Here is a 128,950-nt window from a genome sequence, read left to right on the forward strand (position 1 = left end):
AATTTTGGAGTTCAAAATCCTTTTGTTTGACAGGGACAGTTTAGGAAAAACAAATTCTATCAGTCTAAACTAATCTGGCTATTTGCTTTATTAATACAGTTTTGTAAGAATCTGTTTAATGAAAGCGTACACCAAATTTGGTAAGCCTTGAATAGATTTAAGCCAAGTTCCAAACAGAATCATTCCAGTAATAAAAGAGTGGATGAGCCAAGTCTTAAATTCTTAAAAGAAACATGTTCTTAATTTTGATTTAGAGGAGCAACTTTGGTGGAAGTTAATCTAAGAAGGTGGTCTTTTGGAATGGAAAATTATATTTTGGGTCATTTTAGAACATACTGCCTTTCTAGTTTCTGTCAGTGAATCAATGCTACTTTAACATACAACAAAAGAGACAGGACACAAGTGATACATGGTTCTTTCTTTTTGCAAGGTGTTCTTTTGTCCATCTTCTTCCCTTCTTGTTTTCCTGTGTCAGACCTCTCTTCTTGCAGTCGTCCGTTATTGCACCTGTGTAGTCAGGAACCTGGCAGCAGCTGTTCTCATACGTGACTAGTTCTTCTCTTTGATTGTACCAAAACAAAACAGAGGCAAAGAAAAAATACTTGTGATACTTGTCGTTTTCTTCAACACTGCCAAAACAAAGCAGAGGCAAAACAATTCTCATGATACAAAGTTCTTTTCTTTGACCAAAACAAAAGAAGCAAAGAAGACACTGTGATACTAGTTCTTTTCTTTAACATACCGGTAGCCAAAACAAGACAAGAAAGGCAAAACAAAACAGAGGAAAAGAAAAATACTTGTGATACTAGTTCTTTTTTCAACACTGCCAAAACAAAGCAGAGGCAAAACAATACTCATGATACAAAGTTCTCTTCTTTGACCAAAACAAAAGAAGCAAAGAAGACACTGTGATACTAGTTCTTTTCTTTAACATACCGGTAGCCAAAACAAGACAAGAAAGGCAAAACAAAACAGAGGAAAAGAAAAAATACTTGTGATACTAGTTCTTTTTTTCAACACTGCCAAAACAAAGCAGAGGCAAAACAATACTCATGATACAAAGTTCTTTTCTTTGACCAAAACAAAAGAAGCAAAGAAGACACTGTGATACTAGTTCTTTTCTTTAACATACCGGTAGCCAAAACAAGACAACAAAGGCAAAGAAAAAAAGCTAGTTCTTTTATTTGAGCAAAACCAAAACTTTTTAAGTGATTCTGGTTCTTTTCATTCTTCTGATCTCTCTTTCCCATTCTCCTTCTCCTCTTCTCCTGTCTTCCTCCCCTCCCGTTTTCTTTCCTCTACTTTCATGCGTCCATTGTCACACGCTTGTAGTCAGGTGCAGCTGCAGCTGTCCTCAACGAGGCTTCCAAGCTCAAACATTCTCCTCCTCTCGTCCTCCTCTCCTTCTTCTTTTCTTCCTGCAGGCCTCTGTTGCTGCACTGCTGTGGTCACGCAGGAACCTGGCTGCAGCTGTTCTCAGCAAGGTCGAGTCCAAACATACCAGAATATGTGTGATACTAGTTCTTTTCTTTGACATGGCCAAAAGAAAAACAACATAAGCAAGAAACATACCTCACAGGCCTCTTTTCTTTGACATAGCAAAAACAAAATATAGGCAAAGAAAATACCAGTGACACCAGTTCTTTTCTTAGACCAAAACAAACAAAACCAGAGGCAAAGAAAAAAGATAGTTGTGATACAAGTTTTTTTATTTACCAAAGCCTAGGCTAAAGTGATACTAGTTCTTTTCTTTTTCAGTTCTGTTGTAGTCAGGATACCAGTGATACTAGTTCTTTTCTTTCATTTGGTCAAAACAAAAGACAATGTAAAACAGAGACAACAAAAATAGTATGTGTGATACTAGTTCTTTTCTTGTGACCAAAACAAAAAGAAGAAGAAGAAAACAAACAAGAGAAAGAAATATCTGTGATACTAGTTCTTTTCTTTGACATAGACAAAACAAAAACAAAGCAGAAGCAAAGAAAAAAAACTAGACTGTCTTAGAGATACTAAGTTCTTTTTCTTTTCAGTCTTGTCTCAGACGCCTTTCTCCTTCATTCCCCCTCCTTCCTCTCTTCTTCTCCTGCTGGAGGCTGAGTTGTGGCCACCAGTACAGTCAGGAACCACTGCTGCTGCTCTCTTTTTTTCAATATTCTGCCTCAAGGATGAGCTGCTACCCCCATCTCCTGTAGTCTGGAACCGCATGTAGCTTTTCCTGAGTGTAATAAAAGAAAAGTTGTCAAACAACAGCCAGCCTTTAAACAGATTTACAGTGTAGTCATATTGGAGACCTCTACATGAGTATGCTTCTCACTTTCTCTCTCTCTTCTCTCCCTCACACACACAAACAAACATGCATGCACATGCAACACACATAGAAAGAACATACAAAGCATGAGCAACATGGTGCTGAAATGCCATCCATTGACAAAAATATCCTAAGAAAAGCAATGACGATACTGATAATACCGCAGGGCAATGGTCTATTCAAAACCCTATGAATTGACAACTTGTGTGCAAAGGGTTTTAGGCACCTGACCCATATCATAGGGCATCATTGCCATACTTACTGCCATCAGTCATAGCCAGCACATATTAAGATGTCACCAGTCTGCACCCTCTTCTAAGACAGCCTTCCTTCCTTCAAGTAGCCTAGACACAGGCCCATCTGTCCAGCAAGACTTTGATACTGTTGATAAACATAGTACATGTACATTTTTACACAGTTTTATATACAGTTTTAGATGAAAAAGCTCTTGTTCCTGGAAGAGGCTAAATTGATAGAGGAAAACAATAAAGGATATGAAATCTTGAGTACAGAAGTTCTGTTCAAACCGGTTCAGCAATCTTTGTTGGGTAGCCAGGGATCAGTCCAAAGTGTGAATCATTGTTCCACTGACTACTTGGCTGGGCAGCCTGAAGACAGTCAGCTTCAAAAAAAGACCTGCAGCTAACAAAACGACTGAATAGTTAGAAAGTTCCTGTGAAGTTTAAATTCTTTACCTGGCTCTTTGTGATTGACATATACAAATCTCAAAGCTCCACAGAAGTTGTGTCCATCATCAAAGTTGGCGCGAAAAGTTGTCCAAAGGTCGCGAAGAAGTCAAATTGCAGTCAATTCACACCACACAGGTTTCAGAGAGTGTAGATTCTTTATTTCATAATCAATACAGGTTACAGAGTTGAACTGAAACAAAAAAAATTCCCACCTGGAAAAAGAGTTCTGTCCATCTCTCCAAAAGTTGCATAGAAGTCGTTGCTCTATCTTGTTACTTATCACGAGTAACTCACACCACAGACACTGTCTCTTTATTTCAAATTCTTTATTTCAATCACAAGCGCAGCTTACAGAGTGTAAAAAGAATATCAAAACAAATAGAATTCCCATAGTTGCGTGGACCCAAGTTCCCTTCCCATCATGGGGATAAAAAAAACATAAAAACCATGATTTGGCCCTAACCCCAGATGCTGACATTAGGCATTAAAAAGGACACCCCACCCTCTCCTTATACAAAAGCTGTTGGCATGAGGAGAGAAAACACATGTTATTTTAGCATGCAGTCCTTAATTACATGGCTCACCTCTGGCCTCTCGGTAGTGGCATGACATAAAAACAGGTGTCCTCTTGAGATCGTTGACTAGGCTAAAAATTTGGGGTGTGCCTTGTGTTTATATTAAATATTTTTGAAAAAAAAAGTTTTGTGCTTGACTTCCATTTACTCATAAATTTGCAAACTAAGACCTGCCCTCTGAATCATCACACACCTCGACAACTACCTACGTCCCTGCTCTAATTTGGTTTTTAACTCACCTTAGGTTTCCGGATCCTGATCTAAAGTCCAAGTGCATGTGAACTCAGAGAGCAGGTTAAAGGCATGTGAAAGTAATGCCTTTTAACTTTAATTAACAAATTCAAGCACTTGAGTTTGTTCAATTGTAATTTCCATAAATTGCTTGTACAAGGTGAAGAATCATCTTATTCAGTACCTTTGATCACAATGAATATTCAGTCTTTATTAAAAATCTTTATTCAGAATCTTTTTTTAAATGAGTGCACTGGTGTCCTTGGTGATTGTAGTCTCTTGTGGTGAGCATCCTCAGGAATGGCTGCAGGATCATTACTAAGTCCGCCTTTTCTCTTACAAGACAGTGAAAATAAAATCCATCTTTGTACTAAGATGGATGAAATACTAGTAGTTACTTGTCCACCTTTTACATACAAGATGGATAAAAGAAATTCTCATTTCATTCATCATTTCTCTTACATGATGGTGATTAAAAGTTCTAAAACTGTTCCATCTTTTTGATTTCTTAATAGATGGTCAAAATCATTTCTCATTCAGTGTTCCATCTTCTCTTTACAAGATGGTTGGGTAACAGGCATAACACTGTTCCATTCAATGTCTCACCTTCTCGGTTACGAGATTATAGTGAGGAGAAAATTGTTGTGGCTTGCAAGTTAAATCTAATACAGTTGTGTGCCTGAGGCCCTAAACTATTTCATATCTCTCTGTCTCTGGTGGTCCATTGATGCTGATGATGTCATCCTCCGTCAGCTCAGCAGCAGTGGCTTACTTCTAAATCTTAGCAACTCTACCCCAAGAGCAAGTAAAGTTCTCTCAGCACAACCAAAGTCAACTTCTTCACTGACCCTGATGAAGGCAGCTGAAACGCTGCCAAGACATCAATGAAGAAAATTTACTCTGGCTGGACTAAAAGAGCTTCACTTGTGATCCCAAAAGCTTTTGTTCTATGTTATTTGAGATACATTTGTCACAAGGCACTTTATTTTCCAAAATGTTCCCTACAATTAACTCATTTAGTGAGCGAAGCCAAAGTAGAGCTTGGCTCAGATCCCCCCCCACCCTTACTTAATATATACCATCAACAACAAAAGGATATCATACAAATCCCATTTGACTAGTTGTCTCCATTTTCTCCATGCTTGCTTCCTTCAGAGTAGCCCGGAACAGTGACATCATTGGCATCAGTCTCAGTGGTCACCAAAACCTCATCTGAAAGCACAAAACATAGTTCAATCATCATCTTCTTTTAAAAACATATTTGATCTAAACATACTTAAAATGACCTATCGTCTTACATGTATAAGGACATATAATAAAAGGAGATTATACTGGACTTACTGTTGTATGTGTTGAATGTGAAAAAGTTCGCTAGGAAGAGATTGGAGGAGGGAGAAAATAGAGAATGTGAGAAGGGTGAAAGAATAGATACAACAAAAGAGAGATAGAACTGAGTGAATCTTTACCATGAAGTCTCAGGGGCCCAGCTTCTGCTCTGCTTCAAGTAGTCAGGAACCACTGCCCTTCTTATCCCTCATCCTTAGTAATACTTTTCCTGCAGTAAGTTTACTCAGGCACAAAGAGAAAGGCAGCCAACAACCCAAATTTGAGTGTGGCCATGAAACAAAGGAAAGGAGAAAGAGGTCACAGAAACAACATAAAAAGGCCGACAACTCAGCTTGAAGTGTGGCCTCAAAACTGAAAAAAGGAGAGAGAACTGAAATGGAAAAGTTGCAAAGTTAGCGAGCTGATGCTCCTTTGGAGCACTGCTGGAAGGAACAGGGCAGCTCTGTTCAACCTAGGAAAAATAGAAAGCCAAAATCAATATTCCCATGTAGTCTGCAGGACTGAACAAAAAACAAGTTTAGAAAGCAAAACCTCCTCTGTTGGCTTCACATCTTCAGTCCCTGTAGACATGTTTTAGATCCTTATGTAAACAGCAAAATGCATAAATCTCTAGTACATGTACTACAAAAAATCATTCCTGTCCTTAGTGCTGAATTCCTGGTGGCCCTTGCATCCTAAGTAAGTTTGAATTAAAGAATATGATATCACCTACAAGAGGTCAAATCCCAAGCAGCAGTACAAATTGCACTTGCTAAGTATATACTGAAAGGCAAAGAATTTCTGTTAGGACATTTTCTTGTGTAGAGTCAGAAGTCAATCTGAAATAAAAATATGAAATTTAATAGAAACCTGTTATTTTACCAGAGGTTCTTGGTTCGAATCCCTAACAAGCAAAACATACACTTATCTTACTTGGGGAATAAACTGAAAGGCAAAGAATTGTTTGTTAGGATATCTAATTCTGCAGAACCTAGAGTCACACTGGAATAAATGTGAAGTTAGACATTTTTTCTACCAGAGGTTGTTGGTTTAAATTCAAAAGAGCAGCACAAAGTGCGCATCTTAAAAATGTACTGAAAGGCAAAGGGTTGTTAGATAGGATATTCTGTCCTTCAGAATCTGCAGTCAAGCTGAAATACAAAGTCTAACATGAAGTAAGAAACCTGTCAGTCTACCAGAGGTTGTTGCCTTGAATCCCAAGGGGCTGCACATTTAGAGAATGAAGTGAAAGGCATTTACATTAGGACATTCAGTTCTGCAGAATCTGCAATCGCACTGAAATAAACAGAGCTTTGATCCAGTAGGTGCAGTGCTGCATGTTCACAAGGCCAATTGGACTCAAATGATGTAGATGAATGTTGCTGTTGAAGAATCAAAGTTTTTATCAAGAAGACAGATATAAAGAAGAAGGGAAGAAAGAAAAGATGAATTTTGTCTGTAGGTGCAAATCCTGTACGTTCCTGAGGGCACTGGTTCGACTCCCAGCATACCATAGATAAAGGTCCTATCAGGAATCAAAGTTATCAACAAGTAAGAAATAAAGGAGGAAGGAAAGGAAAGACATGTTTTGTCTGTAAGTGTAAGATCCTGCATGTCTCGGGGGGCATAGGTTCAAATCCCAGCATACCGTAGATGTAGGTCCCTGTAAGGAAACAAAGTAAGAAATAAAGGGGAAAGGAAGGAAAGACGTGTTTTGTCTGCAAATCCTGCATTTCCTGAGGATAAGGGTTCAGGTCCCAGAACCACTGACGTGTTTGAAGAAGTTTAGAAGAAGAAGGGAATAAGATTCTGTCTTCTGATGTCTCAAATCTCCATCCTCATCTAAGACATCCCTCCTTCACGTAGCGTTGAGGTAGATCATCAGTCCAATGTTTGTGCCTGCAGAAAAACAACAAAGTGTGAATATTTGCAACAGTCTCTCAAAAAACTTAAGGCATACATACCCCCCCCCCCATGAATTTAAAGTTGTTAAAGTCAGTAGAAATAATGAGGCTTGGCTTACATGTATGTAGCTTTGTAAGTGAATACCTATTATCATATACTCAGCTGTTAAAAGCTGCTTCAAAATGTCTTTATCTTGGCCCACCCAATTTATACAATGTTTATTTCACTCTGTCTTTCATCTACTTCAGATGATTGTATCTTTACATTTGCCTTCTTTTTCTAGCAAATTTTCAACACAATTTGTAAGCAAAAAAGATTGTTATCTGCTTTGGTTCCTGTTGTCCAAAGGTTAGTGGGACCTTCAGGTGGCCTCGATGCAGAGACATCCATCCTGGGAACAATTCTGTTGGTTGGTAGCCAGGAAACAGACATCTTTGAATTAACAACCTGCAAAAAAAATAAACTACAAAATATATGTTAGGAAAGTTTCAGAGAAGTAAAGAAAGTAAGAGAAGTTGCCAAGTTATACATTTACCTGGATGATACAAACCTATCCCTGTCATTGTCACTCCACAAAACTTGCGTCTGTTTCTCCAAAAGTCGCGTAAAAGTCGTTGTTCTATCTTATCGCGAGTAATTCACACCACAGAATTCAAAGACTGTTTCTTTATTTGAAATTCTTTATTTCAAGCTCAACCACAGCATACAGAGTGTGTAAAAAGTATCAAATGTCAAAATTGACCCAAAATTGTCTCCAAAAGTCGCGAAGAAGTCCTCTAACTAATCGCGAAGAAACTCACACCACAGAATTCAGACACCAGTTCTTTATTTCAATCGCAAGTGCAACTTACAGAGTGTGTAAAATGTATCAAACAAAAAAGAATTCCCATTTATTGTTGCAAGGACCCCACTTCCCTTCCCATCATGGGGTAAAAAAAACACAAAAGATTGAATGGCCCTAACCCTAGATGATACTGGAAGGTTTGCAAAGGACCCCCCTTTATTAAGCAGTATGAGGAAAGAAAGCACATGTTAGTAACGCATGCAGTCCTTAATTACATGGCTCACCTCTGGTATCTTGGTAGTGGCTTAACATAAAAACAGGTGTCCTCTTGAGATCGTTGACTATTCTAAAATTTGGGGTGTGCCTTGTATTTATATTAAATGTTTTTTGAAAAAAAGACGTTTTGTGCTTGACTTCCATCTACCACCCCCATAAATTTGTGAACTAAGACCTGCTCTCTGAATCATCACACACTTTTACTAACTATGTCCCTGCTCTAATTTGGTTTTAAACTCACCTTATTTCTGGATCCTGATCTAAAGTCAAAGTGCATGTGAACTCAGAGAGCAGGTCAAAGGCATGTGGAAGTACTGCCTTTTTAATTTACCAACTTCAAGCACTTGAAAGCTCTATCCAATTTTGATTCCAATATGAAGGATTATCTTTATTCAAAGTCTTCATTCAAAATCTTTATTCATAAATCTTTATTTAAAATCTTTATTCAATGTTGGCATTGGTCTCCTGCATGGTCGTAGTCCCTTGTAGTGAGCATCTTTAGGAATGGCTGCAGTCCACAGGATCATTACTAAGTCCGCCTCTTCTCTTACAAGACGGTGAAAATAAAATCCATCTTTGTACTAAGGTGGATGAAATAGTTGCTTGTCCATCTTTTCACATACAAGACGGAAAAAAGAAATTAATCTAAACATTAATTCCACCATTTCTCCTACATGATGGTGATAAAGTTCTAAAACTGTTCCATCTATTCAATTACTAATAGATGGATGAAAACATTTCTCATTCAGTGTTCCATCTTCTCTTTACAAGATGGTCAGGTAACAGGCATAACACTGTTCCATACAATGTCTCCTCTCACTTACAAGATGAGAGTGAGAACAAATCATTGTGGCTTGTAAGTTAAATCTAATACAATCGTGTGCCTGAGGCCCTGAGCTATTTCATATCTCTCTGTCTGGTGGTCCATCGATGCTGATGATGTCATTTTCCATGAGCTCAGGAACAGTGGCTACTTCTAATTCTTAGCCATTTCTATCCAAGTACAAGTGAAGTTCTTTCAGCACAACCAAAATGAATTTCTTTACCAGCCCTGATGAAGGCAGCTGAAAGCCAGCCAGATATCAGTGAAGAAAGTTGACTACCGGTATGGTTGGGCTGAAAGAAGTTTACTTGTTATCCCAAAACCCAACTACTTTTGTGCTATGTTATTAGGGATACCTGTCACAAGGCACTTTATGTTCCAAAACGTTCCCTACAATTAACACATTTAGTGAGCAAAGCCAAAGTAGAGCTTGGCTCAGATCCCCCCACCCTAACTTAATATATACCACCAGCATAGAAGGATATCATACAAATCCCATTTGACTAGTTGTCTCCCTTTTCTTTGATATGCTTGCTTCCTTCAAAGTAGCCTGGAACAGTGACATCAATGACATCAGTCTCAGTGGCCACCAAAACCTCATCTGAAAGCATAGAACAAATCTGTTAGCTGTCTATTTAAAAGCAAGTTGAATCTAATCATTAAAATGTTTTATTCAGCATCTTTTAAGCATATGTTAAAAATTAAACTTCTAACTTCATTGACATTTGTAAATAAGTGAATATGAGAAAGGATGGAAAGGAATGGATGGGAGGAGAAAAATGAGAGAATGAGAGAGTGATAAAAAGAAGGGATACAGGGAGGGAGGGAGAGACAGAAATGAGTGGACTGTGAAGCAGAATCTTTACCTTGTAGTCTCGAGGGCCCAGCCTCTGCTCTGCTTCTAGTAGTCAGCAACCACTGCTGCTTGTCATCCTTCAGTATAGCAAGACTTTTCCTGCAGTGAATTTACTCAGGTACAAAGACAAAGATAGCCGACCACTCAAATTTGAGTGTGGCCATGAAACAAAGAAAAGGAGGGAAAAGTCACACAAACAACATAAAAAAGGTCGACAACTCAGCTTGGAGTGTGGCCTTTAAAACAAAGAGAGAGAACTGGAATAAAGAGGTTGAAAATTTAGCCAGCTGATGCTCCTTTGAAGCACTGCTGGAAGAAATAGGGAAGCTCTGCTAAACCTAGGAAAACTAGAAGGCCAAAATTAGTTTTTTTTCCATGGTGTCGGCAGGACTGAAACAGAAAAAGTTTAAAAAGCTAAGTCTCCTCTGTTGGCCCCACATCTTCAGTTCCTATAGAGCTGGATTAGATCCTCATACAAAAAGCAAAATGCATTCACCTACAGCAATATTCATTCCAGAAAATATTCCTCCCTGTCCTTGGTGCTGAATTCCTGGTGATTCCCTGCATTCTAAGTCATGTGGAATGAAATGATAAAAGATTATCTACTAGGAGTTTAAATCCCAAGCAGCAGTACAAACTACACTTACTAAGGATATACTGAAAGGCAAAGAATGTATGTTAAGACATATTCTATTCTGTACAGTCTGAATCAATCTGAAATGAAAACATAAAGCTTAATAGAAACTTGTCACTTTACCAGTACATGTAGTTCCTGGTTTGATTTCCCAGTGGCAGCATACAGTTATCTTCCTTGGAGAATAAACTGAAAGGCAAAGTATTTGTTAGTTGATACATCTAGTTCCGCAAAACCTGGAGTCACACTGCAGTAAACGGGAAGTTCGAATCCAAAGGAGCAGCACAAAGTGCGCTTTCTGAGAATGGCCTAAAAAGCAAATGGTTGTTAGGATAGGATAGGATATTCTGCCCTGCAGATCCTAGAGTCAAAGCTAAAATGCAGTTTATTAAGTAAGAAACCTATAAGTCTGCCAGATGTTGTTGGCTCAAATCCCAAGCATCTGCACACTTTAGTTAGAGAATGAACTGAAAGGCAAAGCATTGTTCAATAGGACACTCAATTCTGCAGAATCTCATATCACGCTGAAAAGAAACAGAGTTTTAATTGCAGTGCTGCATGTTCACAAGGTATGGACTCAAATGCTGTGGATGAAAGTTGCTGTTGAAGAATCAAGGATATCAAGAAGAAAGACATAAAGATTAGGAAAGGAAGGAAAGGAAATAAGTATTTTGTCTATAGGTGCAAATCCTGCATGTCCCTGAGGGCACTGGTTTGAATCCCAGAATCCTGTAGATGAGTCACTGTTGAAGAATCAAAGTTAACAAAACATGAAGGAAGGAAAGATGTGTTTTGTCTGTCGGGTCAAATCCTGCATGTTCCTAAGAGCACTGGTTTAAATCCCAGCATACCATAGATGAAGGTCCCTGTGAGGAAGCAAAGTTTTCAAGGAGGAAGAAATAAAGAATGAAGAAAGGAAAGATGCGTTTTGTCTGTACATGCAAATCCTGAATGTTTTTTAGGGTTAATTGGCTCAAATCCCAGCATACTGTCCATGAAGGTGCCTGGAAAGCACATTTATGAAGAAGAAAGAAAGACAAAGAAAGAAAGAAAGGAGTGCTTTGTCTGTAAGTGCAAATCCTGCCTGTTCCTAAGGACACCTGTTTGAATCCAAGAAGGCTGTAGATGAGGTTCACTTTTTAAGAACCATTGTATATGCGTCAGGAAGTTCAGAAGCAGAAGACAGAAAGAAAGAATAAGATGCTGTTTTCTTGTGTCTCAAATCTGCATCCACGTCTAAGACATCCCTCCTTCCAGTAGCCTCGAGGTAGTGTGCCTGCAGAAAAACAACAAAGAGTAAATATTTGTAACAGACTCTCAGAAAACTTAAATCAACCCCCATAATTTACAGTCATTCAAAAAGTGATGATGTCCCTTTTCTTACGTAGCTTTCAAGGAATTGACTTCAAATCTTCTGTCTAGCCCACCAAATTAATACAATATCATTTCACATCTACTTTACATTTGGCTTATATTTGTAGCAAAGTTTTAACAAAATTTGTGAACAAAAAGATTGTTATCTGCTTCAGTTCCCAGTGTCCAAAGCTTCAGGTAGCCTCGATGCAGAGACATCCATCCAGGAAACGATTCTGTTGGTTGGTCGCCAGGAGACAGACATCTTTGAAGTAACAACCTGCAAAAAAAGAAACTACAAAAATATTATTGAAGGTTCAGAGAAATAAAGAATGTAAGAAATGTTGTAAAGTTATACTTACATGTTTACCTGGAAGATACAAACCTATCCCTGTCCTTGTCACTCCACAAAGATTTTCTCCGTCTCTCGAAAAGTCGCGTAAAAGTCGTTGCTCTATCTTGTTACTTATCGCGAGTAACTCACACCACAGAATTCAGACACCGTCTCTTTATTTGAAATTCTTTATTTCAATCGCAAGTGCAGCATACAGAGTGTGTAAAAAGTATCAAATGTCAAAATTGACACAAAAATGTCTCCAAAAGTCGCAAAGAAGTCTTCTAACTAATCGCGAAGAAACTCACACCACAGAATTCAGACACCATTTCTTTATTTCAATCACAAGTACAACTTACAGAGTGTGTGAACAGTATTAAACCAAAACGAATTCCCATTGCTGCAAGGACCCCAGTTCCCTTCCCATCATGGGGTAAAAAAACACAAAAGATTGAATGGCCCGAACCCTAGATGATACTAGAAGGTTTGCAAAAGGACCCCCCTTCATTAAGCAGTATGAGGAGAAAAAGCACATGTTAGTAACGCATGCAGTCCTTAATTACATGGCTCACCTTGCTGGCATCTTGGTTGTGGATTAACATAAAAAACAGGTGTCCTCTTGAGATCGTTGACTAGGCTAAAATTTGGGGTGTGCCTTGTGTTTACATTATAAATTTTTTGAAAACAAGAAGTTTTGTGCTTGACTTCCATCTACCCACCCCCATAAATTTGTGAACGAAGACCTGCTCTCTGAATCATCACACACTTTTACTAACTACGTCCCTGCTCTAATTTGGTTTTAAACTCACCTTATTTCTGGATCCTGATCTAAAGTCAAAGTGCATGTGAAGTCAGAGAGCAGGTCAAAGGCATGTGGAAGTACTGCCTTTTTAATTTACCAACTTCAAGCACTTGAAAGCTCTATCCAATTTTGATTCCAATGTGAAGGATTATCTTTATTCAAAGTCTTCATTCAAAATCTTTATTCAGAATCTTTATTTAAAATCTTAAAGTTTATTCAATGTTGGCATTGGTCTCCTGCATGGTCGTAGTCCCTTGTAGTGAGCATCTTTAGGAATGGCTGCAGTCCACAGGATCATTACTAAGTCCGCCTTTTCTCTTACAAGACGGTGGAAAAAAAGCCACCTTTGTACTAAGATGGATAAAATAGTTACTTGTCCACCTTTTCACATACAAGACGGACAAAAGAAATTGATTTAAACATTAATTCCACCATTTCTCTTACATGATGGTGATAAAGTTCTAAAACTTCCATCTATTCAATTACTAACAGATGGATGAAATCATTTCTCATTCAGTGTTCCATCTTCTCCTTACAAGATGGTCGGGTAACAGGCATAACACTGTTCCATTCAATGTCTCATCTTCTTTACAAGATGAGAGTGAAAAAAAATCGTTGTGGCTTGCAAGTTAAATCTAATACAGTCGTGTGCCTGAGGCCCAGAGCTACTTCATATCTCTCTGTCTCTGGTGGTCCATTGATGCTGATGATGTCATCTTCCATGAGCTCAGGAACAGTTGCTTACTTCTAAGTCTTAGCCATTTCTATCCAAGTACAAGTGAAGTTCTTTCAGCACAACCAAAATGAATTTCTTTACCAACCCTGATGAAGGAAGCTGAAAGCAGCCAAGATATCAGTGAAGAAAGTTGACTATAGTTTGGCTGAAAGAGCTTTACTTGTTATCCCAAAACCCAACTACTTTTGTGCTATGTTACCGGAGATACATTTGTCACAAGGCACTTTATTTTCCAAAACGTTCCCTACAATTAACACATTTAGTGAGCCAAGCCAAAGTAGAGCTTGACTCAGATCCCCCCACCCTAACTTAATCCATACCACCAGCATAGAAGGATATCATACAAATCCCATTCAACTAGTTGTCTCCCTTTTCCTTTGTATGCTTGCTTCCTTCAAAGTAGCCTGGAACAGTGACATCAATGGCATCAGTCTCAGTGGCCACCAAAACCTCATCTGAAAGCACATAACAAGTCTCTGTTATCTCTCCTTTTAAAAGCAGGTTGAATCTAAACATTAAGATGTGTTATTAAGCATCTTTAAGCATATGTTAAAAATGAAACTTGTAACTTCATTGACATTTGTAAATAAGTGAATGTGAGAAAGGATAGGAAGGAATGGATGGGACGAGGAAGAAAAGAGAGAGTGATAAAAAGAAGGGATACAGGGAGGGAGGGAGAGAGAGACAGAAATGAGTGCACTTTGAAGCAGAATCTTTACCTTGTAGTCTCGAGGGCCCAGCCTCTGCTCTGCTTCTAGTAGTCAGGAACCACTGCTGCTTGTCATCCTTCAGACTTTTCCTGCAGTGAATTTACTCAGGTACAAAGACAAAGATATGTAGCCGACCACTCAATTTTGAGTGTGGCCATGAAACAAAGAAAAGGAGGAAAAAGTCACACAAACAACATAAACAAGGCCGACAACTCAGCTTGGAGTATGGCCTTTTACAAAACAAAGAGAGAGAACTGGAATAAAAAAAATTGAAAAGTTAGTCAGCTGATGCTCCTTTGGAGCACTAGCTGCTGGAAGAAATAGGGAAGGTCTGCTAAACCTAGGAAAACTAGAAAGCCAAAATTAGTTTTTTCCTTGGAGTTTGCAGGACTGAAACAAAAACAAGTTTATAATGCAGTCAAAGGCTTCTCTGTTGGCCTCACACCTTCAATTCACATGAAGTTGGATTAGGTCCTAAGAAACAGCGAAATGCATTAATCTGTAGAGCTGCATGGAACGTTTCATTCCTGTCCCTGGTGCTGAATTCCTGGTGGCCCCTGCATCCTAAGTTGGAATCAAAGAATAAAATATCATCTACCAGGAGTTCAAGTCCCAAGCAGCAGCACAAACTGCGCTTACTGAGAATACACTGAAAAGCAAAGAATGTTAATCTGGAGTCAAACTGAAATACAAAGTTTGATATGAAGTAAGAAACCTGTCAGTTTACCAGAGGTTGTGGGCTCAAATCTCAAGCAGCTGCACACTTAGAGAATGAACTGAAATACAAAGCCTTTGTCAGAATATTCAGTTCTGCAGAATCTGCAATGATGATAAAATAAACAGAGTTTTAATCCAGTAGGTGTAGTGCTCAATGTTCTCAAATGCTGTAGATGAATGTCGCTGTTGAAGAATCAAAATTATCAAGAAGAATGCAACTTCATATTCCTGAGGGAACTGGTTCGAATCCCAGCCTAACATAGATGAAGGTCCCTGTAAGGTATAACTTATATGGAGTAAGAAATAAAGGAGGAAGGAAAGGAAAGGTGTGCTTTGTCTGTAGGTGCAACTCTTGCATGTTCATGAGGACATGGGTTTGAATCCCAGCATACCATAGATGAATGTCCCTGTGAAGCATAGTTATCAAGAAGTGTGGAATAAAGGAGGAAGGAAAGGCAAGAATCTGATGTGTTTCGTCTGTTAGTGCAAGATCCTGCATGTTCCTGAGGACATGGGTTCAAATCCCAGCTGCACACTTATTGTAGATGAAGGTTCCTGGAAAAAAGCAAAATTGAAAGAAGAAAAAAGAATGAATGAAAGAAAGGAAGGAAAAAAGAGAAAGAACGAAAGAAAGGTGTGTTTTGTCTGTAAGTGTAAGATCCTAATCTTCCTGTGGGCATGGGTTTGAATCCCAGCATACCGTAGATGAAGGTCCCTGTAAGGAAGTTAAGTTATATGGAGTAAGAAATAAAGGAGGAAGGAAGGAAAGGAAAGAATGTGCTTTGTCTGTAGGTGCGAATCCTGTGTGTTCCTTAAGACATGGGTTTGAATCCCAGCATACCGTAGATGAAGGTCCCGGTGAGGATACAAAGTTATCAAGAAGTAAGGAATTAAAAGAAGGAAGGAAAGGAAAGATGTGTTTTGTCTGTTAGTGCAAGATCCTGCATGTTCCTGAGGGCATGGGTTCAAATCCCAGAAGGCTGTAGATGAGGTTCACTGTTGAAGAACCATAATTGTATATGTGTCATGGAGTAAAGAAGAAGACAGAAAGAAAGAATAAGATGCTGTCTTCTGGTGTCTCAATTCTGCATCCACGTCTAAAACATCCCTCCTTCAAGTAGCCTCGAGGTAGTGTCATGCACCTGCAGAAAAACAACAAAGAGTGTCTGAATATATGCCACAGACTCTTGCATAACTTAAATCAACCCCCATAATTTACTGTTAAAGTCAGTCAAAATTATGAAGATATCACTTAGCTTACACTATGCTTTGTAGCTTTTAAGGAAATGTCTTTCATATACTCAGCTTTTGAAAGCTGCTTCAAGTCTTCTGTATCTTGCCCAATGATATAATTTCACATCTACTTGAGAAAATCATATCTTTACGTTTGGCTTATATTTTGTAGCAAAGTCTCAACACAATTTGTGAACGAAAATAAGATTGTTATCTGCTTCAGTTCCCGGTGTCCAAAGCTTCAAGTTCAGGTAGCCTCGATGCAGAGACATCCATCCAGGAAACAATTCTGATGGTTGGTAGCCAGGTGGCAGACATCTTTGAAGTAACAACCTGCAAAAAAAGAAACTACAAACATATTAGAAAAGCTTCAAAGAAATAAAAAATGTAACAAAATTTGCAAAATTATACTTACATGTTTACCTGAAATATACAAACCTATCCCTGTCATTGTCACTCCACAAAAGTTTTCTCCGTCTCTCGAAAAGTCGCGTAAAAGTTGTTGCTCTATCTTGTTACTTATCGCGAGTAACTCACACCACAGAATTCACAAAAGACACTGTTTCTTTATTTGAAATTCTTTATTTCAATCGCAAGCGCAGCTTACAGAGTGGTAAAAATCATTTAAAAAACAGAATTCCCATCGTTGCAAGGACCCCACTTCCCTTCCCATCATGGGGGTGAGAAACACAAAATTGAGATGGTTTGGCCCTAACCCCAGATGCTCCTAGAAGGTTTGCAAAGGACCCCCCTTTGGCATGAGGAGAGAAAGTACATGTTAGTATGCATGCAGTCCTTAATTACATGGCTCACCTCTGGCTTCTGGCTTAACATAAAAACAGGTGTCCTCTTGATATCGTTGACTAGCTTAAATTTGGGGTGTGCCTTGTGTTTATATTATACATTTTTTGAAAAAAGACATTTTTGTGCTTGACTTCCATCTACCCACCCCCCATAAATTTGTGAACTAAGACCTGCTCTCTGAATCATCACACACTTTTACTAACTACATCCCTGCTCTAATTTCGTTTTAAACTCACCTTATTTCTGGATCCTGATCTTAAGTCAAAGTGCATGTGAACTCAGAGAGCAGGTCAAAGGCAGGTGAAAGTACTGCCTTTTAACTTTAATTAACAAATTCAAGCACTTAAGTTTGTTCAATCGTAATTTCCGTAAATTCCTTGTACAGAACCTTTGATCACAATAAATATTCAGTCTTTATTAAAAATCTTTATTCAGAATCTTTTTTTCAATGAGTGCACTGGTGTCCTTGGTGGTCATAGTCTCTTGTAGTGAGCATCCTCAGGAATGGCTGCAGGATCATTACTAAGTCCGCCTTTTCTCTTACAAGACGGTGAAAATAAAATCCATCTTTGTACTAAGATGGATGAAATAATTACTTGTCCACCTTTTCACATACAAGATGGATAAAAGAAATTCTCATTTCATTCATCATTTCTCTTACATGATGGTGATTAAAAGTCCTAATACTGGACCATCTTTTTGATTTCTTAATAGATGGTCGAAATCATTTCTCATTCAGTGTTCCATCTTCTCCTTACAAGATGGTTGGGTAACAGGCATAACACTGTTCCATTCAATGTCTCATCTGCTTGATTACGAGAGTGAGAAGAAAATCATTGTGGCTTGCAAGTTAAATCTAATACAGTTGTGTGCCTGAGGCCCTAAACTATTTCATATCTCTCTGTCTCTGGTGATCCATCAATGGTGATGATGTCATCCTCTGTTAGCTCGGGAGCAGTGTTGGTTGGGCTGAAAGAACTTATTTGTGATCCCAAAACCCAACTACTTTTATTCTATGTTATTTGAGATATTTGTCACAAGGCACTTTATTTCCAAAATGTTCCCTACATTATCTCAAGTTTAGTGAGCCAAGCCAAAGTAGAGCTTGGCTCAGATCCCCCCACCCTTTCTCATATCATCAGCAGGTAAGGATATCATACAAATCCTATTGTGTTCTAGCTGTCCACTCGATGCTTGCTTCCCTTCCAGTAGCCTGGAAACTGTAACATCAGTAGACAGGATGATCTGTAGTAGAGAGAGAGAGAGAGAGAGAGAGAGAGAGAGAGGAGGGACAAAACCAGTTGTCAAAAGTTGATTATCCTGGCAAAAACACCAAAAAAGTTTCACTTATCACAGTTTGACACTACAAAGACAAATCCTTGCGACAAAACTTTTATTCATTGAGCAAAACTGTCAAGCATATTAAGAAAGATTTCGACATTTAATGGTTTGCATTTTTCTTTCCGTTTCAGAAAGTTGGTGCATGGGATCAAATAGGTGAATCAGCATTTGTCCTGGACACCATGTGAAGAAAGAAGAAAGTACTTTATGAAAGCTGGAAAAACATGTACATGTATCACAATACTGTACCTAGTAGCAGGTGTCAGGAAAGCTATTCTACATCAACAGCTAGGCAGACAGGAATCAACAGCATCCCTCCTTTGGTATATGTATTCTGTCCAAAAAAGTAAAGCGTATCGATCAGCATCAAAAACATAACATGTTGTCACAGTAACAAGAACATTACTTTAAACAGTAAGAGGTTATCAGTATGTCTTAAAGTGAAGTGTTAAGGCTAAGGCTACAAATGTTTTATCATAGGAAATTTCATAATAAAATGAATAGTTTGAAAAATTGCTGCAAAGTGTGGGAAAAAGACAACAGCTTATAATGTTTTATCATAGGAAATTTCATAACATCTATAGTTTACAAAATTGCGGCAAAATGTGGGAAAAAGACAATAGCTTACTTAGTTCATAAAACTCTGCTGGTCATCTGAGAGGGATCTGCAGTTCCTTGCTGCTGAGCCAGGTGGCGCTGCTGAGCTGGAAGAGAGTAACAGGTACTAGTATTAGAATCTATCGATGTACCGAAAAATCTACGAAGACATGCAAAAATTAAGAAGAATGTGAAATAAAATTCACACAACATTGCTTTGTGTTTGCTTTTGTGAACTTAAGCTGGCCACGGGATCTGCGCTGAGCACTGGGTAGCGTACAGGCGGGACCAGGCACCTGCTTTCCCGCCAACCCAACTTTGCCGGCACGATGCACAAATTTTATCAATTTTTCACGGATGAAAAACGCTAAAAGTAACTCTACTATATGTCCGAGCATATTATCTGAAAAATCTGAGGAAAACGTGAAGACAAATAAACGATTTTCTCGATTTTTTGACGATCGAGATCTGCACCGGGTATTGCGTAACGTTACGCACGGGGCCATGCTATCCCGCCGACCCAACTACACCTGTCCGCTGGACGAATTTTATCAATTTTTCACGGATGAAAAAAGCTAAAAGTGGCACAAATAAAACGTGGGAACATTTTATATGAACGTTCTGAGGAAAACTTGAGGAAAAATAAACGATTTTCTCGATGTTTTGACGATCGAGATCTGCACCGGGTATTGCGTAACGTTACGCACGGGGCCATGCACCTGCTATCCCGCCGACCCAAATACGCGCCTGTCCGCTGGACAAATTTTATCAATTTTTCACGGATAAAAAAAGCTAAAAGTGGCACAAATAAACGTCGGAACATTTTATATGAAAGTTCTGAGGAAAACTTGTGGAAAAATAAACGATTTTCTCGATTTTTTGACGATCGAGATCTGCACGTGCACCGCCACCGGGTATTGCGTGGTGTTACGCACGGCGCCATGCACCTGCTATCCCGCCCGCCCAACTTTGCCGGGCCGCTGGACAAATTTTCTCATTTTTTCACGGGTGAAAAAAAGCTAAAAGTGACACTACTACACGTGGAAACATTTTATCTGAAAGTTTTGAGGTAAACTTGAGGAAAACTTCATATTTTTCTTAAAGTTTTGACCAACCATCTAAGTCATTGGGTGACGCCTGCCATACGGCACATACAATTGCATTGCTACGGACAAACCTTCACGAAAAAAACACGTTTTTTCTCATATTTTCACGGGTGAAAAAAGCTAAAAGTGATTCTACTACATGTAGAAACATTTTATCTGATAGTTTTGAGGTAAACTTGAAGAAAACTTGACATTTTTCTTAAAGATTTGACCAACCATCAAACTCATAGGGTGAGACCGGCCGCCATATATATACAATTGTATTGGGGCGGTCGGACCTCGACGAAGAGACACAATTTTCTCAAACGTTTACGGATAAAAAAAAGCTAGAAGTGACACTACTACATATCAGAACATATTGTTACAAAATTCTGAGGTAAACTTGAGGAAAATTACACAGCTTACGGAAGAAACCCTGACAGAAAAATGTCAACAATCTTGACATACGTAATGTCAGCCTATACCCTGTCGTGCATCACAAATCGTGAAAGTTTCAGAAGAAATTTCGTAAGAAATATCTTTAAATTAAAGGTGGACATACTGCAACCTGTTGTACAGAGTCTATACGAGGTATAAACTTGGATAACTTGGATAAAATGCTGTATATTTACCCGTAAAAATGAGTAAATGCTTACCTCAGTTCTGGCGGGACGTCCCATGCACAGACTTCTCCTCGGGTGTATTGCCGCCAAAAGCTTGTATGAAGAATTCTTACAGGAGAACTTGAACGTGATTGGCGCTCAAAGTTAGGGACGATCCATCTTTTTGTCCGGGGGCATGCAACTGGGAAATATTAGAATTCTCTTGTAATTGGGTATCAATTTTTAGATGTTGACATGTATTACTTATAGAGTTTATTAAAGAATGTATATTTCTGAAGGAACTTGTCTTAGGAAGTTTGTAAATCCAAACAGAAAAATTCAAGATTTCTAGATTCCCCTTGGTCGATGGTTCGTGCTCGATTCATCTACAAATTTATTAAAAATATCAATGCATTTGTTCATCTGTTTATGCTGAATATCATTATTTCATCAAAGTAAATTCATAATAACAAATAAGCGTGTATGTAGATATCTTTATAAGAATTCAAAAGTGTATTGACAGCATGGGGAGGTGCACTATTTTGTGGGGAGGGGGCAAAAATAAATACATTTCATTGTCGGTCAGTGAACGTTTTAGAAACAACGTTTAACAGAAATTGGAAATATTGTATTTATGTAAAGATAAGAGTTAAAACTTATGGAACACATCGCAGTCGATTTTGTTTCGAAAATGCTGTCAATGTTTTGCCCCTCTCCCCCACCCCTAATTTGCAATGGTTCGTCTCCCGCCACTCAACGGGACGCTCCATTTCTAGTCAGCAGGTGCATGGGTGGGGTGATCAGATTCATTCTGTAGGGGATATTTCATTAAGTCATGTGGGGAAAGGATGATCAGAAGTTTTGTAGATGTTAATAGTATTTTTCTGAAGTTTTACACCACGAAATAATCTTGCACGATGTAGCTAGGGACGGAAGGTTATAGTTCAAGTAAAGAAAGGACTAAGAATAAATCTGTATCACAGTTTTTCTTGTTCATTTTAGCGTGACTATCGCTCATATGGCAGCCTATCTGACTGATTGGCTCGCCTAGATCAAGGAGCTTCTACACATCAGAAGCTCCTTGCCTAGATTTAAAAAAAGCTAATCAAACCGCCAGCAATATGAGATTGTGTAACACAAGCATTCTCTAAGCAATGTTGACGATCTTTCAATATATTTTGTTTGAATGTCTTGATGGTCTTTGATTTTGTAACGATTTTTACTTTTGTTGATGGTATCAATATCAAACGTAAAATGGCCAGGAAAGTCAGATTGGGGAGCAGTTACGGGCTAATTCCGCTAGGTGTCGCTGCTCCGTGTTCATCTCCGCGGAGATTTGCGTCTAGCCTCTGTCGTCAGCAGCTTCGTCTGCACAGTGTCAGCACAGCATGGCGGAGCGAAACCAAAGTACGGGAGACCAAAATGCGGACGTTTTACCACAAGAAGAGACAGAAGAAGAGCAAAACAAGGTAGTTCTGACCCTGGAGATCCTACAGACGATAAAAGATGCCCAGCAGACGCACGGACTAAGGCATGGAGACTACCAACGTTACAGGTAAAAGTCTGCGAGGTGGGGAGGGGGGCGTTTTCCATATGGTCTCGGTAGAATTACTTTTCTAGCGTTTACAGACGGTTAGAATTTTATCTACCCTTCAGTCAATAAGATAAATAGTTTATGGGATTTCTGTAACATACGCACACTGCTTGAAATTATATTATAAGCTAATAATTTTAGATTTTCTAGTTCCAGCATTTATGCATACGTGGATAGCAGACTAGACACTATGATTTCTATGAGTCTAGAGGACGAAAAATGTGTCCAACTTTACTGCAAAAGGTTTCCGTATTACATCCCAGACTACCCTGATCAACTTGAATGCGAAACATTTTCAGATATGATCTTACCAATTCTGTATCAAGCATAATGAAGGTGACAGCTGTTTAAGTTAAGTTAAGTGTTAAAAATGTGTGGATTTGAGAAGATTTGCTCAGGGCCAAAGGTTATAGTGTATGGATCCTAAAATGATATGTAGCAGAATTGCACAGAAATATTTTACATGTGTCAGTTGCTTTAATTCCAGGTCTACTTTATTTCTATCTGGTTGTTGCATCTTCCACTAGATGTAGAAAACCTCATGATTAATATTATATGACATAATCATAACTGGAGTCGAGTACAGCATTTTAAGGGCAGCTGTATACATGGACTACTAGTGGTACGCCACTTGCCTATCATACATATGGACCTATATACGAGCAATTATTGTTTACATCAATTATTGGTTTAAACATATGCCAATCAGGGGTTTTTCTAGAAAAATTTAGCATGAGGGAGCAGATTGCAAGCATGGCGAAGTGACTGAGGGGGGATTTTTTTAATGAGAGTAACACAGTTTGTAATGGTAGAATGCATGTTGTATTGTTTTTACAACTTTACTGGAAAAAGATCATTTAAGAAAGACTAAATGGCATGTAAGTACCCACTAAGGTTCAATCTGAAAATTGATATAAGGGAGCTGGCTGGTTACATGAGGGAGCAGCTCCCTTATTTCCTTGTTTAGAAAAAACCCTGCCAATTACTTAGTATTGGTAGGCTTATGCAAATTATTAGTAGGTAAATCACCCAACTACTACTGCTTGCTGGCCATGATATCATGGCATTTGCTCTCATTTCCCAGTGATCTTACCTCACATATCTAATTACAGGGGTTACTGTGCACGGCGCCTACGGAGGCTTAGGAAGGGTCTTCACTTCACCTGCGGAAATCGACACAAGTTCCAGAGGAAGCCAATCACAGAAGAGCTTCTATCGGAGCAACGGTTCCTTCTCATACCACTGATGGAGGCAGAGAGGGCCTGGAGTTATGCTATGCAGGTTATATACTTAACGTTACTTATATACTAGTACTTACACAGATATACTTATCGGGCCTTCAAGTTATCCTCTTCATCCCTTAGGACACATAAGGCCATGACTTTTTAGCCTGGTTACCAAACTTATTTTAGCTACAAAGTCCTACATCCTCTCTATTTGCGGAGAGGATGTAGAGCTCGGGAGCTATATTATATTATAGATTTGATGATAAGGCCATGACTTTTTTCTTTCATGATCTGGGTCTTGGCCACCTTCTTTGCTGATTGTTAGGATAGTTTCGTGGATGCCAGGTCATCTGACAGAGTTGTTTTCCAAGTGGCATTGGATCTAAACCTTTTCTTTTCCCATCAGGTGTCTAAGGCTGTTTTAGGTTTTCTTGTGTCATCCATTCTTAATACATGACCAAGGTATTTCTAGCCAGAGAGGGAGAGAATAAATGAATGAATGTACATGTATTAATGAACTTTATTGCTGGAAAATTGTACAAATTCTACAATGAATGGCAACAACTGTTATTAATCAACAATGCTACAAAGTACGAGACTAATTTATCCTACAACTTATGACTATATTAAATGTTACTGACATCAGTTTAGGAATAACATTATCTTCATGTACAATGTTTGGTTGATTCACTGACTGTGCTTTTTTTCCAGTTGAAACAAGAAGCTAACACAGAGCACAGGAAACAGTTCCACATGGTCAGCCGTATGAAGAAAGCTGCAGGACATGCAGCCACTCTGGCCAAGCTCTGTGACTCTGACAAGGTGGGAATACTGCCATAGTGTTGTTTTGTCCTTTTCAATTTATGATCACACATCTTTTTGGAACTTGAAAACATGGTGGAAGATGTGGTTTTCTTTCTGTTTTTCTTATAATAAAAGTAAACAGTTTTGACAAAGTTCAGCTAAACTATATTTTTCATCATCACAGGATTTCATAAAATATCCGAACAAATTCTGAACATTTTGCTGTTCAGTCCAGTCCAGTTTCAGTTTATTACAATACCTCAAAAGAGGATGCCCTGAACTGAACGATACCCTTTAGCCCGTTAGGGCTAATCTTCCAGGGCTCATTACACATTACACACACAGTACAAATATACACATGACTACAAATTTGCATACACGTTGAGGTCACATGTCAGACAAGGTACTAATTATAGCTAAAATCATTGAACGAGCAAATTATCGGCTAAGTGTAAAAATAATATTACCATTACTAAAAGATTTCAATATAATAAGTCAAGATATCTAGCAAATGTATACCCTTATTTGTGTAATCTTTCTTGGTGATAGAGCTTAAGTTATTGACACTAGTTGATGACAGTACTCAGTAGTTATTGGCATTAGTTACTGGTAGTTTGGTTACTGGTGCTAGTTGTTGACACTGGTGAAGACATTGCATACATAAACTTCTGTATGTACCTATATTTCCACCAGGTTGATGCGAGAACCAAGTTAGAGGCGCAGGCGTACAGTGCCTGGATGCAGGGTTCACTGGAGTTCGAGGTCCAGCTATGGGAGATGGCGCTCAACCACTTCAACGAAGCCAAGACGATCTACGAGAAGCTGAGCAGCGCTCTCCCCGAGGACGCGCGGATGGTGTACGACCTGCGGGTGGAGGATATCAAGCCGAGTATACGGTACTGCGCGTACAACATCGGTGACCAATCCGCCATGGAGGACCTGCTACAGATGAGGGTCAAGTCTGGAGCACAGGTCAGTAAAGTTTCAACTTTTAGTCGTGATGCACAGAAGAAAAATTGCTTCCTTGTCAGAACTTTTAGTCAAGATTTACGGAAGAAATATTGTCAAAACTTGGTGTAAGACAAGCTAATCTCAAAGTTTACACATTCATGCTACCTACTACAGAATCTTAGCTATGTTGATGATATCTCTACATGTGATGAGTGTTCAGTAGTTTTGTCAGATCATTTTAAAATAGTGACCCTGAAGAAGAGTGATGAATGTCACGAATCTGGAAATAATCTACCTAATTTGTCCAGTAGTAGAACTTGAATTGTCTTTGAGTATGTTTATAGTCATGTCTGCATGGCATTGGAAGCTTACAAAATAGTATTGAATTACAAAAAGGCATGACGTCACCTATCCCATGATCCCCTGTTGCTGCAGGGCATGCTGGGAGATAAGCTGGACGAGCTGGTTGCCCAGACGAGGGAGAAGCAGGCGGCGACCATCAGCGAAGTCACCTGGCAGGGACGGACTGTCTCTGTCAAACAGGAACAGGTAAAACTGTACACTTAAAAGATATCAGTACGACATTATCAAGCTTATTAAGATGTGTGCAACAGTGCATTTTTTGGTGTCATGTATCTTCTAGACATATACTTAATTAATAAACACTTGAAATACTTGATAGACACCCAACAAATGATAGTTCTAATTGAAAATAAAAGATACAGTCTTGAGAAATGGCTACTGCCCACCCACCCACACAAATAATTGCCATAGAGCTCCAGCTAACACCAACAGTCTAGTTTGTACATGGTCTCACTCAAGTGTTAGTGTATGGCCTCTCACCAGCGTTTCTGTCTTGAGTTCCACAGACCTCTAGGCTGCAATTGATACCATAAGTCAGGTCTCACACTTGTGTTTATGTATGGTACTATCACACAGATGTTTATGTGTGGTATCACATCTGTGTTTATGGTGTGGTATCTATGTTTATGTCTATAGGTCCGACTGTGTTACCAGAAGAGTTCCACCGACCTCCAGGTCGCTCCTGGTCTCACACAGGTGTTTGTGTATGGTCTCTAACAGGTGTCTGTATGTCCTTAGGTGCGACTGTTCCTGCTGAGTTACCAGGAGAGTTCCACAGACCTCCAGGCTGCACCTGATACCAACAGTAAACTAGAGGTGTACGAGAAACTACTTATGGACTGCAAGGATGCCATGCAGGTTGGGCAAGAATTACTGTGTATCATAAGTCAGCCACTATTGGCACATTTACATGTAGTACAGTACAAATAGTTTGAATTGTGACCATGAATTGATATCAACAATTGTTCAATATATGATTGGAGTAAGATATAGAATATGGAGTCTATAAAATATGACTGATGCTGATGTCACAACTTCATATTTTGTTCCTGCACCTCCTTGTTGTATGTTCAGTATTTTCAGAACAAAGGTGGGAATTCTACCAACACAGACACTTGCGTGTTGGTTCTGGTAAGACCTGTAAGTCTTTTCAAGTAGGCACCAAGTGTACAAACAATCAGCAAGAGTCTTGACCACTACTTTTCCATGCCTGAGTGCATGTTGCTCGGTTGATGTGAACATATTTGTCCTCCATGTCTGTGCAGGTTCTGCGAGCAGAGCTGCGTGAGGACCCGTCAGCCCGTGCTGCGCAGGCGGAGGGAAAGACGACCCAGGTGGGCCACCTGCTGACCTACCTGACCTACATCCGTAACACCATCACCATCCAGCGTAACCTGCTCATGGCAGACACGGTCAAGGCTTCTCTCAGTCCTGGTAAGGAGCAGGATGATAGATTAGGAAATGAGTTGTATGTCAGCCACTGTCCATCTAGCAGAACTAGAAATTTAGAAAGTTTTTTGACCGGCCTTCTTCTCTGACAGAAGAGAAGCTAGCCAGTTATGATAACGATTTTCTACCCCAACATCAGCTTGGAGATTACATCAAAGTAAGTTCAAAAGCCTTGTTTAATTTCAATAAGTTTTCTGTTCAGTGAGTTTGGTATGTACATGTAGTGGGCATAACCTCTCATGGTAGACACCAATTGTTGCTCTCTACAAATTCAGAGAAATTTTGATGGTCGATAAGCGGAAGAAAATGAGATATTGAAAAAGAATATTGTAGTAAGTTGACTTTAGGATATATCTGAGCAGTTTATACCTTGTTATTTCAGGTGGAACTGTGGACGGCCGACGGGCGGCGAAACCTCAGGACCTGGTCCGCCTGTACGACATCATCCTGCAGAACGTGGAGGAGCTGCGACAACTCCCCGGCGTACAAGACGACACCACAACATCCCAGAACCTGGAGGCGCAGAGCGACGCGTGCAAAGCCTACCGCAGCTTCTACATCGCGAAGTCGTACGCCGTGAGCCAGAAGTGGAAGGAAGCCGTGGCGCTGTACGACCAGGCTCTGGTGCAGGGGAAAACCGCGCTGGGGTTGTACGCAAGCCTTCCCGACTCCGCTGACAGAATAGCGGAGCTGGAGGGACTGGTGGCAGAAGTCCACGCCAACAAGTCTTCTTCTCACGCCTCCTGTATCCTCGACTCGCCCACCTCGCCAGACGAACAGGACTTGACCCTCAACGACACCGGCGCCAACATGGTGACCTTCCCGCCAAACTTCCAACCAATCCCGTGCAAGCCGCTGTTCTTTGACCTGGCGCTGAATCACGTGGAGTTCCCGTCATTACAGGATCGCCTGGCCGAGCAGAAAAAGGGCGGGGGGATAGCGAACATGGTTAAAGGCTGGTTCTGGGGAGGGGGGAATAAATAGAGGTGGTATAGAAATAATGGGGGGGGGGTAAAAATAAGGGGGTTCATTTGTCAACGAAGGGTAGACACACAGGTAGTGAAACACTCAAGAAAACAGTTACTCAAGCAACTGGATAGGTTTTGAAAACTAACGGATAGTACATGTAGAGGACACTACTACTAACATCTGATAGTTTTCAAAATCTAGCCAGCTGCTTGAGTAGCTGTTTTCTTGAGTAAGAGGTGTCATTGTTATAGGCTACAGGATGATTTTGGGAGAAACAAATTCATTGCAACAATTTTGGAGAATCTAAAAGGACTGAGGACAGTGAATGATCTAAATCCTGACAACCAGATTAGAATACAGACCATGAAGGATGTTCAAGCGGTTTTGCCAGGGATAAACATACTCAGTAAGCAAAGACATACCAGGTCCTTTTTCATACAGGGTGGCTAGAACCTTACATGTTGTCCTAAAACAGATATAGGCAGTATTCATAGACATTGACTGTTGTATAGCAACAGAAGCATCCGTGAATAATTTCATCAATTTAGTGAATGATTGAATACCAGTAGCAATGTTCTTTATTCACAGCGACTTTTAATAAGAGTCGATGTTTTACTGACTGTCATCTTCATCAGGGCAATTGTGACAGATTCACTGTGCACTGAAGATAGCAGTAACACCCAGCTTCATTGCACAGTGAACCAGTTATAATTGCCCTGAGGAAGATGACAGATGGTCATCGAAACATTGGCTCTTACAATAAGTGGTTGTGAAGTAAGAATGTAACTACATGTATTTAGCAACAGATGCAGCCTTAGCACCCAACTCTCAGGGACCAGCACGGCCCAACAGACTTGTGCTAACATGCACAAAGTCTGATCTAAAAGGTTAGATAATTATAAAGTGATGAAAGTGTATGAGAAACATGAAGTGAAGTCAGTATTTCTGAAACTTCAGTTGATTATTTTGAAGAACTGTTTAATTCTCCTTATTTAACTTGCACTAGGTTAAAAAGATAATTTTGTAACAGTGTATTAAATGGCCTTCAAAACACTTGGAAGGGTAAGAAGTAACAGAAGTTTTGGGCTGACTGAGGCCCATATTTAGTTTACTACCGTCCAGGGGTAAAAAAAAAATGTTTATAGGAGACAATTCATCCCCTGCTTTCCCCCTCAAAAAAAACATGCAGAGATTCTTGCTTCTTGATATGAAAATGTACACAAATTGGGGGTTCAATTGCTTTTGTTTCTACTATGTATGTATGTAATAAGACAAATGATGTAATGCCAGCAAGAAATGAAGCATATTTAGTCTAATAAATGCCTTTGTAGAGTTATGAATTTAATTTGAAATGTTATAAAACATTTTCCATGCCAATAAAAAACATGTATTGCACTGGTGGTATTGTAATATCTCTTCTGCCTGCATATACATGTACATGTATACAATTTTAGTACATTGTAGTAGTAAGCATCCAAGCGAAGTTCAGACATCTGTATCTGTATAGGTATAGCCGCCTTTCGCTTTCGGTGTAACACACCAGCTTCGCAGGCACGCGGCGCAGCGGCAGCTGGCTATATAACACCGACTTGTCACACCTAACCCTTGAACTTCTAACTCTAGACATTGTTTAAAGCTATCTATTGACAATGCCCCTACTGTACTTGGTGACAGCGAGTTCCACTCTGTGATAGTTCTAGGAAAGAATGAATTCTTGAACACCTCAATCCTTGGTTGATAACTCTGGTACTTGAAAGCATGGCAATTTCTTGTTCTCTTCTGGACATGGGTGTATGAAAGAATGTTAGCAGTATGTGTAGTTTTGTTACTCCAGTATTTATCCCAAATGTCACCCCTATCTCTAAAGCTGACCTGAAGTGGGACAAACATTGGAATTATCTGGTAGTCATCAGATGACCAAAAGGTTTTCTCCTCTGGTATGTACTGGTATACATTTCTTATCTCCAGCAGACATTTGGGGAGGGGAGTGGAAGATCATATAAAAAACATTTTCTGGCTTCCTGTGGCTGTCAGAAAACGTTTATCTTACACCCAACATCTGCTTGGAGATTAAAGTGTCTATGTCATCACAAGAACAAGAAAACAACATCTCTGCTTACTCTAGGTTGTAGATTGTATTTGACATTTTGAAAATCTTAAATCTTGAGTTTAGATGGGCAAACTGCTTCGATCACAGTAGGTGCTCAGATGAGAAGGTAAAATAATCTAAGGTACCATCAGAAATTTCCAGGTGGTATCTAATGCAGAGGTGGTCACTACTACAGGTTTGACTGTATAAATGAACTGTGGTAGGTAGCACAGACTTGCCCTGTAGGTCACGTATGCACATGCAACCTAGTGGTCAAGCCGTCTCTTCAATTGGAGCAGAGATCTGGTATTAAAGCCCGTGTCGGTGGTCAGTGGCACAGTCAGTGTGGTGTCCATCTGTATAGCAGCAAGTTGTTCTACTGGTCACACACAGGTAAGGGAACTTTTTCTATTGAATAACAGAACACAGCAAGCTCATGTTTTAGACCTGTCTAGAGTGCTGACTCAATGGACTATGGAGAGAATAGACACTGGTTGTATTATTGTAGATGGGTATTTTGCCATTCATGTTCATTGACAAAGTATTTGTGTGCTTCTTTGATACATGTTTTAGAGGTTGGACAGCAACTTGGCTTCTTACTGAAAAAAATAGTTAATTGCAGCCAAATCAGAGGATTATTTTGTTCGAGGAACAAGTAATGGTAGCAGAGCCCACTGGACCAAGAGGTTGGGAGTTCAAATCCCATTGTCGATCACTCAACATGCACTCTACTGGAAAGGGTCATTAAGCAATGCTCCACTGTTTATTGTACTTGTTGAAAATAGCTACCGGTAGTACATGTAACTATAAAATGTACAGCATTTGCCTTCTCTGACCAGTGAAAGTGTAGCTTTTCAGTGAACAGATCTTTTCTTGATTCCTCTGGTATTCAACCCATTTTCTGCTATTTTTTCAACAAGCAAAGTAGTCCGGTAAAATGACCTAGTTCCATTGAACAGTGACGACCTTGGATTGAAGTGGTGTTTCTCACACATTCTACTGTTTGTGAGAACTATAAACACATTTCTGTATTGACCTACATTTTAGCAGGTTTTACCAGCTAGGCAGATACAATAACCTAATTTGGTAAGGCTATTTGCAGAATGATGTACATGCGGAGAGAACACACACTTGTTCACTGATGAAAAGCGTAAAATTGAACTTTGAGGCATCTTTTTTTTTCCTCAGGTCAGTTTTCTGTTACCATGGCAGCCAACATCTTAGTCTTGGTGATGTGCCTGTTTGGGGTGGCTATTGCTGGTAAGATACAATTAATACAATCTTCTTAGCATTGATAACTCTGGTACTATAGGCATGCCAATTTCTTAGCCTTTTCTGAGCTGCTGTAATAGATAACTAGTTGTTTGTTAGTCATTTTTTGCAACTGTCATCTCTGTCCTTAACCTTTCTTGTCTAGGCCCAATCCGAAGGAGGCAGAGTGAGTCTGTGGATGAGTTGTTCATCCCGGGTGAGCTGCCAGACACCACCAGCTTCTGGATCATCAATGAGAAGGGAAAGTTTGTGAAGAACCCTTTCTTCATCCCACCTCCGCCTCTACATGTCACACGTGGGGAAGAACATCTGCTGATCCCTGGAGCTGGAGCCGAGACGTTACCCGACACGCTGCCAGGACTATTTGACCCCTATCCGTATGATCCGTATGCAGGTTTAGACCCTGCAGCAGGCCTGGGACTAGAACCCATACCCTTTGCCTTAGACGTACCGGCTCCGGTAAAGCCTCGAGCGAGGGCGTGGATACAGTATTCACCGGCGGCGACACCTCCTCCAAAGAAGCCTCAACAGTCTGTTCTTGAATTACCTGCTCCGGAGCAACCAGAATCAACTGTGCTGGAACAGACTGCTCCAGAGGAATCCAAACTACCTGCTCCAGAAGAACTAGGACCACCTGCAGTGGAACTACCAGTTCTGGAGGAACCAGAAACAATAGAACCAGAACTGCCTGCCCCAAAGGAACCTGATGTAGATGCACAGGAAGAGCCCAAACAACCTGAATCAGAAGTACCTGCTCTGGAGGAGCCAGAAAAACCTGAACAAGAATCACCTGTTCCGGAGGAAACAGAAGTGCCTGCTCTGGAGGAAACAGAAGTGCCTGCTCTGGAGGAACCAGAAGTGCCTGCTCCGGAGGAATCAGAAGCACCTGCTCAGGAGGAGCTGGAGGCATCTGCTCCACAAGAACTAGAAGTGCCTGCTGTGGAGGAACCAGCCGTGTCTGCTCCAGAGGAAACAGAAGGGCCTGCTCCAGAGGAAACGGGAGCACTGGAGGAACCGGAAGTGTTTGCTCCAGAGGACACTGAAGAACTTGCTCCGGAGGAACCAGAAGCAACTCTTCCAGAGGAACCAGAAGAGCCTGCTCCGGAAGAACCAGAAGAATCTGCATTGGAAGAACCAGAAGAGCCTACTCCGGAGGAATTGGAAGAATCTGCTCCGGAGGAACCAGAAGAATCTGCTCCGGAGAAAACAGAAGAGCCTGCTGCAGAGGAACCAGAAGTGTCTCTTCCGGAGGAAACAGAAGCACCTGCTCCGGAGGAAACAGAAGCACCTGCTCCTGAGGAACCAGTAGTGTCTGCTCCAGAGGAACAGGAAGTGTCTTCTCCGGAGGAACCTGAAGCACCTGCCCCAGAGGAAACAGAAGCACTTTCTCCGGAGGAACCAGAAGCCCCTGTGCTGGAGGAACCAGAAGAGCCTGCTCCAGAGGAAATAGAAGTGACTGCTCCAGAGGAACCAGAAGAATCTGCTCCGGAGGAACCTGCTGAAGAAGAAGCACCAGAAGAGTCGTCTGTAGAGGAAACAGTGACGGTGGAAGAACCTGAAGAAGAGACAGTTCCACAAGAGTCTCCAGGTACACTTATTCCTTGTCTGCCATATCTACCATCTACCATAGTCATTGTGATTTTCTGAGGTGTAAGTAATTGAATTTTGAGTATGAATGAATGAATGAAGGTATCCAGTGGAGGCATTTGATTTGATAGATTTCTAATCCTCATGACAACTTACTCTTCCCACTCCAGAAAAGAAAGAACAGAAGAAGGAAGAAAGTACCAATGAAACTATTGAGAAAGGTGGGTGTATTTTCTACATTTTCTACCTGCTTCGGGATGCATTAGTGCATAAGATTAAGAAATTTTCCATCTTGGATAGAACAAACTATGTATCTTTATCCCGTCATTACATTACTATTCTTGTATGTGCCAATGCTACTGTAAAGCTCAGTGTATCTTCCACTTGTTTTCCCCCACTCTAGAAACAGCAGTGAAGAAGAATGAAGAGCCTAAAGGTGTGTACAAAAAGCTTTGCTTCACTTTTCCTTCATTTATACGTTTATTTATGTCTTTCAAAATCCTTTCATAGTGATTGATATGTGTTGTACAAGTTATATTATTTATTTAAGAAGGAAAACATGTTGTTACCTCCATGAAAAATGGAGGTATTGTTTTTGGTATGTCTGTGTTGAAATTTATGAAGACTCATATTTCATATGAGGTCTGAGGTATGAAGTCTCCGAATGTTGTTCTTGTTCTGTTTCTTCTTCTTCTCCATCACATAAGGTTAATGACCTGGACCAGACGGCTGTTACCATGGTAACTGGTGATGTAGGAGGCAAAAGATAGTGACAAATTATCTTACATCTCTCTTCCAGCACCTGTGACAGCGGCGCCCCCTCGCGGGAACAACAATGTGGTGCAGATCGTGCCTTACGTGTGGCGCAACGCCCCGCACTACAACCCCTGGCACCCAGACAACTACTGGATCTTCACCAAGGACGGGTCATGGGCCAGAAACCCCTTCTATCGGCCATAGGCGGTACTGCAGCACAGTAAATCTGCTCATTCTAATGCAGTCAAACCTACCTATAGCGACCTCCGAATGGACTTGGTCGTAGTAAACAGGTGGCCACTATATATTTACTATTTACAGGGTTCTTATTGTTTGTGTCAAGTTTGACTATAATTTTTTTAATGATTATTAGACAGTGACCAAGATATATATACAGGCACATATATTCAGCCACAATACTATAGCCATATAAATGCACGTGGTCTTTAAACAGAGGTGGTTACTAGTTAAGATGTAAGTGTACATCAGTTCAAATTTATCATCATATTTTACATACAATTTGTGACTTGTGGCGTTGTGCAGCTTTCTGTTTTATGCACATTGGATCAGGTCAGGTTTAATATTATTCCTGATATTATTTGTTTCTTCAATAGAATCTAACTTTACGGTGTTTTGCAGTGAAATCTCAGTTCTATTTAACGTTAGTTTTACATGCCTGGTACAGGGTAGTGATCTACTTTATCTTGAAATACTACAGTAACTTGTGTATAGTATAGTAGAGAGGGGGTAGCAAACTTCGAGTAACGCCTGGTTCAGCAAAGGTCTCACTTCTGTGAGTCGGTGTCTGCAGAAATGTCAATAGATCGAGTATTTCACGAATGACCGTGGACACACTACACTTGGTTGCTGATCCGACTGTGCTTCTTTTTTTCACCCAAGTGTCAAGAATGAAGTTTATATACGTGAACGGATCAGAAAAACTTGCGGTTTGGCGCGAAATTCAATAGAAATATTTAGGAATCCCCGAATTGTTTTAGAAATAATTTGTGCAACAGATTTAATAGAAAAGACACGCCAAATAGCCAATGCACACCGGGCAACGCGATTTTAAAACCACCCCATCTATACCTTTAATAGTAACAAACTCCTTTTGCCCGCACTTTATCTACAACTGAGGCGAAGTCGCTCGGTAAACTCTAGACTTAACGCGGATCTTGAGGAATGTAAAGTTTGTCTTAGCCTCTGCCACGATAACTGTATACAATACAGGCTTATCCAGTCCGCGCCCCTCAGAACTTTAAGATCAACTCCAGACCTACGTGTAGTTTTGCGCGCGCCAGCACTTAAGGGAAGGATTTAAGAGTTTCGAGTGACAGTAAAAATACTGTAGACCGAGTGTGTTAGCTCATGGTTGTAAGAGTAGCAGTGATGAACTGCTGATCTATTTCGTGTCTTTCTGAACTTGAATGGCCTTCAACCCTTCAACTTGTCTAGCGACGATATTTATGTGTAGGCTTTGCTTCGAGTTGATTGAGTGTAAAATCTGTACCAGCTTCTGTACGTTAGATAAGCCTGTGCTTACAGCTCATTTTGTGGTTCTGCGAGTGACTTAAAAGGTCAACACCAAAACCAGATTGGGCCTGCGATGAATTTGGGACTTCAATTCATGGCCTGGTCAGTACGTCGCACGAACTAGTGAGGATTCTTGGTACGGTCGTGAATGTGACTTGCTAAGTCGCAGAAAAGGTAGCAAAAAGGTGACAGTGTATTGGTTATTTCCTGGAACCAAGAGGTCCCGGGTTCGAGTCCTGACATGCCACCTATCTTGTGCCCTTGGGAAAGGCACTTAACACGACTTTCCCCACTAGACTCAAGTGAAAATGAGTATTGTATGTCCAGTATTCGTTTCTACGTGTGGAACACAACACCAGCAACAGCTGCCTCTGTTCCGCGTGTATTGCACTGTTGCAATTTCAGTCAATCAAGTAAAATATGTCAATTTCAACATTAACGTTGGTATCTCACAAAGCCTGTGTTTATTTATCCCGTGTGCCTCTGGAGTTGAAGATCAAATCCAGAACTAGCGGGAGCCGGTTTAATACCGCGGCCCGTGCGTTGACAGAAGTGTGTCACCCGTACAGACTCTGCGCTGGCCCCGCTGAGTTTGTCTGTCCAACTCACACTGCCATAAATTCCCTACCGTACTCCTGCAAATAACTTCACCCCGTACCCACACTTAAAACCCTTCGTTTGACACTTTAAATACCAAAACGCGCACATAAATTTGTGTTCCTCTAAGATATAACATCACAGTTTGTTTTTGGTCATTTTAAAGAAAAGCTTAACTAGTAAGCACAGTATAACTACGCCAAAATGATACACTTCTTGTAGAACAACGGTATATTTTTCCGCCAAGGATTCTGAGAAAACGGGTAAGCAAACGCACATGCCGGACATACAAAAGACGAGTACGTCACCTACAGGAAGCGTTACGTAAGATATTGGCTCCAACCCCCTGTCGGTTTAAAAGACGCGCGCTAATTTTGTGCCAAGTTACGGTATATGGACCCCTCGAAGGGCCGCCAGCCCAGCCGAATAGCACGTCACAAGACTCCAACACCTTAACACGGAGACAGAAGAAGGTAGGTCCCAATTTTGTCTGTCTACTTTTGTTTTAGCTTCATGAAACGTGTGAGATTTACAACTTTTGTCTTTCCGCCAGAGATACACTGTTTTGTGCTTTACAAATGTGATAATTCTGCAGTTACTGTACTGAGTTTCTTGCCGCAAGCTATGATGATGTGGACTTGTCAGTACCCATAATACTCACGTCCAACTTTTCAAAATGGTCGTCTGGTTTTTCTACTTGTCAGAACGTTGTTGCCACGGTTCAGGGATTCTGTAAATTGAGTCGTTAATTTTAACGATTGTCGATTGTATATAATAGAATGACTGATTGTATATAAATAGAACAGCTTCTAGTATTACTGAGCAGCTTTGAGGAGATCGCTAAGTCATATACTTATCGAAAACTGCCGTTTATCTAACCACATAACTTAGCAAGAATTTATGCCTAAGCTATCTTATAATCAAAGAATAGGCAAGCTTTCAAATGTGATACTTAGATATACAGATAAAGGGCGGGGACGTCCAAACCAGTGCACCTTGATCTTAAATCTAAGCTAAAGAAAGATTCTTAGAGAGAGTACAGAGAGGTCTTTTTAGTTGGTCAAGAAACCACACCAATGCATTGCGGTCATCATTTGGCCAACAATTTCCGTGATGCCACTCAAATAATTTTAGTCCTGCTTTAACCGAAAACTGTGAGCAGCCACAATTGTTTTACGGTTACAAATTAGTTTACGGTGCATAACTCTAGCACATACTGCTGCATCCTCTTTAAATTGATACATTTACGAGAAAGCAGCAACGTGGCTTCCAACCTTGAACTTGGCTCGTGCTCAACACTCGCCATCCAACACCCGGACAGGTTTAACGGAAATCGGCTGTCTGGATGGCAGATTGGACTTGGCCGCTGTTAATCATAACCAGTACCTCAGAGAAGTTCATGTACCCAGATCTGTTAGGCTAAGGTCACGGTTTCAAACCGGGGCCCGGCCGGGCTGTTTGCGCGATACAATTTATATCACGACTATACACAAACAGTGCTCAAGATTAATTTTTGAACATTTTCTGTTTTGTGGTCTTTTATATCATATTTTTGTTCCGAAGTAGGCCCCGGTTTTGGAATTCTAACCTTAACATTAGGAAGATTAAGAAACGATTGTCAAACTTTATTGCTCAAAACGTACTGATTCTTCATAATTTTAGAAAGATACGTGCATGCGCTACATTTATAGTGTCACAATGATTGGGATAGTTCAGAAACTACAAAGCTACAAAGAACAAGAATATAGAAACAAAAGATGCTCCGAGCCAGCTATCCCAAATCTAATTGACGATTTTAAATTCAATTCACAGCATTCCTGATATAGATAATTCCTATCTTTAGTTTTCCTTACTTTGCAAATTTATTCCCTACGATTGCTACACCCTGACCCTTGGAACTTAAGTAGTTGTTTATTATGATAAGGGATTGTAATCGTATCCGGACCTTGTAAATTTCTTTCGTGTTGTTTTAACTCTTGGCTTTAGTTGGGCGCACTTCTTTCCTTGGTCTTCAGCCATGACTTTTGTCACAACACTTACGAGCCAAAATTCATGAACGCACCAGTATTTTAAATCTTCAGGAAATAGAAAGATATCTTAACGTATGAGTTAAATAGCTGAACAATTTACATTTGACGAGCCACGTGGCACATAAAATTCGACTAACGTTTAAAGGCTATTTTTCTCATGTATAAATGTTATGACAAAAAGATGGCACAAGAGGTATGAATAAAAGTAGTAATAGGTACAATCGTTAGATTATCATGATATGTATATAATCTTTTATCAATTTAAGTTAAATCTGCACTGTTTTTAATAGATTGAAATACAAGGCTTGGTGTAGGTAGTTTAAATGATCTTAAATGTGTACATTTCTAGTTCTATCATCTTTCTAAACTTAAAATTCCTGCGTGTTCATCTACTTGGTGTTAAAACTAGATTATCTGTTGGCCAGCTCTATGCGACATCCTGTGGGTTTAGCCGGTTCAAGTTGGCATCACGGTAAACTCCCCCGTATGTGCGTTTGGCACGTTGCCTTGTCTTGAACTTCTGAGTAGCCGACTATATCCTGCCACCGGTACCCTTCTGCATACCACAGTTGGAAGTTTCCTGTATCTGTATAGCTGATATAATATCTCTTTGGCTGAACACACAGGCTTAGTGGTTGGGTGTTGGTTGGTTGGCTAGGTTGTGTCGTCTGCGTCTGAGGCATTGTTTTAGGAAAAAATAACACTTATCAAGACCTACTCACCTACCAAATCAAACATCAAGACAATCTAAACCTTCTCGAGTTATTATGTTTAATTGACGGACGGACGGACACACACACGCACACACACACAAGAACACACAAGAACACATACACACAAAGACGCTCACACACACGCACATACACACGCGCGCGCGCGCACACACACACACACACACACACATGCACAAACACACACAAATACACTCATAAGTGTTATTTTTTCTAAATCAAACACACACACACAAACACACTCACACATACACTCACTCACACACACACACATACACTCACACACATACACTCACTCACTTGCTCACTCACACAAACAAACACTCTCACACAAACACACACACACAAACACACACTTCTAATTGGCGAACGTAATAAAATTTAAACCTAAGTCTAAACCTCTGCTTGGAGAGCATGACAGGGACCTTCCTTACTAACTGGCAGGGTGACACCACCCCATCAGTGCTTGGCGCGTTGCCCCTACACATGGTCGACACATGTTCTCTGTCAGACGGGACGCTTCCGAAGTCATCCTGACCCGTCTGGTGTCGTTTGCGCCAAAAATAAATACCTGTCGTCTCACAGGAGAAGATTTACGACCCGCCATCTTAGCTGGTACACGTTGGAGGAGCCGCGAAGGTGGTCTGTCACGGGGTCTGTCATTTCTGTAGAAGACAGTCCGCACTTTGAGGGTTGTATTAGGCACCGCTCATTGTAAAGACTTCAAGGGGTCAGGGGTCGCCGTGTTGTAACCACCGTGGCCTACGAACCATATATAAAGCAATGACCCACATAAACCCGATTTTTATTTATCTGTCATTTCTGTAGAAGACGGTTCACACTCTGGGTGTTGTGGTAGGCACCGGTCACTGTAAAGACTTCAAGGGGTCAGGGGTAGACATGTTGAATCGGCCGTGACCTACGAACCAGATATAAAGTTTACAATGACCCACATAAACCCGATTTTTATTTATCTGTCATTTCTGTAGACTGAGACGGTCCACACTCTGGGGTTGTGGTAGGCACCGGTCACTGTAAAAACTACATGGGGATGGGGTGGACATGTTGTAACGACCGTGGCCTACGAACCATATATAAAGTTTACAATGACCCACATAAACCCCATTTTTATTTATCTGCCGGGTTATATAGATTACATATTCTAGTCTCCACCAGACGCCTTTGCAGGCTAAATTTACCTGAACAGGCTCCGTGCACGCAAATTGGGCCCTATATGGCCGGCTAACTTCCCTGGCCAGTGATATTCCTTTTAGCCCGATTTCTCCTTTTTATTCAGCCTGCAAAGGAGTCTGGTGGAGACTAACGTGTATCCACCACTTGTAAAAGCAGTGTGTATGGGGCAGCTCTAGTGCAGCACGGTTTATATATGCAGTAGTGTATCATACTAAAGTGGACGTTACGTTGGAAATCTCTCTCGATGCAATATTTCACGGATTGTATATTATATTATGTGACTTGGTGAAATTGTGTTAGTAGACGTTAGATGGACATTTAATATTGTTTTTATAAAATTCAGTTCGCCACATTGCGGATGACGCTTAACAATTTTCTTGAAAGCCTTTCGTTGCATTGTGTTTGAAAGTTGGCACAACTTCATTCCTACCGGATGATTTTGTACCTTCTAAAAGATCGTTCTAAACCTGCCTCTATCTCTGTTTAATCTCCTGTATGTTGTATAAAAGTTGCCCGTAGTTTGGGTAAGAAGAGCAAAACTTTCCCTCCCTTACTGTGACATGCACGTCCCTACCCTGGGTGCCAAACTAGTATTGGGCCGCTAGCAATTTCCTTCGGCAGCCAAGAGCCCCTTCGCCCGCGGGTCTAAATTACCGCTACGGGGAGACTAGCCCGGGCTCAACTCCCCCGTAGCGGTCATTTAGATAGGCGGGTGAAGGGCTCTTGGCTGCCGAAGGAAAACGGCTAACGGCCCGATACTAGTTTGGCACCCAGGGTAGCGCGTCCCGTCTGTCCGCCAGGTTTGGAGCTACTCAGTTTCCCGATCACGTCTAAACTTGACACGTGTGTCTTCACCCCAGACACAGCCATCCGTCAAGTTTTCTTACCTTCTGTCTCAAGAATTCCCAGGGGGGAAAGGGGCGACCAGGGAAGACGCGGGAGCTTATATCACGCTACTGTGACCAGAACTAGCACAATACGGACTTATAAACAACACATGTTCACCGCCTAATATTCGATGACAGCTTCAACCGCGAGAATAAAAAGACTATACGAAAGGAGATATTCTTAATTTAGAAACTCTTTCTAGGAACAGCTGCAGGTTAGGTGTAAAAAAAAAAAGCAACAACGTGTTTGCTTTGCTGTTAGAAGTTCAGTTTATCTGTGTTTATCTTAATAAATAGGTATATAAAGAGGGGGCCTGTATTGTACAATGGAAGAATGGTGGCCTTTGGTTTTTATTGATCAATTGGTGGTTTCTTCCTCGCGTTTGGCTCTATAAATCATTATCGTAATTAGCTGCAGTACTCCATTTTCCTGGCAGATGGCACTAATACTCAGTGGTTGAACTTTAAGAGAAGGCAGGAGCATGTACGCGTGTTATGCTAAGTAAGGTTATAAATTGGTGAGAACATGTTTTGAATAGCTAATGTTTGGAATGTCTATTCTTATATTTGCATCGTGACTTTTTTGCAGGAGGAAGAACTTGCTGTCGTCATGACAACCTGGCTCGTCGTGTCCCTCTGTCTCTTCGGGCTGGTCTGTGGAGGTACAAACTTCTTAAGATGTCTTAGATTTCTCACAGATTTCGTGTCCTTCTCTTCCTTGTACGCATGTGTATCCACTTGTTTGCTTGCATGTATAGTTGTAGTATAGTTTACTGTATTAGTATGTTATATTGTGTATGTTTAATCTTTGTATTGTTTGGCACCCGAAATCAGCTATGCTGCCTGGGTGGCCAGTGTATTGTATTGTTACAATTGAATTAAAATAGTTGTAGTACACCTTACGAAAGTCACTGTACTTTTTGTGTCAACAAAGACGGTTTATACTGTAGTTTCAAACAAAAGAAATTAGACTTACCCACATTATCTATGAAGAGAATTAAACTGTTCTCCAACTCAAGAAAATTGACTCACCGGAATTTTCGGCAGTTTTCTGACCCAAGTGCTGTAGACATGTGACTTTTAACCCACGTGTGACGTCAGCACTGGGTCAAAGTTCGTCGGAAGTCGGTAACGACCCCCGTCCCGGTTGGTTCGAAGGTTGATATGGGGAGGGGGCGGTACCGACTTAACAACTCCACTTTGTGTTTCTACCAACACAGATGAACGTTTCAAGATTCAGCACTATAAGGCTGCGATTGCACGGGTGATATTTGGCCAATAAACCATTATTATTCATTATTATTATTTAAGATAATAAATTGTTGTTGTTTCTCTTCTCAGGGCCAATCCAGAAGAGACAGGCGATTGATACCAGCAGTTACTGGATCCTAGATGAGAATGACGAGTATATCGTGAACCCCAACTACATCGCACCTCCTGAACCAGACCTGGATGAAGATGAAGATTACTACTATCCTGATGAGGACGAGGACGAAGACTACAAGTACGAAGAAGAGGAAGAACCGTACTACCCTGATGAAAACGAACCGTACTATCCAGAAGAGGAGGACAAACAACCGGAGTCGGAAATTGACACCACGAGCTACTGGATTCTAGACAAAAACAACGAGTATGTTATAAACCCGAACTACATCCCGCCTCCTGAGCTGGAGTATGAAGACGGGGAAGGGGAGGATTATGATGACGATGATGATGAAGAGGAGGATCCGTACGAACCATATGAACCGTACGAACCGGAACCAGATCCATACGAACCGGAACCGTATCAGCCGGAACCAGACCCGTATCCGTATCAGCCGGAACCGGATCCGTATGAGCCGGAACCAGACCCGTATCCGTATCAGCCGGAACCAGATCCGTATGAACCGGAACCAGACCCGTACCCGTATCAGCCGGAACCAGACCCGTATCCGTATCAACCAGAACCCGATCCCTATGTACCAGAACCAGATCCGTATGAACCGGAACCCGACCCGTACCCGTATCAGCCGGAACCAGACCCGTATCCGTATCAACCGGAACCCGATCCCTATGTACCAGAACCAGATCCGTATCAGCCGGAACCCGACCCGTATCCGTATCAACCGGAACCCGACCCGTATCCGTATCAACCGGAACCAGATCCGTATGTACCGGAACCAGATCCGTATGTACCGGAACCAGATCCGTATGTACCGGAACCAGATCCGTATGTACCGGAACCAGATCCGTATCAACCGGAACCGGATCCGTATGACCCATACGTACCGGGTGGGGATCGGTTTTCGAACGAGGTGGAGCCAAAACAACCGGATCCGGACCCCGTGCCGCCGGAACCGGAGGAACCTGTTGTAGTCGCGCCAAAAGAAACACCAAAGGCGGAGGGAGAAAATGAAGCAGCACCGGAATCACCAGGTACGTCGTCATGGTGATAAGGAAATAGCCGAGATGATTGCTTTTATGTCATAGCCTCTGATCTGGTACGGGTGTTCAGGCCCGTGTGATAACTAGTGGTATCACACGGGCTTCCAGATGTTCGATAGAGTAATTCGAACGCGTTTCGCGTGCGCCGCTTTCGAAAATTCGAATACCGGATTCGAAGGTTGGAATTCGAATTGATACTCTCTTGCAGCCAGCTTAGAGATCGTGTCGTACTTTACCTTCACCCCAATTGATTATGACAACTTTACCAAAAGTTTCTTTTCCTCTCTTCCCCCAGGCCAGCCCGAGACCCCTAACGGTAACGGTCCGATGGCGAAGGTGGACCCGTACGTGTGGGAGGACAGGCCGTACTACAACCCCTTCCACCCGCTCAACTACTGGATCATGAACAAAGACAAATCATGGGTCCAAAACCCCTTCTACGATCCTAATTATCAATTTAAAAAGTAAAACTGCAATCAGATTTGTTTAAAGTTAAAACTTTTGTTCCAACACAACAAATTCCTCTCACCTAGAGCTTTCGACCAGTCACTCTGGTCTTCCTCAGTAGACTGACCCAGTGAGGCTTGTCACGTGGCTTCTTTGAAGAGTGACTGGTCGAAAGCTCTAGGTGAGAGAATTTTTTGTGTTGGATCAAAAATTATAACTTTACACATGATGAATTTTCATGATTGCAGTCAAATTATTTGTACATTTCACAAACCAAGCTGGCATACATGCACATAGGTAATTTCAATAATAGGCAGGGCTTAATATAATATATACTTCAATCAATATGTACTTAATTCCAAAGCATCTTTTTCTCTTTCTATAACACAAAAGTACGTTGCGTTGTAACTTGAAGTTAACAATGTTAACATATTTTGCAAGGATCGAATAGGCAGGAGCCTTAGCTATGATATCTTTTTAAAAGCTCATTTCAGGTAGTGCGCATCTAAGAAGATTAGAACCACAAGAAGAGTAGACTTTGCTTCATTTGTTAAGATAACGATACATTCCAATGTCAATGCTGTCATTCCTAGACATAGATTTATGTATTCCTAGACATAGATTTATGTTAAATTGTTGTTAAATTCTGTAGGACAGACATCTGCTTGGAGATTCGAGCTCACTGTTGTTGATAAGAAGGCCTGTCTGTATACAGAAAACCTGTTAGCTTCTTCACCCCTGTACAGCTGTACTGAATTAAACTGTTACCTACACATACAGCGGTTTGTCTGTTATATATAGATCCTAGACTCTGTCTGTGGTTCACAGGATGACCTTAGCCCCGAATTCTATTAAACAAGGACTTACTGAGAGCGTACTCCGCTTGCGCGACACCCCGGGCGCTCAGACTGGCAGATTTGGATTTATCAGTCTATTATCGGTGGCGAAGTCAACTGTCGGCAACAACTACACACTGTTTAACCCTTAAACGGCGTTTGTCACAACAGGCTTTCTGTCTGTAACTAAGTTCCTGTCTTAGGTCCGTTGAAAGTACGTTAGACAATCTCCTTGGTTGTGTCAATATATTCACAAATAGAAAGGTAACATTTTCAAAGCAAATGCATAATGTTTATAAAATATAAATTACCTTTGCATAAGGTCTGCTCTGTTAATTCTTACTCAAATACATTCATACATATGGTCAGAAAGGAGTCTAAATCCCTCCTGCTATAAAATTGCAACATGATGTAACCCAACACTAGTTACCATGGTAACAGCCACGACATTGGTTCAGGTCATTGATGTCACTGTTTGGAGAAGAAGAAGAAGAAGAGGAAACGTAGCAAAAACAGTATGTTTTCCTTCGGTGAATATACATATTTCACGAAGGTCACTCAATGCTTATTACGTTTTTTTTTATTGATCAAAACATGAAACATAATATTAAAGGCCAGTGTGACGCTGCACTCAAGTTTATAACTTATATCAACAGCGCAACACAACAATGCTTTATTTCGTTCCAGTGACATACTTGACAACCGCGATTTTTTCATCATAATGCTGTCAGGTGATGGATATTGTCAGACGACAAATATCCTAAAATATGTAGTAAAATATACTCTTTTATTGTAGATAATATTCAGCGCTTAGATATGTGTACTCTATGTGCCCTCCTCTTCTTGGTTGGTCCCATGTATGATAGCGTGAGTTGTACAGGGAGTTGGGTAATCCTGTTAACAGCAAATAGGATTTGCGTGGCCCTCAGTGCGGACCCTATCCCCTACAATCACCAACTCACGCGGCTACTGTTTAACGTTACCTGTTCGTACGTGTGGACCAAAGTCTCACATCAAGGACACTGGACTGGACACTGATTCCGAAGGTCAAAACAACAGTCTAACACCGGACAATACCTGTTCCTGCTCACGTGAGTTCCCGTGTCATGGTCACACCAGCGGACCGCTAACTTACGATCCAAAGGGCGGTAGTGGCAAAAGTCTTTAGGAGGCGGTGTCACCTCAACTGAGCAGGTATGTTAGACTTTTTAGACCTTTTTAACGCTTTAACAAACTTTTACGAACAAGTTGTATGTAAGGAGTTACGTTTGTGAGTGAAAGACAAGATTCTCATCTTTGGTTTTGTACCTTTTCTGGTTCAAATTCGCGCTGATGTCTGTTTTTTGAAAAGCCGACCATATATATAGCTGTGGGTTCAAAGGTACTAAACTTGACTTAACTGTGCATGGCTGTCATAACAAGAGGGAAAACATTGAAGCTTCTGTTCGTATTACTCTTTATTTAGCTTTTAAACAGAGCCAAGATGACCGTGTGTTGTCTTCTCTGTGTCATCTTTTACTGAAGACTTCATGCGAAGATGGCTTGCCAAAAGGTTTTCGAATATGTGTTAAAATGAATTGGTTTACCGCTTAAAATGTGGCTCGTTGATAATGTTTTGATACTTTCTAGCATTTCGTGTGGTGTGTTTTTGGGTAGGTTTGGGTTCTAGACATACATCGTACCTAGTAGTAAATTTGAAAGGACCCCGTCATACGTCCGTCTGTGCCCTTGCGTGTTGAAGAGGGAATAATCAACTACAGACCTTGAATGTTATGAGAGACTTAGTCTCGCACTGCAGACATTTAGGAAAGTTAACTTGACTTCATGAACCAGCGATCTCCCAGGTAACATGCTATTACAAAGTGTGCTAGAAATTAAAGAAAAAAGTTTTAGGTAGTGTCTAAATCATATCATCCAAGCATTGCATCTATAGGTCAGACTCAGACGTGTCAGTTTGTGGGGCATTTTGCGACCCTTAAGTTTAGTCTCCACATCACAACCAATTAACCCCCTCCCACCCCTTGCCTCGGGTATATTGGAAACCTCTAAGTAGTGTTGGGGACAGGGGCAGAACCACGATGGTCAAATTTGAGCCCAAATATTCCAACCTTTTAATCGAACCGAATCATGTTCGATATGACGTCATTCGAATCGAATCATGTTCGATATGACGTAAATAGAACCGAACGTTCGTTCGATACGGGGTCACCTGCGGTCACGTACCGTAAACCCGCGACTTCAAGCCCGTTTTTACACGACTACCTCCTAACAGTAAAAAATCAAGTTTTTCACAAATATAAACCAATTTCGGGACAGTACATCTATGCCCAGTTTTAAAGTTGATATGTAACATGTAACGAAGCTACTGCCGTTATCTTGTGTGACCTTGACGATCGTAATTGTTGTTTACTGGTATATAAGTTACCCCCTCTACTTACTCACCCTGCCTGACATGCTTGCAAACCTGGTATTTAAACCGCAACAAAAACAAATTCAATTTACCTCAGAAACGGTTTAAATTGTATGCAAGACACAAATCTCGATCTGTGTCGGACGGATTTTTTAAAGATGGCGGCATTCTGGAATTATCGGTCTTTGAAGTTGAAAAAGTGCATTTTTTGGCGAATTTTTCGGCCTTAGCAACACTTTAACTTGGAAATAAAGAAAACTGTCCGACTCAAATCTTAATTTTGTTATACTGTTCTCTAAAATGCAAAAATGAGGGATTTTCTGGAAGATTTGGGGTCGGTTTAAATCAGTTGTTTGGTTATTGACGTCGATTGTTCTAGAATAAGCATTCGACGCTTTGAGAGTGATTTCTCCCACATTTAAGCATTGTAATAAAAACAACAACATTTGAGCTATATGCAGTGCTGATTTTATCACATTTAAACAATGGAGTCCCCGTGAAAATGTTGATTATTGCTTAACAGAATGTTAACCGTTGAGACTGGCTCCACGGAAGCCGCGCGTGGAACCCTGGTAACCTGATACCCCTCCGTAGAATTGGAAACTTTACCATAGAAATTGACCGCCGTGAACTTTGGCTTCACACCGTCACGAAAAGGCCTCAGCCCCGAGTCTGGAGTTCTAGACTACCTGTCTCATAGTCATCTGAGGTCGTGGTTGTTATTTGTTGAAGGGTGTGAAGTATGAGTCTCATATTTGTCTCACCGGGAGGCCCAGCCCAGAGGTCTCTCAGCGATGTGAGGCGGCCATGGAGTAAGCGTTTATAAAATGTGGTCGAGGAGTAGCATTGACGCACTTTCATAGCTCGGAAACCAATTCTATACTGAACTTTGCAGCAGCAAAATAGCTGAATTGGGGTTTTGTACATTGAAACATACCAGACTAAACACAAATCGTGTACCTTTAGTAACCCTCTAACATTTTTCAGATTCTTCCCAGCTTCTCTCATTCCCGTCACGATGAGGAAGATACTGGTTCTACTGTGTGTGATCGGGTTGGCCCTAGCAGGTAGGAACGTACCATGCTTATATTCTGATGTACTTGTGATTTCTGAATAAAGAAATAGTCGATAAAACTAGAATTGTCCGCTATAACTCGTGGACCTGAATATTTGAAAAAAAAATGTTGTCCAATCCGTCATACAATCATCAGTATTGTTCCTCGCAAGACCAAGGCTGTGTAGAGAGTTTCCTTTTTTAATTTTAACGTCGCCTTTTCCCCGCCTGTAGGGCCAATTCCGGAGGCTCGTGAAGACAACGGAAGTGGGTACGAGACTCCGGAAACGGTTTATCCGGACGAGGAGGAAAAACCAGAAAATGACGGATATGACGTCACTCAGCCCGAGAAATCGGACACGGAATCGGATTGGCCATTCGAAGACCCCTGGACATTCGATACGGACTGGGAAATTCCGGGATGGGACGAGGTGGATCCCTACGATCCGGATCAACCGGATTCTGAGAGGCCAATATCCAACTATCCGGAAGAGGCGGGACCAGAGGAAAAAGATCTGTCCTACCCGGAACAGGCCGAGGTTCAAGAACGAGATCCGGATCCCTACTATCCAGATCCGGAAGAGTCCAACCGCGAGGATCCCGGCTTCTACTATCCGGAACAGCCGGATCAAGAGGAGCCAGAACCGGAGTATCCGGAACGAGAAGGTGAGTTGGACGATCATTCATACCTTTCCAATGATTATCCGGGATATTCCGGGGACGTAGTTGCGATATTCAACTGACAATTTTTGTATCTTCCATAAGGATACAAAGAGGATCACGGTGGAAACCAGGCAGCAGAACAGCAGCAACCACGACAGGAAGGCGCTGAAACCATGCCAGGTGAGACAACAAATAGTCAACATTGTTCTCAAAGGAATAGTCCCGAATATGCAAATAATATGCAAATGAGTTAAGGCAGATATCAGTCTAAAACTTAAACTTGCTACGTGGAACTTTGAAGCGTTTCCTTGCCCCTTTTAATCAGTTTTCTTCCAGTGGTTGGGTTTGAAGATGGTGGGTGTTTAACTAACGCCGTCTAGCGGAGAGGGTTGATTATTTCAGGTTGATGTTCCCGTCCCCCTTGCGGCTGTTGTAGGAACTGTAGTTATGTGACGTTATGTGTTGTAGTGGAGGAAGCCGCACAGTACAGACAGCCGGCTCAGGACATCGTGGCAGGCGGCTCACGTCCAGGTCAGAGGTCAAGGCGTCATGCTTTAACAGCAAAAGTGCCTGTAACATCTAAAACTATTGAAGCTTACAGAGTACGCTTTTTAATGGGACTTTAAAGAGCAGATTTTGCCTTTATCTGCAAGTCAACTAGACAACGCTTTATGGCACAATTAAACCAACTTGTAAAAACCATGTTTACAAGTGTTTAAATGAAAATATAGCAAATTGATAATTGGGGTTTTCCATATAAACCTGCTTACGTTTCAATTTCTATCAGACACCTTCCTCAGTAGTTCAGTACTCCAGTCAGAAGCGCTGAGGAAGGTGTCTGATAGACATCGAAACATCAGCAGATGAGAGTCTATATCCGTTGTGTTAAAATAAAAACCCGATATCCTATGTTTTGCCAACCGGATGAACTTATATTCGGAATTCCAACGGCCAAAAATTTTGTTCTATATCAACAGGAGTCCACCCGTGGTACCAGGACCCGGCGCCCAACTACCAGCAGTACAACTACGACCGTCAGCTGTACCAGTACTACAACGCGCACTACTACCCTCCCGAGGGGCAGATACACTACGGCTCGGAGGGGCAGTACTACCAGAACCCCTGGGCTTACGACCAGCACTACCTATCCAACCCGGACGGCTCCTGGGTCTTCAACCCCTTCTACAACCCAGACGGGGACTACCTCAAGAAGAAGTAGTAGCCGCGAGAAGAAATGTGCTCCTGAAAAAAAAATCATTCTAAATTTCGCGCGATCAGATATCATTTGGTTGAAGAAGTAGCTCTGAGAAGAAATGTGCTCCTGAAAAAAACATTCACGCTGACTTTCGCGCGATCTGTATTATTTGCTTGCTCTCCATGAAGATTTCGACGTGACCAATGGCAACACTTTGATTTCACCCCACACTTCAATTGTCATCCTTTCAAACCTAAACAAACCTAAACCTGGGTTCTAGAGCTGGACCAAGACGAACCTGCTTGCAGTTACACACTGCAAGAACAAGTTCGTTCAGAGACTAGCAACACTGTCATCATTCCATCCCAACCCAGCTAAGCCATTGTTACCTCAACAATCAGTGTTTAAACATATGCTACAGTCAAGGAGGTTCTTGCTTCAGTCAGACCAATGCTAACACAGCCCAAGTAAAGGCATTGTTTATCCATGTTTAACCACCTGGTACACCCGGACCAATACCAACATACTATAAGCTGCTGAAACCCCAGAACCTACAGCTGAACTACACCAAACAACTACTCACTGACACAAAACGATCCATACAAACAGGCCTTTTAGCTTCCGAAAATAATTTCATCAGGTTGTTACAACGTATGGTATTGGGGTTTTCTTTACACACAACTTGTACGGTATGTCTGTCAGACATCTCCTCAGAGCTTCTGAGTGGAGTACCGCTTTCCGCCGCTGTATGTCGCCCTTAGCTCTGTCAGACGACCCACTGGTTTCCCTTGTCTCCCACTCCAGTGCCTCCCGACCTACCCGCCGCCCATCCCGCTACCTACCACCCCAGCCAACCCGCTCCCGACCCCGGCAGCGACGACTACCCTGACTACACCGACACCGATGTACTTGTGTATTACACGTACCATAGCGTCGACACCTCACGCCTACATCCTTACCAGAACGTACCACAACATTACAACAACGCGGCCTATGCGCGCGCGGGGTATAGTCCGTACGACCCCCGTAACTACTGGATACAACATACCGACGGCTCGTATAGTGTCAACCCGTACTATCACGACTATAGTGATGATAGACCTTCTTACTTGTAGTAATCATGACTTTTATCAACATGATGGTTCGCTAAAGAGCTCGTATAATGGGCACGCACTGTCGTCACTATACTCGCGACTATAGTGATGGGCAATAGGCTATATGGACTATAGGCTCGTATAGTGTCAACCCGTACTATCACGATTATAGTGATGACAGGCCTCCTTACTTGTAGGAATCATGACTTTTATAAACATGATGGTTGCTTAAGTGTTCGAATAGTGTCAACCCGTAATATCACGACTATATTAGTGATGACAGGCCTCCTTACTACTTGTAGAAGTCATGGCTTTTATGAACAAATGTTCGCTTAAATAGTTAATTTGTTGGTATATATTATATTACGCCTAGTACTATGTTCAATAGTGGCTGCATGAAGGAGGCCATATGTGTGTGCACGTAGTATCTTCATTACTTGAGTAACGTTAATTGCTTCGCTTTACTTTGGTCTAAAGTAAGGTCATTTGCTGTGCAAAAATACAACTACATCATATCGTAAAGTTGTGGAACTATCATTGTGTCTTTAATATTACTATACCCTCGCGTCATTTTAAGGTTAAAAATCTTCACGTTATGATGCCGAATTCCACAGTGAAAGTCAACAGTCAAAGAATCAGTGACACAAAATGTTCCACCTCAGTTTTATTCCTTAAGTGCATCAGCTTCTACAGACACCACATTTGACTGTCACTCTAGTAGACAGACTAAAACACCATATACAGTAGTTGTTTAGTTATAGGTAGACAGTAAGTAGGAAAACACAAGCAGACCCGTGCCATTGGTCAAATTGGTAGCTTTGACTAACAGGTTGACTATATTGGAACAATGGCGAGTATTACTGTGTCTAATTAATGAAAGCTAAGAGAATGATTGTTTATATGAATTTTTGACCGGTTGGCTGCTACCGGAATGTTTGCAAAGGATGCATTGTTTATGCAATGTTTATATTGGGAGCATGCTATAAGGATCTAAGGAATGACACGTTTGACCCAGTGTTGACGTCAAAGAAGCCACGTAACAAGCTTCACTGGGTCAGTCTACTGAGGAAGACCAGAGTGTCTGGTCAAAAGCTCTAGGTGAGAGATTTCTTTGTGTTGGATCAAAAGTTTTAACTTTAAACAGATCTAAGGAATGAATGGGTGCAAAGGTCCATTCTGGCTGAGGGTGCACTTGCAGCCCGATGGGACCTGTATGTTGTGCTGCTCCCATCTTGGCTGGTAGTCGTTGCCAGTGTTCCTCAGGACCTTAACGGTCATGTACTGCTGGTCGCATACTCCAAAATCTGATCAACAGAAAGTACATGTATTTTAGTTAGTAAGCTACGAAGGCCCATAGGTACACTTAGCATTTTTTATTCCACTTTGTATTTTCTATGGGTACTTTGTATTTTCTATGGGTACTTTGTATTTTCTATGGGTACTTTGTATTTTCTATGGGTACTTTGTATTTTCTATGGGTACTTTGTATTTTCTATGGGTACTTTGTATTTTATATGGGTACTTTGTATTTTCTATGGGTACTTTGTATTTTCTATGGGTACTTTGTATTTTCTATGGGTACTTGTTTTTTTCTGTGTGTACTTCGCGAAGTTTTTTTGGTGGCTGGCGAAGCGACATTCATTTTGCTTTGATGTGGATGCTCCCATTTTTATTATGGGCGGTATATTTCTGTTTACCATTCCAGGCAACTAAATTTATTTTGAACCTATTAAAACATAATATACTTTACACTTTAAGAAAATTTTGTTTGCTTTGCATGCAATGTTCCACACGTTTATTAATTAGGAGTATCAAATAGTGATTATTACATCCTGGCATAGATTATGTTAATGTAGACACAGGACCATACTATTTTCGGGGGTGCTAGGACATATTGTTCAGACTTCCGTCAACATTTCCGTAGCGATATATGGTAAATCACTTCCTCGCTGAATGTAAATTACTCCTTTGTATTAAAAAAGCCCGTAATCTAAAGCGAGGGTTCATTGCCAATGTTGGGAAAAAATTGCATTGCGGTTTGCTGCCCTCCTACCAACCGCGAACGTTCATCACATGCAGTTTACGCAGGAAATATGGACAATATGCCGTTTCAGTAAATAACCTGACATCTAAAATTGTTGAAATATTCACAGAAACTCAAATTACACTCTAGGTTGACCGTCTAATCGTGTGGTAAGCTACATGTGTGCTGTAGTGACATGAATTGGCACTTTTGTGGGGAGGGGGGCGTCCCAACAAAGGTCAACGACCTCCATGGCTTACGGCCTATGTTTCACGCTTTTGCACTTCATAAATGAACAATTTTAGATGTCAGGTTATTTACTGAAACGGCATATTGTCCACATTTCCTGCGTAAACTGCATGTGATGAACGTTCGCGGTTGGTAGGAGGGCAGCAAACCGCAATGCAATTTTGGTAGGAGGGCAGCAAACCGCAATGCAATTTTTTCCCAACATTGGCAATGAACCCTCGCTTTAGATTACGGGCTTTTTTTAATACAAAGGAGTAATTTACATTCAGCGAGGAAGTGATTTGCCATATATCGCTACGGAAATGTTGACGGAAGTCTGAACAATATGTCCTAGCACCCCCGAAAATAGTATGGTCCTGTGTCTACATTAACATAATCTATGCCAGGATGTAATAATCACTATTTGATACTCCTAATTAATAAACGTGTGGAACATTGCATGCAAAACAAACAAAATTTTCTTAAAGTGTAAAGTATATTATGTTTTAATAGGCTCAAAATAAATTTAGTTGCCTGGAATGGTAAACAGAAATATACCGCCCATAATAAAAATGGGAGCATCCACATCAAAGCAAAATGAATGTCGCTTCGCCAGCTACCAAAAAAACTTCGCGAAGTACACACAGAAAAAAACAAGTACCCATAGAAAAAATAGTTAAAAAACCTCCTGTCTCTCTTGTCTAGTTTTCACTCCTTTTTGATTTTGTTATACCCCAATTAAAAACGGGTACCCATAGAAAATACAAAGTACCCATAGAAAATACAAAGTACCCATAGAAAATACAAAGTACCCATAGAAAATACAAAGTACCCACAGAAAATACAAAGTACCCATAGAAAATACAAAGTACCCATAGAAAATACAAAGTACCCATAGAAAATACAAAGTACCCATAGAAAATACAAAGTACCCATAGAAAATACAAAGTACCCATAGAAAATACAAAGTACCCATAGAAAATACAAAGTGGAATAAAAATGCTAAGTGTACCTATGGGCCTTCCTAGTAAGCAGTTTAAACACGCTGTATACAAGGCGGTGGGAATTTTCGTATGTCAGGTTCACCCAACTAATGATAGAGGGTGATATCACAACACCAGTTACCATGGTGACAGCCGTCTGGTTCAAGTCTACCTCTGCAGTCAAAGTGTTTTTTCTAGAATGGACCAGTATCAACGTACTGATTGCTTTATTATTGTTGCCGTACATTGTACCTTGTGCAACTGTCTAGAAATACATTTCATTCCTTCATTTCTTCCTTCCTTCATTCATTTCTTCCTTCATTCCTTCATTCATTCATTCATTCATTCATTCATCCATCCATTCATTCATTAATTCATTCATTCACAGTGTTGTTTGGAACTGAAGAAGAAGAAACGGAACAAAAACAACGTCTTCTGCGAAGGTAAACATAATTGGGGACCTACTGTTCAGGCATTTCTGGGCCTGGCATTTTCGCTCGTTCAGCATAGAAGGAAAGTACTCTGGTGGTAGTTGGCGGATGAAAAAACACTCCTGGCAGAGCGGGACCATGCCGTTGGTTCCCTCTGTACAACTGTTCAATGGGTAGGAATTGCCGATCTCTGTGCGTAAAGAAAAGAAATACTAGAAAGCAGGGACTGCCCCTGACTAGAAAGGTAACATTAGCAAAGAAAATGCATAATGTTTACCTTCACATATGGTCTGCTCTGTTAATTTTTACTCAAACAAACAAACAAACAAACAAACAAACAAACAAACAAACACACTCACATATATGGTGACAGGAGTCTAAATGCCTCCTACTATGAAATTGCAACATGATGTAACTAACACCAGTTACCTTATTTGTTTGGAGAAGAACAGGAAGAAGAAACAGAGCGAAAACAATCTGTTTTCCTTCTGTGAAGGTTCACATAATGCTGTTTCAACTCACTTGAGAAAAAAAAACGTGCAAAAACACCCTAAAAATACCCCAAAACCCAAACCTCTGCTTGGAAAATAATATAGTTGCTCTCCAAATGACTTACGGCGCTTTGTCTCCTCTACCTCACCCGTCTGCTCAACTCCCGCGAGATTCTGCGAGAAAAAGGAGAAGCCAAAGTTTATGGGCGTTGTCAGCGGATGACATAAGGTGATTTATGAGTTCCCATCTCCAATGTTTTAATCATTGTGACGACAACAGTGCAAACTAAAAAAAAAAAACTTACCTCGTCGTTCTCTGCCTCATTCTTCAGCGAATTCTCTGGAAAAAATGGTATTCTCGTCATTTTGACTGTTCTTTAAACGTTTAATAAGAGCAAAAGATCAGTTTGAAGGTCGTTCAATGACACCATGAAGGTTACAGGGTCCTTGGTGACGTCAAGCAGACCAGTCTAACTGCATAATTTTGCCCCCTGAAACGTGCGCCTGCTACACCCGCGGGGGACAATTAGGCGCTATGACTTGTACTGCTGTCTACCACAGCACAGACATAATCTGCTACATAAAATTAAAGGTCCGAGTTTCTGTACCCAGTAATTGACTTTTTTTATATAATTTGCGAATCAATCGCAACTGAATTTTCATCTGAGTCGAGTGAGGAAATTGGTATGAAGCGTGTTTTCCAAGTCGACACAACAGTGGGGCGGGGCATTCGAACCCAAAACCTTCAGATTTTGCGTCAACAAACTTAACCACAAGTTATTAAGAAAAAGAAGCAGAATTACCGTGATATTCCACCAGCTCAGCCAGTTCCCTGGCGTCCTTCTTGAGCAGTTCCAGAAGACTTTTGTGCTGCTGCCCTGGAGCCGCAGTGACGGTCCCGAACAGGAGGGCGGTAACGCACAACACCTGGACAGAACGTCAGGAAAAACTCAAGAAAACCGTCTTATATATCTTTGCGTACACTGTTACTTGCCCATTTCACGAAAGACATATATGACAATGTCGTGTATTGGAGCTTCGTATTTTAAATCTCGGGCGAGAAAGAAATTGTGACCTTGGACGGATCTTAAATTTAAAATGAAGACAAGCCAGGGAGACTGTAGCAGCCGATTCACGCAAAAGTAACTGTCGCCGGTCCCTAGCATATATCCTACATGTAAGTACGATATCCTGCAACAAGACGACACGAACTTTGAGAAAAAAACAGGACAAAAACATGAAATTATAGATACCAGAAGCTGCATGGTTTGTTGCTGACGGTCCAGACTGCACCAGTGCCAAATACCACTGCAGTCGTTTCTAACTCTGTAAAAATGTGGTAGAACAGCTTTCTATTGTCCTTGATGTCAGTAGGGTCAGTTTGGGGCAAGGTTTGCTATCGCAGAGATAGTCTAGTTTAGAGATTCAAACATATACTAAAGAGTGTTTAAATGATTGTTTAATTAGTAAAGAAACATAATTTGTATAAAAGAACGTTAGCACCTTACTTATAGTGGAAACTTAGTGACCCGAATGTCCGTTCTAAGAGTTTTGACCTTGCAAAAAGTTGTCTTACCAATGGGCGTTACCAAGGTCAAATCAGCTATTAGGCAAGGCTGACTTGATATTATGGATAACATTCACGCATCCATTTTGAAAAGAAAATCCTTTCAAGAAATCTTTACAAAACCTTCAGTTATGCTATCAACAAGCTGGAGCTTTGAGTTCCCGTGTTTGAGGAGAGTCATTAGTAATAGTACACCAATATCGTCTGAAAGTAGGCGTTACCTCAGTAACTACATTCAAACTTCCCGCCAAACTTGCTGACCAATGGGAGCCCTCCATCATCCACTTGACCTTTGTCCCCAGGGTCCTCACCAGAACAAGATGGCGGCCGAGTTTTGAAAAAGTGCTGGTTCCTTTGGGTTTTCATCGCGTCTTTTTAGGATCCTAAAAAGGTAGGTTCCACCCATTTTGTCAAGTATTCAAATCCACATTCCGTGTATACGATCTGGTTAACCCAATCGGGTTGAAGTCGTGTCATTTGAGGTCAAATCGTTGATCCGCGGAGAGGTAGTACCAAGTCAGCTGACTTCCCGCACTGCAGTGCAAAAATTCATCGTCATATTGGCTACACTAGCAAGATCAGCCGACAAGAAAATTGGATCCAAAACCGCGATATTTTACGCCATTTCTTACGTATCTTTAGTGTCATGTAATCACGTATCTGCTACAGGCTCCATAATAGTCTCTAGAAGGGGTTAAAATAGGTTGAAATCCGGTCGTAGAAAATGTTGCAGACGACACACCGCCCCCCTCCCCCTTGCTATATGACCTGACGGTCAGACGATGGGCGGTGCAGTGGCGGGCGGCGCGTAGGCGGGAGTCCTGCCGGCCTTCACATGGTTCTAACAACCCTCACACTGCGCCCTGGCGGTGACTCACGCGAAAAACTAACAAAACTCATGCTGAAGGCACGGATTGATCTGCCGAAAATATGGGTCATAATTTGGAAGGGGTGTGTATGTGTGTGTGTGTGTGTGTGTGACACCTCAAGCTAGCTGCACACACCCCCAGTTACCTTGAGGATACCTTGAGGATGTTCTGATAAAGGCACCCAAAGCGATTTTAGGACAGTAAAATTGCTGGTGACTCACGCGAAAAACTAACAAAACTCATGCTGAAGGCACGGATTGATCAAGATCTCTTCTGCCGAAAATATGGGTCATAATTTGGAAGGGGTGTGTATGTGTGTGTGTGACACCCCAAGCTAGCTGCATACACCCTCAGTTCTGATATTATTAAAAGGCACCAAACGCGATTTTAGGACAGTGAAACTGCTGGTGACTCACGCGAAAAACCAACAAAACTCATGCTGAAGGCACGGATTGATCAAGATCTCTTCTCCCGAAAATATATGGGTCATTGGGAGGGGTGTGTATGTGTGTTGTATGTGTGACACCCCAAGCTAGCTACATACACCTTCAGTCCTGAGTGTTAATTTAAAAAGTTAAGGCACCCAAAGTTATTTCAGGGCAGTAAAACTGCCAGTGACTCACGCAAAAAACTAACAAAACTCATGCTGAAGGCACGGTTTGATCAAGATCTCTTCTCCCCCAATACTATGGGAGGGGTGTGTGTGTGACATCCCAAGCTAAATTAAATGCACCCAAAAAGCTTTCAGGCCAGTAAAACTGGATTTTCAAGATCAAAAACTCAGATCCGATAAAGTTCAGGGAGGTATCCTCCCAGCATTTAAGGACTCTGCAATAACTGCACAGTACACTATAGAACCACATCCTGGGCATTTGACCCCAACTAAAGGGAAGGGTGTTGCCCAGTATTTATCCAGATCCAGATTGTTCAATGTGTTATCCTGATCATCATGTGCAAATGTTGACACTATGGCATGGCGTGTTCTAACACTTAGGTGTTGTAGTAAGATAAATTACAGAAGGATAGAATTAGGAATCTCGAGGTGGCACGTTGAGCACTTTGAAATATTGATTTATTGAGGAAAGATATTGATCAGGTGTTTGGTATTCGCTTACGTATGGACAACACTCAACAGCGATGTCTATATTTTGGGGAGGGATGCTATATTACATTTATTTCTTATTTTATTCACATAGTTCAGGGCTCGAAATTAACATTGTCCCAGTGTCAAATGACACTAAATTTTCAGCTTGGGACAATTCAAATTACGTTTCGGGACAATTTTGGGGCAATTGAAAAATTCTCATCTGAGACTGTCCACGTCATTTAGGAACGTGATCCATCCATCCTGCTGCGGGCTGACGGCAGCCCATAATACTCTGACAAACATTTAAATTTGACCAATCGGGGATTCCAAATGTTGCATGGGGAGGGGGGTGTTGAAGATGGTGCTGCGCCCATGATACTACATGTATCATGTATTTTCCTAAAGTGGGAAAAATGATATTTACTGTACGTCTAATATTAGACTTCAAGTTGTACAAAATTGAAATTGAGTTGTGTATTGTTGTCATGAACTTATTTCCTGAAAAGCAGGCTGGGACAGTCCATCTTCAGTTCGGGACAATTGAAATCTATTTTTGGGACAGTTCTGGGACAATTGTAAAAAAAGTTAATTTCGAGGCCTGTAGTTTATGAGCATTAGATATAGCAAGCACAAATAAAATAATAAATACGATCTTTTGCTCAAGAACATGCAAAATACAGGTTGAAATAACAAGAACAAAATGTGTAACGAACATTAAATAAAAGTGGCTGGCACACCAATAAACTTAAGATAAATTAATATGATAAATAAGATTTCATACGTGTATAAAAAAGCAGACCTGATAATGGTTCCAATTGCATCATGGGTGATATGTCAAAGTTGAAGTAAACATGTCTGACTATGCTTTATAATTATATATCCAAACCTGTTTTGTTTATGTCTTGGGGGCATATTACTCACAATGCACACTACTGTGTATGTGCAATTCAAACTCTAAATACAGTTTGCAGTCGAAACAATTCTGTAATACATTAGTATTAAAATTGGAATGCATATTGACATTGTCATGATTGTACATGTAGGGTGTAGAGGTCACTATGAAAATCAAACCACTGCAAACATTTTATGACTTACTGTATACAATGTACTATAATGTATGGACTGTGAAAGAGTGCTAGATCCAAGAGGTAAAAATATATGTCACTGAACATTGTACTACAATTTTCCCTCATACATGTACTATGAAAAAGTAACACAGAATCTGGCAGGTGGCACTTAATACCAGTCAGTTAATTGGTACATTTATATTCAATCCATCTATGTTGCATGTCAGTATGTTAGTTACTAAGTGGAACATTTGCCACTAATGGAATGTTCAGGGCGTTGGCCAAAGTGGAATGAAGCCAAGTTGCAAAATTTTGTTAGTCACGAAAGACTGCTGGTGGAATTAAGTACACCTTTTATCTATCATACACTCATTCATGCTCCAATAGCATGTATGAATTGGTGCACAGTTTTTCTAACCTTGCTACATTCTCAGGGCTCACAATACAAACAATGTACTTGCATGCAGCATGCAATTTGTGGAAAATTGTCTAGATTAGAATTTGTAGGTTGGAAAATTAGGCTGTATATTATGGGTTGCAGTCAAGTAGTGGAGAAGTTTAAGCTAGATAGCATTAGAAATACGTTAAAGAACCCACTGCACTTATCGAAAAGAGTAGGGGACCTTACTGGTGTGAGTGGTTTAAACCTTACAGTCCGGTCTTACGCAGCTTGTAATGTGCGTACAAAACTGGTGTGTTATGCCTAAAGGTGGTTTACCGGTTATGCGAAACAAACAAACAAACAAACAAATACCCGTGCAGCCTGCAATATCACAGGAAGAAAAATTAAGCAACCTGCAATTCTGCAGAAAAAAAATCAGGGTAGGGTTTAAGTTGACCGTTTAACAGTATTGGCCTACTAATTAATATAACTTTCTAATAAAATTAATATACAAATAATTTTGCATGTTACTATTTTTCAAACTGAATGTAAAATGTTTGTCAACATGCAATGTTGTATATATAGGTCCACACTTTAATGTGTATTTTGCAGAAAGTATTTCCGAATTGCAGAACAAAATTTTGACATTTTGCAATATTGCAGAATGCTGAGAAAAAGTATTTCTACCACTGCTAGAAGTCTTGGTCCATGTTTGTTTTGTTGAGCTTTTGTTTACTCAGAAAATACTGAACAGGCCTGCTGGCCACTGTTCATTGAGGTCACAGGGAAGAGGTCAGGGTCAGACAAATAATACAGGTTACAGGATAATTATATAGCAAGATTTCATACTACATATGTACGTAGCTATATTGTAGAACTTTCAATATTGTTGTCATAATCTCTCACTGTCACTCAGTGACAATGATATAAAAAATAGGCCTACTGTAGACTCTTATCCAAAGCCATAATTACAGTGTTACATTTTCTTATTGCAAAAAAAACAAAACAAAAAAACAAGCAAACACTGCAAACATTTTAAGATTAACAGTGTCCTCTTAATTACGCCTGAGTCTTTAAGTGTTATGAAAAGGTTGTGTTGAAAGAGATCTCTTGTAAAATCCTGTCACATAAGCCAAAAGGTCATGCCTTACTGGTATCTCATACAGATCATGTTGTACATAAGCTCATGGGATAAGGCAGACATCCTAATAATCCAATTAACTGGTAGGAAGTAAGGCTGTTTACAGTAATTTGAGGCTTATAAATTATTCAAATACAGTATGAGTTACACTATATCTTGGCTTGTCTTATAATTGTACAATATGATATAAGTTGTGCAAATTATACCAGTTATAGATTATACAATTGTATAGATTATACAATTGTACCAATTAGGTTTCGATACTAAACATAAATCATTCTAAATCGTACTACATTGTATATATATATAGTACTGTGTAAAAATAGAAGTGGTTGTTATAAGGTGCTCTTGTACCTGTGTGTTACGATGTGTATAATATGTTCTATACTTGAGAAGTGGCCCTTATGTGCATGGAGCTGCTATTTGCCATAAAGAGAACAGGTACTCAAAGTGTCAAATCAGAAACTCGAACGCAGAGTATACTTTAGAGTCATATATCAAAACCTTAGTGTTTCAAAACGTGAATTAAACTTGAAGCAAATATATATATAGGTGGGGATTCAAATGAAAAAGGGAGAGATGTGACATGTGAGCTAACACTGGTACTAAGGATACATTGGTATTGTGCATATGGAGCCCTTACTTTAGATTGTTTACATTTGGTGTCACTTACACATAGGTCACATTAGCTTGTGCATACTTAACCCACTCCTTGGTAATGTAGCTTTGCGGTACCAAATATAGAAGGGATGCCACGTGTGTGTATGTTACACAGCTGAGCTAGAGAGGGTTCAGAAAAATACTTATTAGAAACTATGAATTATTAACTAACTATTTTCTCAATAAATCAGTTCTAATCTCTTAATCTGAGGTCATTAGTCAACCTGTCAAGAAGACTATGTTTAACTTCTCTATGGTGTTTGTTGGTTTAGATATGTTTTGCCAAAAAACAGTTACTCAAGCAACTGGATATGATTTTGAAAATGTTGCTTTAGTAACTGTTTTTTGGCATATCGTATTACCTGGATGTCTAACCTTCATCGACGTAGATATGTTTTGGTTTGTAAACGTAATAACTTTAAGCCATTGTAAAATTCGTGCATTTTTTGGTCTGTGGGTTAGGTCTTTTTCCATGTTAAGATGCCCAACATATCCTAAAAGTTTAACATTTCACATTACTGGTAGCTACTGATATCATTGATATAATTTTAATAAATGCACGTGTATGATTATCAGATACTTAACCCAAATCGAACAGTGTCATATCTTCAGTAGTGAAATAGCAATATTTTTAATGCCACCTAGCAGTTATTGCAATATTGCCGTATTCTGGAAAGGCCTCTATTGTAGCTTACTTATTCCTGTGTGGTATGTGGGGAATGCTTTTTAATTAAGGGTTGGATGAATGGGCATGTTACCTGCTTTCCCTTTGGGGGATCTGGGCTAATTAGGTGAGCACTTTTACATTCGCAGCTACTAGTAAGGGAGGGTCAAAAATTTATTACATTGAGAATACATTGTAAACTGTAGGTAAAATGTGTTAATCTGGTGTTTTCCTATCAAAAGTACACAAAACAATCTAGTAGAGCAGCATTCTTAAGATTATATATTGTAAACTGTTTGAAATTTGTAAGATTCTTGAGATTTCACCAAGGCATATCTTGATCAAAAAGATACATGCATAATGAATGACTACTGAACATTTATGTTTCCACAAGTTTTTCTTTTCTAAGCAAGCTCGATATCCAAGAAATGGACTTTGAAATGTAGTTAAGCTACTCCCTGAATAGTTTCATCAGGTTGGTAAGCTTGGTAACAAACTTTGCCCTGAGAAAGGTGACAGACGGTCACCAAAACGTCGGCTTAATTAGGTTTAAACACTTTGTTGTGCACAAAGAACTTTGTTATGTAGTTATACTACTGTAAGGTATTAGGTTAATCTCTAAGCAGATGTTTACTGGAACATTTTCTGAGTGACTGCCAGGGTTTTTTGACAGACTGGATGTCTAACGTTCCGATCTTCCATGCTAAAAACATCTTTGTTTGTTTGTTTGGTATAACATGTAATTTAGTACTAGTGTAAACTGCCTTTAGGTGACCGTGTAACACACCCGTTTTATGCAGTAAAACTGGTACAAGCTGCATAAGACTGGACTGTATGTAAGGTCTGGTCCACTCACACTGGGATGGACCCCTGCTCTTTTTGAAAAGTGTTTTAGGAAATATTTTCCTCAAATTGTGGCCTCCATATTTATGTACGATCCAAGAAGACATCTCAGACCAAAGCTAGGCACTGACATTTCTACCTGAGCCGAGTGAGGAAATATGTGTAAAATACCTTTCCCAAGGACACAACCCTCGGCCTGCATGCCAAGGATTCAAACCCAGAACCTTTAGATTCTAAGTCAACAACTCTAACCACAAGACCACATTGTCATAAGGTTTTTATAGTCTGAACGGAAGGGAGCGTGCACGCCAAGAAATTACCCCACCCCATACTCACTGTTACTGTTTTGCATCTTAACAATTTTGTGGAGACAGTCTTACATTTTGGGTCAGTACTGAAATTTCTTGTTCTGACTTTGCAGGCATCAGTATGGTGGCGTCCTGATTGTTGCTGATGCTGATTTCCTGTCTTTAACACCATGGAAGCTGCCGCTAAGAAGTCTGTGGAGGCTACCAGGTCAACCGAGGTCAGTCTTTATGTATAATGATTACAGCCGTGGAATACATACATATATATAAATGATATGAAGTTCATCTGTGTTGGTAGTTACATGTTTAAAGTTAAAACTTTTGTTTTGTATGACATCCTCTTCTGTTAAATTTTCATTTGCCTGTAAGTTGAAACTCAAATTTGACGAATGAAAGAAAATTGACTCAATAAAAAGAGAATGCTGCACTTTGCAAAAGAGCCCCCTGGCACTTGGGAGAAAACTGCATCTAACTCATTTCTCAAGCAGGTGTGTGTGTATGTGTTGTAGTTACAACTTACAGTGTGTGCAATCAGTTGAGTGTGTGTTTGTGTGTCTGTGCATGTGTGCGTGCGTGCATGCGTGTGTGTGTTTATGTGTATATTTCTATGTGTGATTGTGTATTTCTTTGCAATCTGTTCAGAACTTAGAATAATCAACAAGGTATATTAAAAAGTTTTAAGATTATTCCATGTAATTACAATAGTGTTCAATCAACTCAGGGCTTATCTGTCACAAATGGCAACCCCCTCCCTACCCCAGCACATTTATAGTATGGATACAGACCTTGGAAGGACCTTCACCTTAATTTACTAATGATATATCTTCCATCAGTCTCACCTTGAAGTTTATACTGTCATATTACTACATGTATTAGCATAGTACGATTTTATACTGAATTATAGTTTGATTAGTACTAGTAATAAGATCCTTTGCCTAGCAAATCTTGCCATTTCAAAGATTTACTCATACATGCTGAAGACAAAATTATGCCTTGTCTTAATTTAACCCTTACTTTTCCCATTAGATACTACTAGTCACATGTTTTGTACCTTGAACATTATGCATAAGTGCTGTTAATAATCCCATCTTATGGGGTTTAGCAGTAGTAGAAGAAGCAGAAAAAGAAAAAATGGAAAAAAAACTTGCATGCTCAGCCCAGCCCTGTCTCCCTGTGCGGTTGGTCTGATATTACGCTCCATGTCCTGACATTTCATTGTGGCAATTTGGAAAGGTCAGACCCATCGCTGCCCCATTTCATCCAATCACGGCCAGGTACTTTATTAGACCGTACCCAGGGCTCCAAATATATGTATTGTAGGGCTCCAAATACATGTACTGCTGGGCTCCAAATACTTTTTCAGTGTTACTAGAGATACCCATCTGCAGTCTGCATTTTGCAGAGACAATTGTTCAATATTGCAGAAGAAAATTTAAGCAACCTGCAATTTTGCAGACTGAAAAAAATCAAAGAGCTTTTTTGTTTACTACCGAGTCTATAATATACATTTAAGTAATTTTGCACAAATTTTTCAAATATTAACATGCAATTTTGTATTTAGATTTACTGTACTTTTCTGTGCCATGTAATTATGTCATTTTAATGTAATAATTGTGTTTGACTTTGAGCCTTAGAAGACAGGTTTCGAAAATGAAATGAAATGATAGAATCTCAGTTGCCCTTCCCTTCTGTCCTTCACCCCACATTGTATATCTGTCTCTTTATTCACTGTTATGATAATGTTACAAGAAAAGAGAAGAGGCATATAAATTGTAGGGATAGATAAAACATAGCACAGTTTCATACTGGAATAACAGTTGTCCAATGATAGTAATGATAGGATCTACATGCCCTTTAGTTTCTCCTTCTGTCCCTCATTCCACATTGTTCCCTCTACCTGGCCCTTTATTCACTGTTATAAATATAATAATGTTACAAAAAGAGAGAAAGAAGCATATAAATTGTAGGGATGGATCAGAATTTCCTACTGGAATAACAGTTAATGTTGTCCAATGATAGTATTGATAGGATCTACATGCCCTTTAGTTTCTCCTTCTGTCCTTCAGCCCACGTTGTTCCCTCTACCTGTCCCTTTGTTCACTGTTATAAATATAATGATGTTACAAGAAGAGAGAAAGAAGCGTATAAATTGTAAGGATGGATCAAAATTTCATACTGGAAGAACAGTTAATTAATGTCCAATGATAATATTGATAGGATCTCCATGCCCTTTAGTTTCTCCCTCTGTCCTTCAGCCCACATTGTTCCCTCTACTTGTCCCTTTACTAACTGTTATAAATATGATATAATGTTACAAAAAGGGAGAAAGAAGCATATAAATTGTAGGGATGGATCAAAATTTCATACTGGAATAACAGTTAATGTTGTCCAATGATAGGATCTCCATGCCCTTTAGTTTCTCCTTCTGTCCTTCAGCCCACATTGTTCCCTCCCCCTGTCCTTTTTTATTCACTGTTATGAATATAATAATGTTACAAGAAGAGAGAAAGAAGCATATAAAGTGTAGGGATGGATCAAAATTTCATACTGGAATAACAGTTAATGTTGTCCAATGATGGTACTGATAGGATCTCTGTTGCCCTTTAGTTTCTCCCTCTGTCCTTCAGCCCACGTTGTTCCCTCCCCCTACCTGCCACCGTGTGACAGATGACCCAGCCCTGAGTAGAACTAATTACAGCGGCTTGTAACAAGCCTGGATGTTGTAAGTCAGCTGCGCATGTTTAATTCATCCCCCCTGGCTGCGCTGGCTGGGACGACTGCATGCGCTGAAATCAATGCAGCGGCCTCCGGTACTCCCATTGACGGTCCTCTGCGTTAGGGATGCGCCCCCGCTCGTCAGACTGAGCTGTCAATCATCCCGCGTCGTTGCCTCTCATTGATTCCTGAGTGGATTCCATCGCAGGGAGACCTTGGAATTTCTGCATACGGAATTTTCCCTGCGTGCGCGCGGAGTGTGGGAGTGGGATGAGTGATCGAGAAGGGGGCTGTGTCCTCCGACATTCATAGCTAACCAATAGTGAGGCTCAGACAGGGAGAGAAGGAAAGAAAAAAACCCTCCCTGCTTTGTCTGAAAGTCTAGTACTAGCACGCCATAGTGGAACAGCCATCCGGGTGGCAAGCTGTGAACGGGTGTGATTTGTGTTTGTCGGAGAAATTATAGCAGCCTGTCGGGAATTGTGCGGCAGTCGAATCCCCGCGTGTGCGAGCGTGCAGCGTTGCTGAACAGATGCTGTGGGAGAACAGCTTGCGCTGCTGGGAAGGAGCCGGCCGTGTCCTCATCGGGTGAAGTATCGGCCCAAGATTACTGCGTGTATTGGCTGGAGAATACGTTGTACGTACGCCTGCCTGTGTGTCTAGCTCTGCTGCCATTCACGTCCTATGTCACTGTGATGGGGGAGGATCGGTGTGTGTCAACGCGGGTTTGCTCTTAAGAAGAACAGCTGGGATCGTTCCGTCCGCATTTTCGTGTGCGGAGTTTTCTATAAACCCATGACGATGAAGCGCGTGTGTTTCCGTAGCCAGGACGAGGTGATTCTCCTGCCGTCCGTGCCCAGTGTAGACGAGACGGGGAACCATCCACGGCCGCCCAGGAAGCCCTTAGTCAGGCAGAATGCCGTTTGTGCGGTAGGTGAGAGATTATTTTCTCCTCGTGATGTGTTTTATACATTTAATATTCCAGTTCATTGATTTCATACTTCTATATATCATATTTTATAACTGTCAATCTTGTCTGAATCTGAATTGTTTAAGGACATTAACATTTAGACTATCATTGATAGACTATCAACATACAGTTGTACATGATTTTGATATTTTTGACATATTCTTAGATTTCTATTTAGGAAAATATCAGGGGCCTGGTTCCACTACTGTTAACCTTGTCTGAATTGTTTAAGGATATTAACATACTTGTTTTTTTAGACTATCATTGGGAAACTATCAACAAGAAATATGTGATTTGATATTTTAACAATAATATTCTCAAATTTCTATTTACAAGAATATGATGGGCCCTAAGCTGTTAACCATGTCTGAATTTTATTACTATAAAGTAACATTAATATATTCATTGTTTAGACTATTGTCGATAGACCATCAACATATTGGATTTGATATTTTGGTAAAGTCTCAGGTTTCTATTTACGAGATTATTGGGGATCTATAGAAGCAATCAATTATTTATGAACTTGAGGTTTTTCAGGTCTACTGGTCATGAACAACACCTTTATTCATAGTCCAGAACAGTTTTACAGTAACAGCTTTAGAAGAAATGTTTAGGATATATGTTGTCTGACATGCTGTATTCATGATACAAAAAATACATGATAACTGTACTTTCTAATTATGTCTAGAAACTGTTTTTCACTTGGAATATGAAATATTTAGTTGGGGATAATCATAATTGCTGTCTGTTATATCAAGCAGGGATTTACAGCCTCGAGTCATGTGAGGATAAAGCACCAGGGGGCGGTACATTAAGTCTAGGGACAGTACAGTTAATAACCTGGCAGGGCTTGAAATACTAAATTATCATGAAGGCATACCCACACATTGAAAATTACCTTCCTCAGAGAAATTTTACCTGCACCACTCAGAATTTGTGAAGTGTGGATCATACTAAAACTGTTAAGAAACCACTGCAATTGTTTCTTTTTTTTTACTTCATAGGTTTTAACAGTCGTAGACATAGACCAGTTCAGGTTAAAAGCTGGCAGACATCAGAAATACATGTATCGGCATAGCTCCAAGTTAACCTGCACTAACCTGCATTCGCATTGTAGAATGCAGGTAGGATTTTGAGCCCTGAACAACAATACATTTTTATGATTTCCACTAGACTAGTTTTAGGGTATAGAAGTGAGAAATCCCTTCCCGAGCCTCAACATTTTATTACGTTGTGGTTACCGGTAATAGAAATTATATTGGTGCAGTAAAAGTCGTAATTTGCGGCTTGTGAGCGAAGTTGTAACGCAAACTTGTTCAATTATTGATTTATTTATTGGCAATATTTCCCCAGGCTGTCTAGTTGTCTGGGCTGTTTGGCCTCTCTGTCAATTGGCTGTCAGGGAAAAATGTCAAAGGTTTGGATATTTAGGAGTAAGCAAATTTAGTTTTTCAGTTCAAATTTACATGAATATTATCATCACTGTCAACAAATCATACTTACATGATTGTAAGACATTAGCAAGATTGGTTTTTGAATCCTCAAACTTATTTTTACTTTATGCTTAAAGACAAAATTTTACATTTAGTATACCTTTGCATAACACACAATCAACAATACATTTTAACTATTAATTTATTGATCATCATCATAAATCATTAACTTCGAGTTCTGATTGAAAAGTTAAGACTTGATACAATTTGTACAATTTAGTTAACATGAGTTATTAATTCAAAACCATTCTGTCCAAAAGTTTGGATAAAACAGAGCATACATTTGTACATGTAGGATTTTAAATTTGAGGTTTAATAGCTAATTTTGCTAGTAGACTAGAAGCTTTAAAAAAAACACACCTTGTTTGATGTTGCTGGTATGCCTTACCAGTGGGTTTATCAGTGTAATGACATCACTTTCCACATCTTTACATTACGTTTTTTGTCCATCAAAGATGATGAACAGGGCAAAATTTTAGCATGAAAGTTCATCTGTGTTGGTACAAGTCATTATGAAATAAAAGACTAAGCTTCAATTTCCAACACTAACTACAAAGAATTCGGACTTACCCCAAATTTTCGGTTGACTCCATCAACCTTGTTCACGGAATGGACCCGTCTTGGGTTTTTGGGGTAAGTTCCAATTCTTTGTAGTTAGTGTTGGAAATTGAAACTTAGTCTTTATTTCATAAGGCCACACCAATTTAATTTCTTGGTTAACGGATTTTTATAGAAAAATAATGGAGCGGGCGGGCGAAAAAAAAAAAATAAATAAAAACAGGCCTAGGCATCCTATTATGGCCCAAAATGGTACAATAGGAGCCATGATTCGAAGTCAACAAACCAGGCTGGTTCAAAAATTAAACAATGAATTTTGAACTTTTAATGATACCACTGCATTGAAAGATGGAATAACTGTAACAACTTTTCAGGGCAAAATATGAGCATTTTGCAGTTGATTCTGAATTTTTATTTTTATTTGCAAATCAGAAAAAAATGAAGCGGGCGAATTCGTTAACCAAGAAATTAAATTGGTGTGGCCTAAGGGCAAAATTTTGTTTGTCATGAGCCCCAAAATTTCATCAAAAGTGACTAGAACACTGTTTAGCAGACATGTCTGTAGTTGGACAGTATTGTACAGGGATGATTCTAATCTACGCGGCAGATTGGGACTCAGACTTCAGGGGAACAGGGCAGGAAGATAAGGATTCCAATAACGTGTTGCCATGGCAACATGGACAGTAAAACCGAGCGGCGCGACCGTATCGGGCAAACTGGGCCAGAATAGAGTAATGTGTTGTTTCCTGTCATAACTTCAAGTTTTTTTTCGAGGAAGGCTTATATATGTAGTATGTTTTGTTACCAGCTATAAATTTTATCCCTTATAATAAAAAGATTACAGTTCATCTAAATTTGAAGTATTAACCTTTTTGTTTCTCTGGTTGTAGTGGTGCAATAACTTCAAGTTGTTTTATAACCCTTTCGAAGAAGGCTATGTTTTTGTTACTGGTAATATACATAATGTATGTTTTGTTTGTGGTTGAATTGCATAACTCAAGAAGCTATTGATGCATTTTTGTGATAATTATTATAAAGAGGATTTTTTTATTCATCAGAAAAATGCTAAGATTTTGGAGCCCCTTGCAGCTTCCTTTTGTACTGTACTTCTGTTTTCTTTTTTTCTTTTTCAAAATTTATTCTAGTTATGTCATGTAATTACAATATTTGACTGTAACTCACAAAGTCATATTCACTAGTGGAAACTTCCATGTTTAATCAGACAGCAAATCAGACTATTGTATCTTTAGGCAAAACAGGCGATACTTACGTCACATATTGTAGTCACATGGGTGCAAGTGCACCTCCATTGTTGGACTTCAAACAGCATTGACAATGGTCTGTAGGATGGATATAGTTTTATTTAACCCAATTCAGCCAATATCTTAAAACACAATAATTCTGGTCAACAGGATCAAAATTAATGTAGAAGGTATGACAAGCTGGTAGCAGTTTTGGGAAATAAATGAAGATTCATAACTAATTATCAGAGGCATCTTAGTAACCATGAAATTACACTGGCTAAAAATATCTGTCTAATGTGTACCAGTGTCAGCCAGGCATGATGTTATCTCTTTATATAATAGTGCAGATGACATTTTTCATGGAGCAGCCAAGAGTACCTATTATACCAGATTATGAAGGGCAAGGCTCTGTACATGTACTTCCATTAAGGGCACCAAAACTGGATATATTCTCAGTAAGGCAATCTTTGTGATATTGACACATAGTGTTTCACATCAGCACATATGAGGCAGCATTTCATACTTTAGGCTTTTAAAACTGCAGAAACAAGCCCCAAGATGAGTCCTTTATGTTCTGGGTGGTACCCTAAAAATCAGCCAAGGGCCCTTCCAGTAAACATTTTCTTTCAGAATTTTGGGAATTTTTGATGGGTTAATATACATTGGGATAGTGTGGTTTCAACTCAGTATGTACTAGATAAATGGCTAGAATATTGGCTTTGAAAAATTGGGTTTCCAAGCCATGAAAACTGCACTGCACTGTACAGGTACAGTAGTAAACTTATTTAGACCTGAAAAGACATTTCATCATTCCCCTATAGGTATGTCAGGGTTGAGAGTCTGATTTGGTTCAGTCGGCAAATGTTCTGGTAGAGATCCCGATTAGAGTCTCTGTCAAAGACTTCAATCAGAATGCAGATAAAGGTGGTCTTAAATTTACAAAATTTCAAGTCAATCCATTGATCAAAATTCTTCTGCAGACATAACAACAATAATAATTAAGAAAGATAATCAGCATCATTTAATACTTACAAATACACTTTAGGTCCAGTTACAAGTATTGGTAGCTGTACCTCAACATCCCTATATGACGATGGTAGATGTGTATTACTATTACCTTTCAATTATTATGAGGCAGTACAAAAAAAAATTTCATTGAGGTCACCTTGTACTTATTGTTTAAAAAACTAAGCAATTTGCATAGCTCAGGGTAATGCCCCATCTTTCCAGACAATCTGATCAGCTATTACGTACATAATGTTGTATAGAGTCTGCCTGGTGAGTCTTCAATCAGTGGTAGTAGCCAGACGAAGGCTTTTAAGTACAGAATGATGTTTGGGAATTTGACTGATTGGTTGTCTTGATCAGGGTAACCCTTTGACCCCCATGAAAAGTGGCCGTAAGGACGAAAGGTAGTTTTTTGAAGGTGACCTAAAGTCACAAAAACAACAGCTACATGTACAATGTACCTGTGTGAGCTAGAAAGAATTTGTCCCTACCAATTTACATTTTTATGCAAACTTTATCAACTAAAATTCAATTGTTTCAGAATTTGAGCTGATGAGTTGCCAAGGTTTGTTATGCCATACATGTAGTTCTAACTGAAACTGTATATATACCTGAAAAGAAGTTCTGTTTTTAGTTGTCTAGCATGTTATCCAAAGCTATTTTAGCCTGTTTCGTTGCAAACAAGTTAAGAAAAGTTAAGAAAATTGATTAGCAGCTAAAATAGCTGTTTACAGGTAAAATCTATTGGCAAAAAAGAGGAAAGAAGATAAAAGTTGTCATCCTTTTCTGGTCACCTAAAACTAAAAGTTGTACCAGTGCACTGCCATAAACCCTCTGATGTTTCAATATACATGTAAGCACCATGCTCACCATATTCTTTCAAGTAATCCTTCTTATGAATCTTGAAGTTGCTCAAAGCCTTTCTGAAGATCTTAGTCTTAGTTGTCATCCTATCCTGATGGTATCTGAAAGATGACAATATTTATTTTCTGAACCTGAAAGTTGCCCCTCTTTTCTATACCTGAAAGTTGTCTATCCTGGTAATGTATCTAAACACATTTTCGCTGCCAAATGTCTTCACAGATGAAAGGGACTTGACTGCTAAAATAGGTTTGGATACAGGCTAAAAGTGGTCAAATGTCCTTTATTTTCGGAAGGTAAAACTTGTATCTGCACTGCCATAAACCCTAATGTTTTCATCCGAGCACCACTGGGGACCAGACTCAGACATAATCACTTTGGTAATTATGTTTGGGTCTGGAGAACTCATTACGGAGATGGCAAATGATCATGATCAGGAATTAAGGCTGCCATAGAGAGGAGGTTATGTGATCATAACCTACATATAACATAGTTACACCATCCACATGTTAACAAATACATGCACATTCAGTGGGGCATACACGCTAACGAAGATCCTGTTATATAATTAGACATGATATTTACAGATGAGTTAAACCACACAACTGGACACATTATGGGGATTACTTCCGGACGTTTCAAGTGATGTCCTTTTTCAGCCACAAAAGGCAACTGTCAGAACTGGTTTATTGCTTTAATGGAAAAGTCATGGTACATTTAGTTAATGCATGCATGTACACGTATCAAGTAGAGTAGGGCATATTCTCTATTCGTAGCAAAGATAAACTGTTCAAAATTTTGCTTGAATTCTGTTTACCCTACAAAATAAAAGGTTTAGCAGTTTGGTTTATGACGTCAAAACATATTCAGGAAGCATGGTTATCAGTTGTGTTCCTTAGCATTTATGGCTTTAGAAAGTTAGCTATATTCTGAATTTTTTGGATTGCAGTATCTTAGAACATACATGTACCTCAAAGTGACAATAGATAAACCCTTGGGTATATGACGTCAAAACATATTCAGGAAGCATCGATGGTTATCAGTTGTATTCCGGAGCATTTATGTTTTTCAAAAGTTACTAAATTCTAAATTTTCTTTTATATCGCAATATCTTAGAATATACCTCAAAGTGACAAAAGAGATAAACGTTTATGACGTCAAAACATATTCAGGAAGCATGGTTGTCACTTTCTTTTCAGACGCTGTCACTCCTTTCCAGATGCCAGATAATTTTTACTTTGCCCAAAGGTGGGGTGTCCCAGAGTGTTTATATTTCTAAAACTTCTGAATTTTTTAGATCAAAGAATATACCTCAGAGTGACGTCAAAACATATTCAGGAAGCACGGTTGTCACTTTAGCTTCTCTTCCAGAAAATCTATGCTTTTCCAGACGTTAAATGTCAGATAATCTTCACTTTGCCTGAAGGTGTGGGTGTGGGGATGATGTCATCTGGTACGATGGGATTGCGTGGTTTAAAAAAAAATCAAAGTATCTTAGAAATATACCTCAGAGTGACGTCAAAACATATTCAGGAAGCATGGTTGTCACTTAAGCTTCTCTTCCAGAAAATCTATGCTTTTCCAGACGCGAGATAATCTGTACTTTGCCTGAAGGTGTGGGTGTGGGGATGATGTCATCTGGTACGATATTGATGGAATTACGTTGTTTTAAAAACATCAAAGTATCAATATACATGTACCTCAGAGTCAGAGTGACGTCAAAACATACTAGAAGCACGGTTGTCACTTTAGAATCTGTTCCGGAAAATCTACACTTTTCCAGACTTCAGATAATCTGCACTCTGCCCGAAGGTGTGGGTGTGGGGATGATGTCATCTAGTATGGTGGGATTGTGTGGTTTTAAAAACATCAATTTAGTATCTTAGAATATACCTCCGAGTGACGTCAAAACTTACTAGAAGCACGGTTGTCACTTCAGAATCTGTTCCGGAAAATCTACACTTTTCCAGACATCAGATAATCTGTACTTTGCCCGAAGGTGGGGGTGTGGGGATGATGTCATCTGGTATGATATTGATTTAATTGTGTGGTTTTAAAAACATCAAAGTATCAAAATACCTCAGAGCCAGTGACGTCAAAACAGACTAGAAGCACGTTTGTCACTTCAGAATCTGTTCCGGAAAATCTACACTTTTCCAGACGTCAGATAATCTGCACTTTGCCTGAAGGTGGGTGTGTGGGGATGATGTCATCTGGTATGATATTGATGGAATTGCGTGGTTTTAGAAACATCAGAAGATCTTAGAATATACTTCTGAATGACGTCAAAACATACTAGAAGCACAGTTGTCACTTGAGCTTCTCTTCTGGAAAACCTCTGCTCATCAGATATCTGGTATGATATTGATGGGATTGCATGGTTTTAAAATTATCGAAGTATCTTAGAATATACCTCCAAGTGACGTCAAAACATGCTAGATTCACTTCAGAATCTGTTCCGGAAAATCTACACTTTTCCAGACATCAGATACTAGCTAGTAATCTGCACTTTGCCCAAAGGTGGGTGTGTGAGGATGATGTCATCTGGTATGATGGGATTGCGTGGGCGTCGCATTGTTCAATGAAGGGCTTATATCGACTGCGTCGAGTGGTATTATGGGGAATGATGCAGTGATGAGAAAATGTCTGCTTCCGTCCAACCTGCCTTGCAAATTACTCGGGCAAGGGTAATTGGTATGGATTTCCTATAGACCAGGCCTCGAAATGAACTTTTCTTCCTATTGTCCCAAATTGTAAATATAAAATTCTAATTGTCACAAAGTAAGGATGCACTGTCCCAACCTGTTTTTTGGGAAGTATCATATGACTTCAACTTGAAATCAACTTTATTTTTGCTTATGTTCTCTAACCAGGTGCACTATAATTGCAGAGTAGACAGGAAATTCAGGTCCAAAAGCCGGGATGTGTGCCTGATGAACAATAGAAGTGCTGACATTTTGATCATTTTTCTATTGTCCCAAAAAGTGTCTTTTTAGTTGTCCCAGCCAAAATTTTAGTGGTCAGTGGCCATTGGACCAGCTTTAATTTTGAGCCCTGTATGTTCCAATGAAATCATGCCGGCACAAGACAAGTAATTTCTCGGGGCATTTCATCATTTCTGTGCTGAGCTCCGTGATGCTTTCATGCTCAGACGATTTTGAAGCAGATTTCACAAAGCCTGAACAATGAGTACTTTTCTTTTTAGGCCCCACCATCTGATTTTGTTGGTTCTTGGGCATTTCAATAGAAAGTCTATAGCTAAGAGGAGATCATGAAAACAAGGAAAACTTGCATCTGACTACAGTACATTAAATTTCTATTCACTGTCTGATTGAGATTGGCAGTAAGCAGGTTTTCTCAGATGAGTTTGAAGCAGATTTTGCAAAGCCTGAATAATGAGTACTTTTCTTTTTAGGCTCTGCCATTTGATTTTGTTGGTTCTTGGTCATTTCAATGTTGCAAGTTTATTTGATTTTGATTTTATTGAAGATGCAAAGGCAATACAAAGGCCACCCAAACATTCACATACTTTTTTTGATAACACCAAAACATCCATAATATAATATAGCATAAAACAATGAATATCAAGTTTGCATATATGATGGCATAATGAAAGCAGAGGGCTTGCGTCTGACTATATTCCCATCTGATTGAGATAGTGTATACTAGTAATTTAAAAAATCTTTTAATGTCTTTTTCCTCCAACTTTGTCATTTTGCTATTCAGCATTGTTTTAAAACTTGTAAATTGTACAATGTACAATGTATATAGTGCAGTACACAGGTATAGGATAAACTTAACAGCCTAATTACTAAAACAATAAAAGGGCTAGGATAAGTCTTTGATTTAGTTTTACAGTCAGGGTGTTATGCCAAAGGACGATTATACCGGCTATACAAATACAGATACAGTAGATTAGGCTAATCATGAGTTTCTGTATTTTTTCTAATATGTTAGAACCATCATATTAACTTGGTGTTGCTTATCGTTGAGTGGAAGACTCCTACATGTACATGACTGTGAGCTTTACTGGTAGGTGTGAAGAGCCGGGCATTTACATGCCCTGTGGGGAATTCTAAATGCATGGGCACTAAAAACTGGTTCCTAGACGATAAAACGCAAATAAAACCCAACCTTAACAAGGTCATCCACCTTCATATTCTCATCTAGCAGAATATGTCTATGAGGCATTTTGAAGTTGGTTCATATTTTAAGTAACATTTAGTAATATCTATTGTGTTTTTGTTGCCTTTTTACAGTGTATGCTATTTTTAATTTAAGGATTCCTGTATGTTGGAAAATGTTTCGTAAGTATCATAGTTTTAATTATTAGTAGTAATAGTACAAAATTTTTTCGTTCTAATTAAGCTTAAGGCCAAGAACTTGGAAGTGGAATTTTCTGTGGAATTAGCTTTGAGGCTTGACAGTGTATCGTATTTTTGAAAAGATTCTTATGACTTTGAGGAATCATTTTCTATAACTAGTAGTAGAGAAATTGTTATTCTACTAACCTAAAGCAGAGAAGTTGTATATAAGTGGTATTTGATGTTCGCGTGGGTAGGTTTGCTGGGTTGACAATGTATATTTATTTATTAGTAAACTATATTATTTTTGCATAGATTCTTATGACTTTAAGGAAATGTTTTGTATTTCTGAATCATTTTCTATAACTATTAGTAGAGAAATTGTTATTCTAAGAACCTAAAGCAGAGAACTTGGAATTGGGATTAGATGTTGGTTGGTTTCATTTTGGCTTTGGGGCTTGACAGTGGATCCTATTTTTGAACAGATTTTTATGTCTTTGAGGAAATGTTTTGTATTTCTGAATCCTTTTCTTTAACTGTTAGTAGAGAAATTGTTATTCTGATAACCTAAAGCAGAGAACTTGGAAGTGGGATTTGATGTTGGCGTGGGTAGGTTTGCTGGGTTGACAGTGTAGATTATTTTTGCTTGGATTCTTATATGAATTGGAAACGTTTTGAACTTATGACTTTGAGGAAATGTTTTGGATTTCTGAATCATCTTCTAAAACTATTAGTAGAGAAATTGTTTTTCTAATAACCTGAAGCAGAGAACTTGGAAGTGGGATTTGATGTTGGCGTGGGTAGGTTTGCTGGGTTGACATTGTAGATTATTTTTGCATGAATTCTTATGAGTTGAAAACGTTTTGAACTTGGAAATGGGATCTGCCTGTTGGCGTGGGTGGGTTTGATGTCGGCGTGGGTCGGTTGAACGTCCCCGCGGGTGCGTGGGTGGCGGGGGCGATAGATCCCACGACACACTTCCCGCGGCCTCAATGATGCGTTGATAATGATGAGTCGGCAGAAATCCATCCCCGCTGACTCCGTACGCCGTCCGGGCAGCCGGATTTATTTTCTGAATGGCGAAGTACGATTCGGTCAATGGGCAGTAGAGACAGGGCTGGAAATACATTTTCTGCATATCTGCATTAGTACCTACACCAGACACATTTTACCTGTACCACTCAGATTTTATAAAGTATGGATCATACAGTAAATAAAAACTGTTCAAAAACAATTGCCATTATAATTTGTATAGTTTCATAGGTGGTAACAGTGAATGCAGCAAATAGATATTCGCATACACCTACATGTACATGTGTATATGAACACAGTAAATGTGCATAGATCAGTGCAATATTGTTAAAAAATGAGATTTGTTTGTGAAAATGCAAGTATGGGTGATCACCAACAATGAAAATCCATCTTTTTTTTTATCATGCTACACATACAGGGTATAGATACATGTATTTCCTTCCATATACATTTATAGTGTTATCAAGACATATCTAGTAATGCTTGAACATTATTCACATGAGGATAGCTTACTTTTGCTAGCCAAAAAGGAGAAAACAACTACAACAGATTGTTAGCACTTTCCCTGTCCTTGGTGCTGAATTGTGTGTTCTGCACATGTATTGCTTCATGTAGCAGAAAAACATAATGGAAACAAGGCCTGAGGACTTCTAATTTTCATCTAGATTAGCTTGAATTTTCATCTTGTAGTGAAATAATCAAACAACAGATTGTTGGAACTTTCCCTGTCCTTGGTGCTGAATCGTACAATAACTGTTTAATGTAGCAGAAAAACATAATGGAAACAAGGCCTAAGGACCAGGTTTCTCTGTATTTCTAAATTTTTACATAGAATTTTCATCTTGTAGTGAAATAATCAAACAACAAATTGTTGGAAGTTTCCCTGTCCTTGGTGCTGAATCTTGCAAAAACTATGTTAAATGTAGCAGAAAAAAGCATTTTGCTGCTTATGATTTAATTTTCCGTCATGATTACTTACTTCTATTAGATAATCTATTCCAACTACAGTATAAAAACCTTTTTTGTTACATTGTTAAATCATTTATATGACAGTTTTCAAAACACCAATTACTGATGAATCAAAATTTCTGCAAGAGGCAAAGAAACTTGCCCTGAAATTTCGATGCTGTTTGAATCAGAATCAAAGCATACAATGACATGAAAAAGTTCACTATTGGAAAGAAAATCTTCAAACATGAAAATCACACAATGTACTGCTTTCATCTGAAGATTCAAAGAGAATTGCTTATCTTGTATAAAACGTCTGCTGGGATTTAAAAATGAATTTTTCATTGAAAAGAAACAGCCATTAGTATCGACAGTGTGAGAGGTTATCAGGGGAAATGATTACGGCCGTTACAAGGCGCTAAAACTTACGGCCTGGGACTCATTAACAACATCACAAGGTATAGGGGTCATCAGGGGTTAACCATTAGCGACTTTGCAGGGTGGAAGAGTCAAGGGGACAAGTCATTAATGACTTGACACATTGCAGGAGGTTTGGGTATGAGGGCTAGCCTTTAATCATGTTTTAAGTGCACTTTGTAGAAGATTGAAGTCATTAGTGCCTCTGAAGATACCGTTTCATCATACTAATGGATAGATAAGCACTTTAGAGGAAGTTTTTGGTGTTCTACAGAGGGCAGTGGCTGCGTACATGTGCAATATGCTCTTGCAAAGTGGGAGAAATCAGTAATAGCATAATCTAGAGGGCACGATATCAAAAAGAATTTGAAAACTCTACATGACAAAAAGTACATGATTGTATGTACATGCAATTACAATCACCCTATAGATATGAAACAGTTTACAAATATAGCAACAGAGAAGAAATATTTTTAGAATGGCCATTCTAAACATTTGTCACAATTACTTCAATTTCATATCTAGTAGTGAGATCTCTACGCAGTACCATATACCTAGTACAGGTTATTGCAATTTCTTATTGTATTACATGTATCTATCAAACTACCATGACCTTCAGCCTATGTATTATTAAAGATACAGTACCAATATTCATAACACAATCCATATACCTATCCTTCAGCCTCCATAGTTCATCATTAGGTACATAAAAATAGAAATTTTAGGTAGATTTTACATATTAGACAATTAGAAGTCAAGAACCTGATCCGGATTAGTCATCGTAGAAGTTTGAACAGAATGATCTGGGTTCACTACCAGAATTACAACATTGCTGCATGCTTCCAGTTTTAGTCTTATCATGTATTTTGCTACTCTTCATGACATTTAATGTTCTTTTTGCCATGTCATTTCATGTCTTTTGTATTACCCAACATCATCCCTGCAGACCAGGGCATGATGTTGTGTGATCTCATGTTGTATAACAATGATATGTATATGGATCCGTCCCGGCGCCATATCATATCATACACGCATGTTTCATTTTTTGAATACCTCCCCCACAGGTCACTGGTGAAAGGAAATATGCATTTCAGAATCAGAAAAGCAGATTCGGGGTATGTACGTATACGGCACATGCTGACGCATATGCAGATTGATACATGTGTAGCTGTGGTGTGGTAGACTAGCCAGTACATCTGCAGCTGCGGATGACTAGAATCTGCAGCTGATTGTATGTAGATGCTGCAGAAGTAGTTCAAAGCTTCAGCTGGACATGTGTTAATCTCCAAGCAGATCTTCCATTGGGCCTACTCTTGGCAGTCAGTTACAGTTTTGCCATGGGATATCTGCTTGGAGGTTACATGTGTAGCAGTTGCTATATATGGTGTGCTGTAGTAGACTTAAAACTGATACATGTACATGTATGCTGCAGAATTTGGTTCTGCAGTTGCTTATACATTGTACATGGTAACTGTTGTGTATCTGCTGCAGATGTTGTGTAGTAGTGCAGTAGAGTGTACATGTGCATCTGCTGCAAATGTACATGTGTACAAACATGTCTGCTGCAGATGTTGATATACGCAGCTGATGCAGATATGCAGTAGATTACAGTTGCTGCAGATGTTGATGTGTAGATGCTGCAGCCTGCAACTGTTCTCCTGCAACTAAATATGGTGGTGCTCTGTACCTATTGCCGATACATGACATTGTTTATTCATGTGTGACTTATGCATTGTAAATGTGGCAACGCTACAATGTGAATTTGTGGCATCCATGCTGCGATAGCATGTAATACAACTGTGTTTGGTTGACCAGACATTGTATCAATTGCTGCAGAGTTATCTCTACTGGGCTGTCTAGCCAATCTTCTAGCTACAGGATACATTGTGCATGTGTGCCATGTGCAATGTATATGTAGCTGTGGTGTTATCTGGACATATCAGTACAGCTGATAACAATCACAACTTCCCCCTCAGGGAGGAGGAAAGTTCCTTCCTGTCATTGATTTTTCTCTCTCATTCCCTTTACTGTTTGTCTTTGTTCCCTGATGTTTCCTGCTTCTGTACAAAATCAATCTGTCATTCCAGTCAAATGCACCCAGAGTATACTCTTCCATGTTTTTGAAGAATCTATTTTTTCTATGAGTACAAGAAAAGCCATGATCTACATGTATATATGCAAGCAGAGGTAAAGAAGGCAGATTAGATTAAGTTTCAGAAGAGCATATATGTAGTGTCTTCAGAACAGCTAATCCATGCTGCAGTTAAATGTATGCACTTATTCATCTAACTTGAGAATCAAGTACGTGTAAAGTACTATTGCGATGATGCTGTACATTTCAGACATGATCGAACAATTTCTGATCAGATATTGAATCAAACATTGTCAAATTGAATATAGTATTCTTACTGGACTATGTATATAACTCATGATATAATTTTAGCAAGCTAACATGTAGCTTATGCATGCTACAAAGAAATGCACTTGAACATCTAACTTGACAAAAATTGTAAATTTCCTTCTCACAAGATCCAGGTACATGTAAAGTACCGTGGTGACGATTAGGGACCAATATTTGATCTAAAAAATCCTGAATTGTCAATATACATCTAAGACCTATGATGGCTTACCTATGATGACTTACTAGTAGTGTGGTTTTATCAGAACAGCTAATGCATGCTGCAGAGGAATGCACTTGTATATGAAACTTGGACAAAAATTGTGAATTTCCTTTTCGACATCCCAAGTACGTGTAAAGTACCATTGGGACGATGCTCTGCGTTTGGGATCTGATTGACCAATATTTGATAAAAAATTGTGAATAACCAATGTAGACCAAATCCTATGATGACATTATAGTAGCTTACAATGTCATGTAGCTTATTCAGAACAGCTAATGCATGCTGGAGAGGAATGCACATGTACATGAAACTTGACCAAAAAAACATGTAAATTTCCTCCAAGTTCATGTAAAGTACCATTGGGACAATGCTGTGCATTTGGGACCTGATTGACCAATATTTGATCAAAAATTCTGAATTGAATGTCAACTACATGTATACAATGTATCCTATGATGGCATAATATATTACAGTAGCTTACAATATAGTTTCTTCAGAACAGCTAATGCATGCTGCAGAGGAATGCACATGTACATGAAGCTTGACAAAAACATGTAAATTTCCTCCAAGTACGTGTAAAGTACCACTGGGACGATGCTGTGCGTCTGACAGCCGTAAGCTGAAGACAGATGGGGCATCGGGAGGGGAGCGTAACTCTCTGATTGGTGGTGGTGATTTGGGTATTCCCCAGGGTATTCTATTTCCGGTGTTGGGACATAATAGCTTGTCCCGATTGCACGATGCAGGGAAATGGATGGATCAGATTTCAGAGAGAGAGAGGCCCGACAGGGTAGGTGTTAGAAACGCCGAAAACTGTGTGAACAGATTGTCCGGATATCCAGACACTGTAATTCACTTTATGTTCACGGTAGCAAAAGTTCGCGGTCTGAGAAAAATGGACATGTTCACAGAACTATATATTCACGGTGGCGACATTTGTTAACTGTAATGATAAGTTCACAGCACAGAAGTAACAGTGAAAACAGTGAACATGACAGTACATTGAAAGAATCAGGAATTACAGTATACATAAACCCAACAACTGGATAGGGTTCCAAAAATAACTGGTTGGTAAAGTAAAGCATACATGCAGGATATTGGGGTTTTCCTTTTACACAACTGGTCATAACTTGCACCTCCTTACGTTTCAATGTCAGAAGCTCCTGATAGTACATCAAAACGAAAGCCGGTGAAATTCGTGACCAGTTGTGTAAAAAGAAAACCCGGATATCCAACTGGATAGGGTCTCTAAGAGAGTCAGACATTATAGACAGCATCCGCTTCGCATCTTTCGACCATAACTTGTGAATGAGTCTCGGAGGATACATTATTGGAACACGTCATTTACGTAAAGAACATCTAGACAAAATCGTGATATAGCAGTCTACTGTTAGTCATGGATCTTATAGTTTTTCATCAGAGACAAAGGTAATGTTTCTAGGATGCATATCTTTGAAAATCTATTTATTGCCTTGATGCAGACACAATCTGGACACAATGTAAGTTATAATTCATTCATAAGAAGTCTCCAGTGAGTATTTATTATTAGCAACACTTACCTCGGAGTAGGGTCCTTTTTATTGTCTAGAAACTCACTACAAAAGTGATTACCAGTGGCCAGAGTATTTGAGTGAAGAGAAAAGTGATTTAATCAACCCCATGTTTCTAGCCAGTGTGATGAAACTCTTTTTTGAGATGCCTTTTGACACAGTTTCATCAGAAGAGCTACACATCTGTTTAGAAGTATTAAAAATGAGAAGAAATTATAACAAATCTGACAAATAATTACAAAACTGTCACGTTTTCGTCTAAAATTCCATCCCAGGCTGCAGGAAAAAAAATGTGTGACCTACATTCCTATAATCCGCGACACTTTGTCCCACTCTTGTGGTGTTTCAAAGTCCATCCATTTGATGGAAAGATGAGAGCCAGAAGTACGTTCTGAAGCCTGCCCTCGGGAAGGAAATACATCAAGGGTTAGATGGGATCCCTGCATGACAGTGCCTAACGTCCAGCCATGATTGCATGGTGATGACATTCCATCAAGTAATGACAGCACACCGGCACTGAAGAGCCTTGCCACTCACAGGGAAGGATGATGTATTTTTTGTGTGTGAAAATAACAAAATTTCAATCGAGAACTACAGCCATGGCCAGTTTATTCTAGTGATGCTGAAGAAGAGTGATGAATATCACTCAAAACTCAAACGTAACTTCCATATTATATCCAGTAGGAATTTTGAATTGTCTATGAGTATTATATGATATTGTTAACAAATTATATATTTCTGAAAAAAAAAGTAACATCTGTGTCCATAAGATCACCAGGGTCCATAATATCACCACCTTGAGAAACAGTGTGCTTAAAGATATTTTTACTGCAACATACTTTTGGTATGCACTCTTTCACACATCAAATGTACATACCTAGGGTATGTTGCAGTAAAAATATCTTTAAGCACACTATTTATCAAGGTGGCGATATTATGGACCCTGGTGATATTATGGACACAGATGTTATACTAATGAGACTAAAATTTTGCCTCTGTGTGCAATGTAAAATCGTTCATAAGATACAAAGCTGTGTAATATGACAATTCACCACATGTGAAAAAATACTGGTATTAACAAAACAGGTCACTAGATGTCAACCATGAAACCAGATTGTAGGATCTGAAACCACTCACACCAGGATAGACCTCAGATTTACTGTACAATGTTCTATAATCCTACAATTAGTGATGCTGCCTGCAATTGAGCATTGTTAAACACAGTACTGACTTCCCCAGGCCCGCTGTAGATCCCCCATTTGCCGACTGTGTCAGCGATGCATCATGTCTGCAGTAAGGCTTATCTCAGTAGGGACCGTTCATTTCATACTCTAGGGGAGGGGGTACCAACACTGTGGTGTGCACCAATAGAAAGTGGAAGTTATTGTCACTGGGTACAGAAGGGTTTTTTTTACTAGTTAGCCTCAAATGATGCCTAGAGTTAGATGTGCAAAGGTTATAAAATGTATGAGTTTCCCTGTCCTTGGTGCTGATTCATGTGTTGGGCTTATGTACTATACCTGTGTGGAAAGTAACCAAAAAAGGCATTTTGCTGCCTACAAATTCAGTTTGGTGTAATACAGTGTACAACCAGCTGCCAACGGGTGTCTGAAGCTGGTGTGTTATACTGAAGGTTGTTGTATACCGGCTTTACAATATTCAGATAATGCACTGTTATAGATTGTGGAAGTGAAGATCTTGGCTCAGCATCCTTCCCCATAATTTTTCCATTGAAAGACGTCATTGCACAATTTTTCACTGCAGAACGCGTTCACTCGATTTCCCACTCAAAGACGTCATTATCCGATTTTCCGCTCTAGACGTCATTAGACGATTTTCCGCCGAAAGACGTCAGGGCTTGGTTTTTTTTTGTGAAAGACGTCATTACAGGATTATAACTACACTTTTTCTCACTGATCCCCTGCACCTACATCTAACATGGTGATGTATAATGCATATGTCTCTTCATAAAGCTTATTTCGCGGAACTAAGCCTGAAATATACCACCTTCAGGGTGACTACTATGTGATAGATCATATGATATTAGCTTGAAAGTTCATCTGCGTTGGTGGAATTCACCCCGAAGCAGAATTATGCAGCTAATTTCTGACTCAAAAGGATGATTGGGTTTACCCAAATGTTTGACTGAACAGCAACAGTCTTTGTGAATGAAGAATCTGACACTTCTTTGACGTCATAGTCTAATTTTCTTGTAGATGTGTTGAAATTGTCCTCAGGACCTAGTCTTGTGTTAGTTCAGTTATGTGGGGTTTATGATAGGTTACAACACTGACTTCCTATGTGATGAAGATGTTTTCTTATATGTACAGCAACATGGTGTGGTTAGAATTTGGTACTTAGCAAGTATTTGTAGTACTTGAAGTACTGTGGTGTCTGCCAAGGTGATGTACTATCAACCCCCCTCTACCCCTTCTGTCTTCTGTGTGTGTATTTGCTAGTGTGTTATAATTATTATGTTTACCGAAGGAAAACATATTGTTTTTGCTCAGTTTCTTCCTCTTCTTCTCCAAACTTCTCTGACCTGACCATTGACATGATTTGTTGACGTCTGTCACCATGGTGACTGGTTTTGGGTTACATAATGTTGCAATTTCATGGTCTGCTCTGCTCCTGTCACCATGTATACTAGTAGTACATGTATGTGAATGTGTTTGAGTAAGAATTAACAGAGCAGACCATGTCCGAAGGTTAACATTATGCATTTGCTTTGCAAATGTTACTTCAATCAATACTTAGTATTAGTAGCTGTTCCTTATTGTCTATTTCCTCTGAGCTGCACACAACAATGGCCAAGAGAAGATTCAGAAACTTTGTAGATCAACCACTACCATTTTGTGATCAGAGATCATAACCTAATATTGCAAGGCTCAAACAAGTACAACCAGTTGGTTTCCAAATGCCATGTTTTGGTGATCATCTGTCACTTTCTACAAGTCATCAATGACTGGTTGGATGTGAAAACCAACTGGTTTTTGAACCTACAGCCTGTTTCCACCATGATAAAATTATTCACAGATGTATGGATTTATGTGTAGTCCAGTGGTTAGTGACCCTGCCTCTGGACCAAGAGGTTAGGAGTTCAAATCCCAGCTGATGTCACTCACCCAACATGCATGCAACTGGAAAGGGACATTAAGCCACGGTTCACTGTTCATTGTACTACTTGTTGAAAATAGCTAGGGGAATTTCCCAGGTATGTACAATGAATCTGTAAATACTGTATTATATTGTCTGTCTTCTCTGTCAATACCAGTGCATGGGAGATTAGCTCTTCAGTGAGCTAAAACTGGATCAAGATCACTTTCACAGACTCAAACAAGTTTTCTATCTTTTCCTCAGGATGAACCTCCAGACCTGGATGCGTCAGGAGCCGGCAAATCTTCCCCTCAAGCCAACGGGCCCACACAGTCCAACGGAACTGCAAATGGAGCATCAAAAACTTAGAAAAACCTCATAATGGGGTCAACACAGAACAGTCAACACACCGCAGTTACTGGAACTACTGCTGAATCTACTCTGAAGAAGATCACTTAGTACATGTTTATAGACTAGAAATAATATCAAAATTACTATGTTTGAATGTCTGATACTATATTTGTTCTATGTGTTAAGCTGTTACACTTACAGTACCCTCAAGTTAGTTTTCTGTGAATATTTCTAGGTTTAACATGTGAGTTCCCCAACCAGCACAAATCATGTAAAAGATTCAACCAGTCCTGCCGCCATTATTTGAAGAAGAAGAAGAAGAAAGAAGAAGTTCCCTGCACACATCTCAAGGGCTATACATACTCCATCTTGGACTAACGTTGTGATAAGATGTTTAGCTGATGAGAGACTTTCCCTGCTCGAAGAAGAAGAAGAAGATGTAACCAGAAGAAGCAGAAGAAATTGTGCTTCAGACTAATTTAGATACTTTCTAAGTAGATGTTTCTACTGTGTATGTGAACATATCACCGGTAATAAACAAAAGAAATTAAACATATAGCATCAAAGGTGTTTAGACTACAATGTAGTGAGTAGACAGGAAAATTGTGTGGTTCAAAAAAGAGAGTTTGTAAGCATATTATATTAACGGTATGTGTCATTGACCATTCTACAACCAGCACTAGTTGAAGTACATGATTGTATTAGTGTAGGATCTTTGGTTCCTCCATGTGACATGTGTCACTTGCAGTTAGTGTATCTGTTACTGTGTCCAGTGGCTATAACCATTTGTTGAGACAGTGCAGTTGCTAATACTAGATATTAAATTATGCATCATGAACAGAACTCTACTACAATACTCCAAGCAGAAAGGAAACTCAAGTTTTCACATGGATTAGTGTTGGACATCTGGTGCCAGCTGGATAGATTTGGATGCTGCTAGGCAAACGGTTTTGGGTGCTGGATGTTAGATGGACAGTTGGGATGCTACATAGGTAACCAGTTTGGGATGCTTTTCGAAAACAAGCAATCAAATGGAGAATGTTGGTCACCTGATGAAGGAGTTTTAGCTGCATGGACAAAACTCTAGCCTGGGTGCCATCCGATTTGTAACGGCTATTTTTTCGGGGTAGCCGTTGCAAATCGGATGGCACCCAGGCTACAAAACTTGGCTGTTAGATGTGGAATGTAAAAGGCATCCTTTGGCTAATTAACTAATTAATTAAGAAACATCAGTTCTCTCTGTGATTGCCATGGCTATACCACAGCTTTGCTTTCTTCAGTTTTCATTACAGTATTACTCCACATATCACAGACAGACAGACACTGGCACCAATACTTCAGGCCATGTTGATTTGATTATATGGATGACATCCATGTGCGCATGAATTTTCGTCCGTTTCATAAAAAAGATTTCGACCATACTGTAAAATGAGCAAATACATGTCGTATGTTGCAAAAAAGAGTATTGGAAAACAATACAAATGTAATAGAATACTGAAATCAATTCAGGAAAAGAAGAAAATGTGAAGAAATGAAAATGAAGTGTCTATTAATATTCACCATGCCATACTTTGTGTGTTAAGTCATTTGTTAAACCTTTATGACCACGTAGATTTCATAATGAATGAAATCTTTTGGCAAACTTTTTTTTTAATTCGCACGCTTGCATCAGTTTGGGGGTTCCCAGAGGATGTCAACCATATAATCAAATCAACATGGCCTTAGCTGTAAAAAGAAAAATGCTGTAGCTGTCCTCTGAAGACCAGCTGCCCATAGCTGTTACATGGATATTATCGATTCTACCATGATGTGTGGGAGAGTGTTTCTGTTGTGATTTTCAGATGTTTCTTTGCACATTAGAAAGGGGGAAAACCCAACTGTAATATATATTGTAGCAGCAAGGACTTTGAGGCAGAGCCTTGTTATGATGTCTTTTTCTGCAGTGTTTTTCTCTCTGTTGCAGAAGCTTCTAGACCTTGGCTCTGTTCCATTGGCTGTTAACATCTTGATATATGTAATTTGACTTGATATATCTTCATGTTAACGTTGTAACTGTTACAGTAGAATCTATTCCTGTACATCTGTTCACATGATAACTAGCTTCATTTGCACAATCTGCTATTAGCTACTTTATCATTTGTGTGAGAAAAAGGTTATCCAAGTATGAAACATCTAATATTATATATTTTGTGTTTCTTATCTTATATTCTATACAACCTGTATAACTTGTCATCAGTGTGTTTTTAGTTTACAAAGAACTGTGTTACTTTGTTGAGCTTTTATGCATTGGTATTGGAACTGCATACATGTAATACAATTATTAGCATCTGTAGTACAGATCTTTTTGTGTCTAGCAAAGACTGGCACCAATTCAAGATCTATTCTTAGTTTCTGAGAGATGCCCTTGTCACGATGATCTTTCTAAAATCAAGAGTAAAAGCCACTGTTGAGAACTCAAATCATACCTGACTCTATATTGATTAAATATCATGATAGAAATAGACATCATGTCTAGACTAGTGCTCAACAGAAAGCCTTTTGAAACCTCTCGTATGAAAAGGTATGAAATCTAAGTATAACACATACATGTACATGACTGTGTTTTGAGCGTGTTTCAGTTTAGAAATCAGAACATTATATAACTCTGCAGACAGTGTATATTATAATGCTTGTACATAGGAATTATGATATAGAAGAAAATGTGTGTACTGTTCATTTTTTCTGAGTGTAATTCACTGCTATTCAGTCATACTGACTTGGAGATTCCTCTTATATTAATACAACTATTATAGAGAAGAGGACTGCTCAAATTTAGGAGAAAAGTTGCTGAAAGAGATTAAAACTGTATAGAGTAGAAAAGTGCCATGAAATATATACCATTATACATGTGATGCTTGTCTAGATCTATAGGCCTTTAATGTGAAATTATTACTATCAGAGCACATGTGAGTGTAGTAGAACTTACTCCTGTATTTATCACCACATTTACTCCTGGATCTCTTCAGTTGAGAGTTTTGCTGGGTTTCTTCAACAGTTTTCTTCCTGTATGCTATGCGTAACAATATTCTGCTAGGAAATTCTGGTAGCCCGTTACAAAATAGATACAAATTTAAAAATAATACTTTTTACATCATTGCCATATTGTCCTGGCAAATCATGAGAGAAGGTTGACAGTGAAAAAAATGTAACACTGAATTTATCTTTTCTTTGATGTAAAAACTGTCATCATGTTCACATGAAAATAATTGTAAAAGTTCAGCTGTTAAAACCAGTTCCTAATGTAGCAAGTATACAGTGGAGTATGCAGTATAACGTTATATTGGGTAAGATGTGCAATAACAATGTGTCAAATGTTGTATGTGTCAAATAGCTTGTAAAACACAAAAGGTAAATTATAAAATATAATATTCCTGCTCCTAATATTTTAATCATTATAAATGTGAATGTGATAGTCCCAAATTTAGACCACTAGATGAGAGAACCAGTAATTAATATGCAATCGTGTCATCTAGAATGTTTTCCTTGTTGTCTCTAGTTTTGTACATTTTTGGACCAAAAAAAAAGAGGACTTTCTAGCATAACGCTGCAGGCAGCTTGAAAAGACAGACACGCGATGGAATGTAGTCTAGCAAACCGATCTTGGAAAGAAAAAGAGAAGACCTCATTTCAGCAAAGTTTATGTTTTTGTAAGTAAATTGTATTTTAGAGCTTTTAAAGTATTAATACCTAAGACTGTTGATAAAGATGGCATATCTGTGTGAACTATGGTGACTCTACAGTAATTATAAAGTGGCAAAGAATAAAGAAAAAATACTTCTGTAGTCTTCTCTCTCTTTGTGCATTTTTGTGTGTACTTCATATTATTGCTGTCATTTGTATTGATGTTATGATGGTTCAAAACCCAGTGTTCTAGCCAGCCTGTATTTTTTCCATCATCTCTTCTTTGTTTGATGCTCTTGACCCCATGAAACACTATTTCCTGCATTTTTAGGGGCAAATTTTGATGGTAGACTAAGCTTTCCATATTTTTACATGCCTTTTTTTGTCCACCAAAGATGGCAAAATTTTTGTCTAATATGAGCAGCAAAATTCTGTCAAATGACGGAAAGACTGATGCTGGTTAGAACACTGATTCAAGCTCAAAAGGGTAGGATAGAAAACTGTGTTTTACTCACTAGACAGCACCTATTTGTCAATGTTTCCTGTACATGACCTTGTCCTGACAGTGACCTTGAGGAGAACTGAAAGAATGTGAGTGAGCGAGAGTTCAGCTGGGAATGACTGGGAATAAATGATGTTATGAATGAGTTAGGATGTCTTGAGGGGAAAAGTGTTCTTGTCTCGAGTGTTCTGGGACAGAATAACTTCATGCAAAGTGCAGCTTCAAGGCAAACTGAGGATGACAGACAATAGCCTTAGTAGAAGATTCTTGAAAACAATCACTAAAAGCCAACATTGATTATTTTCAGTTGGAATTGTAACAAAACAGAATGCTCTACATGAAAACCATCAATGAACGGAAGTTATAAGTCATGTTATTTCAGCTTATACTTCATAAGCATTCCAAAAACCTCCACATATGTTTTCAATGCAAAGTGTACATAGTTTTACAAGGTACATGTCTGACCATCATGAATGTTCTTTGTGCTTATTGTTGATCACCACCCCTGTCCTTGATGCTGAAAAATCACTCTATGTATTGTTATTATTGTTGCTGATTGGTGATCACCATCCCCGTCCTTGGTGCTGATTGGTAATCGTTATCCCTACCCTTGATTCTGATTGGTCATTACCATCCCTGCCCTTAGTTCTGATTGGGTCTTCACTACCTCTGCCATATTTAAAGACCAAAAGGTGATCTCTGATTCCTATATTAGCTTAACCATTGGTAGTAACCTGAGAATTCTCTCCTGCTTATTTTCAGTCTTCTGGTGCTGCTGCCTCAGCAGATGGGACGTCTGCACAGGATGGGACCGCCAGACTCAGTCTCAAGTCCACATCTGATAAGTGTAAGTACTACCATCATGATATGATTTTCTGGTTAACAGTAACAGATTTTCTGGTTATAGATGTATATGATATTGTGATGAATAAACATCGCAATGCTTTGTTGGGGTGGCACTTTTTGAATTCGTGGTTTGGAATCCAGCAATATACATTACCTTGAAAGTTCATCTGTGTTGGTAGAAGTTAATATGATGAAAATTTAAACTGTAATTTCCAACACAAAAAATCAGGCTTATCCAAATTTTGGACTGTACATCTCCAGTCTTTGTCAAGGAATGAGGGATCCCCAAGTTCTGTTACTGGCTTCATAATATATAGTAATATATAGTCATATAGTATATATAATATATACATGTAGTCATTATGTAAGCGTAACTATCGTTCTTGTTGTTAATAAATGTTGTTGAATCTCTATATAGAATTGGTTTTAGTTTTATAATTGTTTAGTGTCTGTTCTCGTTACAATCTTTGTGCGATAAAGTGTGAGTGATTGATTAACTCTTACCTTTTCCGTAGGCCATGAAGGGGCCAGATGTTGCACTAGGTTGTCTCTTCCTCTTATACAGGGCTGCTCTCTGGGTCTCCTCCATTCTATAGGTGTATACTCAGTAGCTCTTGCAACATACATTGTATTGTAGTGCAATAAGGTTTGGATGGGTGCTTGAATGATTGATTAATTGATTGGTAATTGAGTATTTGTACCTGTCCCCTCTACAGCAACTTCGGGCTCCTCTAAAGAAACCCCGTCTCCTAAGAAGGAGAAGGAACTGAGCCCAGACCTGGAGAAGGGGGAGTGGGAGATTGTGGAGGGACTGAAGACTGGCACCACCGTGGAGAGGTCCACTCCCACCAAGTACGAGGGCTTTATGCTGAAGAAGAGGAAATGGCCACTCAAGGGATGGCACAAGGTGGAGGAGAAACTTTTTAATACTTAACCCTTTGAAATGCTATCTTCTGCATTTTGAGGGGCAAGTTTTGTTGGTAGACTAAGCTTAGTTTTAACTAAAAATAACATCACTAATTTAAAGTCTTTACATATCTTTACATGCTGATTGTTGCATTAAAAGATGACGGGCTGGGCAAAATTTGTGTCCATCACGAGCAACTAAATTCCATCAAATGACAGAAAGATGGATGCTGGCTAGAATATTGTGTAGGGGAGAAATCAATGTTTTGTGCGTTGTTTTTTTATATATTCAGAAGCAAGTTTAAACTTCAATCGCCAACACAAGAAATTGGACCTACATGTACTGGTATCAGAATTGCCTTGTGTTGGAAATTACAGTTTTAACTTGCTTCATAATGACTTGCTTTTTATACATTGAAATATTGGTGAGATGTTGTTGTACTAGATCTTCATCTTTTGATTTAATTTCTGTCTTTCCTTTGCAGAGATTCTTTGTCCTGGAGAAAGGGTTCCTGAAATATGCCAAGAGACTTCAGTCGGTGAGTCTTTCAAAATATCTCAGTCTTTATTGATGAACCATCATTTTATTGTCTTCCAAAGTACCCCAGATCTCACAACTATGACAAAAAACTTGTATCATAATATTCTGTATTAGTAAAAACATAGACTGTAAACTGATTTGCCTCATGTCGTTGGGACCTGTTTAGGTTCAGAGAGGGAAGCTCCATGGCAGTATAGATGTTGGTCTGTCAGTGATGTCCATCATGAAGGATGCACGAAGGATAGACCTGGACACAGAGGACAGCATCTACCATCTAAAGGTACAGGAGGGGGTAATGTGGCACATGAACTGTTTAACAGGTTTTCACACTAGTATAGAAAGTCTTCTCTGTGTGTGTTCAATGAGTTATACATGTATAATCTTTTGCTTTGAAGAATTCAAACTTTTTCAGACAAAATGTCATAAGTTTGTAACTATCTACATGTATTCTGTAAACATCTTGAGTCAAAGCAATGGGTATTTTGTTAAATTTAAATCCTTTTACTGATGAAACACACAATATATTGTCATGGTAGAGACTTTGACCAGGTAGAATCACTGCAAAGATCCTGATTGGAGTTTCTGTCAATACTCAACCCTGACGAACAGAACACAAAGAAAAAGGCAGTGTTGGGACTCACTCAAGTTGAAAGAACTTACAATGTACATGTACAACATGTTGCACTACATGTACACAAAAAAAGGACAACAGAATAGATTATTACGAGAATCACAGAGAACAAACATAGATTACTACAAAAGATAATCTTGTTGAAATGTTTTGAAGTGCACAATCCTAAAATCAGACAGTTCCCTTTTGACTTTAATATTCCAGTTTCAGTAGCTTCAGGTATTAATAATCTTCTATTGGAATATCTTGCCTGAAGGTTTGACTTTTTTTTTTTTGAGACAGAAGATTATAATGTTTGGGTTATTAAATTGTTGAATCCCGTCGCTTGATTGGCAGCTGAAGTCACATGACCTGTTTAACATCTGGGTGTCCAAACTGCGGGAACACCGTCTGTGGCGGCAGAATGAGATCGCTTCCGGAGGGTCTGATTCGAAATACAACAGCGATGTCTTCTCCACACCGCTATCTCCTGAGACTCCTCCACTTATAAGGGTGGGTACAGCTTTCCACACTAGCACAGAAAGTCTTTACATGTATTTCTATAGAATAGCACATGATAATAAGAGAAGAAAAGATGAGTACAATTATATTGCTTCAAAATTCAAACTTTTTTTAGAAAAAATTTCATTAGTTTGCATCCACATATCTGTAAACGTCTTGTGCATTCTGCTTTTACCTGGTACAGGGTAAGCTTCTTGTATTATGGTGCAGCGAGTAACAGTACTATGGGGAAATTTCTTTTGTTGATAACAATGTAGTTTCAGGTAGTTGCAGTGATTTTTTCATAACAGAGGTTTGAAAGAAAAGTTTAACAATTTATGTGTTTGAGGCTTTGTATTGTGGTAATGTCTTGTTCACCAGTAGCTATTTTATAGCCTCTACCAGGTTTCTGAAGCAGCTGGAAAGAGTAGAAATTTGCCAAATAGACAGATAACACGCCAGGGAGTCTGTCCGTGAAAGGAGTACAGCTTGTCACAATTTCTGCTCTTTCCAGCTGCTTCCAAAGCCTGGTAGAGGCTACTAGTAGCTGTTTAGTACTGACTAAAAAATGCAATCATACAATAATGTACATGTAGTTAATTTTAGCTGTTCTTTTCCCTCAGAACCGGCGACTGAGCATGCCCAGGACGATGTCTCGCAGCAGCAGTGCGCTCGGCCAGGGAAGGGTGGCGGCCTGGCTCATGGAGTCTGAGGCCATGGAACAGTGCAATAAAGGTGTGTTTGTTTGTTTTTGTTTCTTTGTTGTGAGTTAGATACAATGAAGGCCAGTGAATTGCAAAATGCTTTGTAGCAAAAACCTTCTATTGGTACATGTATAGTATGTGGCTAGATGGATGGATGGATGAGTAAATTACTAAGAGTGAGCTGTGGATATTGGCATATCAAGCTAGGATAATGACATCAGTGCTTTTGTATATGATGCTACAAAGTGGGGACAACACTTCTTCAATCATGTATCAATTAAATTCTATGTCTGTCTTCTGTATAGAAACTCAGAGTAGACTTACAACACATGTAATGTTCACATTTGTGTCTGTGTTTTTTTTTCAGAACTGTCCTCTGTGCAGACCAAGGTTTACCAGTTGAACAGTATTCTACAGGAGTTACAGCGCCTCCAGTCTTCCCTGGACGACCAGTACAAGTACTTAGATCTCTCGGTAAGAATGCAGATCTCTTGAATACTTTTATAAGTACTTTGTGTGTGGAAGGTGTATTTCAAAGTGTTTCAATCTGGCAAGTCCAATGTATTGCATTTTGTGCTGAAGCATATACAAATTGACTCCCAACATTTACAGGTTCCGGATCTGGCCTCCAAGAAGAAGAGTTGGCGTCTGTCATTCCGCAAGTCCAAACACAAGAAGTCCATGAGTCACGGAGGCAGCAGTACTTCCAGCACAGCGAGCGCCAGTAGTAACAGGAACAGCACAGGGGCGATGGTAACAGTGAAATTTGATAATGTCATACATGTGTATGAAACAACAAAGACATTTATAGTAACTAGGACAGCACAGGAGCTATAGTAACAGATTTGATATCATGTTTTCAAAGATCTCGAAACAAAAATCAATGCGAAAATCATTGTCTGTGTATGATACTGATGCAAGTCTTTATGGTCTTTAGTACAACTGTTGATTGATACCTTAAGATTAGAACAAAAATCAATTCAGTTCGACATGAAATTGTCTCTAGTTGTGGATGATGGATGTACATGTACTCTTTTTTTTGTTAGTTGCCGCCTCCCTCGACACTTGCAGTAGAGAAGCAGCCTCACCACATGTCCACCCCCAACATCTCCTCAGGTAGGCTGGCTGTGTCGGTGTGGGGAAAATATTTCATGAGCCAAAATGGTGCAAAATGTTGTTCATTCAGGGTAACTTCTTCTTTTATGTTTACCTTAGTTTGCAGAGGGAAAACATATTATTTTTGCTCTGTTATTTCTTCTTCTTCTCCAAACAAATAAGGTCAATGACCTGAGCCAGACATCTGTTACCTTGGTAATTAGTGTTGGGTTACATCATGTTGCAGTTTTATAGCAGGAGGGATTTAGACTCCTGTCACCATGTATACATGTATGAGTGTGTTTGAGTAAGAACTAACAGAGCAGACCATGTTTTACCACCCAAAAATTGCATTGGATGAGGGCAACTTCTTGAGCCATATCTTGTGCAAAATAAAGAAGGTTTTCACTCAGAGGGTAACTCCTTTTTCTTCGGTTAAACTCGAAGTGTAAGAGGCAGGCATCTCTGAAGTTTCTCCTTCAAAGCCTTTATAAGATAGATTAATTTGTAATGTTCCACGTTACAATCATTCTTGTAATGTTGCCCTAAAATCACGAAAAGTCTACCTCTTTTTCCACCTGAATGCAGAACTTAACGGAAAACTTGAGAATGGTAAGAACCTTCTGTGAAGTTTGTTTGGTTACAAGGTTACAAGTTTTCCCCCCTATTAGTGCTGAATGTTGAGTCTAGATTAATGATTAGACTGTGTAGTAGTGCCACCTTTCAGACAGAGGTAGTACTGCAAGTTAGTTTGTTTTGATGGTGTGGTTTTGTAAGGTATTGTCTGCAAAGCCTGGGTCTGTTTGGTTTGCTTTCTTTTATCCATGCAAACATGCAATGAACATTAACACCCCTGCATGAATATTACATCAACTTAACCTTTTGCATAATGAAGTAGCCGTTTAGCTACAGATTCTCTATTCGTTTGCAGTTCAGATGCGGTTTGTAGTTCATATGGTAGTCTCTAATATTTGATTATACTGCTTCAGGGATCACTAACAACAGTAACATAGAGGTGGGCAGCAGTGAGCTGGTCATCATAGAGCAACAGAGAAAAAAGTACTGAAGTTAGAAAAGTCAAAAGCACTTACCAGTACTATTTAAGATAGCTCAAACTAACACCAAGAATCCCCCTGTTCCTTGTGGTTGTTTGCATGCTCCATGTCTTACTAATAGTCAGTCGCTGTTTTCCCTGTAGCAAAGAATATTGAGGATAGCTACTAACACCAAGAATCCCTCGTTGACTGTGGTTGCCTGCATGCATGTCTATTACTTAGTGAGTTGCTGTTTTTCCCTGTAGCAAAGAAAGTTTACGTTGCAGAGACGACGCCCACCTCGCCTACCAGTCAGCAGAGGTCAGAGGAGATGAGACTCAGACAGGAGTTTGTCAACAATGCAAAGGAAGGTGAGCGGGATAAACTTGATTATTGTATTCTCCAGATTAGAGAAATAATGGCTTAGATGTCACCATTGCATTGCACCTTGAAGGACCCAAAATGGGAACACAATCTTAGGTTTTAGAAAAACAAAACAAATGATTTTTTTTTCTTGTTGATGGTACTGTTTGTGAATACTGCATGCAGTGCTGCAAAAGTATTTCATTTCTTAAACTAAAGTTTGGTTTGTGTGCTTAATACAATTAAACTGTAGTTATTGGTGGTTGTAACTGTTACAGTGACTGTGGACAGTGCAGTACAAAAAAGAAAAATTGCACTGTGAAAAAAAGTGTTAGTTTTTGGTTATAAAGATCCAGGTAATGTCATTTTTCTTCTTGCAGTCTACAGTCAGTTATAGGTGTTGACTGTACCACTAAGGAATAGTTTTATGTTCTAAAGTTCCAGCTCTGAAGTCATTTTTTCCTGTATTGCAGCCTACAGCCAGTTAAAGTTGATAACTAAGTCCTTAAAGAATAGTAACTGTTTTAAGTTACAGGTTGGAAGTAAACACTACTTAAGAGTGTCATTATTCTTTTCTTGCAGTGTACAGCCAGTTGAAGGTGTTGACCCTGACCCTGAGGTCAGAGAGAGACAAGCTCCAGGATGCCATGGGACAGCAGGTCCTGAGTCCTGCTGGTCACGGTGGACATGCGGACAGGCTGGGTACAGCGCTGGCACAGGTCAGGTCATAGGGCACAGGTCATAGGGTACAGGTCATGGGGCAGCAGGTCCTGAGTCCTGCTGGTCATGGTGGACATGTGGACAGGCTGGGCACAGCTCTGGCACAGGTCAGGTCATAGGGTACAGGTCATAGGGTAGAAGGGTAGAGGTCATGGGGCAGCAGGTCCTGAGTCCTGCTGGTCACGGTGGACATGCAGACAGGCTGGGCACAGCTCTGGCACAGGTCAGGTCATAGGGTACAGGTCATAGTTCATGCTGAGGTCACAATTTCCAAACTGGCTAGGCAGTCAGAGAATGATATGTATGAAACTATGATATATTAGACAACAAAACACAAAAAGATTATTTTAATTTTTGATAATTTTCTTCATGTCACTGTCTAGATGTTTGTCAATACTGCATGCTGCTAAAACTTTAACTTCATCTCTCTTAGACTTAAGTTTTTTATGCCTGATGCTGTAGCTTTTTGTGTTTTTAAAGTAATGTAGTCAGTGTTGTTGTACTTTCAGGCCCAGGCTCAGAATGCAGATTTGCGAGCTCGGTTAAACAGGATTGCTCGAGAAGCAGACCTGTCTACGGTACAGACTCCAGGAGGAACACTGGATCAGGTCAGGAATAGGAGCATTTCCTGTGTGATCTACGAAGTATCTAAAACTAGCTCAGAAAAGAACAGTCAAGGAATAGTGTTGCCTGCAATCGCCAGTGAGAGTTATCAACCAAGAATTAAAACTGCATTTCTCCTGCAGTATCTAGTATCACTGATGAAAGGTAGTGGATGCTACCTGAAACATCTGACTGTTTCCAGTAATTCCAAAACCATTTGAGTAACTGTTTTTGACGCAAGAATTGAGGTGTTAAGGTGCTCACTATCATAGAGTGGAACTCACTGCCACCAAGTGCAGTAGGGGCATCATCACTACATAGCTTTCAACAATGTCTTTTAATACCTCGTGCAAAGGAAACTGGAGCTACATTTGTTCATACACATTTGCTGTTGTTTGTTATAATTCAAACTTGCTGTAATTTTAACCCTTGATCATGTCTGTCCTCAGAAACCCCCCCTCCTTCAGAGGCAGTTCTCGGGAGATGACCACCTCAGCCTCTCCACAACAGAGTCTGTCTCCGAGTTCTTTGATGCAGAAGAGTTCCTCATCTCCAGCTCAAGCTCAGATGGGGTGAGAGCAAAACTTTTCTTTTGTTTATTTGAAAACTCTGAGATTTACCACAAATTGTGAAAGGATTGACATGAAAGATGACCTTCTTTAAGCTGTCAACCCTGAGACTGAACTGTAAGGTTTTCAATTTCCTACTAGATGTTGGCAATGCTTAACTTCAGTACTGGCCTATATATGATTGAGCAAATAATACATTATTGTGCTTCGAATTCATGTGGTCAAGAATTATCTCAAATGCGATAATCCTTTGAAGTTATGGCATGGCGAAGGGCATACATTGTAAATGTCTGAAGGGGATGTGCTTTTGAATAGCAAAGTTCTTTGATCACAACCATTTATATTTAACAAGCCGACGTTTCGATGACCGTCTGTCATCTTCATCAGGACAATTCTGACTGGTTTACTGTGCACTGACGCTAGATGTTACTTGGTGCATACATGTAGTGCACTAAAGGTGTTACATAGTTCACAGTGCACTTACGCTAGTTTTTACTGTTAACAATGCATTTCTGAACGTAGTGCAATTGTGACATACATACTAGGCATTGTTACATCATAGGGAAATATGCGGTTCCAAATGTAAAGTGTTTCTATATATGATATAAAATTTGTTATACAATACTGAGCTATCATAGTCCCAAATAGAAATTATTAAAAGTCTTGTCACTTGTGTCTTGTCACTTGTGTCTTGTGGAAGAAGAAATCTGAAAGACAATTATATAATGATGTTGAAAAGAACGTCTTATTCTGATGTTTTCATAGGAGTCAGAAGATGAGTCTCTTGTCAGCGGCGAATCAGAAGAGACGATGGCAACTGACGACTCTACCACTACAGCCATGGGTAATGCTTACTACTTTTTATTTCAAACTATACCGATATATGATAAACAGATAATTTAAAAGCTTTTGTCTGTTATGTCTTGTCCTATGAGTAACCCTTGGCTTACAGCATACTCTCATGTATTGATGTAGAAATGTGCAATTTGAGAGTTTGATAGTAATGAATGTAGGATAATGAAATCAGGAGGTTGTAATGTGTAGCAATGCATTTAGATCATTATCATAAACATGTAATTATTCTTCCTTTTGATAAATGGGCAATAATACACAACAATGATAATTAATGCCGATGACATTACAAATTACCTTTATTAGATGAATAAGTCACCTTCAAATGTAGGCCCATCATGTATATTCATTGTAAAATACAGACTGGTCATTACGTTATATGACACTTTTAAAAAAGGCAGCAAATAACATTCTGTTGCAGAACAACCTATTAGGTACATGTATACATGTACATTTGTAGGTACATACTTACTCTCCGTCACTAATATATAAGAATAGTGAAGGCTATCTGAAACATCAGACCCTTCTCACTGAGAATTTATACCATTGCTTGGTTTATTTTGTATTACCAATACATCACTTACAGGTAAATTTGATTTTCGCTCCTCTGTATGATTTTCAATCATCAGAGAAAGCCACCCCTAAAATCAATATTGAACAGTACATGCCATTGTACAGTGGGTACAAGATTGGCGCAATCAGGAGGGCCGTTTGGTGGGGATATAAAATAATCCTGTATGATGTTACCGGAATAACAATGTTCTCCCTTTGGGCATATAACCCAATTCTTCTCTTGATGGACTCCTATAACAGTTCTGGTAATAAAGAATTCCTATAGAACCCTGGCAGAATAATTCTGGCAATTTTGTAGGACCCTTTCTCTTTTATTTTCATAGTGGGAAGGGCATACTTATAGGCTTTAGATCGATAAGTTCAAGGGAATATGCTGTATTGTGTTTGATGGACACCCTTTTGATGGATTTGCACTACAGTTCTGGTAATCCAGAAAGCCTGCCAGTATAATTCTGGTGATTCAGTAGACAAGGACCCTTTCTCTCTTATTTTCATAGTGGGAAGGGCATACATCATATACATATAGGCTTTAGAACAATAAGTTCAAGGGAATATGCTGTATTGTGGTGAATAAGGCAATATATTTGTGAGATTGTGTACATGCACACCCCTTTGATGGATTCCTACTACAGTTGTGGTAATAAAGAATTCCTATACAGAAAGCCTGGCAGAATAATTCTAGCAATTCACTAGGCAAGGACCCTTTCTCTCTTATTTTCATAGCGGGAAGGCCATACATATTAGGTTTAGATCGATAAGTTCAAGGGAATATGCTGTATTGTGGAGGGTAAGGCATTATATTTGTGTGATTGTGTTTGAAGGACACCCCTTTGATGGATTTGCACTATAGTTGTGGTAATAAAGAATTCCTATCAAGAAAGCCTGCCAGAATAATGGTGGCAATTTTGTAGGGAAGGTCCCTCTGTGAGATAGAGGGCATAGATGTAGGCTTAGATCAATAAGTTCAAGGGAATATGCTGCATTTGTGAGCCATCGTATTTGTGTGATTGAATGTGTATGTGTACACGTACACCCCTGTGGAAGAATGGTATGGTCCTATCTCAAGCGTAGCCAATCACGGGGACAGGTGTCCAAACTTAGATTGAGGTCAGGTTGGAATAAATGGGATCTTAAATGCTGCATGCAGTGGGGCTCCTGTGGGGTTTTCACCAATGCCTCTTGAGTGTATTTTATAACAAATGTATATTGATTTTAGGCAACATCTACCAGTGACTGGATACTGAGTTGAGTCATCCTAGCTAAGGGAAACAGGAATAATCGTGATAGATAAATAATGAATAAAATGAATAAGAATTATAACAATTTGATAGTATTAGACGTAGTGTAACAAATTTATAGCCTTTACTGATCATTTAAAAGTATTTGTTCCATATTTTTAGTTCCACTTGCAAAGGCCACTGACCTCTGCATGTTTTAAGCCTCCCCCATTAATAGCCTCCCATATTTTACCCCAGTTTCGGCACACCTGTCCCTCAGCTTAAGCTCTCATTCAATCTGGAACAGCCAATGGACCTGCAATTTTGCATGTTTGCTTCTACATGTACACATACCTGTAGTGTTGCTGCTTATGACTCATTATTAGAGGTGCATATGAGGATGGATCAGGATATGGAATACCCGCAAGGTATGACCTGTTTTGTTTCGTAAATACTGTCCCTGATTATGAATACTGAGGGTATATCTGAATAATAAGAGCATGTATTTGGGTTGTTATATTTCTAGGATATTTTAATCTGTAAGATTGCAATGCAATGTAACATGTTGTGGAATTCTATCAGTATCTTCGTATTTGGTCTTGCATAGCTCTACAAGTATATATCTCTGGCACATTTAAGTAATAAGAGCATGCTGCTATGTATTTAGGCTAGGCATATTTGTGGGATATTTGATTCAGAATCCTGAAATTTTTTCCAGTGTTTCTACATTGTAGGTCATGCAAATTCCTTTTAATTACGTCTTCTTCACTGTCCTCCATGTAGATAGTGTTCTTAAAACCTACAACAGATCTCAAAGTAAGGAAACAGAACTGTTACAGTATTCTTAAAAACCCACCACCGATCTGAAAGTGAGGAAACAAACAAACAAACAAACAAACAAAATTTGTTGTGAATCATATATACCCAATGTATGTATGGTTCAAGTCCAAGAAATGGTTCCAAGATTTTGTTGGGGTCTGCAAATTCCTTTACACATATCTCTTCTTCACTGCCTCTGAAAGTGTTCTTGAAAACCCACAAGAGATCTAGATTAATGAAACAAAATTATACAGTCCTTACCTAAAAGGCTGGTATTTTGACATTTGTCCAGATAGCATCGTTACCGGCAATCGATGGAAACACAATTATGGAGGAACGTAAAGTAGATTCCAGTTTAATCATGGGTATTGAGTCTGGGACCTTGTTGGTGATGAGACTGCAGTTTGAATAGACAGGGCGACCGGAGGCTATTAAGTAGAGCAAATCTAAATAATGGTTCAATTTTGGTATCATTACTGATATGTGCTGCACAGAATTTAGTCTTATCTTTTATAGTCATTTTTACTCTTTTTATTCATTCACAGAGCAACATAGAAACTCCCTATGTCTCTTTTCTTTCCGTAATCAACAAATATCAAGATTTAGACAGATCTGGGTGATGTAAAGAATTTAGTTTTATCTGTTATAATAATAGTCATTTTGCATTTTTTTCTCCATTCAAGACTGTTTATGTTTACAGAGCAACATAAAAACTCCTGAAACTCCCTATAGCTCTTTTCTTTCCTCAATCAATAGGTAATAGATTAAAAGATTTAGACTGTTCCGGATGGTGTGTTTTGTAATGATGCTTATTCATTATCCACTATTAGGGTCAGAATATTTAGCAGCAAAATTGAAAACCAAATATTAGTATTACATTGTATAATATTAGAATAGCTGCACAGTCTACTGACTAACCCTAACAGGTATTCAAATCTTGCAAAAACTGCATAATTATCCAAAATTTTACCACAAACTCACTGTCCAGTATTGATGTCAGAATATTAACCAGTGTGAATACAAAACTAATTATTAATAATAATAGTATTAATAGTATTATGTTGATAATACAGAATAAGACAGTCTAGTGGGTAACTCTAACAGATATTCAAAATTTAATCTTGAAAAAACTACAAACCATTTTTCATAACTTTACTACAAACAAACAGATTTCGTCATCAGTAAAGATTGACGTGCTGTAATTCTCCCCACAGGCAGACATGAGGCTGTTGTAGTGGCAGAGACCCCAGGTTTTTAGTCTCCTGTGTTAGATCCTCCGGGCAATACGGTCAATAATCATTCTTAATAGGTTGGTGCATGATTGTGTAATGTAGGCTGGTTGTAACTAAAGCTGGGTTTCACACACTGGCAACTCACGGTTTTCCTCAAATTTGTTAGCAGTTAATAGTTTTGTTTTATTAGTTAGTTAATAAGTTCAACAATAATTGATGATTACTCATTGCACACATGTTTAATTTCGTTACTTATTATTACTAACTAAGTTCTTCATTCTAGGTTATTTTGAGGACTAATTACATGTAAGCCCAACCATTCTGAATTGGCCTGTAACAATTGTACATTGTACATGTACATTGTACATGTGCAATGTATTTTCATTTGAATGAAAGCTCATCTGTGTTGGTAGAATCCATAGTTGTGAACTTTAAGCTTAGTTGAACTTCCAACGCAAAAAAAGAAACTCCATAAATTCTTGGTCAATCTCACCAACCTTTGCCAACCAGAAATTTATGGTGAGTTTCTTTTTTTGTGTAAGCTAAAAACTTTACCACTATGTTTTTGCATTGATGACATGTGTACTATATATCTTACAGCAACAGTATTTAACCATTGTTTTTATTTATTTGTTTATTTGTTTGTTTGTTTTTCCCAGAAGACCCCAGTATGGGACAGACGGGACACCGTGCCCAGCTGCCCTGCCCTAAACCAGAGGTCGGTGACCTCAGTATCTGGAGCATCATGAGGAAGAACATCGGCAAGGATCTGTCCAAGGTGGGGGGATGTCTTAAGAGCTATCTTTTAAAACATAGATGTAGAACCTCTGTCCAAGGAAGTGGTACTAGTAATGTCTAAGGAGTTATCTTTGAAGACTTATATGTACATGTAGAACCTCTTCAAAGAGTTCTATGTTTTAATAATAGCATTCTTACTGCTGTGTAGTACCCAGTATGTTTTGTCCTTGGTGCTGAATTCATGGTTGTGATGTATACATGTGCTTTCTATTGATAAGGTGTATTTGATAGGTTACTTTACTGTGTAACTAGTACAAAATTGCACTCTTTTGTTGTAAGAAACCAATATTTACTATCATAAATGTTTAACTGTTGTTGTATCACTGTGCTTTATCTGTTGAAAGTTATTCTAGGTTTTCAAGACCAAATGTGTGACAAGACTAGACCAAACTCTGGTTGATAAGGGGTATAGAGTCAATCAAATAGAGCTTTCAGCAAAGCAAGGATAATCTTTGTTGTTCTATTTAAGCCAAAACATATCCATTTTTTCCTGATGACCATGTCTAAAATCCTGAATATATTATTGTCTTAACTGGTAATTGCCAAAGGATCAGTAAAATATACTTGTATATACACATATATACTATTTGTTAAAAGGTGGATTCAAATCTGAACCATGTCCTGACATGTTATTTCCAGGTGTGTATGCCAGTGACGATGAATGAACCCCTGAACACATTACAGCGGCTGGCAGAGGAGCTGGAGTATTCAGAACTACTGGACAAGGCTGCTGAGACAGACAATCCTTACGAGCGAATGGTCAGTATGGAGAACAGAAACAAAACGTTTATGAACTTCAACATAAAGCTGTTAGGTATAGAAATGGCATCCAGGTATGGAAAAAATGTTATGAGTACTGTTAAAGGCTGTGTAGAAAGAGCCACACTATGTTGGCAAAATGTACTGTGCAGGCGCGAAACCCTGATTTTTCAGTTTTCGTTGAATGTTTCGTCAACGTTGCACCAGAATTTTGCCTGTTGCACACGATATCTTTTCCAACAATACATTTGGAATCTACAGATGGGATGTTAACGTCATATGCGCAAATACAACCATATTTGAGGCGTTCTGCCTAAGTGCTATACACAAGACATTACAGATTTCAGTCAGGCACAGTATGTTCTGCCGACGTGTTACGCTCCAGTGACCTGCAGGCTGATGAACCTGGGTCTATAATAACATGGATTATCTGGTGGACTAACATCTGTGATGCCATTGATTCTCACTCTGTGTAGGGAAGGCATATTGATTATTACTTAACACAGTGGTGTGCAGAGGCTGTTAACGGTATTCAGACTCTGATTTGCATCTGCACAAAAACAAAGACTGAGATAGAAATGCTGAGGGGCTTGATTTTGGACTCGAGGCCACAGCATCTGTTAGTTCTCAGATCAGAATTTAAAAAAATATGAAAATGAAAACATAGGGTGTAGTCTTTACCGATTGGTATGCATAGTCTCAATGAGCACAGGAGAATACACTCAGTTACATGTAGGTTTTTTTCCTAGTCCTCTGTTTTCATCCAGGGCTCAAAATTCATTCATTTTTTGGAATGGGTGCCCTGTGCACCCAACCTAAAAAATTGGGTGCACAAAAAAATCTTAAACAAGTACTACAACTTACAAGAAAGATTTTATTGTTTTTCTGACACCTATAATTAGATGCCAAGAATATCCTGTACACTATTATACATTCGATATGTACAAAATGCAAAAATACCTACAAAAATATTTGGGTGCACCAGTCCACCCACAGAAAAAATTGGGTGCACAGCTTCAATTTTGGGTGCACTAAGGTGCACATGCGCAGTATTTTGAGCCCTGTCATCTGCTAGATTTAATTGTCAGATGTAAAGTATATTTTGAAATGAATGTTATACATGTAAAATCTGTCTCAGCCATAGTACAAAATTTAGTATTGGCTTCAGCAAAAGTTTGTACATTTCTCTCTGTTTTTTCCAGCACTACCCATAACACAGAGGTTTCATTTGTGGGTTTATTTGTTTGTCTGTTTATCCCCAGGCCCTGATAGCAGCGTTTGCTGTGTCAGGCTACAGTTCTACATACTACAGGGCAGGACAGAAACCCTTCAACCCACTACTGGGGGAGACATACGAGTGTGTGAGGGAAGATAAGGGCTTCAGCTTCATAGCTGAACAGGTGTGTGGGTTTGGTTTCATAATGGATTTTTTACAGAAAAACTGTATTGGATACATGTTTGGTTTTGTAGGTCCTGACGTCTTCCATGTATATAGGAGAGTTAGAATTGTCTCATTGTTTGGTCAGTCTCTTGTATGTATGCTTTGAAGTTATGAAAGTTGGCTATAGCTAACAGTTCAAGACACAAGATTATATATGTTATAAGCCTTTTTCCCTACTGCTTGACAATGTGACCAGTACAAACTTAGTGCCAAAAGCAGATGACAAAATAGGCACATAGCAGGTAGAAGGATAAGATTTTACTGTGCATGTGACAATATTATGGCATGTTGTACATTTGTATGTTTACATAACTTGCAGGTTAGTCACCACCCTCCCATCTCAGCCTGCCACTGTAAAGGGGAGAAATGGGTCTTCTGGCAAGGTAGGGGCTAATTTTACTTATCTTCAGATTTTTACGTCATATGTGGTTCTCATAGTAGATACATAGTTCTTATAGGGGACAATCTTTGTTTAATATTTTATGTCGGGAAGCAACATATGCTAAATGGTTATATTTTTTTTCCTGCAGATGCAAGACTGAAAACCAAGTTCTGGGGAAAGTCCATGGAGATTATACCAATAGGAACTGTAAATGTTTCCATACCAAAGTGAGTACTGGTGGACATACCAAATACTATGTACATTGTATCTGCATCTAAAACTAGCTCAGAAAAGAAGAAGAAATAGTCATGTCTTCACGTACCAGAGTTATCAACCAACTATAACTATCATAGAGTCAAACTCACAGTGCAGTTGGGGTAATCACCAGACAACTGTAAACATAATGTTTAAAGTTAGATGTGGAAAGGCTAGGTGTCTTTTGGTGTAAAGATCCCACAACACTCCCAAAGAGTAGGGGTCCTTCCTGGTGTGAGTGGTTCAAATCTTACAGTTGGTCTTACACAGCTTGTATACCTTCTGTACAAAACTGGCGTGTTAGGCCTAGGCGGTTTACAGGTTATGCAAAACAAACCAGGTACATTATACATGTACATGTACTCTCATTCTAGTGATTGCTTGTTGAATGACCACCTGTATGTCCTTCTCTTCCTCTGCAGGTACAACGACCACTACAGCTGGAGTAAGGTGACGTCCTGTATCCACAACATCATGACCGGTCAGCGCTGGATGGACCACTACGGGGAGAAGGTCATCAAGAACAAGGACATCACCTGTAGACTCATGTTTCACAAGGTCAGCAGACAACAGAAGAAGATAAACAAACAAACAAACAAACAAAAAACAAAAGTTCTTTATTCACAACCACTTGCAGTGTCAATGTTTTGATGACAGTTTTGATGCTGATGTCATCTTCATCAGGGAAGTTATGACTGGTCCACTGTGCACTGTCCAATGTTACGTCAAACTAAATTGAGATGGCAGAAAAAATTTCAAACTGGATAGAATATACACTTCAGCTGATACAGCATATTCATTTGTGTAAGAATCATGTCACATTCACCCTATATCTGTCACTCATATTGTTGTTCATACATGTATGTTATCATGATCACTGCATAATGTGTTCAACATATCTTCTCTTATTTCTGTTTGCCTGTCATCTATCCTTTGCACCATCCCTCCTCTTATTTCATGTTGTCTCCATGTTTCCCTTCTGTTGTCTCTTCTGTCTTCTTTCCTTCTCTCGTTCCCTGCACACGACACCACCACCACCACAGTACATCTCTACCATCACGTGGTGGGCGGAGACTTTCCAACCGCTCAAATCCGCCATTGTCGATCGCTTTTTCTCTGATGACCCACAGTCAGGGCGGGGCGTTAAACTGCCTGTAAGTCCCAGTCAGACATTTCACTTGTCCCACTCTCATCTATATTAAAATTTACATGTACATTATGTATAGCTTAGGATGACAGGCTTGAAATATAGGACTCCAAAGAAAGTGTAGTGGTCCTTTTTTTTTAGATCATTAGACTGAAGTAGCCATTTGGCTACCAACACTATATGTAGCTTATAATTAGTTTTAGGATAATAGGCTTGTAATATAGGACTCTAAAGAAAGTGCAGTGCTCCCTCTTTAGATAATTTAGACTGAAGTAGCCATTTGGCTTATTCTCTATTGCTTACTGAGTTATATCATCATATACTGAGTGACATTTGAGGATGGAGTCTGTTGCTATAACTTAACATTGCCCAACAAAAAAACTAAAAGTGAAACATTCAATTCAATCACATACTATCAGTGCTTGCATATACAATATCTTTTAATACTGTACATGTATGATATCGTGAACATGAATTGCAGGTTGATAGACTTGTCTACCGGCAGAGACTCTGATCACAGTTTCTGTTTAATAGAGACTCTGATTGGGATCTCTACTGGTAGAATCAGATCAAAATCCCTACTCTGACGTACATGTACACGCATATGTATACTAGTACATACTTAGATGGCTTTAGAAAGTTAAGATTGCCCGTGTTTCCTGCAGGCGAGTTACTGGAGTACCCGCTGCCATGACGTGCTGGGTTCAGTGTTAGATAAGGATGGGAAGGAAGTGCATCATCTGTTCGGCAAGTGGCATGAAGGGCTGTGGTGTGGACATCCTCCCAGTGCAAAGTGTATATGGAGACCTGGTAAGTGGGCGTGTGCAGGCACGTGTACATACATGTATGTATGTGGGTGAGCTGAAATGTAGTTTACAAAATTGTAAATGCATTTAAGTGTGAATTGTTCAATATGTTACATTTATTAATAAGTACATGTCTAGTGTAATTTGTGATCTTAGTGATTGTATAATACACTCTGTAAGTGTGAATGTGTTACTGTAGTGTATACTTGGATGTACGTAAGTATCAAAAGTGAACGTTAGCCTGACTGTTTGGTATTACTAGTAAAATACTGGTGAAAATATATGCAATTTGATAATGTCTGGTAGTGTGTAATAATTATTAATATTAATAGCGGAAGTGTTTTAGTACATGTATAAGTGTGAATGTATTGTGTAGTGTAAACTTACAACTTGTTGAAAGGATGAAAGATAGTACAATGTGGAAATTATTCATTATACACTTATATCATACTTTCTTCTAACACAATATTGCAGTTAATGCTTAATACAAGGATCAGGAAAGGCTCTTAGACAACTACAAAATGTAGTATTACTAAAAGCTTGGCAAACATAGTTTAAAACATAACAAGTATTGACGTGTAATCGTTTGAAGCACAATTACACATCGATGGCTGTCCTGTGAGCAATGTAATGTCAACTCTGTTCTCAATAGTCTCCACCAGACTTAAACTGGCTGAAGAATATAATTATTATTTTCTTACATGTACATAAGGAGAATAATTTGCCAGGGGAGTTTGGGAGTCCAAACAATTAGGAAACGTTACCCATACTGCAGATTAACTCTACTGGCCAATTATTCCCCTTTATTCTCCAATAAGCAGAGGTTTAAGCTTCGGCTTATTTTTGACATGATTTTAGATGTTTTTAGTGCTTTTTCTGTACTTGCATTGTTTTTTTTTTACACTAGCCAAATGGATGGATACTGTCTGGCCTATTTGATACTGTCTTGCAGCCACCAAAAGAAACCTATTTTTTGCCAAATTTGACCATCTCTAACTCCTTTAATTGGAAGGCCTGGTGGAGGCTAGCCTCTTAAGCATGTGTCAGATCAGCACCTGTTCTGTACAGCCTTTTAATGTTGCACCTGTTTTTTGTGCATGCATGTGACACGAGTAGCTGCCAATGTAAGATTGACTGAAAACAAGGTCCTCATGCGTATGATGGGCAGCGATGCAGCGAGGTCCTCTAGGAAAGGTGAGGAGAACTGCAGCTCCCTGCCAGAACAAATTAGAACCAATTTTTGACTCGCTATTTTCCAATTTCATAATAAATTCAATCAGAAATTTTCCTTGTTGATCTCATAACAAACTAACAGCTGAAGGAACCCCCTTTTCCAGTGTTTGGTATGTTCCATCATTGCAGTCCATCAAGTATATGTTTAATGTGTAACATCAGTTCTCATAATTCCACTAAGATCCCTAAGATTGCCATTAAAAAACAATATGGTGTTATTGAGGCCTTCTGAAGAAGAACTTGAATGCTAGCTTCTAACAGACTTCAGAAGTGGCTGGAAAAAGTAGATTGGCCAAATAGAAAGATAACATGTCAGGGTAGTGGCAAACTATGCTCCCTTGGCATACCAACTCCACTGGCATGACATCTGTCTATTTAGACAATTTCTACTCTTTCCAGGTGCTTATGAAGCCTAGATAGAGGCTATCGAATGCCTATACTGTATTTGATGTGTACATATTAATTAACTTGGGTATTACTGATGCTGTCTTTAGTTCCCTTTTGATTATATGTCACAAGGCAGTCATAGGGTATCCAGTGGAATTATGAGAATTGACGTATCATTTTAGTATATTCAGTGTTGGAACAAACCAGATCCAAGAACAGGGGGTTCCAGGCTACCAAATCACACTGACAACAACGTTGAATTTTGTTTTGATTCAAATATTATTATTGACTTGCTGTTGATTTTAGAGATTCTCCACCCCCAACAACAATCACGCAAGGATTTCTCTAACACCGCTTCTTTACCCCCCTTACCTTACCACCAGTTTACTGAGTGTGTTCTGTAGTTTTCCTCCCTTTTGAAGCTGTGGTGATGTTGTAGTGATGTACTTTGTTGGGTGTTTTATCCAGGGCTGTCCCCATGAAAGACATTATTGTACCCAGAACTGTGCTTGTCTAGCCTGAATGGGTTTAGGGTTAGGATCAGGCACAGTTCTGATAGTCTCCAAGTGTGTCCAAGAACATCTACTAGGTTTGTCCCAGGCAGGGTTCTGGATGTGAGAGTACTATCCAGAATTGTGCCTGAGCATGGTTTTGGATAATGCATTGTCTGGATACTAGAACATGAGATTTGCTTGTTGTGTTGAAATACATGTATAAAATCATGTAAATTTTGTACTAGTAGCCAACAACACAAATTTGTACATTGTAGCAGTGTTTTCAGTTGGACTGACTCTATGACAGCTTCCTGACATTGTAAAGTCTGTTTTGACTTACCCTTTCTTGCATTTTTCCCAGCAAAGTTTAATGGTTAAACTTCAGGAGGCAGCCCTGAGATAAAGTTTGTCGACTGCGTGGATGAGTTTGACTAACACTGCGGGTGGCTAGCCACACTTTTAGGCTTTATTATATTAGGCTTGATGCTTTGCACCAGGTTTCTATAGCAGGACTCACAGCACCGCTAGTGCAGGTAAAATTGGAGCGATGCAGGCTTTTTCTGATGTCTACCTGCACCATGTACTGGGCTTATGTATGCAGGTGTTTGTGGATTTTTACTTGCTGCAGTGACTGTTACATGGTAAGCTTAATATGAAGTGTAAAAGAATTGATAGCAATAGTTCCTGAACAGATTTTGGCATGATCCATACTTCCTAAATTCCTGAAAAGTCAGTGGTGAGAGTTAATCCTCATGCCACATCACAAGTTCCAATACTATTGACTTAATATATGAGACAATAAGTATGAAATGACAAGCTAAATAACGTGTAAAAATCCTGTCCCCAGGCTCCATGCCGGAGGAGTATGACCTGTACTACGGCTTCACCAGGTTTGCAGTGGAGCTGAATGAACTCACTCCAGAGCTGAGGATGGCCCTCCCACCCACAGACACAAGGTTCAGGCCAGACCAGAGGTAGGATGTCTCTCTGAAATTACATGCACAAAACTGTGGATCTTGAAGGTTTTGGGTTCAAATCCATGACAGGGTCCACTGTTTGTGTCCTTGGCAAAAACATTTGACACCTATAATTTTATCATTCGACTCCGTGAAAATGAGGACAACTTTGGTAAAGGACGTCTACTCGAAATGGAAGTACCATGCCAGAGTACCATGCAGTGTTCATCAACTTGAGCAGGTTAAAGATCCCATGGCCAGGGATTCTTCCTAGTGTAAGTGGTTCAAACCTAAATAGCTGGTGTGCTATACATGTACCTAAAGGCAGCTTACCAGTTATATTATGCCAAACAAACTGGACCATTTAATGTAAAGTTGACCCTTTACCCTGTTTTTACTCCAGGCTGCTGGAGGAAGGTCAGGTTCAGCGAGCACAGAACGAGAAAGTCCGTCTGGAACAGATGCAGAGACTGAGGGAACGAGAGAGAGAAGAGGGAGGGGTAGTGTATCAACCCAGGTTCTTCAGGTATGGTGAAACATCTAAATTCTAGGAAATGTAAGCATAGTTGAAGATTCAGTTAGATACCACAATCTTTTGAGTATGTTTGTCTGAACCTAAAATAAGGAGGGCAGCATTTTCCTTATTTACTTTTTAAACTCAGTCTTTTTAGTGTCTTTGCAGGGACTTTAAAAATGTTATGTAATGCTTTATGTGCTTAGCAGTTAGCACTGATTACCTATGAGAGAGTATGGGACAGTTAAACACACAACACTACCATCAGACTAGCCCCCTGCTGTGTAGTGCTTGCTCAACTGTGTGGCTAGAAATAGAGATGGACATTACCCCTATGCTCTGCATGGAGTAGGTCTGTTTTCTTTGTGTAGATCTAGATGTTCTGAATAGCATATTATATGTAGTTAATTTCTTAGCCAGTTTTGTATGATTGTTTCACAGACAAAGAACGGTTCAGACTTATGAACTAACCTCTTGTTTTCTTGTATTTGTTTGTTTGTTTGTTTTAGAAGAGTGAAACATGAACAGCACCACGACTCGTGGACCTTCAACAACACGTACTGGGACATGAGGAAAAATCCGGGATTCTCCATGACTGAGAACATGAAACTGTGGTGACGACACCCTGTCCAGATCATACATGTTAGAGCTTTGTCAGTAGGGAACATTTTACACCTAGATCTGTTTACATGTACGTTATGGATATCCAGACATGGTACAAATGTAGAACACTGTAGGATCCATCTAGGTCTGTTTATATTAGCCTCTACAAGGCTTCAGAGGGGGCTGGAAAGGGTAGAAATTGGTCAAAATAGACAGATGACATGCCAGGGTAGTCAGTCAGTTAGTACAGTTTGCTGCTCTGAAAGTGTTAACTCCCCTGGCATGTTAGGCCTATTTCTACTCTTTCCAGCTGCTTCTGAAGCCTGGTAGAGGCTATGATTATACATCATGGACATCCAGACATGTTAGATCACTGTACACCATTTTACTACTAGGTCTGTGAACAGTCAGGGCTTGAAATACATTTCACAGGTGGTTACATTGAGTACTGTATTGCAGTAAACAAAATCAGAAATACCTTCTTATGAGCTCCAGTTTTTTCTGCACTTATGTACTACATGCATGCAGAAGGTACTGTATTTTGAGCCCTGATTGTGCTTGTGCAACTTGAATAATTTAATTAATTAACAGACTAAAGGTATTTTGAGACCTGCGCTTGTTTCCATGTCTATTGATTGTCTACAGGTAGGCAATATTAGAAGGTTGTGGAAAGCTGTAACAATTTATGCCATGATGTTAACCTTGCATGAAAGTTTTATCAAGTGGCTCACGAAATACAGTGGGTCTCAGTCAAGCCCAGTATGTGGTAAGCAATAGATATGCTACATGTGCTAGCAAACTGATTTGCCTTAATTTATAGGAAAAATGAGCCATGACTGTTCATATTAATACTTAATGAAATTAGATACCATATTCATGGTGGCAGGTAGAGAGGGGGGAATCAATTTAGATAATGTGTATTTAGTTACTTTGTCATGTACTGATATTTCAATGCTAATTGTTTAACGCTTACTAGTTAGTACTTGCTTAGTTAGTAAGACTTGGTAATTTGTAAACTGATAGGAAAAAAGGTGGAGTCCATGACTGGTGGAATGGATATTCATAATATGTACTTATTACAATACATACAACTACCAAATTTACAATTTTGACGAGAGTCATAAAAAACACAGGAATTGAAAGAATTGAAAGATTCTGTAATAGTTGCCAGATATATATAGAAACACAAATTGAATTATAGAACACAAAAGATCCGTACTTATTTCTTGCAAAGTGTCAGCTACTCATTAAATGCAGAAATTCTCCTATACAGGAAAAAAATGTTCAAAACATGTTTAACATGATACTAAAATGCACTCAGTAAGAGTTGATGATGGATTTAGAAATTGGACAGGCACTAGTAATAGATAGAAACAAGCAACAGAATACAAACTTGAGAAAGATACCACATTTCGTCAGAACATAGCAATCTTAAAGATTATAATGTACTTGTATAGTTAGCCTTGTAAATGACATCAATAAAAATGTTATGTTGGTAGAAAATACAGAACATGGTGCAGGAAAGACGACATTAAAAATGTGGGACAATCAGTATAATTAATATGTAAAATGATGTTTCCTGTCTAGTTTATGTTGACTGTTAAATGTTTTTCCATTTTTCTATTTTGTTTCAGATTCAAGATATTATTAGCTTTGATTATTTTTAGGTTCTATTTGTTGTTTTTGGAAGCTAAGGTATTGTATGAGCAAGCTGCTGGCATGGATAGATACAAGACTAGAAAATGATCTAACAAAATATATTGTAGTGTAATGCAAGAGGGACATTTTTTATCAAGATCTTTAGAGCCACATGTAACATGGTAACTGGGTGCCTATTATGTTAAATCTCCAACTTGCAATTTAATTTTGTATTCAACAGGTAAGCAACCGTAATAATGGGTGGTAAGTAACAAATTTGATAGCTTTTATTCAGTCTATATTTTGATACAAAAATTTTGCTTTGCTGTTATACTGCGGGAACATAATGTTTAGAATGTTAAAATGATTTAAATGTTTTCAGAGAGAACACGTAAAATGCAGCAGTATTTACTCTAATTTGTCATTATTGTTATAATTTATTAAAATAAATATTATGTAATAGTTGGTATCATCTTTTGTATACATGGATCAGGCAGTATGTTTCCTTTATTGTCTCTAGAGTTCTTTTGTGTTTGAGCTGCAATTTCCAACACAAGAAATTGGCGATGGATTGCTTAGTCCTTGACAAAGATGAATCCCAAGTTTGAGTAAGCCCAATTTCTTGTGTTGGAAATTTCAGTTCAGACTTGTTTCATATTTACTTCATTGAAATTAATATAGAGGTAGGTGATTGCAAGAAAAGATGCCCAAATTGGCTGTGGGCATAAAAAATAGAGCCATATCAAAACTACAGGAATGTACAGAACTTCTATATGTACACAAACATGCATGTATGCACACACATTCAAACACAAACAAAGGCACAAACACACAAGTAACACATGTATGTTAAAGTGCACACAAATGCAACATTGTGAATTGACATTGTTTTGCTCTTTGTAGTAGTTTTACTTTAATTCCTTTTGACATTTTTTTTATTAAGATCATAACAATTTTTATTTGCAGTGTAATGTATGGAATGCGAAGGCATGGGGGGGAGGCGCTTATCAATATATAATTGGGCTAAAACATCATTTGGAACTTTGAACCTTTTAAACTTGCCAGACGTAAAAAGTTCTACTTAACATTGGGTGAGACTAGCACAGTACAGTAACAAATAGGACTATGCAAACTACTTTAACTACAAACTTCAACTTGTGTAATATCTTGTACCTGCTATTTGTTGTAATAGATGGTTGCTAGCTACACAAGAAGAGAAATATCCATTGAGTTGTGTGACTAAGCATTGCAAAATTAAGTTACAAAGCAAACAGCCATTGACTGCTAGGTTCAAGACTGGATTATGCATGTTTGTCTTTCAATGATGTAACGTTAAAACACTGTAATGCTGCTCTTATAGAGAAGCTCTTATAGAGAAAGGTGGGCTTTTCCAGTTTTCATGTTTCACTGTGATGTCCGCTGCAATTGTGGGAATTAATTTGAAAATTCCATTTAACGTGTGCAAATTGTTATGAAGTTTGGTACCCAACCTTTGAGAGCTTTCTGTTGTCCTTTAGTAATTTTACCTCAAAATGTTGGACAACCAGAGAAGTAAAGTCTGATATTGCCTTTTAAATGTTGAATCGCTTTGTTTGCTTTCATGCCAGCAAATGCATGTAAATCAAACTTTGCATAATCTGCATTGAGATTGCCATAGTGGAAACAATTTTATAGAATGTAAATCTAGTCTGTACAGGGATATTGGGTGACAGTATTGCAACATGTATGTACTTTGTAAAGCTTTGAAAACAGCAGAAACAAAAGCACTGCTTCAAGATTCACAGTAATCTGTCAAAGGAGTTAGTGGGCTATCTTCCTGCATGTATACTAGTAATTCTTATGAGAAATCTCTTCGTATTGGCCAGTTTCTAGTTTAATATTTCAAGCTTGCAGAGGAGTCCAGTGAAGACTAACTTACAAACACAGCAGTCTGTACTAGCTAAACTTACTGTTTAAATTCCATAGCTCTTCAAATATTGTCTGGTACACTGAATGATTAACAAACAGCTTGTACTGTGAACATGGTCGCTATAAATGTCAAGCTAGTGCCTACGCCATCACATCACTGTAAACTTTGCTGTGTACTTGTGCAGGAGTACAGATGTACATTCACGCCTTGAGAATAAAATCTGTTCTAGCCTATAGTGGACTGGATGAATTATTCTTGTTCTTAACACTTGCATAACCCTGTATCCAATAGAGGAATGGTGTAGCTTTATATCCATTGAAAATCACAATTTTTTGTGTACCCCCTGTTAACCATCCATTTTCAAAGCTGTTTCATTTGTTTTGAAGGATGCAATGCATTTTTAAGGTTCGCTACCATCCCTAGTAAGAATTCCATAATCAAAAAAGTAGCATTCAAGCCATTTTTGTACTAAGTGCCAAGAGAAAAAAAAAATGATGTGGCCACTACTGTGTCTGTCCTTGGTGCTGAAAGTGTGATCCTCAGCATTTTCACCTTCCATAACATCTTTCCTGGGGTTGATTCACAGTCAAATGATAAAAAAACACTCTTTTTACTGAAAAGTTATGTATATCACACATAGACATAACTGTGCTTTGGACATGGAAGTTTTAAGTATCAAGTTAAGATCCTGCTATGATTCAAGACAATTTGAAGTTTTTATCTTTTGTAAAAGAAAAGAAAAAAAACTCCTGTGGCCAGAAAATCGGTTGAAGGAACCTCAAACTGCAACTCTTGTCGGATGGGAAAGTTCCAAAAGATAATTTCAAAAGTTTTAGTTATTTCTTTACACTGTAATAATGAAATTACTCATTAGACCAGGTGAATAGGACACCTGGTTTTACCCATAATACATCGCGCCATGGACCCGCCATTTTTGAAGAAGAAGACGAAGATGGCGGCTGGGCGTTGGAGAGAAGGAATAGCTTGCCGAAAATTCGTGTTTGGAGCCACGCAACGCCAAAGTTTTGAGGTGAGGACTATTTTACTTTGTTGTTTGTATGTCTGGGTCCAGTTTGGTCCGTGATTTAGTGCAAATTTGACGTTATTTTGTAGAATACTGAGGGGAGTCCATTAGCAGTATTCTGACCTCCGAGTGTAGAGAATATATCGCCACGTTTTCCTCCGGTTGAGCGAAACAGAAAATGTGCAAGGTTTAGTGGACAATTGAAGCCCGTCTATTCTTTAATAGTCTAACGAGTAGAAGGCTATAGCAATTGCTTTTTATCTGGTTAAACTTTCCCTTAATTTTGCTTGCAGGTTTTGTCGTTTTCCGCCTGGACTCGAGCAAGAAGCCTGTGCCACGTGGTGTGTTCCGGGGAGCTGGGTACTTCACCACCACCAGTACAATATTGGTCAGTAGCTAAACTTTATTTCTTAGGCGTCCTTTCGATAGGTAAATATCTACTGTGTAGTGTCACAACACATACTTTGCGACGATTTTTTTAGGCTAAAGTCAGTAGAAAATTGTGTCTCTGCATGTTTTTCGTTGAAGTCATAATTACCATATGAATCTCCTCGGCCAGGTGTTGTTTCTTTTTGGCGGGTAAACTGATTAAGTAGCAGCATGCTGGCATATTTAACAGGTAACGTTACACACTGTAATCCAACATGTATAAAGGCTGAATACATCGCTTTTCTTTTGACTCTTTTGCCAACTACACTTTTCCTGGTGTGTGTTTCTTTTAACTTTAGTAACAACATGTTTCTGTTTAGTTGTTGTGTTTGAAATGGCACTGTTGATAAAGTTGTGTAACTTGACTGCAGCCCTACTAGATTTGCCCAACACAAATAATACTATAGTTTTATGAAATAACTTACTAAATTATTATAGAAAAATAATTTTCTTTTCTTTTTTTCCACAGGTGAAGGAGGAGTCAGCCCATTGATGTAGTGGAATCATCAGATCCATTCTTCTTTCTGGGGCCATACTGAATTTCCTAATGACCTAAGACCCAAGTATTTTGATGGGATTGTTGTTTGGTCGTGGTATATTTAATTATAAGTTCTCATAATTTCTTGCCCCGACCCATGGTTTTAGAACCATTGGGAATATTGTTAAATGTATCTTCAAGTTGTCTGATGACAAGAATTTGAATACTGTAGTTGTATGTAAATTGGCATGTGATTTTTCTGAATGCATTTTTCTTTTACACCAAAGGTTATGTGAATACATGTGGCCTGGGACCTGACCATGTTCCTGTGTGCAGTGGGACCTGTCAGCTATCCTGTGTTCCTGTCCATAATTCCAGGAGGACCTGCCTGTGTTCCTGTCCATAATTCCATGGAGGATCTGTGTTTCTGAGGGACCTGCCACCAAGCCACAAGACAAGAGAACATCTGACTTTGACTGTGAGTTGGCTTTTACTTGTGGAATTCTTTCAAACACTGAGGTCTGCATGCCGCAATGCGTAGTCAGCCATTTTAGTTTCGCATTAATGTGAAGTCGGGTCGTTCTGATGTACTTCGTAATGTTAAATATAATTTTTGCAGCATGAGTAAAGTCATTGCTTTGCAGAAGTTTGCATAATTGAAATTCGTACAATTCTGATTTAATATCAAATTCAGTCTACGTGTAAGTGTCTTACACTTTGAATTTTGCATAATTTGTAGTCATACAACTGATTTAATGTCAAATCAATTAGTAAGTTAAACATTCAGTCTGTAGAAATGAAGAGTAAATTGTGGCCACTGCTATCCAGAATTTAGCGCAAAGCGTGATCAGGACCTCCAATGCAGACCCCTGATAAGAAATGGCAATGAAAGATGGAGGGATAGGACATCTTCTAAATTTATATTTCTCTGATCTTCTAAATTTATATTTCTCTGATCTTCTAAATTTATATTTCCAAAAAGTACCAGAATTATATGATTGTAAATGTTGATACTAGCTCTCCCACTATTTGTTGTCATTTCTGAAAGAGTTCCTTGTACTAATATCTAGTTTAAGGTTGTGACTAATATTTTCACAGTGCATTTTACTATTGAGGAGAGCACTTGTGACATTGTCTGTAGTTGTTTCATTCTGTATAGCAATGGGATATATTTTCAACAGCATTTGTGATCAAACTGTTTTCCCTGAGGCCTAGGAAAAAAAATGTTGTGTTTCCGGTTACCCGACCGACCCTATGAAAAAACCCCCGACCCTAGCCTTTTTTGGGCCGACCAAAAATTTCGAGCGGCTAGCGGTTGGTTTTCAAAATTGGGGGTTTTATCCCCGATAAATGTGCTCGTCATTCCAATTTTCTTCGGTCGGGCGGCGTGGATCGAGCGCTAATTTGCACGGATCGGGCCGCTATTCAATTCCATTGTCGGCACAATCCTGTCAATTGTCGATGAATTGTCGATCTCGCCATGACGCCGCAGAGAAAACTTTGTTATTGGTAGAAAATCTGACACCCCGCTGGCGTTTCACAACAAAATTTTAATGTAAACAACTCCGAATGTCTTTGTTTACATCGTGAAAGCTCACCGATACTCCCGCCGGCCGGCCGCGCCCGACCACATGGTTGAGGCATGACGCTAGTTTTCGGCAGCTCGGCGGAAAAATAATCCATCCCCAGAAGAAATGTTACGCATGAAAATAACAACTACAACTTGCTTTCCTCGTTATATGAGTTTTTGAGGCCGTAAAATGTTTAAAACGGTTGAAATTTGCTCGAAAAACGGCTCGAAAATCCACGGCGAGACTGCCAAAATGGCCGACGGTGTTTCACAATAACAGTGGTCAAAGGTCAAGACTGCATCCAAATGTACAAGATACATGTACAAAGTACATATTACAATGTGCTAAAACGAAACTTTAAACGCATGAAAAAAAATTTTTCGGCTACAACTGAAATAAAAATTCACTAATATTTTTATAAGGTTAATTTTCAAACATTACTGAGAAATTTTCCGAATTTATTGGTTTTTTTTTGTGTTAAAATGTAATATTGTTGTTTCTATGAATGTGCGATTGGATGCTGTGATTGTGAAGTCCTTACATTGGGAGAATCAGATGAGATATTAGAGATTATCACGCTTAGTACCGCGACCCGAGTGTCTCTCAAATATTTTTTTTGAGTGGAGTTTATAGACATGATTTATTTGTTTAGCTTTGTCAATATGTGATTTGTTTGGGAAATAGGATTTGGTTTAGTTTTTAATATATTAATGTCAGTAATATGTTAATGTTAATATATTAAAAACTAAACCAAATCCTATTTGGGAAATAGCATTTGGTTTAGTTTTTAATATATTAATGTCAGTAACACTTTGGAAAACTTGCTCCAAGTTCCAGGTAGTAAATACATGTACATTTTGTATCATGTATTTTTCACTTGTTGAACTTGTGGAAGCACCGTTGGCCCCCGGTTAGGGGTCATCCGGGGAACCTATGCCCAATTTTTTCAAAATTAAGGGTGGTAATAGAATTTTGGAACATGAAGTGGATAATTAAGTACAGATCTTGAACCTTTCTCCTGCCTTATACATCTGCAATTGTACAGAAAATGTAGAACTGAAGTTGCAGGAAATGACCTCCACTTGTGTTTGGAAAGGACAAAATGCAATAGCTCCAGGGGGGGGGAAGCCCCCCTCCAGACCTCCCCCCCGCAACGCGCTGCGCGCTCCTCCACCCTGCTCTGAATTTCTGGGGAGATCCCTGAATAAAGTGTTCAGTTCAGACTGTTTACATCTCACTTGTCTTAATGTTTCTAGAGGTTACTATATACAAACTCTTTTGTTGAAGAATGTTACGATCTGTTTTGTACTGCCCAACAGATCATACGTTCATTGTCCCGGCTTTGACTAAAAAAAAAGGGAATCCCTACCTACCGACCCTAATTTTTTCTGGACTGTAATAGGAAACACAACATTTATTTTGTTAGGCCTGATGTCCTCTTCATCATAATCCACAATCTCCATCATAATCCACAATTTCCAATAACCCTTTTCAAAAATCATTCAAAAGTCTTTTCTAAAATGAAAGTTGTCCATCATGTGGAGGTAACAAAAAGTCTACATGGTGAAACAATCATTAATGCAACAATGTTTAGGGATGAATAATGCAAGCATTTTGTAGCATTAAAAAATGGAAAATCAAATGGAATAAAGGGACATATTCATGATGTTCATGAATTTTAGCTTTTATTATTAGACTAAGACCCTGTTCACAGTGAAAAAATGGATCTGGATTGACTGCCGATCCCGATCAGAAATTCATCAATCCCGATTGACCCGCGCGTTCACACTGCTTTTTGCTGATCCGGATTGCCAGGGCATCACTCTCAGAAATGGATTGAGGTGTCACGAGCCTGCCATCTTGAACATGCCATAGCCGCTGCAACTCCGCCGTAAATTTTGCAAGAAAAGAACTCAGAAAGTTTGTACAGCCAGGAATCTTAGCGGAAATAAAGAGAACACCTCTTTGAACATGTTTGGGTGGCCAGGGTTTAGCTCCCGTTGCGTGAAGGCCGATATTTTTCGGGCTGTAACACTCGATTCCACTGGCTCGCCATTCCACTTGAGTGTAACGTTGGGGCAGGGAGGTTGGGGTAAACATCTTTCTGCATATTTTCTATTCATAATTTTGATTGGCAATGTATCCATAGCATTACACAACGTCCTTGTCACTGCATATTATAAGACCCGATCGTTAGTGGTAGTATTTGTGGTCAGTCTCACACTAGCGAACCCCGAACCCAATCCACTTTGCGTTCACACTCAAGTTTACGCCCGATCCCGATCCGCCGCAAGTGTCTTGAACTACCTCCCCGAGGTGGATTACGCTTGGATCGGGATCGGAGAAAATCAATCCCGATTGGAGCGTTCACACTGCGAAAACCGATCCGGATTGACTTCATTTGCATAATTTTGATCCCGATCGGCGGCCGATCCGGATCGACAAGTTTCACTGTGAACGGGGTGTAAGTGTTAATGTTTACTGTGGGAGAGATGTATGCATGTGCACTCAAGATTTAGCACTTTTTGTTACCTGACAATACTGATTTTCAACTAAATAATGCAATGATTTCAAATTGACATATGACAACCCAAAATGCAAAATTCACAAAGTTACTACGGACGAAGATGGTAGTAATAATCCAGATGATGCAGAGACTTAAAGTAAGGATGGACAAAAATGTAAAGCCTTAACTAAACTAAGGAAAAAAATGTTGTTTCCTGTTTCCTGACCAACCCTAGAAAAAGCTGCTGACCCTAGCCCTTTCTTGGGTGAACCCCTTCAAGGGACATGTATTTTTCAAGCTGATTGATCATTTCTAGCTACATGATCTCACACCTGAGTGATGAAACGTTGTGCAATTGATTTACCAACATTGGCATTGAAAATAGAAGTGTTCCCTACTAGTACTTTCATTGATAAACTGTATTGTATTTTATTATTAAGTTGGATCACGAAAAATCACAAAAGTCTAATAGAAAAAAGGAAGAAAAAAATCCCTACCTACAGACCCAAATTTTTGAAGGACTGAAGCAGGAAACACAACATTTCTTTTCTAGACCTAAGTCAACTAATTATGATTCCAAATCATCCTTTTTGAAATAAAAAAAAAAACAATTTTGTAATTCTTCAGAGATAGCACTAGTTGACATACTCAAGAAGTACACATGTATCACTTTGAAACTTTATTCATACACCTTCTTGCAGACAATAAGTCTGAATTGGCAGGCATTTACAATGAAATAGGTTAAAAACGCTCAGCAGTTAAAAATAGATAATCAAATTCAGTTTAAAATCAATAAATATAAATGTGATAAAAGTTGTATAGTCTTCTAAATATATTACAATTCATGAGGCCACGTCGGTATTTACAGATTGTCAGTTGAAGTGTTTGTTCAGCAAGTTTGTCATGTAAGGTATCGCAGAGATGTTCTACAGATGGGAGTGTCCAGTTTATTAGCGCTATGTGTTTTCTGCCGGATATCTGTTTCCGGGGTGGGGGTAACCAGTCACAGAATTCAGAGTTGAGGAGTTTCTTGGTGAAGGTGAGGCATAGGTGAGTATGCCGTTCTGCCAAGGAGTCAAGGTTCAGTGTAGACAGTGCTGTGGTGTAGTCCGTGTAACTGTGTGCCCAGAATGATTCTGCATGCTCGTTTTTGTTGTCGTTCTAGTCTTGCGGACTGTGTACAGGTTAGGGCCGGGTGCCACACCGGTGCCGCGTATTCCATTATGATAGTGGGTCTGACGTACATGATATAGACAGTTGTGAGGTCTTGTGTTAAGTGACTCCAAACCTCTTCAGTCGGTGTAACAGTTTTTTGTTTGATGCGCTGATCATGTTATCTACTTGTATGTCCCATTTGAGGTCACTCTGTATTGTCACTCCCAGAACTTTGATGTGAACAACTGTCTCAAGTGTCTGTCCGTCAATGAGGAGTGGTTCAGTCCTAGCAAAACTCTGATGTGGAGTGCTTTGCACTTTCGGGAGTTCATCTTCATTTTGTGTTTTGTGACCCAGGTGCTAAGGTTGTCAAGGGAAGTTTGTAGTGAACATTGTGGCATGTGACGTATCGAGAAGAGCACATGGCATTTCCCGCCAGCTGTACGCCTTCATTTAACCTGCTGCGGCCCATTGCCGCTCTTTGATCATTGTATTCGTAGCACGGTTTCCCAATGCAATTGAGCTCAGACATGACGTCACACGCCCCAATTTGTGCCGAGCACAGGCTGAGAAGGGATGATGTGTCTAATTTTTCCAGTGATGATCATATTTTTATTGGGAAAACTTGGCAGGGTTACAGTAATACGCCATCTTCGACTGCAGAACAAAATGGCAAATATTCACGTTCTTGTACATGATATTACAATAAACGGGCGATTTTAAAGCAACTTTTGTGGACCGATTTCTATTGTTTTCTAGCAATGGCAATATGAAAATATAGCTATGTGTTTTATGTGGCTATAAAACAAAATTATTGATTTTTCCTCGTTAGGTTGATATTTTAATTTAACAGTTGAAGATGTGCTCGTTCAAATGGTGTGATCATAGTAATTCGTATTGTTCTCATTATTGTCGTACCATCCCTGCTTTTTTGAGGATCTATCAGTTCTTGAGGAAGAAGAGAATGACTCTAAGTTTGGGTATAATTTTCGTAGCGATCAGGTTTTCTTCATATTACTAGTACCAAACCTCCTTGTTAGTACATCTTGGGTTGTCACATTTCTCCCATTTTGGTCAATTTATTTTGGTTGACCTACCGACTTGTATTTGCCGTAAGTTTGTAACAGTTTCTTGACAGTACTAGTTGCCGTTCATTGTAGGATTATACTGCAAAATTACAGAATATGTTCAATCCTTAGACTATTTTTTCAGGCTGTAGAAAATATAAAATTAAAATGACACACACAAATGCAACTCAACCATCTGCAGCAAAGTTTCACTTTGATATGATAGATCAACGCCCCAGTATACTCCTTTTCCTCTTCTATCATTTCAAAACCGTCCTCAAAATTGCTAAAATCAAAAAGTTTCCATAGAAATTTGTGTCAGGCTGTGCCATGTTGAAAATAACAGGCCTGGGATAACAATTAAGGGAAGATGCCAGCGTGCCTGCATGGGATTCATGGATCAGGAATTAGATTTTCACACCTGCTACGAACATCACTGAAATAAACTAATACCGTGCTATTTCTCCTTGCTTTTACCTTCCTGATATAATAAAGAAGACAGCAGATATTATGTAAATGAATGCCTAATTTGCACGTGAAAATACTATAATTATTTTATACTTAACGTATTTCTAAGCGATAGAAAGATCCCAAAGTTTACTTAAATTACTGTGAAGCTTAATGAGTTACTGTTATTAAGTAGTTGTATATAATCTGTTCTCCACACAACAAGCTAACCCAGTAATTAGAGCGATTAAACCTACTAGAAGATCACTAGAATGGTTTTCATAAAGCAAGGACCTGCATTGACCACATTTACCACGTGCTCAAATAAGGCCATGTTGATTTGATAATATGGATGACATCCTCTGGGAACCCCAAAATCCTCGGCAGACTCCAAATCTAATGCGAGCAGGCGGAAAAGACGGGCAAAAAAAACAAGATTCCTACATTTTCAAATTTTGACAACATAAACCTTGTTAAACAAGAAATGATACCTATATTGTGCTAAGTTTACTGCCAACTATCATACCGGTAACATCCATTTGTCACTGAAACAACTTTGGAAAATAAAAGTTTTCAATCATTGAAGAAATGGTTTTGATTCAGTGGGTACATATAAAGGGAATGGAATACTTCACGGCATCAAAGTAAAAGACAAAACAATAAATCAAAGCCTTCTGAGAAGGCTTTGATTTATTGTTTTGTCTTTTACTTTGATGTCGTGAAGTATTCCATTCCCTTTGACTTGTCTCCCCCCTCTTCAAATTTATCTCTCATCCATGTTACAGCATGGCAAGACATGCCATTTTGCCCATTTTCAGCATGTTGACCACTGTCAGGGGGCAACAAAATTTCTTTTTTTCCAAAATCAGGCAAAAATTAATGCTGTGGTCTTACCGGTATGACAAATATTTGCTCATCCTGCAGCTACCTTGTTCTTTATTTTTAGTATGGTTGAAAGCTTTTTTTTTTAAAACAAAAAGTCATGTGCGCACGGAAATCATTCATACAATTAAATCAACATGGCCTAATTATCACAAAATTGATTGCCCACTGATTTACGGCTTTTGCTTTAGTTTCAACTACATGTAAGGTTCAAAACAAAAAGTACAAACCCGTTGCTATGGCAATAAATTAATACGGTATATTTGAAAAAGCTACAAAGTAACTGTTCATCGTTGAACACAATGATATCCACTTTAAGGCTGGGAATGCTTCCTTACGTTTTAATTTCAATTCAATTTTTAACCTCTAAATGTTAACAGACAAAGTAATTTTACCTACTTTGCTATAATAGTATGTTTAAATGCTTTGTACAAACTTCTAATCCAAAGTTCGACTCTGATTTAGTCTCTTGTTAAAGGAGCCTTAAGTGTTAAGATAAACCACAGTCAGGAATATTTGATATATGTATAGCAGCATAATTTGCGAAAACAGAGGGCATTCCACAAAGATTTTATTGGGATAATGTGAGTTACAAGACATTGTACATATAATCATTCAGTACAATTTTGCCTGTGATGGAGTGGATTTTAGGGAAAATACTTTTGGTCACACAATGATGGTTGGAAATATGTGCTATTTCTTTACAGAAAATGGAAAAGGCAATGGTGTGCTTTCTTTCTGTAGAGTGAAATGTACTACAGGTACTATAGCTGTGTGTGTCATTTGCAACGGAGGAATCAGCGAAACAAAAATTTGTCTAGTCTTTACGCAAGGATTATATATACTCTGAAGTTGTTTACTACTTTAGATGTTAAGCCACAGTAAGAGGTCCAGCAGGTATGGCCTTGACAGTGGGTCAGGAATTATTTCCTGGTCCCGATGGTCTCTGCAAAAGATTTTCCAAGTTAAAAGTAGTAATTTCACAGATAGACAGGCTTTAGATGTCACCGTGAGAGGTCCAGTGAGCAGCAGGTATGGCCTTGACAGTGGGTCAGGATCTCTTTCCTGGTCCCGGAGGTCTCTGCAAAAGATAGAATACGAGGATTATGTACTCTCTAGTGACTTTCTAAGATAAAAGTAGTCATTTCACAGGTTGTTGTAGGCACACTTTATGCACACATTTTTTGCGACGGTGGGAACGCCGTGTGAAGAGAGTTCCTGACAGCGTAGCCCCGCTTCCGTCAAATTTTCTGCCGAGAAGTTTGGGACTACGCTGGCATGAATTCTCTTTACATTTCCCGCTGTCTCAAAAATCTGCGTATAAAGTGGGAGGTAGAGTTGACACGTTGAATTAAGCTTTTTACTTGAAATGAAGCCTGCATGTAAGTTTCACAAAGTTGGTTTAAAAGTAAACAGTTTCAAAAAGTAAAGTTTTAAGTCTGACATAGGTAGGCAGTTTAGGGAAAGAACTTTTGAGTGAATCTTTGAGGAAATAGTGGGTGTAGTTTTGTATCGCTGATTCCTTTGTCAGTCAAATTTTGCCGCCAAAAAAAACCCACTAGGGAGCCACACCTGCTTAATTAATTGGATTAAGATTTTCCCGCCAAAAAACTTAGTATATGGGCCACTCTAACCTTGAACTTGTGCCCCCCCTCCCCACTCTTCCTGCCCCCCCTCCCCACTCTCAACTTCACACAGAATGTTAGTTACACTGTTCCAACACTTCTTTGTACATGTAACTTCTCATGTAGTCACCACACTCTGCTACCCAAACACTTGGTTAATCGAGTGCAGTTTTTCCACAAGACTTCACAATAATCTCTCACTCTCCTGGTCAGTCAAATGCACTGGTATACTGATGTTTCGAAGCATCAATGTCTCCCGAAAAGACATTCCACGAGGAGTACACTTAGTGCATTGACCGACAAGGAGAG

General features: G+C 39.3%; 6 protein-coding genes and 1 long non-coding RNA gene across 7 annotated transcripts; 6 read left to right on the top strand and 1 right to left on the bottom strand.

The window, feature by feature from the left end:
• Positions 1-22,040: 22,040 nt before the first annotated feature.
• LOC109461911 (signal recognition particle subunit SRP68-like) lies at positions 22,041-29,472 on the top strand. The gene is made up of 8 exons (XM_019758390.1): positions 22,041-22,276; positions 23,428-23,596; positions 24,253-24,363; positions 25,039-25,317; positions 25,732-25,845; positions 26,398-26,517; positions 26,925-27,093; positions 27,491-29,472. Exons 1-8 carry the CDS (start codon positions 22,110-22,112, stop codon positions 28,090-28,092), a joined length of 1,731 nt encoding a protein of 576 aa, XP_019613949.1. The 5' UTR covers positions 22,041-22,109; the 3' UTR covers positions 28,093-29,472.
• Positions 29,473-30,506: 1,034 nt separating this feature from the next.
• On the top strand, positions 30,507-33,304 carry LOC109461847 (proteoglycan 4-like). The gene is made up of 5 exons (XM_019758317.1): positions 30,507-30,559; positions 31,355-31,426; positions 31,584-33,026; positions 33,196-33,246; positions 33,300-33,304. Exons 2-5 carry the CDS (start codon positions 31,372-31,374, stop codon positions 33,302-33,304), a joined length of 1,554 nt encoding a protein of 517 aa, XP_019613876.1. The 5' UTR covers positions 30,507-30,559; positions 31,355-31,371.
• Positions 33,305-36,269: 2,965 nt separating this feature from the next.
• On the top strand, positions 36,270-43,729 carry LOC109461920 (extensin-like). The gene is made up of 4 exons (XM_019758401.1): positions 36,270-36,384; positions 41,343-41,415; positions 42,095-43,168; positions 43,473-43,729. The coding sequence occupies exons 2-4, from the start codon at positions 41,364-41,366 to the stop codon at positions 43,643-43,645; spliced, it is 1,299 nt and encodes a 432-aa protein (XP_019613960.1). The 5' UTR covers positions 36,270-36,384; positions 41,343-41,363; the 3' UTR covers positions 43,646-43,729.
• A 1,837-nt stretch (positions 43,730-45,566) lies between these two features.
• LOC109461922 (cytochrome c1-like) lies at positions 45,567-51,375 on the top strand. Its single transcript, XM_019758402.1, has 6 exons — positions 45,567-45,654; positions 47,858-47,937; positions 48,159-48,590; positions 48,690-48,767; positions 49,056-49,133; positions 50,587-51,375. The coding sequence occupies exons 2-6, from the start codon at positions 47,889-47,891 to the stop codon at positions 50,895-50,897; spliced, it is 948 nt and encodes a 315-aa protein (XP_019613961.1). The 5' UTR covers positions 45,567-45,654; positions 47,858-47,888; the 3' UTR covers positions 50,898-51,375.
• Positions 51,376-51,535: 160 nt separating this feature from the next.
• Positions 51,536-56,345, bottom strand: LOC109461879 (uncharacterized protein T16H12.9-like). The gene is made up of 6 exons (XM_019758349.1): positions 56,286-56,345; positions 55,836-55,959; positions 55,338-55,372; positions 55,158-55,206; positions 54,576-54,731; positions 51,536-52,180 (listed from the first exon to the last, which is right to left on the bottom strand). Exons 1-6 carry the CDS (start codon positions 56,295-56,297, stop codon positions 52,023-52,025), a joined length of 534 nt encoding a protein of 177 aa, XP_019613908.1. The 5' UTR covers positions 56,298-56,345; the 3' UTR covers positions 51,536-52,022.
• Positions 56,346-56,897: 552 nt separating this feature from the next.
• On the top strand, positions 56,898-91,797 carry LOC109461906. Its single transcript, XR_002139720.1, has 3 exons — positions 56,898-56,990; positions 63,734-63,838; positions 91,713-91,797. It is a non-coding gene; the product is annotated as an uncharacterized LOC109461906 (long non-coding RNA).
• A 517-nt stretch (positions 91,798-92,314) lies between these two features.
• On the top strand, positions 92,315-114,134 carry LOC109461848 (oxysterol-binding protein-related protein 6-like). The gene is made up of 25 exons (XM_019758318.1): positions 92,315-92,339; positions 92,513-92,703; positions 93,188-93,241; positions 93,410-93,523; positions 94,211-94,366; positions 94,978-95,089; positions 95,426-95,532; positions 95,671-95,811; positions 96,105-96,174; positions 96,742-96,765; positions 97,454-97,558; positions 98,133-98,269; positions 98,780-98,878; positions 99,323-99,445; positions 100,208-100,286; positions 104,795-104,913; positions 105,573-105,692; positions 106,955-107,092; positions 107,453-107,516; positions 107,664-107,742; positions 108,193-108,328; positions 109,583-109,727; positions 112,685-112,811; positions 113,197-113,319; positions 113,817-114,134. The coding sequence occupies exons 1-25, from the start codon at positions 92,315-92,317 to the stop codon at positions 113,923-113,925; spliced, it is 2,697 nt and encodes an 898-aa protein (XP_019613877.1). The 3' UTR covers positions 113,926-114,134.
• The last annotated feature ends 14,816 nt before the right edge of the window (positions 114,135-128,950 follow it).

Source organism: Branchiostoma belcheri, unplaced genomic scaffold (genome assembly GCF_001625305.1).
Source record: "Branchiostoma belcheri isolate BF01 breed outbred unplaced genomic scaffold, Haploidv18h27 scaffold97, whole genome shotgun sequence".
In the NCBI taxonomy this organism is placed as follows: Eukaryota; Metazoa; Chordata; class Leptocardii; order Amphioxiformes; family Branchiostomatidae; genus Branchiostoma; species Branchiostoma belcheri.

Bases quoted from the DNA above. Each gene is read 5' to 3' on its own strand.
- LOC109461911 (XM_019758390.1), top strand. From the start codon at position 22,110: ATGGCGGAGCGAAACCAAAGTACGGGAGACCAAAATGCGGACGTTTTA. The intron at 25,318-25,731 runs GTCAGTAAAGTT...CTGTTGCTGCAG, and splicing joins GGGTCAAGTCTGGAGCACAG to GGCATGCTGGGAGATAAGCT. The intron at 27,094-27,490 runs GTAAGGAGCAGG...TTGTTATTTCAG, and splicing joins CAAGGCTTCTCTCAGTCCTG to GTGGAACTGTGGACGGCCGA.
- LOC109461847 (XM_019758317.1), top strand. From the start codon at position 31,372: ATGGCAGCCAACATCTTAGTCTTGGTGATGTGCCTGTTTGGGGTGGCT. The intron at 31,427-31,583 runs GTAAGATACAAT...TTTCTTGTCTAG, and splicing joins GTTTGGGGTGGCTATTGCTG to GCCCAATCCGAAGGAGGCAG. The intron at 33,027-33,195 runs GTACACTTATTC...TTCCCACTCCAG, and splicing joins AGTTCCACAAGAGTCTCCAG to AAAAGAAAGAACAGAAGAAG.
- LOC109461920 (XM_019758401.1), top strand. From the start codon at position 41,364: ATGACAACCTGGCTCGTCGTGTCCCTCTGTCTCTTCGGGCTGGTCTGT. The intron at 41,416-42,094 runs GTACAAACTTCT...TTCTCTTCTCAG, and splicing joins CTTCGGGCTGGTCTGTGGAG to GGCCAATCCAGAAGAGACAG. The intron at 43,169-43,472 runs GTACGTCGTCAT...CTCTTCCCCCAG, and splicing joins AGCAGCACCGGAATCACCAG to GCCAGCCCGAGACCCCTAAC.
- LOC109461922 (XM_019758402.1), top strand. From the start codon at position 47,889: ATGAGGAAGATACTGGTTCTACTGTGTGTGATCGGGTTGGCCCTAGCA. The intron at 47,938-48,158 runs GTAGGAACGTAC...CCCCGCCTGTAG, and splicing joins GATCGGGTTGGCCCTAGCAG to GGCCAATTCCGGAGGCTCGT. The intron at 49,134-50,586 runs GTCATGCTTTAA...CTCCCACTCCAG, and splicing joins TCCAGGTCAGAGGTCAAGGC to TGCCTCCCGACCTACCCGCC.
- LOC109461879 (XM_019758349.1), bottom strand. The intron at 55,373-55,835 runs GTAATTCTGCTT...CATTTTTTCCAG, and splicing joins TGAGCTGGTGGAATATCACG to AGAATTCGCTGAAGAATGAG. The intron at 52,181-54,575 runs GTAGGTCCCCAA...TCTGTTGATCAG, and splicing joins GGCCCAGAAATGCCTGAACA to ATTTTGGAGTATGCGACCAG.
- LOC109461848 (XM_019758318.1), top strand. From the start codon at position 92,315: ATGAAGGGGCCAGATGTTGCACTAG. The intron at 92,340-92,512 runs GTTGTCTCTTCC...TCCCCTCTACAG, and splicing joins GGGGCCAGATGTTGCACTAG to CAACTTCGGGCTCCTCTAAA. The intron at 107,743-108,192 runs GTGAGTACTGGT...CTTCCTCTGCAG, and splicing joins GTAAATGTTTCCATACCAAA to GTACAACGACCACTACAGCT.